This window comes from Cheilinus undulatus, linkage group 10 (assembly GCF_018320785.1).
Source record: "Cheilinus undulatus linkage group 10, ASM1832078v1, whole genome shotgun sequence".
NCBI classification, from domain to species: domain Eukaryota; kingdom Metazoa; phylum Chordata; class Actinopteri; order Labriformes; family Labridae; genus Cheilinus; species Cheilinus undulatus.
The window spans coordinates 25,438,013-25,582,191 of record NC_054874.1 but is presented as its reverse complement, the minus strand read 5'-3'; the positions used below and the strand labels follow the sequence as shown (position 1 = coordinate 25,582,191).

At 38.6% G+C, this 144,179-nt stretch overlaps 1 pseudogene; it reads right to left on the bottom strand.

Annotated features, from left to right (window-relative positions):
- Positions 1-62,886: 62,886 nt before the first annotated feature.
- On the bottom strand, positions 62,887-122,869 carry LOC121516791 (annotated as a pseudogene).
- Positions 122,870-144,179: the final 21,310 nt, after the last annotated feature.

Sequence of the window (144,179 nt, the reverse complement as noted above, 5' to 3'; positions counted from 1 at the left end):
ACTGCACAACCTTAACTCTTTATCTTGCCATTAAGAAATCAGCCTGACCATGAGACCATATACCTCACCTGCACATGTGATTTACTTTTATTCATTTTTCTTTGTTTGACTGTGCTTTTTTAAATGTGCTAAATAAATAAACAAACAAACAAATACCTGCAGTCTACTGCAACAGTTATGTAATGTGGCTCCAGTTTAGCTCAGCTGGTAGAGCAGGCACCCACAGGTCAGAGATTCAGTCCTTGCACATGTTTGGTACATGTCTTCCCCTGCTCTCTCTCTCACTATTTCCTGTCTCTCTTAAGCTCTCTTATCCAGTGAAGGCAAAATTCCACAAAAAATAATCTTGAATAACAAAATGAATTGGAGAAAGCTTTCCCAGGTGTTTATGTTCGCTGACATGTTTCTGTGCCTTTAAAAGTACCTGTTGGTAACCTTTCATGGTCTGCTCTCTCTCACTGGCTAAAGGGGGTATTTTGGCAAGAGGCAGGGTACACCATGGATGGTCGCCAGACAATCACAGGGCTGACAAATAGAGACAAACAAGCTACTACACTCAAACCACACCTAGTGACAATTTAGAGTCACAAGTTAACCTAACAAGCATGTTACTGGACTGTGGGAGGAAGCTGGTAACCTGACACGCCAGGTGGATTTGTTTCACACATCCATCTGGGAAAGCTTCAACAGGAAACATTTGAGAAAAGGCAGAGGCTTTGACCCTTTGCTAAACCCCGCCCCTAAAACAGACTCTGTCCAATCTTACATTAGCCATTGTAACTATGCACAGAGGACCGGTTGTGAATTTCAGTCTTTCCCAAAGCCAAAAAACAAGGGAAGAGTTGTCAGATATGAATAAAACTATGTGGAGGACCACATGAAAGGCAACAGCCATCTAGTCCAGCAAGCAAAAAGCTAAGGTTAAAACACACATAATAAAAGCTAACTCAACATTAGCTCAAAATCTAATCAAATATTAGGCTTCTCTGTTGTGCAAGAGAATGCGGTTCCACTATATGTTTGTCCAGGTTTGGTCATGTGTTCCTGTCTGAACCTACCCTAAATCCAAGACAGTAAACCAGAGCTGTTGTTTCCCTGATACAGCCTGTTTGTCAACAAAGATTACACATGAACAGATTGTGAAACTGACAATGAAAAGTCAACATTTTATTCATCTGGGTGTAAGTTGTTTAAACAAACATAATGTATTTTTTTTTTTTTTAAAGTAGTTTTAAACATCACTACAGACAGATTTTACATAATGTCCTCAGTCTCGCTGCCTTAATTGGCCATACTGACATGTATAAATCACAGGTAATTAAAACTCTGCTCACGCTACTCCTTCAACAAAATAAATCCTTTTCTACCCTTAGGATATTTTCAACCCCCCCCCCCCCTTTTTTTCCTTAGGAATATGAAATTATCTCCTTCAGAGCACCTTCTTACACAGAGGAAAACTCCATATTTAATATGGCTCTTGTCAGTCGCAGCAACAGTAACCAAGGAGGCATGGCTCAGTGAAGGGTAAATTGTGTCCAAAATCAGCCCTACAATCCTCTAGCACAGCTATTCTCAACATTGGGGTCCAGACCCCTTTGGGTGCTTTATCACCTTTTGACTTGTTAAAGATTGAGTCTATAATTGGTTGACAAAACTCAACATTTTAGCACATTTTCAGTCAGAAGAAGTCCTGATATTTTGATCTTTAACATTTTTTTCTAATCAATTTGATTAGCCTTATTGTAAAAAAAAATAAGATAAAAGTTAAACACAAAATAATTAATTTGCTATCAACACTTTATTTTAGAATGAAGTGAAAAATAAACACTGATTTACCTTGACTGTTTTGACAATAAATATGCACTCTGTGAAACTGACTTTTAAATGTCCAACAGTCCAGCTCTAAAATTTAAGTCTCTGTACTGAAAACTAAACCTACTGTTCTTCAGAGTTTTACAGTCAAAGATTTATTTTCAACCTCAGTCTGGTCTTTCTTATGGAAAAAAAAAAGGTACTTGACCAATAATTTTACTTAAAGTTTTAATAGACAAATTGCACAGTGCTGTACCACTGACATAATTAGTCTTATAAAGCTCTTTTAAACTGGCAGTGTGTTGATGGCTCATACACATGCTCTCTTGGTTTTGACATGGGCTGCTCCTTTAACACACTGTTATTGTACAACATGCTGCGTTTTGCATGCCACTGCTAACTCTATCTTTAAAAGTTTTTAGCACTGATAAGGTCATAAAATGTTCTTGGCCAATTTATAAAATGTACATATTTATCGCTCTTCATGTTACAGGCTATTCCATACCTTTATGGGGTGGCTTTGGAAGTTCGGCCTTTGAAAACCAACTCGTTTACTTTAAAAACTGGTCCTTAATTTGATTGAGCCACAAAAACACTGGCTTATTGAGATGACAAGAAAACGTTTTTTTTTTTTTTTTTTTTTTTTTGTCATCTGTCTACCAGCCATGCATCTTTTGTCATCACTGAGCACCTAATCATCTTCTCTCTATCCAGCCCTCGAATCTCAGAAATTTAGTTGTGTCGCCCCTCCCAGCTCTCGCCCACTCACTTGCACACCCAGCCAGCCTCTGGAGCGTCATAAAGGGATCTTTTATCCTTTGCCCAGCATTGTCCTCTGGGCAGGGAGAGATGCCACAGGTCCTGGAGGGCAAACGCCCACAGATGGTGCGTGGTGGTTGCATATCCTCGCATATTTACTTATCTGTGCCCCATTTAGCAAATGATCCATCCTATCATCATCGCTGGATATTTCTGACAGTCCTGCCCTTCTTTTCAACTTTTCCTCATCATTTTTTGAAACTTCAATCTTTCTTTTTATCAGATATTTTTATATGATACTTAATTTTTCTTTTTTATAAATAGTTTGTGTAATGTTTTAGCCCAGCCTTTTTCCACATTGGGTATGAAACACATTCAGCTTCTGGCACAGCTCTGTGGATGTGTTCTGGTTATCAGCCTGTGTTAGTGGTTAGTGACAGAGACATGGTTTATTGGCAGTGTTTTTGTTCGAGCATGTCAATGAGGCAGGTCATGATGAAAACTGGATTTGAAAACCAATAATGAAGCAAAGGTGGAAAGAATACTGCTGACCTTTGAGAGGTAATGAGTCTGGAAGAGTTTTGCAAGGTACAACACTACTTACACATAAGAAAACACTATGCCAGGGCTGCAAAGCCATAAACTTGGACCACCAATACAGCTTATAGGGAGAAGAGAGACTATGTTTCTGTAAGGTTGTTTGCTCACATAAAGTTCATTTGTTTATTTTTATTATGTTAGTATTTTGGACTGTTTCATTATTATTTTGTTAAATGACTTGTTAACAGTTATAAGAAACTGGTGCTTTTTTCATGGGGCCTCCTGAAACCCTGGGAACCTGCGTCTTGCAGGCCTGTTCAGTTATCCCTCCCTGGTGCTCACAGGAAAGGCATCAACAAAGTTAAGGACCCCTGGCTGGATCTGTCCTGCACTCTCCTCAGCTGATCCACCGCTGTTTCTCAAGCTGTGACAGCAGAAAGGGAAACAGAAAAACTGCATGAAAAGAAACTACAACCCCCTGATGAGACATGACATTGCTGTGAAACTACATTTGACAACCTCACCTCAGCGCGGTCAGCAGCTGGCAACTGAGGTAGGAAAACGCTTCAGGGGAAAATCCTCTTATCTGGACTGTGCTGAGGCTGGGAGCCAGGCAGAGGCTGGGATTTGGATCGAGACCAGCTGGAGGAGGAGCTGGACTCTCACGCGGATGATTTTGCTTAAACTCAGTAGACAAAGCAGACAGTACAGGATAGGAGAGGAGACACCCTGCGAACCCCCCGACAGCCCCGAGGATTTAAAGACAGGAGGGTGGATAGGCTCCAACTTTATGGCCTCTTCCAGCAGCTCTTGAGCTGTTGGACCTCATCCATGGCTGACACTTGATCAATGTTCCCCTGCATGGAGGGGCAGCAGTGGGAGGTGGAGGCAGTGGGAGGGCGACAGGAACGGTTGTGGCTCTGCTTATGTCTGTGGCAGTAAAAAGCAGCTATCTGACAAAAGAAAGTCAATGCTGACATTCACCAGCCTTTACATTCTTACTGTCCTAGCTGTTAACAATGTAATTTTGACTTAAAGAAGCATTAGCCCACCATGGTTCAAATCAGCTCCTAACAGCCACCACAGGAGGCAGAGGAATCGACAAGAGTCTGGCACAGATTCCACCCTTCTAACTGACACAAGAGCAAGTGTGATACATTTACAATAGAGGGCAGACAGCTGGCTATTTAAGCAAAGACTTTCAGGCAACATTATCATCGTTTATATAGTTTGATTGTTCATCTCGAAAATGATGAGACCCTTTTTTGAATGTCCATCGAGCCAACCATTTAGCTTATAATGTCATACTTAATAGCATCACATGACCATGACAGATGTCACAAAGTCGGACAGAAAAGAGAAAGAACGGAGGCAACTTGAATGGGTATATTTGAACCCAACAGTAACCTGTGTCTAAAAAGTCTGGTCACTAGTGAATCAGTATACTTTGCTACCATTACACCGCAAAGACAAAAGAACACTCCAAGTAACTCAGAGAAAAGGTTATTGAAAAGTATAAGTCAAGGAATGGATAAAAAAAAAAAAAAGGAAAAGAAAAGTCTAAAGGCACTGAACAACCCCTGGACTTCAGTTAAACCCATGATCAAGAAATGTAAAGAATATGGAATATGTGTAAATCTGCATAGATCATAGATCAGGTCTTCCTTACAAACTGAGTGACTGTTAGAAAGAGACTAGTGAGGGAGGCCACCAAGACACCTATGACTACTCTGAAGGAGTACAAGCCTCCCTCATCAGCTGAGACAGGAGAGATTTTGCATTCAACAACTTTTGCCTGGGTTCTTCACCAGTCAAATCTTTATGGGAGAGTGGCAAACAGAAAGCCACTGTTGAAGAAAACTCATATTAAATGTTAACTAGAGTTCACCAAAAGGCATGTGGAAGACTCTGTGGTCAGGTGGAAGAAAGTTATTTGGGTCTGATGAGACCAGAACAGTGCTTTTGGTGGACACCAAACACTACACATCACCACAAACACACCATCTCCACTGTGGAGCAGGGGGATGGCAGCATCATGCTGTGGGGATGATTTTCGGCAGCCGGCCCTCGAAGGCTTGTAAAGGTCGAGGGTAAAATGAATGTAGGTCAATATAGGAGGAAAATCATATTCAGTAAGCAAGAGAACTATGGTTTGGGTGAAGATTTATCTTCTAGCAAGACAATGTCCAAAAACTCACACATGGTTTAAAAACAAGGTGAATGTTCTAGAGTGGCAGAATCAAAGCCCAGACCTCAATCCAATATGGAATGACACATATATCTCTTTGTATTTGGGCCATTTTTTTTTTTATCTTAGATATTTTCCTTTTCTTAAAATCAACCTGACTTTGTTGGCAAAAAAAAAAAAAATTCCTCACTGTGAATTACATGAAACATTGTACTCTAGAGCTGCCTCACATTACAATGTTTTTGTAATTGACTGACTCTGTTGTTTTAAAGTGTTGGAATTGGTACAAAACATTCATTAGTGAACAATTTCTTAGCTCAGACATAGATCAGTAATTCTCTTGTTCTACAAAGTAGAGGTTTGGTTTCTTAATGAATTTGGTTGCTTTAAACTGGCAAAAACAAAAACACCAAGGGGTATATTTTAACCAGGCAAACTTTCACTGAAAGATTACTTTGAAGCAGTCATTGATCATATTACTGTTGGATGCATGATGCATACAAAAGCAGTTTCAAAACAAAACTTATCTATTGGTACGAGGGAGTCTGGATTTAATAAAAGCTGAATAACTCCTCATGATAGCCATCCAAAGCATGTTGCCCACTCCAGTCATGCCTATTTTGTAGTTTGTTGACTCTTTTATGCCGCCTGTTTCTCCATGGTACCTCTGCCTCTGCTTCTTTCTCCTTCTTTCCATCTTAATCATGGGGGAAGCATTCAACAGCCTTAGCCCTCTTTTTCTCTCCGTTAAGCATATCAGGCGCTTAAACCCCTGATGTTGAAAATACATTTATAGGCAACAATTATGTAAAGTAAGTTAAGCCTCAGTCAGTTGTGCTTTGCCTGTCTATCCCCTTATTTTCAGAGAATTTCCATGGAAAAATAACCCTGAAACTTGCACTTTAGACAACCTCACACACAACCATTAAAAAGATATTTACGCTGCACAAGCAGGAAAAGATGGAGGATGAGATGGCAGAGGAGATGATTTTTAGGTTTGATTGGAGTCTGATAGGGGGATTAGTGAAGTAAAAACAAACTGAAAGAAGGTGATGAAGGGAATCACTGAAAGCTCAAGAGGAAACAAACACATCGTGACCTGGACTCTTTTGTTTTCTTTTCAACTTGCCTCCATTTGGTGTTGCCTTGACCTTGGAACCCCTTTTTACTTTGACAGACAACAGAGACAGGAGGCCCTCCGAGGCGCTTATCTGCCTGAGACATGGCCAGACAAGCCGGCCGTGGCCCGTATGACAGAATTATTTCTAGGCCACATGTTTTTTTTGTCTGTCTTTAGTTTGTTGGGAGTAAGAAATCCACCCAAAATCCTTCATTTGCCATTCTGCAGCAGGCACAGAGGATAAGAGGGGAGCATGAAGGAAGAGTGCACTGGGAGAAGGGGCACATTGAAGTGTCAAAAATCCCTGTGGTTACAATTTAGACTGATAAAAAGTAGGTCTCAGTTTGCATCAGATGTGTTTTATTCAACATTTTTCTTCATCAGACAGAAAATGAAAGCATTTATAAGTGCATTGAAAGAATCAGGCATCTTCATCTTCAAATAAACTGAAATGAATGCTCTGTTATTCAGTGTTAGATTAACACTTTTAAAGAAATAGAGAAGTTATTTATATACAAAAAGAAAAAACACAACAGCAGCTGACATTTTCTCTATATATAAATTATATTTTTTTCTTTTAAAATTGTCATTTATGTGTCATCCACTTCAGAAACTTAGTCGCAACTTATTCATACTTATTTATTGGTAATAAATTGCCTGTTTTGATGTAAAATGTTTCTCATTTAATCTGAATTAGTATTTTGATATGGATAGCCCTAGATGTAAATGAAATATGGGGTAAACTAAGCCCGAAAAGTTTGATCAGTGACACTGAATAGAATAATTAACTACTGAATATTACTGACATGCGCTGTGTGCGATTGGTCAGAATGAGGGTTGTTACTGATTGAGAAATTTATGACATATATCACAGTTGTGTAAGATCGTTGTCAGATTTTGTCATTGATCAGGACTTTTTCCAGACCCAGCCTCAGCTGGACAACAAACTGGAGTGGTCAGTTAACACAGACAACCTGTAAAAGAGAAAACAGAGTACAGTCTACTTCTTGAGAAGGCTGGCACCTTTAGCTTGTACAGGAAACAATGTGGCGTGCTAAGAGAGCAGCAGAAAGAGGGACTCTGTTGTCCTTGGGTCAAAATGGCCCGCAACTGTGTTTAAGAGCAGAGAAAAATCCTCATGATTTTTTTTTTTTCAACTTGGAATTCAACAACTTTAAAGACAGGTAAAACCGAACCCTACCTCTGTGCAGACTCAGTGGTCCTGGGCACCCAGAAAAGCATGCCAGGTGCCCGTAGAAGAATACCTGACACTTGTCACTAGACCAGGTATGGAAAGGGTATTTCAGTGAGTCACTTTATTTCGATTAGCAAATAAAGGAAAAGCACTTCCAACGACAAACATGAAAGTTTCACCTTCAACACAAAGATAAAAACAATAAAGGATTAAACAGTATAGGCTGAAGCTCTAGCTTATTATGCCCACCCTTTTTACAAAATATCTTCAGCTGGGCTGCTCATGTATTACATGGTTAGTTACATTATAGGTCTTCTGAAAAAACAAGCAAACTTTCAAGCATCTTACAAAATAAATAATCAGGAGAGAGTCCCATAACAATAATTCACTCTTAATTTTTTCACAACTCTTCATTATACCTGATCTTTTAATTTTTTTAACATTTTGTTTTTAAACATTTTTTAAAATAAGGAAATTGAACTGCACATTTTTAAATCATTGTCACAGCTGTTCCACAGGTTTACCCCTCTAACAGAGACACATCTCTGCTTTATATTTGTTCTTGCCTTGGTTCTTTTGAAAACTCCTGTTCCTTTGAGTTCATATCGATTTTCTCTGACTTTAAACAGCCTCTGAACACCACAGCACACTAGGTTATTATGTACTTTGTACATTAGCTGTGTTGTTTTCAAATCAACTAATCATTAAATTTAAGAGCATTTAAATTAATAAAATAAAATAAAAAAATTGAATTTGTTTTGGTTTTATGTGTGTTATCCCTATATGTCTACACAGCAGGTCTTATATGAAAGTAACAGAGAACAGTAAAGTTCGTATAATGATTTATGATTTAGGACATCCTTTGTCTTGTAAAGTATTGTGATGTTTTTTTTACATTTTAGTTCTAATATTATTTATATGAGGCTTCCAACAAAGTTTTTGGTCAATGATCACACCCAGAAATTTGTTTTCACATACTCTTTCTAATTCAACACCACTGATCCTGATTGTAACTGGGATTTTAATTTGCCGATTGCCAAAAATTATAAACTTTGTTTTATTTAAATTCAGCCATAGCTTGTTAATGTCAAACCAATTTTCCAAACGTTTAATTCATTTTCTGCTGTAGTCAAGCAGTTCAAGATCTTTACCAGAGCAGTGTAGGGTGGTGTCATCAGCAAATAAAACCCATTTTAAAAGTTTTGAAACATAAAAACATCATCAATATGCAGTATGAATAATTTGGGGCCTAACACAGACCCTTGAGGAACCCCAAAAGTGACCTTTAATAAATTTGATTTGACATTTTTTAATGTCATCTTCCATTGTAGAACCATGTAGAAATGGTTTTCCAGGTCCAGATTACTTTCAGGGTCATACGTCTCGTGGTCTGCATAATCAAAGGTTTTAAAGTTCATATTTTCACTATATGAGCTTGATAATCGCCCACCTTGACAGTCATTTTCACTTAAATCATCCTCTTCAAAGTCTGTGAAAGGGAATAAAACATTTTCAAAGAAACTTGTCATTTGTTTAGCTTGCTGTTTTCATAGTCAATTGAAGTGCTCCCCCACAGAGTCCAAAACATTGTTCATGATGTTCAGTCTTCAAACATATATACATTCCTGTATATATTCCTGTATCTTGTTTTGTTTTCTTAGGCCACGTCCCTGTCCGGCGATTTCAGCGTTCTTTTAAGTTAGATGTTCATTTAAATACACACCAGTTCCTTTTAGTTTCTTGGCCTGTTTCAGTAGCTCAGTCTTCGACTTATGGCTCACAAACCCAACAATGACGGCAGGCTTTGCTTTACTGTCTTTTCGAGGGAGGGTGTGACAGGTTGCAATATCATGACTCTGAATACTCACTTTCTTACTCAGAAAGAATTGTATTACTTGTTGTTCCAGTGTTTGTAGCTTCTCTGCTGGAGCGTCCTCCCCAGCTTGACCTCCGCCTGCCGTAGCGCTGGTGTAGGTTTGGTGTGATGTCTCCAGTTCCTTTATGATTATATCGTCCATTCTTGTGTATCGTTCAGGGTTCTCAATTCTCTGCTCCAAGCTATCTATTTTCTTATCTTTTTCTTTTATCAGGTTCTTCAGTTGTTTTATCTCGTTCATCAGGTCATGCAGCATACCTTGTTGTTTAGCCACTTTGCTGAGTTCATCTGACATGAAGTTGAGGGATTTCCTGATCTCCTCCAACTCCTTCTTGACTCCACTATTTGCTTTCTTTGGAGGCATTTCAACATCAGTATCATTGTTTATTTCGTTGTCGGCACAAGTTAGGCGACTCTGTTGAGTTGTCTCCACATGGTTCTCATCACTCATGCTGATTTGGCTCTCCACCCATTCCATACCCGTTCTACTGAGCACATCAGCATTAGACACATGGTCTAACAGTGATGCCTAAAAACACGGGAAGAGCAGCCATCACAAAGGAGTCGACCCAACACCTCTGGTCATGAGTCTCATCCAGGCCTTGTGAGAGTAGAGTAACACTGGGAGGACCAAGGACCAAAAAATTGACATTCGTCCTGTGGTCAGATACTGTGAGCACACTGTCTTGCCCAGCGAACCAATCCATGAGTCCAAGTCTGCCTCACAGTCAGTGGATCATTGGATTATGCTTCCAGGGCAGGTGAACTGCTCATCTTTCATGTTCCCACCATCCAAACACACAGATTCAACAGCTACATCCAAGGCCTCTCCTGAATGCCTGGATCTTTGTTTTAGCCCAGGAGATGTGTATTCCCAATGTTTCAGCCTCCTCACTCAGCAAGTTAAAAGCCCCTTCAAAGACATCTGTCTCTGCAACATTGCCAATGACACTCCACAGTTTCTGGCCTTGATGCGCTCCATTATCAATTATCCAAACTCTACTGCAGGTGTAAAAAAGTGCATCTGCAAAGGCTGTGCACTAGCAAACTGCCTTACATGAACAAACTAGATGGCTGAATCATATTTGGTTCACATGTTCACAATTTTGTTTCTTGTCATTATTCACTGGAAATTTTAGTTATTGGGATACCTTTAAAACTGCTAATTTTGCACTTTTCTGCTACTCTCTTAGGCTACAGAAATGCTGTACAAATACTATTCTAAAATGACTACAGTAAACAAATACAATGAGAAAACAGTTGACAGTGTCATAAATATAAGTGGGGTCTGAATAAGTGCAGTGTTTCTGCCATGTGGAGAGGGAAAACTCAGGTATTCACATGATTTGTGATACTGAAAATTTGTTTCTTTAAGCAAAATATATATGTTGTTTAAAATTCAAATAAGCTGCTGGAGGTTTAGTGAAGGTGGGTCATTTTGACCCCTGATAACAAGTGGGGAAGAATGTGAGGACAACACATGGGTTAAGAATTCCTCTGGCTTTGAAGCTTTTACTCAAAAAAAAAAAAAAAAAAAAAAAAATAAAAAAAAAAATATAGAGAGAGGGAGAGATATAGTTATCTCTCTCTCTCTCTCTCTCTCTCTCTCTCTCTCTCTCTCTATATATATATATATAACTATCTATCTATCTATCTATCTATCTATATATATATATATATATATATATATATATATATATGTGCTATGAATTTTAGTCTATTTTTTAAAATCAGTGTTAAGAGTTTTCAGTTCAAAAATTCCACACACTGTACCTTTAAACTATACAGTGTAAAAACACAGGCCCTGGTAAGCTTCTTTTAGCCCTGTGCCATTTTATTCTCCATGATGTTTGCTTGTGATCCAAACATGTTGCTCTTTTGTTGTTTTGTAAAATAAGATAACGGCTTAAAAAAAGTGTTTAACCAATAATTCTAGGTTCTTTGCTGCGGACACAATTATCAACTAAGTTTTTAGTCCCAGTATCAACAAGCACAGTGCATGTCTTTTCTAAATTAGAATATTTAGTTCATCCTAGTGACTAACTAGTGTCCGTGCGAGTTTGATGACTGGTCTCATATTTGTGCACTTGCTTTAATCTAGACTACATATGAAATATATGCATGAGTAAAGATGTATCTAGTCACACTCCACAGAGAAGAAGCTAACCATGAATAAAGCTGCAGACGGTACCTAAAATTCCTCCACAGCCATGAGTGTCCATGCATACAAACAGAGTCCGGCAGCTGGAATAGAATCACAGGGAGAGCAAATGCATCATCAACATGACTTTGCTTTTATTGCCTCCTTGGTTTTAATTACCAGCCAAGACTCATTTGGGAGATAGAGCATCTTCCTCTGCTAAAGAACACACATTTCAAGAACACACACAAACACATAACGAGTGTGTGCATGTGTGCTCACTGGTAACGATAGTGATTTCTAGCTCAGCAGGAAATCTTTGAATGGACTTTGGTAACTGTTGGTGCATCCCAGTTTACTCACAGCAGGACACACACAGACACAGAAACACCCAAACAGTCTTAAATTGAATGCTGGAAGAGGAGCGAGGAAAGGGAAACAAGGAATCCATCGTTTAAAACGAGTAATTTGTTTTGAAGGAAAACAAAGTCGGCTGTTTTTGTCTGAGCAGTCAATGTCAATTTCATGATATGATGCACGCAAATGTTTTTCTAACATGTTCACCTTCCTCCGGCAGCTGTTGTTTTGAGAAATTGCCCACCGCACTTTGCTGTTTCAGTTCTTCAGAAGTCTTCTATTAGGCTGTCACTCATTCTGGCTTTTATTAAAAGTGCACAGATCTGAGACACTGTGTTTGCTAACAGACATGTTTCAAATGCTTTCTAAACAGCTGTTCTAATATATATATACAATTAAATAAGGACAAAATGACTACTTACAAAGGTGAATCCTCTTAAAATTCATCTGCAGCTCTTTTTGTTCCAAAAGAATCTCTTACCGCTTATTTATATTTGTCCAGCAGACACGTTATCTTTTAATCTGTCAACTCTGAGCAGCCTTTATATAAAAGCAGTTGAGTGCAAGCTAGAACCTTCTCCTCAGGTGTTAAAAAATGAAGCTAATGCAGAGCTGGAATTAACTGCAGTTCCTCAAATGTCAACTTGAAGCTGACTAGGGAGGTAAAAATTATATGTCCCTGCAGACTCTTTTTGAACAAGATGCTCTAAGGTGTGTAAGGAGTATGAACTTCTGCCCTAAGAGGCTTAGGGTTCAGGTTAAAAAATATTTATTCCTGTGTCTTTAAAGCTCTTGGTATAGTATGTAAGGCAGGAATGGCACTGGACTGAGATTTATCTTTGCATTTTTCCCTCTGGTGCTCTGAGAATCTAATGGTATTTTAATGACAGGAGTTTTAGGAGATCACTGATTAATACTCATTGTTTTATGTTAAATTATTTACTTGTAATGAGTATGCTGTTGGCTCTGTGGTTGTAGCATGGATGAAGAGCCAAAGTTAACCAGCTAACCTAACAACAAGCACCAGAGTGCCCAGAGAGAACCCTTTCATGCACAGGGAGATAAGTTTAACTCATCATACAAAGATCATGTCCAACTTGGGTCTTGGTATACCGAAGCACCAAGATTTTTCTTCACTGGAGATAAGGGACCAAGCACACACCCTGAAAAACAGCCCCATGCCATTATCCCTCCTCCACCAAACTTTACATTTGGCACAGTGCAGCCAGGCAGGCACCATTGTTCTGGCATCCACCAAACCAAGACTAACCCATCTGACTGCAAAACAGAGGAATGTGGTCACTCCACAGAACATGTTTCCACTGCTCCACAGTCCAGTGTCGGTGTGGTTTGCACCACTCCATCTAATGCTTGGCATTGGACTTGCTGATGTGAGCCTTGCATTCAGCTGCTTGGCCATGGAAACCCATTCCATGATGCTCCCACCACATATATTTTTTAAAGATATATTTTTGGGGGGCTTTTTATGCCTCTATACATGGAGAAGGACAGCAGACAGTTAGAAACAGGAATGAGAGAGTGGAGAAGAGGCATGCAGGAAAGTAGCCACAGGCTCCACTTGAACCTGGATCTCCCACATAAACAGAGCGCGCCTGAAACCATTTGGCCACCTGCAGCAGCCACACAGTTTTTGTGCTAACATTTACAGCAAGTTCAGAAGTCTTCAGCTATGGAATCAGCAGGACATTGGCAACTTTAAAGCACCATGCACCTTAGCAGTCGTAGCTGTCTTCCGCTTTGTGGCTTAGTTGCTGTTGTTCCTAAATGCTTCCACTTTCTAATAATATCCCTTACAGCTGACTGTGAATGCAGTGGGGATAGAATTAACCAAACCATCTCATTGCAACTGTGGCATCCATCATAGTTAGGGGTTGGTATTGTTTGGGCTTTTTTCTGATAGATGTGCTAAATGGATACTCTTTAAAAGGTGCCTACCTGGGCAGAAAAAAAGTCAGTAGCTGAATGAAAGCTGTCTTAGTATTGTAAATGACTGGTAATGTCAGTACCAGATTTCGATACTCATCCCTAATCCCAGTGCCATGCTTGAAGTCACTGAACTCTTCAGAATGACCCATTTAGTATCACAGATGTTTGCAAATGGAGACTGTATGGCTAGATGCTTGATTTAACCTGTTGCAACAGGTCTGATTGAAACACCTCAATTCAATAATTAACAGGTGTGGCCAAATACTTTTTTTCCATATAGTGTATAAGGGTTCACCGAGATCATGGGACTTTAATGTCATGGTTTCCAATGAGGAAAGAAAGGTAATTAATAACAGCTCTTTTCTGGCCTTGAGTTGTACGGCAGAAATGTTTCAACTCCACTTGTTCTCCTGTGTTAATTAAGGCAGTACTGTAATGGATAAACATACATTTACCACAAGAAATAATATAAGAATAAACTGTGTTTCTGCTACCCTGACCTTGAGGGTCACTGGAGAAAAACTGCTATGCAGACTCAAGGAAAGTGAAGTGGGAAGAAATTCATTGGGTAGTTTCTTATGATGAATCCTGTCTCTCACATCAATTTAAAAAATAAATATATTTTCTTTACAGCTACTGTATTCCTAAATGCTTCACCCCACCTTTTGTCCAATCATAGCTGGGAAAGGCTCCAGCTCCTGTGACCCTGAATGGGATAAGCAATGTAGATTGTGGATGGATGGATAGTAACCATTTTCTAGGAGCCAAACTTCTTTTCAGAGGAAAAATGTTAAAGATTTGTAACTTAACACATACGCAGAATTTCTAAACATTAACACCAACTAAATATTGTTAATATTGTTCATATAAAGTGTTTGTTATGATACTGGTTTCTCGCTTGCTCCTCTATTTAGGGCCAGGGAGCTGTGAATGAAAATGGCTTTATTTTTTTTATAGCCGATAATGTGAGTTTTGGTTGCAATAGTTGATTTAAAAAAATGAAATTTAAACAGATTCAGTGATGCTTTATTTTGAATTAGAACAGAGGCACAATAAAAAAGAGTTGTATGAAAAAAAAGGATAAAAAAAATCCTCTTAAGTATTCACAACAACAACCACACTCATAAAAAAAGTGATTCAAAATACTTGAGCTTATCTGTTTGTTCAGAAAGTTTTCAGCAAATTACAAATAACTTTGTTAAAAGGGAAACTTAACCAAACAGACACATCTACAGATGTGTATATTTAAAACAGAATCTGTGTCATTGTGTGGGTTTTAGCATCTCTTACAGAGCCAACATAAAAGTTTTAATGGCGTTTGCTGTGGGGGTTAAAATTTAAACTTTACTTCTCCCTGACACTTGTTCAACAACTTCCTCTCTTCTTCGCTGCTACTATTTGTGTCTCCTCCTGAAGAACTAGAGCATCACTAATTGACATGCCGTATGCATGGTCAACTCTGTGGCAGTGGTGAAACTCCGTCCTGTCATTGCATCCACCCAGGGAGGCCTCCGACCCAGCCAGCAGCCCGGCTATTACCCAGGTCAGTGATGGAGATCAAGGTCAACAGCTACCCCTCACAAAGAGAGTTTCTTATTGTGAAAGAAACAAACAGGCAGGCAAGCATGCATACACAAACAAAGACACCTGCTTACTGAACAACAGATGGTTACGACAATACATCATGAAAGACAGGGACTCATGAAAGACAGGGAGATGGGAGATAGGTAGTCTGGTTTTAATGAGGAGGGGGATTTTAATTGACTGCAGCATCAAAACTCTTGTCCCACAAACGCACTAGTCCTTTTACTCTCTCCTTTCTACTCCATTTCTATATTAAAATGGCTTTTCACCAAAACGGAGACAATGTCCTTGCTTGTCCTTGCATGTGTAAATACCTCTTTTGATCCCTGTACCAAAAGACACCCCAAAGGTTAGAGGAACTAGTTCTATCAACAATTTATGTAATGGTTTGTGTATAGATTAGTGTTCAACAGATACCGTACTGCGTACGATGTATTTACATAACAGTAAAATGACATTTTCGCTTTATTGATGAAGGAGAAAAGCTGTTAAAAATGCCCTTCCTGGTTAACGCTGCAAGCCACTTCCAAAGCTTTCTGGTATCGCTCACAGCATGAATCAGAAAGGCCACTTTTAACAGCTTTTCCCCCTTTTTATCTGACAAATTTATCTATGAAACCAGAATGATGGTTTACTGTTTAGTAAATGTACCACATGGAGTCCTCAACTCAAAACAGGGAGTGAGTCTCAAAGCTGGGTGCACTGAACTGTGGACCTGGTCTCTAATGAACTGGATATACCTAGTGGAGTGAGGGGTGAGCTTGGACTATGGCAGAGAGTAATTGTGGTCCAATTAAATAAAATGTTGTTTCTAGTTATTTCAGATGAAAATTATTGAAAATGCCATCAATTCTTTAATATGGAATAGTTACAGCGTGCTGTATTAGTATTAAAAAATATCTACATACAAGGAAACGGCCTCTGCTGAGTGTGACCTGACCGTGGAGGCCTTACACCACCACCCCTTACTCTCCCTTAGCCCCCCTTATTGATATCAATAAAGCCTCTGTCTGATGTCTGATTAAAGGCAACTCAAGAGTTGGACAAACTTCCACCTCAAGGGTCTGGGAGTTGTCCTCCACAGAGTAAAGACACACCTTTGTTTCGGTCTGGGGGCAGCCAAGCTTGTCTTGAAATTATAGTTTTGAAAACAAAAGCAAAATAATAAAAAATAATAATAATAATAAATTGATAAATAAAATTAAATTAATTAAGAAATTCTATGGCTTTCTGGGAGTGAGGTGGCAGAATTGATATGACAACCACTGCCCTGAGCGTGCTCACCAGGGGGCTGCTGCCGCATGCTTGGGGTCTATGGGCCACTGCTGGCCTCTCTCCCCTTCACCCAGGTGCATTCACCTACTCTTGGTCCATTCATGGCCCAAAAATTACATATAAAATCTTAATAAAAGAAAGAAAAACTAAACACAATTAGACACATGTGTAAGGTGATGTGTGAGTGTGCGTTTACATGTATGAGTAGATGTCAGTATGTACATGTTGAATGGTCTGGCCCCGTCCTACCTCTCTGAGCTCCTTCACCCCTACGCTCCTGCTCGGTGCCTCAGGTCAGCTGATCTGCTGCTCCTGGAGGTACCGAGGTCAAAACAGAAGCTCGGGGGGGATAGAGCTTTTTCTGTCGCTGCTCCCAAACTGTGGAACGAGCTTCCCTCCCACATTAAACAAGCCTCCTCACTGTCAATTTTTAAAATTCATCTTAAAACCCATTTTTATTCCTTGGCTTTCAACCCCACATGAGACTCTGCTCCTGTTTTAGTGTTTTATGATTTGCTTTTAGTTATTGTTTTATTGTTCTTAAATTGTTTTTTAAAAACAATGAAATGATTATTTTAGTGTTTATACCTATTCATTGTTTTAATTGTTTTATTCCTGCATTGTTTTGTCTACTTATGTACAGCGCTTTGTTTCAGCTGTGGTTGTTTTAAAGTGCTTTATAAATAAAGTTGAGTTGAGTTGAGTTGAGTTGAGTCTGTGTGTATATACGTTTTTTTATATGTGTATATAAGTACATGAATGAAAGTGTATGCATACACATTATTATGATTCAAATTATGAATATTATTTTTTTTAACCTGTTATTATTATATGTCTACTATTGTTGTTATATAATAAGTGTTACTTTTATTGCTACTAGTATTATTAATAATATTATTATTTCAAGTTCTGATACAATTGTAGATATACTTAGTTCACCACCTTCTTTTTGTTATTTTATCTCATTTTTAGGACAACTATACTCTCTTTACAGCCATCTCCTTTCCCCTTAACCTACAAGACCGGAGTAATATATAATGTATAAGCCAGGACACCCTACACCACAGATTATCCAACACCGAAACAATAATAATGTCTGGGGTTTTTTTGCTTTTTTAGTTAATACACCAATATGCAGGAACTCTTTTAACCCAAATGATATTTTTAATGCTAAAATATAATTAGAATTGTTATCCATGAATTTTCAAATTTACTGATTTACAAAAAAAACTGAAAAATACTAAAGCACATTAATATTTCTTGATTAATATGTCAAATTATAATTATTTACTTGCATTCCTGAACAGAAAAATGAGTTTTAGTGGTTGAATGTTATCCTTGATTAATTTCTGACTTCTCAGAGAAGCCCAGTGAGCCAGCTCAAATTTTGGTAAATTCAGTTTGAAATCCCTCATTCCTGTTCAAAATGGTAAAACGTGGAGAGCTGACTGAAAATGAAAGAGTCCGCATTAAAGCACTTCATGATGCTGGATGGTCTTTGAGACAAATATGACAGGTGGTCTAATAAATTTGTCAAGTACTTTGTGTAAATATATATATATATATATAAACATAAACTTGTTGAAATGTACATTTATGTGTTTTTCCCTCTTTGAAAAAGTATCCTAACACTATAAATGCATTTTTCTTTGTCCTGGGTGTCTTTCATTGGAGAAAACAGAATTTTTAAAATGAACTTTTTGATAAAGCCTTATTACTTTTACTTGAGTAGATTTATGGACTAGTACTTTAACTTGTACTTGAGTGAATTTTAACTAGAGTAACTACTTTTACTTGAATACGATAGTTGTGCACTTTTCCACATCTGGTACTGGCCTCTGTCTAGCAGATGGCTGGTGTGTGAATGACTGGCATAAAGACATGCATACTTATTGTGAGAGACCAGCAGCCTGCTGCCAACATTACACAATGCTGAAAGCGGGCATTTTGTGGAAAAGGGGTGCATGTCATTCACCCTGTTAAGAGTACTCTTAGTTCAATGGTAAGGTTATTATTTCTGGGTGGAAAAGTGACATATTGTTGCTTTAAGACACAGCAGAAAAAAACTCTTTTTGAACACAGTGAGAAAAAACATGGATGACCTCCCAAATAGAAGGGTGTTAAAATTTGACATTTAAACATGAATTTATTCCAGAAATTGAAATGACTTCTTTGTCACAAACCAGTGACATTGCACTGGAAGCAAGAATACAAACTAATGAGGCAATTTGAGATGACTTTGAATTCCTTTTTGTGAAATTGTTGTTTTCATTTTTCTTCTCCAAATGGCAGAAGTATCTGAAAAAATTATCTGTATGACATCAGTAAACTGAATCCCTTCTGGCGTGGTGGGTGGAGGTGATTCTGAGGTGCAGCCATCATTTCTCTGGCACTCAAGTTATTTCCCACTGGTGAATAAAACAAACCAGAAATTAAGTTTAGTTTGAAAGGGCAGGAGACAGTGGAATAGATAAATCAGTTACAAAAACTCATCTCTACATACTGATCAATGCTGAAGCAAGCTGTTTAACTGTTGAGCAACTCTGTCTTGTTAAGTTTAAAGGCAACAATAAGGAGACGTGTTTAATTTGACAACTTTAACTTTATTGTTCCTGGAAAAGCTTTACTTTTAAGATCATCCCCTGTGGACATAACACCAGTGCAGAGAACAGGCGCTGAGAGGAAGGAGACAGCAGTCTAACACCTTGTAGATTTTACACCATGAAATGTGGCGGGTGCTACTTTGTCCTTTCACTGCTGCCACAGCTTGGTGCACACTGCTGTCTGGTGCAGGCCGCCTTGTTACAACAGAACTCAAATGTGCACATGCAGGCACTCACGCATACATCCCCACATACACACAAGCACACTGTCTTTCTGTGTTTTCTCCTGACACACAGATGAAAACATTGCCCACACCTCACCTCAGATTTGAAAACGCAATGGCCGGAGCTTGAAATGAATCAACTCTTTACAGAGTTGAACTAACACTGGAGGATCAACACAGTCAAACAACTCCAGCCCTGAAGACCAGAGTTAGAATTACACTTTCAACTCTGAAATGTTTAACCCTGAGCTGTCCACAATCTAGTTTTTGCTGTGTGCAACAGCTGTTATGGGATGCAATGTGGAATCATTCTCACAATATGTGCTACTGAACATAGTGGGGAAAGTACAAGAGTAATGTACTCAGGTAAAAGTACAGTTACTCTGGTAAAAACCTAGGACTGAAAGTACTGATTTTAAAATGTATTCAGAAAGTACAAGAAAACTACTCAATTACAGTAATTAGAGTAAAAGTAATTAGTTACTTTCCACCCGTGGTTGGTACATCTCATTGCTGATTCAATGGCTGAGGCTAAGAGATAGAAAACGAAGGAAACAGTTGTATCTAAGAAGTGAAAAAAGACAGTGAGCAAGAGGTCTGACTACAGTGTTTATTAGATGGGCTTCAACACAAGTGAGAGCTTTGCAAAACAGTGGGCCGGTAAGTTTGTTGTTGGACAGGTGTGCAATATGCATTAAATTGCATAGCTTTATTTTTCTGAGTTAATGGAACACATTTTTAGTTTTAAGTAAACAGTATTACAAGTCATTTTAAGTATTTTTTTGTCATTGTACTCAAATTATTCAACAGTCATCTCTTAATCTGCAGTTTTCCCAGACTGCGTTTGGACTTAGACACTTTTGCACCATCAGTGAAGTTATTGCCTCGGTTAGTCCTGACTGTGACTCAACATGATAAGGATAAGTAACTAAACTCTGTGGAAGATGACTTTCCGGGTAATGTGCACCTTCCTGTCTTTTACTGTAAGACTGAAGAGTCAGAGGTTGTTTAAATAAAGATTTGTGGTAACATTGAAATCCAAAACAGCTGTTTCAGTTCTCAATTTTTGGGGTTAAAGGGATACTTCAACATTTTGGCAAATATTCGCCCATTGCCATATTTCCTATAGTCTTAGTAATAGGTCAGTTTCCTTTAGTTGTCAGTGCAAGCTGTTTCTAGATCTGGGGGGACCGTTAAACCAGCTGCACCGCGAACGCTATGTTAGCAGACAGCAAAAATTCCATCTGCTAACATAGTGTTAGTGGTGCAGCTGGTTTAGATCTAGAAACAGCTTGCACCGACAACTAAAGGAAACTGACGAATTACTAAGACTATAGGAAATATGGCAATGGGCGAATATTTGCCAAAATGTTGAAGTATCCCTTTAACAGTGTTGAATAGTTATGACACTGTGGCCAATAATCAAATCCGAAAAGCAGCATAGACTGAATGATGTTGTGGCTGATTAGGGACAGCAGGAAGGAGGGAGTTGTCATTTCATGATGTTCCAAAGGCTTTTTTTTTTAATCCACAGTAGATGCACCTCAGCTAAAACTCTGTGGTTTAGTTACGTAGAGTTTTTGGTGTCTTTCATTTGGATTGTCAGGATTTCACGTTGGAGTGAAATGAAAGGTAGAAAAATCACAAAGGCAATTTCTTTGTGTAGCCCCACTGGAATAAAAAAGGATAAACTGATGGTAAATATGACTGTAAATGTTATTGTTTTATATAAAATCCACACAATATCCCTGCGTTTACTTGTGTGGCAGCAGTGCAGGTTTTACAGCAATAACATGAAGCCATTCATCATTCCTCTGCCTAAAACTATTGACAGAAGCAAATACCTGGTAACTCTTGCATTTCATGCAAATGACACATTTAATGTGACACTTGTGGGCCTAAATTGAAAGAAAGGGTTTATATCCACCATTGTGGCCCTTGAAGTTTCAAGCCAGCTATCTCTAATGGTGCAATGTTGCAGCAGTGCTGTAGTTAAGCTTTGCTGTCCTTGCAACATTCACACTGATACCCCAGTGGAATGATATTACTTGTCCCCATCTGTCAATTCACAGTGCGTTTCAGCGTTATGGGAGAACAGCACGGCACACAGACAGTGAGTCATGCCCACTCTCAGTGCTGCACTCTGACGCTGGCCCAGCTGATCCCTCTTTTCACCTCTTTTAGGGTTGACTACATCCCCCCATTTTGCCTCTGTGATGTTCATAGTGAAGGCTAAACTTCACAGGGGAAGCTCTATGAACTCAGCTAGAGAGCCCGGGAATGAGAAAACCTGGTCTTAGCACACATTTCTAGTTACTCTGCGTCACATGCATATCTGCCTGTAAGCTTGCTATTTTTTAAACAACTGCACAGTCCATGTTGTAACCACATTTGCTCACATCCCTCCTTCCAGCCTGCATCATACTTTTTAAAATAATATTCATTAGAAAACGTAAGGTCATGATCATCTAAATTCAAGCAGTTCTTTTCCACCCAGTGCTGCTGTGTTTGTGTGAGCAGCAAAATGTCAGGCAGCACACTGTCTGAAGTCAGAATTAGCCTTTTGTATGTGATGGAGGATCCCTGACATTGCCTCTGTCCAGACTTAAGGCTGAAGGAGACAGAGCAGCTCCCTGATTGTCCTGTAGTCTAGATTCCAGCCTAAAGATGATTAAGCGTACTTCAGGCTGTCACTCTAAACATTAAAGATGATGGAAAGCCCCTCTGGATGTCACTGTACAATAAAGGTGATTGAAAGAGCTGCTCCGCCTTCTAGACTTAATGGTCTGAGAAAGCAAAATGTGTCTCTGCCGTACTGATGAGTGGATTTAAGTATTTAAGGCTCAGCTAGCTTACTCTGTTGTCTAAACATCAGGCTTTAAAAAGGCACTTTGGGCTTTGCTGAGTACTGATGAATATAGCTAGCTCTCCCCGGCAAGTAAATTAGTTTTTTCCCCCAGATCATGCCCCAGTGATCAGAGCATCATAAATGCTTGGAAACAGATTTTCTTGCCAAGCTTTTATGTCTCAAACACTTCATATTGTCTCATAACTTGGTTGTAAACGTAGATTGCTTGTCATAATAGTTTGGCAGCTTTGGTTATATCTGTGATTGGTGGTCAGGGATCTCTAAGAGGCAGAAAAGAGTCCTGGCTCTGTTGTCAGGCTGGCATTTCTCTCTGTTTTACTCTTTTTTTGTGAAAAAGTGGATTCTATCTGATCAAGCCTAATTTCAGAAGGTCACAAGCGAAAATAAGCTGTATAATGTTGAATTATCAGTATCAAGCTGCTAAAGTGGTCCACTGTGGTTCAAACTAGCAGTGGTAAAGCAGGAACAAAGATCCTGGTTGGGTATCTTAATTTCTGGCTTTAATGGCAAATGGACTTGAGCTTGCATAGGGCTTGTCAAATTGTTGGCAAAGCATATTTATACCACTAGTCATATTTCCCCATTCAAACCCATTCATGACATATTCACACATGCAGCTATATGTCCATACACATGTGCACATTCATATTCAGATGCCACAATGCAACAGTGAGAGTTATTAGAGTGTCTGGCTCAAGGTCGCTTTGACATGTGACTACATGAAAATAAGAAAACACTGTAGCCTTCAGTTATATTGTAGATGCTTCGACTAAAAATCAAATTCTATTATGTCTAACATTTTCTTTTATATTTCAATGTAATGTACATGATGATGATTATATTCTGTTGATGTGTCATGAACACAAAGTGTTCAGCCCACCTCTATGTAGAATCACAGATTCTACATAGAGGTGTAGAATCTGTTCACAGTGGTGTGCTGGCCCATTTTAATGCACAGCCTTACCAGGGCTTGAGCCCCAGAGCCCACCCAAGGGAGGGGGCACAGTAAGGTCAAAGAATTAGAAGCTTCATGCTCATTCAGTTTGACTGTGTGTAGGTGATTGTAATGGGCCCTGGGGGCGTGAAGAAAAATTAAATTACTTGAATAAACAGAAGTGATTGGTTAACAGGAAGTTGGCCTAACTATTTTGCTGCTCTTCGACTGTAAATTTTACTGTTCAATTGCAGCAGAAAATTGTGAAAAGTATGAAGAATGTGTGGGGGAATATGTGAAAGTGGAGCAAAGAAAAAAAGAAAGAAAGTGCTGAAACTAAGGGCTTTGTCATCATTAAAGCCAGAGGCCTTTAAAAGGTAAGAGTCCACTCAAGCAGTAGCCTCTGCTTTTTTATTGCTACATAATTGTTGTTACTCGGTTGTGCTGTTATCAGTTTTGTTTTGGACATTGATACATCTTTATATGGTGGCTCTCAGACTCTGACAGTTAGCCTGAAGAGGTAAAACTTTCACAGTCATCTGTGTGTGTGTGTGAAACAGGAGTAATTTGTGAGTCTCCAGTATGAACACAAACGCATTATGTGTGAGAGAGACTGATAATGGCTGTATCCAATAAAGCGTATATTTGTCTATAGGTTGAGTGATTATGATAAATAATGCCATAGTGTCTTAAAGATAGTTGTAACCAGTCATGGGTAGAATGGAGATAATTATTTTTTTATTGACATTGATACCTTATACTGTAGAGCCGAGTCCTTATCAATACCACTATCAATACTTTTCTGTTGTTTAATGGAAGTACAAAAAAGATTAGCAATTTACGACAGAAGTAGTCTAAACTAAGTAGTGCTTGAGTTGAAAAGTTATGAACTCATCTGTTATATCTATTTTATGTCTGTTTTATATGCACAACCACATTCATTGAAGTTTCTCTTAAAAAAATGATTTTTTTTTGTATATCACATTTGAATACATAATAGTACCATGTATACTATTTAATGCTACCAAAATACTAATTAAAAAATATTAAAAGGTGACAAAAGTTCAAAAGTCATGGGATGTTCACCAATAACATTCTAGGGATTCAATTGTTTTAAATTTTCAAAGCATGTCAATGAGTGCCCTATAGAGGGCTAAACTGGCATATATTACATGTACAAATGTAATAGATTTTCATACTGCACATTCAAAAAACATTCAGAGTGTCCACCAATGTCATATAGGAAAGATAACTGTACCACCTTCCCATCTTTGTATTTCAAAAACCAAAACCTGAACCTTGCAATTAAGAAAACATAAAAGAAAATAGATTTCTAAGCATAATTGCACAGGATTCAGGAGAAATTCAGGACAAACTGGCTACGCTCTAGAGCAGAAACACAGGAAGCAGCTTATTTTTTTCTTTTGAAAATGCCATATGTCAATTTCTGTTCTGTACTTTCCATAATCTGAAGTTTTATCCCATGAGATAACATACTGCTAAATTTGAAATGAGGTTACAAAATGTACTTTTATACACAGCAATGAAGGCAATGACGGATCAAATGTTTCTGTGGTATCGTGTCTATAACAGTGAAGAGGCAAAATAAATGCAAAATGATGTCGAAAATTCTTCGCTGCACAAAAGCAGATTACTCCCTGTCAGATACTAGAAGCATAAGAGATGAGGAGTGTTTCTTCCAGCACAGCATTCTAATTTTATAGTACTAATAAAAGGCTTCATCAGACCAAATCAGTGGAAATATAGTCACTCACTGAGAGAATCTATTCAACAAACGCTGCAAATTTTATGACCTACTGAGTGCTTATACCAAAAACCATGACACGACTCCAGCACTCTTATTTGACATTGACTCTGAGGCCTGTTTAAAATACGCTAAGGACAGTGGATGTCAGACCATCATTTAACCATCCATTCATACACTACACTACTTCTGATAAAGGTTAACATGTATTGTTGTCAAACATAAAAGATGCATCTAGAATGAAAGGATAAAGATAAGGAAAGCATGTGGGCATGTGTAGTGTGCTGCCACCAAAGGTTAAAAGCACAATCTAAATGGTGTCAGTGATCATCCTCTTAAGCAATGACCTGTAATAGCATCCTGACATGTAACACAAACACTGTGGACCCTCCGTTCTGCTCTCTTATACAAGCTTTCCTCTTTTAATCATGACATCTCTCCCAGGAGCCCACACTTAAATCCGCTGCTCACTTCCGACAGACACAGATGCACACACCAACAAAATCCCCCACACATACATTTAATGTTCATTTCCTCTCCCACGCAGATTTCAAAGATTTACAAAACACAGCTTTACAACAGATTATCACTTTTGCTGTTTCATACTCAACTCTCTCGCGCTGTGACAGTGACTGTAGAAGAGCAAAATGTCAAAATTTGAAAACATTTTTTAAATAAAATCAAACTGAAACTCACTTTTCTGCTTTATATTACTTTCCTTTGGAGGAGAATGAGGAGCCACAGGCACTGGCTACCAGTCCACAGCTAAAACAGGTGCACTAGTAAAGCTACCAGGACTAATCTACAGGTATATTTTCTAAACTTTTCTTCAGTTGTATTATTTTCTATTTCTCAGTTCATTTGTAGACTTCATGCCTTCAAAAAGCATCCAAAGAATAAATTAATTTCACTCTTTGTAGTACATGAGATACTTGACCAACAGAACACTTGTTTTTTTTTGTTTTTACCAGGACCATTTAGAGCAAAAGGAAAAGTTCTACAAATCATCTGTTCAGATAACTGCAATAAGAAATGAAAAGACAGTTTAAGTGGTGAAGTTGCCAAGAATACTCAGTCTGGAATATCCACAGGCAGAATATAAGGATTTAAAGTTGAGATACAACAACTGTCTTAAATGCAGCAAATCAGTTGGCAATGACTTAGCTAACATCCAGTCCACTATAACCAGCTTGTCTTCCAAACTGGATTACTTGAGAAAACAATCCAGAAGAAACAACCTGCTGAAGTTTAGCAATTAGGCCTAATCTTAGGTAAAGTGATTAACATGGTTTTAAATTAGTAAAACATCAACATATGTGATATATTTTTTCAGGCCTGAATAAATATGCAATAAAAAGGTACTCTCAGTCACATGTATAACATTTACCTGTCAGACAAAAAGCATTTCTTGTGTTTGTGTTTGTGTACTTACTACTACTCTGAGTTGCTGAGTTCAATTTCACAAGCTACACCAAGGTCTGATGACAGGCTTGGCGGTAAGGATTCAAGAAATCACTTAAATAGAACCTGTCTGGTAAAACGGAGCTCATACCTAAACCGCCAGATGGATTTTTTTCACACATCCATCTGGAAAACTATTTGTAGACAGCATTTGGAAAAGGGAAGAGCCCTCGGAGGGTGACTGGATGAACGTTCTGTCCGTTACATCTTTTCAAAACACGTGGCGTAGCCGCTACCAAGCTGCGACCCTAACAAAAGAGTAAACTCCATAGAGAACTGCATAACACAAACTTGGCGACTGTACACGTCAGTACATGACTTTTGTCATTTTTGAAAAGAAAACCACTCACTGCTGTTCTTTGTTCTTCTTTTAATGAGGAAATGTCTTCAAGTTCTGATAAAACTGGCACTTTAGCAGCATCCACGCTAATGTCTTCCACCATTATTGCACTGCCCTCTGTTGCTGCTTGCTTACATCACAACTCTGCTATGACAGAAAGTACTGCCCCTTGATGCTGATTGGTGCTGTCACTTTGTAACCGAACAGTCCCCAGTTCCCAATCCCAAACAGTTCAGACGGGAGCTTTGCAAGATGGGTTCACCAGTGAGAAACACAGAAACAGGCGTATCCATCTGCTTTACAAGGTTAACTCATACCAGGATCTGAATAAATTCAAGAACAGATGAGAAATGCATTCATTATTTCACATCTATCAGTCTGGAGAGGCTTAAAAAGCCATTTCTAAGGCTTTGGGACTCCAGCCAATCAAAGTGAGAGACTTTATCCACAACTGAGAAAACTTGGCACAGCAGTGAACGTTCCCTGGAGTGGCGGACCGACCAAAACTACTTCAAGACTTACCCAAAAGGTCACAAAAGAACCCAGAACAAGATCTAAAGGCCTGCAGGCCTCATTAGACTCATTTAGAGTCAGTGTTAATGATCAAACAATAAGGCCCTCTGAATGGCTTTAAAAAAATGAATGACTGTTTTGGAATGGCCTAGACTTAAATCTGACTGAGATGCTGTGACATGAATTCAAACAGGCAGTTCATGCTCAAAGACCTACAGAGAAGACTGGACCAAAATTCCTCCACAGCGATGTAAAATAGTCATTGACAGTTATTGCAAACACCTTTTAGCCATTGTTGCTGCCAGGGGTGGCACAACGAGTTATTAGGTTAAGGGGGCAAATACTTTTTCACATAGGGCCAGGTAGGTTTGGATGCTTTTTTCCTTTAACAAATAAAATTATCATTTAAAAAATAAAATACTAATACAAAAAGTAAAACAGTACATGGAACAAGTTTCAAGTCTTAGCACCACTACAATGCCAGACGGTACCTGTCTGTGTGTCCAGGCTGAAATGACCAACAGTGCAGGTGGAAAGTGTTAACAAAAAAGCTTCACTCAGGGAACTTGAATCTTTTTTGCTTTTCCTGTCTGATGGTTTCTCTGGTGGGGAGTGAGTGCCAGCTGAAAATACTGTGTGACACTGCTGATTGTGATTCCTTTATTCAGGCTTTAGTGTTCCTGCTGAAGAAAGTGTCACAGGATGTTGTGAGCCTGTGTTGGGGATAGAAATTTAAGTTTTACAAGTCCTGTTGAACAATATTACGCTCTGTTCTGATCTCTCTCTGAGCCAGATAACTGTTTGCGTGCTTCTGACGCTGCCAATCGAGGGCATCACCCTGTTTCTGGGAAATAGTGTGGCAGGTGGCTCCACTGCCGCCTACGGTAGTTTTCTCTGTCCAAGTGGTGAGAAAGCAACCAAACAAAAATGAGACAAGCTTCCCCCAAATTTTCACTGCTTGCGCGGTAACTCGTTGTATGAAACATGACACTCAATGAACAGTCCTGAAAAACAGTCTGAATCCGTGTTTGATGTTCCTCTTCGGTTTGACAAGAAGAAGTGAAGTTTGAGCCAAGAGCAGTTTCTCATCTAAAACTTTCTTTTTTTTTTTTTTGACCACGGGCTGCCTGCAGAGGAGGTAGAAATTATTCTCATGGTTATATTTTGCATAATGAGCCATTGGTGAGAAGATGGGTGCCTCACGGAGACGATTTCATTGGAAACCCCATTATTCAAATTGCTGTGCCTTCTAAATGATGTGTCTGTGTTGAAACTGGTTAGTGATGAATCTAGAAAATGAGGAGGTTAGAAAAACATACGATCAGATTCTGTGGCACATCATTGGTGTTGATTAAGGAGAGATGTTGCAGCGCTCATAACGACACATCACATCTCTCAGCCAAATGGAGGATTAAACCTGCTCCTTTGCCCCTGATTCCTGCTGTTAGCCAGCCTTTGAGCACCTCATCACAGACTTGGTCTGCTCTTGTTCCAGGCCAGGATTAGTGTATCGCTTCATTTTATATCAAAGCACCTGTTATCCTGCAACATACTGTTTGTGCACAGTCACAGTGCATTCTATTCTACACACACAGCTATGACTCTAATTTTACTTCCCATCTTTTCTCCAAGTTTTTTAACAGTTTCATATCGGGCACGACAGGGCATCTGGCTGCCACCCAAAATCAGGGGTCTGTGAAATTTTTCCCTCAAACAATGAAATTGTTATGCTCTAATTGCATGCAGAAAGGAAGAAACTGGGAGGACGGAGGCTTTGTCATGTCAGCTAGGGATGACGCAGGACAGCACAAGCTTCAGCTCTAATGATCTGGTATTTGGACACACTGCTTCTTTCTATTTATGATACAAAAGGTCTAAAGGGGTGAGACACTTAGAAATGTTAACAATGTGAATGGTTTCATAGACTGTAAGCTGTTAGGGAATTGCAAGAAAATCTGACTTCACTTAGTAAAATAAAAAATATTTAGTGTTAGGGACCAGTTTAAGCTTTGCTACTTCTTAGAGCATCACCTTTTCTGGGCTAAGCATACTAATACATATACATTTATAAAAAGCATCTGAGCATAAATATATCAGACAGCAGTCAGACAATACTCACAGATTTTGTAGATACATTCCTAGTGAAAGAAGTATTAAAATCAAATCTTTACCCTCTCTTCCCTGCATGGAACATTGTGTTGAAAAAGTCAGCCATGCTAATTAGGTCACCCATTAAAGAGTTATAAACAGGCCGACACAACATTATGGGTAGGCTTTAAGGAACTGGGTCCTCCCACTTCTCCCACCTAAATGATAGAGAAATAATACACTTTTATTGCTTTTACTTTTATTAATCCATATTGATTTTTGAATCCTATTTAACACTGGAAATACAGTGTTCAGATAAAGAAAATTTAAAGTTATCAGAATTATACAGGGGTCATGGCAACCCTCTGAGACTGATGTTGTCGTATCTGACAACAGGTTTTAAAAAGTGAAATAACTTTTGAACCATAAATTGTAGCCATGTTTTTCACTCTTGAAGCCCTTTGTTTTGACGTTATAATGAAGCTATTCCGTGCTCTTATGGTAGCTTTTCTTGGGTATTCAAGATTACATCCACACCAGCAACTCTGATACTAAATGACTTCTTATTCATTTCTAAATAAATCGTTTGATCATACCTTCACCTAGCTTAGCATTAACCATCTTGGGTTTCCAAAACAAATGCCAAATGGGCCGTGAAAACCAATGGCAGGTCATTCTGTTGTCACATCATGCTTTGCCAGACAACGTATATGTATACACTCAGAAACTGGAGGAGAGAGGCTGAGTAGCTCATAATGGAGAGAAAGAGAGACTCCTAAGGTGTCGCCCTCTGCAGACAATATAAACCAGTGCTAGGATTTTTTTTTTTTTTTTTGCTTACTTGTCAATATTTTGATTTTTTTTGTCACAGAATTACCTTTTGCAAGTGATGGGAGAACAGCGTTGATGCTTTTGATGTTTCACAAGAAGTTTCTCAGCTGAGCAGATGGATCCATTGGAGCTTGTTGGTGGATAAAACTCATGTCGAGGCTGGTCCAACAAAGTGCAAAAACATCTTCTCTGTCAAGAGAAGCTTTCAGTGTGGCTCTTTGCACATGTTTAATAAAGAAATGTGCCCCTGTTCTGATAAAACTTCCGCTATACTACAGCTTTGTCTGAGCTATCTGCTACCGCTAGCAATTGTGTATAATGACTTAACTTAACCTCATCTGTAACTGGTAAACTCATGCCAAAGCAGGTTAGTAGAATTGTGAAAACATTTTTCAGTCATGACAAGATTTTGACTCCAGTTGTAAAAGAAAAAAAAGTTTCTCAGCTATAGCTACATCCAGACTCCGCCTCTAGCTACTGCCTCTTTCTCCTCATGTGATGGTGACTGCTCAGGTCCCTTCTCAGATGAGGTATAATGTTTTCAGATTGGAGCTTTGCATCATCCGATGACAGACATGGAATCCAGCACGTCGATCAGCTTTGCAAGGTTAATTCTGAAGACGAGGCAAAGACTTCAATTAGACAAAATGTGGTAAGACTGAAAAGATGGAACTTAAGAGAGGACACCTCATCTTTAGGTACAATAAATATGTTTAAGACAAAAAGGATTAAAGCTGTTGTTTTTAAGAAGAAATTTCCACAGAAATTATTATTAGTTAAAGTGTTTGACACACTTCATTACAATAGCTTATCATAGAATCAGGCTAGAGGAGTTAAACAGACCTATAGACTGCTGAAGTCTTAAACATCTCAGAAAGATTACCTGCTCTGCTTTCCTGTGACTAAATGTGGTTTCATTATATTTGAATCTACCTGACTGCATGAAGACATGAGAAACCCTGAGAGCAAAGTTGCTGCAACCAAATTAACAATGATCATCAGCATGCAGGTGTTTGAATTAAAACCATAACAAAAGCACATTAGCAGTGGGCCCAGCCACAACGTGTGCATACAGACACGTGTATTCTTTCAGTGTGTTTCCATGGTTACAGAGCCACTTTCCTGTTGGTTGAATCATTATTTCTAAAGAGATGTGTCTACATACAGGAGCATTTAATTAGTTCATGTGAGGAGTTTGCCTTTTTCTCTGCCCTTTAAAATACACGTAGAAACTGGATAAATAAGGAAATGATGAAGTGCATATCAACAACCTAAAAATGGAAACTAAAAATATTGTAGGGCCCTTAATGGAGAAACTTTGTGTTTATTCATCTTTGTTACATTTTCCAGGCCAAAACATGAAGTAATGTTGGACTGTGTGACTTCTTAATGCTAAGGGAACATTGAAAATTATTTATACAGTAACAACTAGTAAAATTTTAGTTTTTAATTTTGTATATGTCAGAATAATGTCAGAAGGGTGAATGAAAATACATTCATATTTATGTCCTCATTCATTTCCCCCACCAAGAGTGGAAAGTCAGGACACATTGCTAATTGAAAAAAAGTGGCTAATTACTGCCTCCTTGCACCATTAAATCATTTAAAATGGAAATCCTTGAACTCTTATTTTCTATTCTTTATCGATTGTGAGGTTGAAAGAAGAGTTGTGTTGTTTTTCCCAGTAATTAAACAATAAATCCCAGAGTTTAATCAAACATAATCCTACTGAAAGGGAAAGCTGCAGACCAAATGATTTACTTATATACTATGCTATATACTATGTTTATTCTATTTTACCTTTTTATGACAACATTGCTCATCCGTTTTTTCTTACTATCTGTTTCTGATCTGAACAGAAAAAAATAAAACACATTTGTGTGGTGTCAATAAAAACATTCAGTCCCCTGGATAAATCAATCATGGTTAAAAAAAAAAAAAAAAAAAAAAAAAGGCCACTCTCCCATAAAGCTTTGACTCTTGAAGAACCTGGGAAACAGTTGTTGCATCTCCCCACCTTTTCTCTGAGTTGCGTGGAGTGTTCTTTTGTCTTCATGTTGTATTGGTGGCCAGGAATACTGATAAACCAGTGACTGGACTTTGCAGACACACTTGTCTTTGCAGTTGAGATACATTCACTGCCCTCAGGTGATCTCCATTTCTCTAATTGTGAGACTACTTGCAACAGTTCACTGGACCCTCTGTTGAATCAGGTCCATAAATGATTTCAAAAAGGTGATGGGCTGAACCTTCTATTAACAGCTAATTCCACTGATGTGGTGTTTTGAAACAAAGTTCCTAATCAAACTTCACAGGCAAATATGAATAAACATAATGCTGTTTTGATACACTGATGAAAGAACACTGATGTAAAATTCAGAGGAGTGATGCAGAAGTCATGTATCATATCATATCATATCATACCACAAGTACATAAATGCGTCTCATCCAAACCATTGTACAGGATTATATCAGCTCATGGCATCCATGCTCTGTTGGTGATTCCATGATTGAAGCCTTGAGGACAAGAACATGTTTGTCCACACATTGGCATTCTCTGTCTTCCATCTGTCTCATGCTACAACAAGATTAGTGGTAATAAAGTACTGATGATTTCCTGAAGTTTGCCAAAGGAGCATTCGCTGTGTCTGAAATGATGACAGGTGTTTTTCTAAAGTGGCAAATTGCTTGTTCTAGTGGGTTTAGACTGCCTAAACAGTCTGCTCATGGATAGCCATCCTTCCATTCAGAAGCTCCAGATATTAAAAAAACACAGAAGCATCCAAATCTTATGAGAAGGAAATGCTCACTTTCAAGCTTAGGGATAAATAAAGAACCAGTGAGATAAAATCCACAGTCAAATTAAATCATCCATGTGTTTTTTTCTCTCTCTTTCTTCCTCAAATGTAATATTTGTGCTATTGTTAAAGCACTGCCTAAATAAAGGAAGTTTTTAAACCTGGAAAAAGTCATTATTTCTTCTGACTTTCTGCTGAGGTCTGTGGAAAGTGAAACCCAATTATTACTTTCACCAGACAAAGGTTGACACATTCCCTCTAATGTAAAATCTGGAGAAAATAAGCTTCAACTAAATGCATAGAAATCAGAAACAAGCCAACAGCTGCATTAAGTTGAAACGGCAGTTCATGTGTCTGTGGAATTTAAATCAGTGCTTACAGTCCATGTTTTAACATTAGCTAAATAATGTTTTCCTTATGGATCCTCCTTTCTACAGCAGACACTATTTGTTGTGTTGTTAATTAGCTGCTGTGACAGAGATGATGGAAAGCTTTTAGAGACACAGCTAGTTGCTCCGATGCTCCCGAGCTCCAAGACACAATCTGTTCCCATCAACACAGAGCGACATGCTGCGATTTAACCAATTCAGTCTGTCAGATGACTGACTCTTTGTAAAAGCACAAATTATTTCTCTAAATAGGCATTCCTCTGTTCTTGTGTAGCATTACACTAGAAAAGGATCTGGCAACACAGAGTGATGAGCAACTGTATCATGGATGTGGAGTTGGAACAAGCTGAGAGTGAGTATTGATGATGTTTGGTTGTAGGGGAGCAGAGCAAACTAATTAGCCCTCTGGAGGTGTCATGGGTCTCATTCACCCAAATGTCTGTGATGGATTAATGCCCCCGCTGTCATCTAACTACCCACCTGCTGAGATGCTATGAAGACATACAACAGATTTAATTCTGTGCAATGGATAAGACAACAGTTCATATGAAAACATTACTCATATCTGCAATTAAAGTTTGTGGAGCTCTATGATGTTTATGTAAATAGGTTGGTTTGGAGAAAAAAATCATAAAATGGCACTAAAGATAGAGGTCGGGCTCTGAAAAATGACAGTTTAATAGTTCTGAGAAACTGAAAAATATGCAGTCATTTCAGAAATACCATTACTGTCCAACATGCCAGAGTCAAGCTTGGAAATGTCGATCGGCAGCCAAGGTCCAGCTTGTTTGCATTTATTTTGTCTGGGCCTTTTCATCCCTGGTGATACTCTCAGAGACTGCCAGCAGTTTTCAAGTCCTTGGGACATCTCCAGCACAACTAGGGGCTTGTGGCAATACTACCCACCTGGACAGTAACATAGGCCATTGGCTCCCAACCTGGGGTCCGGGATCCCCCAGGGAGGCACCAAAGATCTTTGAGGGGGGTGCAAGGCTTTGTCTGTTGTGAGGCTACATAAATTAGATTTGCAAGTATTGATTAAAACCATGATAAAGCAGTTATTAAGTTGTTTATACAAAGGTATTTTGATGAGAAAAGCATGCTTGGGCCTTTTTAGGGTTTAATCAGTGAAACAATTAAAATATATGTTGATTTTTGACAGTAGAATGTCATGTTTTCTTCTCTCTTGGGTCCTGGGGGTGCACTGCTTAGGTACATGTTGAGGGGGTGGCTGGGAAACACTGACCTAGGCCATGCTTACTCCCCACATCCACCCCATACTCCACCCTAAAGATGTGGTCTTTGTTATGTTTTCAATAGATTACTTTCTCATGCACATGTACATAAATATACAAGGACATCCATAGAACCACCAGGGTTGTGACAATACTCCTCGCCCGATGGTGCCCTCAGGTGGGCTTACATGCCATTACACACCTTACTTTAGCCTCAGTTTTGGGCCCAAGTATGCATAAAAAGTTCTGTACAGTACTGTGGTTCAGATTAGACTAAACAGGACTGAGATCATGCAAAGCACTCAGATAATCTCAAAAGTTAACACACTGCAAAGATTGTAAATCTCTTTACAATGTCAACAATGCTTGTTAATTTCAAAGCCTTGCACAGTTTGGAAAAAATCAGATTGAAAGGAATCTGGACTAATGATGTTTTTCCACATACATGCTGAACTTTTTTTTTTTTTTTTTTTTTTAATCTCTCTGTATATTGTTTACCTGTCTATGTTGGCCAAGAGACAAGTATGGCTAGTGGTAAAAATATTCTAGCCTTCTGTTCTAAAGACTCATGGATGGGTATCAGACGCATGAGGGCTGACATTCCAGTGTGCATTAAAACGCCAAAATGAAAATCGAATCATGACACAGCCGCCACGCACCAAGTCTGAAATGGCTCTAATGCTGACTGACTTTTTGAGGGAACCATGATTTGTTTAGAAAGACAAACAGTTTTGCATGTTGGTGGCTTACACATGCATTAGTCAAATAGTTTTGCCTCTGTTAAATACATAAAGGGTATAGAGCCTATAGGATATCCTGCAATGGGTAAGATGTGCAACAAAGCCGGTGCAGGAATATACAGGCTCTCATGATTGGAATACTGCAAGATTGCCACCTTGTGAGTGTGGCTACTTGTAGGTATTAAAGGTGCTTCAGATGACAGTATCCCAAATTTAGCTACGGCCCCAGGTGGAGCAAGTAAGAAGAAGAGGTGTCAGTTCTGCCCATCAAAGGACTGCAAGACATGTACTTTGTCAGGTAAGGTATGGGAGCATATGCCAGTATGGAACTTCACCATTTCAACCTTGGTCCTGGACTGCTTTGGCCTCCTGATGACCATCATCCAGGCCCATGCCCCATCTCTTCAGCTATCCAGCTGACCCTTGCGTGAAGCACGCAGCTGCCTCTTGACGACTGGACCCGCCCACCAGGCCTTGGGCACCCCATATCGGTGAGCTGGATCCACCCTAGAAAACTGTGCCAGTTGCCCATAGAAGCGCTACTGCACTCCTGTATCCAGCAGCTGAACACCCCCCCCCCCAGCACGTCAGCACATCTATGTTCCTCTTTCCCATGGGAGCAACTGAACCTTTTAAAGTGAAAGGGTGTAAGCTAAATCCACTTCTTCCTTCTCATCCAAGCCATATATTCAGACATGACACAAAGCAAGAGTCGGCTAAACAAAACCAACACTTTTTGGCTTTATGATTTTGTTCTCCAGGAAGAAGAGCTGGGCAGTTGGATGACCAGACCAAAGGCAGTAAAAACACTGATGGTTTTCTTAGGATGCAGGGTTAACATGCTTTGGTTTTTTGAATAATATGCACCGGCTTTTTTCCCACACTGATACTAAAAAAATCATGTTATTACCGGTGCCTTTAAACAGGGTTTTAAGATGCTGGGAGATGTGCTTGTTTTCTTCTGAGCTGCATTACAAAAGATATTTCACAACTTTATTAGTGCCCTGATGTATTTCACCAGTGGTCTTAATATTCAAAGTAATAAATTATCACTGGGTAGAATAATGGAGTGTTTTTTTTTTTCAAGTGTGCATTTTTTAAGAGGGGAGGAAGTAAAGAAAACTTGATTAAATCGCTGTAAAAAAAAGTCATGAGAATCATTAATAAAAATGTTTGAAGAAGCTAATCATTCTTTTTATGGTCCAGCTGGTTTCCTGTGACTTTAGCAGGGTTCCTTTATTCTCCTTACAATGACATTTTGATGTCTAAATCCCTTCCAGGCCCATAAATTAATAAAAAGATCTTGACATGAATGTGGCTGTCTAAAATGTCAACAAGGTCACATCTGAATCGAGGTTTAAATGCCAGAGAGTAAAACTCATCCATCAATTACATGTAGCTGTTTTCTTTTTTTAATAGAAGGACAAGGCCTCCATGGTGGCGGCGGCATCATGTAAATTATTTAGTATATTGATGAAGATTGCACAGAGTTGTACCCCTTCACTGTTTATCTGCAGCAACATGAAGCTGATGAGTTGTGACACCACAGCTTAAGTCTTCATCATTGGCTCTAATGAAGCTTTTCATTCAGCATCAGGCCCAATCAGCTTAATGCCAGCGGGTTTATTACTGAGCACATTAACCAGAACCATGGCTGGCGGGGGAAATTATTCCAGGGTTTTATGGGGAAGAAACAGGCAAAATACACAAAATTTGTAGTTACTGGCCATGGAGTTGTTCAATTGGTGTCAAAGTTGCATCCAAGTTACATCAGCCACCACCTGTTCTGTTATGTTCTTGTAAAACACATTTGTAAACAGTGAATGCTCAAGGTGGGAAGCTCAAACACTGTCATCAAAAAGATAATGGGTGACTGCTGGGCTAAAGGAGGCAAGATGATGCATATTTATCATTTTAATTCCTCTCAATAAAACCTCAGAAGACAATAGATAGAAAACAAAGCGGACTTAAGGAAAAAACATGATACATGATTCAATGGCAGTCATTAACCACTTAAAGAAAATAAGCCTTTGCTACTGTTAAAAGGTAAAACTATTATACTATATTATTAACTCTCTCTACTTTTCCTTTTCTCTTTAGGTACAAGAGGCTGTCAGAGGTGAAAAAAAAAAAAATAGGGCAAAGGGAATCTGTGCTCCATTAGCAGTTTGCTGTCTGCATGCCAAAACTCTTCAAAGAAGCTGTGGACCATAGAGAAGATAGACATTAGCCTCTAATGTGATGGGGTCAAATATGAGAATGAAAAGAGAGATGGAAGACAAAGGGCCCTATTTTGGCAACACTGGGGCACAATTTTGGGGATGTCTTTATAAATGTTTGTATTTACATAGCATTCAATCAGGGCAAAAAGCCTTGTGAAGTATGTAAAACAGTTGGAATTTACATCCGTTTATTTCAGGTGTAACATTCCCTTAAATATAACCAAACTGGGATGGCTTGTAAAAATGTTTTTCCTTTATTATGCCACTGTACAAAAAGACAGGGCACTGTAAAGCCGGGTGTACACTGTGTGAATTTCCTCTGATTCAGCCACAAATTTAGAGTTGCATGACTCACTCTGAAGTCAGGCCTACTTTTTGTCGGATTGGGCTGCGTTTGATGTGCTGTATACAGGGGGATACGATGGCTGACCGCAGCCCGACTACAACCTGACGACTCCAGACACTTCACAGTGAGAGCAGAAATGAGAGCAGAACAAACAAATTTGGGGTATTGTTTTCCGTTGTAAACTGTCAGACAACATCCTCAGTTACCATGACAACAGCTGGAATGACTTTGTAATGAACCTCACTATGATAAAGGAAATAAACGAGCGGGAAATATTTCTACCCATGGACCTGAAGCACAGAGGTGATGCTGGTTTTTTGTGTGTGAGACAGAGAGAGATAGTGGGAGAGATAGGTGGGGAGAGAGAGAATATGACTGTAGACACTTCACCCCGAGTGTGTGAGACTTTAAAAAAGGAAACTCCGCGGTTTTCTGTCACAGACCGTCCCGACTTCAGTCGCACAGTGTGAGCACTCAGGTTGTGCGCGATGGCCGTGCGCCGTAAATGATTTAGTCATACAATATGAGATGACATTCAGCCACGACTGTTGTATGATCGACTTGAAATCGCACAGTGTATACCAGGCTTAAGAAATATGCTCATGGAGGATTTAAATCATATTTCCGGATACAGACATGATTGCACAGGATCTATGTATGTTTATTATTCTTCTGTGAATAAAACATAAAATAAAGGCAGCCTTTAAACATGTCTTTGCTTATTTTCTCTGCAAGAGTCCTTGGCTATATTCTCTAACTGACTCACTAACTGTGAGACTGCCGGCACTAATTGGCTGGACCTTGGTCAGCCATTTAAAAGGTGGTGAATATTTATGCAATTACATTACATATTTTGTTTACTGGACATAATTTTGTTGAAATCCGTTTTCACTTTCACGTTAACATTTTACATTTTTCTGTCTAAAAAGCCAAAGTAGGCCAGCTGTGGCAGGCAAGCTTTGTTTTCCTGAAAGAACAGCTGTTGTGTACATCTTGGCTGATGTAGTAGCAGCTCTCTCTGAGAGCAGAGAAGAAATTTAACACTGTCTTCTATTTTTATCTTTCTGTGTCCATAAATGAAGATTAATCGTTGAGGTGGAAAATATCCAGAATCGAGTCACCTTGCCAACTGGAGTGGGAAACAACATTTTGGGTTGACATGCTAAACATATTAAGGATTTCTAGTAGAAGTAGGGAAGATTAGCCTGTTAGCAAATTTGATTTGTCCACTGCTTCTTTTCTTCATTTAAGGGTTAAAGTTGATTCGTAAGATGAATCTTGTTTTGGCATTGCTCTCCCTGAAGTTTTCTTCTCTTTCTTATGTTTTGAAATAAAGCCACAGAAGTGGCATATTTTCTGTGCCGATCTTCACTGGATCTGCTGCTCGAACTGCTGACAGTGCTGACTGCTGTCTCAGTCTACACCCACTTTCAAACACGGGCACCCAGTGGACACACTTAGTGTAGTTTGACACCATCTGCCCAGTCCAAATGATAGAAAACAAGTCGTGTGAGTTGTGCTCTCAGTGACAGCATTATTGCTTCAAATGACTTGCACGTTTCATGGGGAATGAAGAGAGTATCACAGAACACAATTTAATGTTTAGAATATGCATACATTTTTGTTTACAAGGAAACAACAGACGGAGAGATGGACAATGAAGGATTTTAGTAACATAATGCTTCATCCTACCTGCAGCTGTTAAAACTGTGACAAACTAGAGAGACAGAAGGTTATGTCAGAGATAAACAACACTTTACACCCACATCCTCGCTTAAAGGTACAGAAATGTTCACTAGGAAATGCACACCTCTACAAAACACAGAAGAGTGCATAAATGAACCCACAAACAGATAAAAGCTACAAACTCCTCCACACTAAAAGCACATTCTTTTCATTGTCACATGTTTTTCTACACTCACACACATGCAGTCTTATTACATATGCACATGCAAACAAGACTAAACACTAAAAAAGAGAAAAAAGACCAAAAAAAAAAAAAAAAAAAAGAAAAAGAAAGAAAAGAGAAAGTGTTGCCAGTGTTGCAGAACCAGGGTTACAGGACGTCCTGGACACATTTCTGTTGTGTCACATTGCAAATATGTTTCTCATCCTCATTGTTTATATTCAGGCCCAACATGTGTACAGTGTAGGTTTCCAGGTGAGCCTTATTAAAGGGAGCTACCCTGAGAAAAGTAAATTTAACTTAATTTAATCTGTGATATCAACATAAAAATCCAAGTGTCTAGCTTGACATAATAAACACACCTGATTTTGTAGTCAGTTTCTTTTGTTAAAAATACAAGACCATGTGAATTTTTTCCTCAACAAGAAAAATTTAGGTAATGTCAGCCAATCTTCCAAATTTTATCCACATAACTAAGCCTGACTTTGTTACATTTACTGATAGGCCTTTCAGACCGGCAGGGCTCCGTGCTGGTTGCGGTTCCTGAACCTAATTTTGAACCGTTCAAACTGAGAAAAAATTGGTTCTGAACCTGAAAAGTTGGTTCTCAGCTGGAGGCAAAAATAGTTGGTTATTACTTGGGAACCGTGACATCATCAGTGGGCATATCGCATTCTAGGTTGTGAAGATTAGTTGAAAAAAAAGAAGAAGTGGTCTGCTGGGGAGACAAAATGTTTGGTTTTGAGCTGAGCATTGACAGAACTCCAGATGAAGCTGGAGAGTAGTACAAGGAAGAGCAAGTTATATACCAAATGTGAGGAAGAGCTAGCGAAGGCTGGGTTCACCTGAACACCTGACCAAATAATTAACGAACTCAAGAAACTGAAGAAGGAATATATAGGACTGCAGGAAAGATTTGGGCAAAAGCGGAGCTGGACATGGTTATACATGTCCATCATGTCCTCCCTCTTTGGTTTTGATTAAACTGGTGTGAACATGGGCTGGTTTGCCAGAAAGCACCAAGGTTCTGAGACTCCAGAACGGAACCAGAACCAGAACCAGAACCATGTCTGTCTGAAAACACCTTCAGTTTCATTCTGTGTTTCAAAATTACAAAATACTATATTATCCATGAATAAATAAGATAAGATAAGATAAGATATTCCTTTATTAGTTCCCCAAGGGGAAATTCCAATTTACAGCAGCAAAAAGTAGTATACACAAAGCAGGCCATTGGTGACAGAAACACAGTAGAAATAGAGGACAAATAAAAGTAGTATTAAAAGAGCACTAATAAATACAGAAGTACAAAAATATGGAATGTAAAAAATGTCAACTTACAAAGTATAAATAGTATTTACAAACAGTTATGTACAGGTTGGATATATTACAGATTGGGTCTGGTGGAGATATTCATATTTACACCTATATACACATATATGTACACAAATATATGTATATACAAATGTGTGTACAGATTATACATTTAAGTATTACTTATTGCACTGATTATCTTGAGCAGTTTCTGTTGTGGAGTCTAACAGCTGCAGGAAGGAAAGACTTGCGTTACCTCTCCTTCACAAACTTCAGGTGTAGCATCCTGTCACTAATGGAGCTCCTTAGTGCTGTGAGTGTGTGTTGGAGAGGGTGGGAGTTGTTGTACATCATGGAGGACAGCTTGGCTGCCATCCTCCTCTCCCCCACTTCCTCCACAGGTTCCAGAGGGCATCCCAGGACAGAGCTGGCCTTCTTTATCAGTTTGTCCAGCCTCTTCCTGTCAGCCGCTGTGATGCTACTCCTCCAGCAGACCACACTGTAGAAGATGGCCAAGGCCAGAACAGAGTTATAGAAGGTCTTCAGGAGTGCACCCCGCACCCCAAAAGACCTTGGCCTCCTGAGCAGATAGAGTCTGCTCTGTCCTCTTTTATAAAGTGCAGTGGTGTTATCAGTCCAGTCTAGTTTATGGTTCAGATGAACACCCAGGTACTTATAAGATGTCACTATCTCAATGTCCCTTCCCTGGATGTTCACTGGTGATGGGGGGGAGTGGGGGTGCCGACGGAAGTCCACAACCAGCTCCTTGGTCTTTCCAGCATTAATCCGGAGGTGGTTCCACTGGCACCAGTCCACAAAGTCCTGGATGAGTCCTCTGTATGACCGGTCGTCCCCATCTGGGATGAGGCCGACGATGGCAGAGTCGTCAGAGAACTTCTGTAGGTGGCAGGTGGGTGACAGGTGGGAAAAGTCAGCAGTGTAGAGGGTGAAGAGGAACGGCGCCAGCACCGTTCCCTGGGGGGCCCCTACACTGCAGAGGACAGTCTCTGACACACAGTCCTGGGTCCTCACATACTGTGAGCGGTTGGTGAGACAGTCAACAATCCAGCGTGTGAGGTGTTGGTCCACTCCAGACAGCTCCAGCTTGTCCCTCAGGATGTCCGGCCTGATGGTGTTGAAAGCCCTGCTGAGGTCCAGGAAGAGGACCCAAACAGAGCTCCCAGGTGACTCCAGGTGAGACAGAGCTAGATAGAAGAGGAAGATGATGGCGTCATCCACTCCGATGCCAGGCTGGTAAGCAAACTGCAGCAGGTCCATGGACGGGCTCACCAGGGGGCGCAGGTGGTCAAGGACCAGCCGCTCCAGGGCCTTCATGAGGTGGGATGTTAAGGCCGCCAGCCTGTAGCAGCTAGGGTCCTTGGGATACAGGGTCTTTGGCACAGGTACCACGCAGGACGTCTTCCAGAGGCTTGGTACCCTTCCCAGTTTCAGGCTCAGGTTGAACAGATGTCCAATGATCCCACTCAGCTGGTCTGAGCAGGACCTGAGGAGCCTGGAACTGAGGCCGTCTGGTCCTGCAGCCTTGCTGGTCTTAATCCTCCTGAGCTGGTTCCTCACCTAGAGAGGTGTGAGGGACAGGTTGGAGCAGGGGGGCTGTGTGTCTTGGGGTGTAGATGGGGGTCTAGAGGGAACAGTGGGGGGTAGAGGTGGTGGTGGGCTGAATACTGTAGGGAGGAGGTGAGGGGAGGACTTGGGCAGAGTGCTGGGAGATCAGAGGAGGGGGGCTGCTGTAGGGCTGACACAGATGAGGGAGGGGCAGATATCTCCTCAAACCTACAGAAGTAGGTGTTCAGTTCATCTGCTCACTTTTGATCCCCAACTGCCAGGGAGTTTGGCTCCTGGTGGCCTGAGATGGTTTTCAGGCCTCTCCAAACTTCCCTGGTGTGGTTCTTCTGCAGCTGTTCCTCCATCTTCTTCCTGTATCTGTCCTTCCCCTCCCCAATTTTTCTCCTCAGCTCCCTCTGGACAATTTTCAGCTCCTCTTTGTTTCCTGACTTAAAGGCCCTCTTCTTCTCTTTTAAAAGAGCCTTAATGTCAGGATTAATCTTCTCTCCAATGCTGACCATGTTGTTTGGTACCCAGGTGTTTATTTGTTAGCACAACGTAACTGTTAGCGTCATTCATGATCACAATAACCTTTTTGAGTACGTCAAAGGCTTGTGAAGGATGAAGGAGCTGTTTAGGTAAGCTGGAATGAGAGAATTTAACACTGAGGTTGGACGCGGTGTGCCTCAATTTTGAAAGGTCAAGATTGCTTTTTCTGTGCAAGAAGATTGTGTAACAAGTGTAAAAATTCGTGCCAGGTAATGGGCTTCCATTATCAAGAGCACTGCTGGCACTTTTTATAGCACCATTTCAAAACTTTACCGTTGGATTTCCATTTACAGATCCTCACAATCACAGTCTGATTCAACAGGGCTGCCACGGTCGGTGCCTCAACATTTTTATCAATGAAAAAAGAAGATACACTAACTTAAACTGTGCGTATATTCACACATACTTTAACAGACACACTTTTATATTGTAGTCTAATGGTGCTACACAAAAGTAAAGGTTAACATTATTATAAGGATTTAATACTAGACATTAAATCATGTAAGGGATAAAGAACAATATTGTGCTCATAAAATAAGTCAGGATGTCACATTAACTTTTAGGGTTATTTCCAGTATACATTATTACTAACTCTGTCAAAACTCCAGCCAAGTCCCATCATTTTTATTTGCCCTTTTTCTTACCACAGTTCTCATGAAATCCTTTAATCCCACTGGGAGGAACTTTTTCACACATTAAAATGACAAATCCAGTGGATAAATCCAGGGCTGTAACAGAATCTTGATTTTATATATGAAGGAATGTTAGGTATATCAACAGACGTCACTCTACTGTGAGTTAGAATTAATGAATAGGCTTTTTTTTTAACATCTGCATTTCTTTGGTGTGTGCACAAATTAACCTCTGTCCAAAGGAAGCCCTAACAAGACTCTTGCTTGAGGCCCTCTGCATTGTTTGAAGCACTCTTCAACCCCGTGAACTCTTTAATAGACATACCCACTTACAAAATCAGAGTAAAACTACAAGTCCTTTTAACCTCTATCATATTTAATATAGTTTGGATTTCTATGAAAAAAAAAAAAAAAACACCTCGAAGTGACTGACCTAATTCAACAGTGGTCCAGCCAGTTGGAGCTAGTTGTCTCATATTTTACCTGAGTGCAGTAAATGTGTCTCCAAGCAACACAGAGAAAATGCTATCTAAAAGTATAAGTTAGGGGATGCATACAAAAAAAGTCATGGCACTGAACATCCCCTGGAGTTTAGTTAAATCCGTCATCAATAAATATAAGGATTATGGCACATGTGTAAATCTGCCTAGACCAGGTCGTCCTCACAAATTTAATGTCTGTGCAAGAAGGAGACTCGTGAGATAGGCCACCAGGACACCTATGACTATACTGAAGGAGTTACAAACTTCAGCAGCTGAGATGGGAGAGACTCTGCACACAACAACTGTTGCCCAAGTTCTTCACCAGTCAATACTTTTTGGGAGAGTGGCAAAGAGAAGGCAACTGTTTGCAAAAACCCATCACATCTTGACTAGAGTTTGCCAGAGACTTTGCAGGAGACTCCATGGTCAAGTGGAAGAAAGTTCTTTGGTCTGATGAGACCAAAAGAGTGCGTTTTGCCCTTCAGACAAGATGCTATGTTTGGAGGACATCATACACTTCATATCACGACTTGCACACAATCCTCACTAGGATTGGTGGCAGCATCATGATGTGAGGATGCTCCTTGGCAGCTAGCCCAATCCTAGAGGATTCTTTTATTCAGTCTGCAAGAGAACTATGGCTTAGGGGATTTATTTTCCAGCAAGATAATGGCCCGAAACATACAGTGAAAGCTACACAGAAATGGTTTAAAGACAACAAGGTGAGTGTTCTGGAGTGGCCGAGTCAAAGCCCAGACCTCAGTTGAATAGACTTTTTGTGGCTGGACTTGAAAAGGGCTGTTCATGCAAAATCCCTGTGCAACCTGATAGGGCATGAGCAGTTTTTGCAAAGAAGAATGGAGTAAAATTGCAGCATCCAGATGTGCAAGCCTGATTTCGGACCTGTCCACTCAGACTCAGTGCTGTGATTGCATCCAAATGTGCATCTACTAAATACTGAGTTGAAGGGGGTGAATATCTATGGAGACACTTTATTTATGTTACATATTTATATTCATTGACATTACTTTGTAGAATTTATTTTTCACTTTGACATTAAGATGGTTTTTGCATTTTATTTTTGTCTAAAAAGCTAAATGATATTGACCATGATTGATTAATAAAAATGATAAAAGGGTAAAACATCCAAGGAAGTGAATATTTTTTATTGGCACTGTATGCCCAGTAGAGGCAGGTTGTGTTTCATGTTTGAGGACTAGAACATGTCTCTTTGTTGTATGGCAGTTGGAAAATATTTGTGTTAGGGCATGTGTTAGCCTCAGAAAGAAGTTGATATTGGGTTCCAGGAGTTTTAGCCCTTTGTAGAGCTCACATATCTGTCCAGGTTGCAGAGTCTTGTTGTTGTCTTCTGGAATCACCAGATCTGCCTCATTCAAATGAATAGGAATGTGTCAGATAGAGGAAACAAAACACGCTGTCCCCCTGTCTAATCAAATAAACACTTCCACTGTGGGCTGCACAGTTTTATGCTGGATCTAAGATATGGCCCATATTATGATTAATCAGTTGAGCACATTTTCACAACAGAACTATGATACATGTTTTACCTTTTTATTGAATAAAACAGAAAAATATTGAGGACGAAAGTGTCATAGTACCAGCTAAGTTCTGTTAATTATTTAGTCCTCTGTGAAACAATGAAATGCCTTTTCTGTTCCCCACAGGACCAGAACTCCCCTTTATACTACAAGAATAGCAATAGACCAAATTGCTCTTCCTGCAATGGCAGACTTGAGACAATGATAAATAAATCAAGACTGAGATACGGTAGTCTGGACTTGGCCATACAGCCTGCTGTGGTGGCTGCTTTACAGAGCTCAAGATGCTAAATTCAACCCGACAAGAACCACATCAAACTTTTACAGCCTTGTAAGTGATCCTCTGCTGCACTGGGGAGCGGTTTTATTGGAAGGATTAAAATTGCATGGTTCATAGTGAAATATACACACACACATATAGAGAGGGCTTCTTGTTCCTGCCGTATACCAGGTGCTGTCCATCTTCCTATTCCCCATTCTTCCATCCAGTGTTTAAGTCCGTCACCTTAAGTACAGCTTTCTTGACAAGACATTCATTGTGACTGTCCAAATAATTTCTCTTGGGAGAGAGAAGCAGCACAGCCATAATTAACCAGCATTAGTTCAGTGGTGTACAGTAGAAATGTGGGGCAGCCACCATGGCAGCATCAGCAGATGTCCTGCTGGTTAATTATTCTGCCTTATTATCTTGAGAGGGACTGTAAGAAAAAAAAAAAAATGGTAAAAAGTCTGGACAGCAGGCAGGCCAGTTTAGCACTGCAAGGCAATGCTGTCGAGATGGATGCGATGTGGTTTAGATTTGTCTTGCTGAAATACGCAAGGCTGTTGCTCTTAACCCTCTAATTACTTTCTAGGACTGATAGTACCTCTTCAGATGTGTAAGCTGCTCATGGCCCTAATGCAACCCCATACCATCAGAGATGCAGGCTTTTGAACAGTGTGCCAATAACAAACAAACTGGCCATCTCCTCTTTAGTCCACAGGAAATGTTCTCCATGGTTTCCAAAAGGAATTTCAGATTTTGATTAACCTGACCACACAACACTTTTCCTTTGTGTCTCAGTTCATTTTGGTGTTCACACAACTTGCATCTGTTGATGACACAGCAACCTGTGTTGACAAATAGTGATTCTGGAACTACTGTTGAGCCTATGCACTGATTTCCAGTACAATGTAATGCTTTCTTTTAATGCAGTAGCCACTTGAGGGCCTGAAGATCACAGTTGTCCAATACTGAACTTGACTTGTTCACAGAGATTTCTCCAAATTCTCTGAATGTTTTGATGATAATATTTACTGTAGATGGTGGTATATTCAGAGTATTCACAATTTTGTGCTGAGAAACATTTTTTCTGAAATTGTTGCACAATTTTTAAACTCACTTTATAACAGATTGGTGAATATCTGCCAGTCTTCACTTCTGAGAGACTCTGCTTCTCCTTCTATACCCTGTCATGTTACTGACCCACTGCCAACTAACCTAATTAGTTGCAAAATGCTCCTCCATTTGTTTTGTTATTACTACCACCTATTTTTCCAGCCTTTTGTTTCCCTGCTTTTCTGAGATGTGTTGCTGCTATCACATTTAAAATGAGCTATTACTTTTTTCATGAAATGGTAAAATATTTCAGTTTCAATATCTGATTTGTTGTTTGTGTTCTATTGTGAATAAAATATGGATTTATGACATTCAGAAATAATTGCATTCTTTTTTGTTTACATTTTACATAGTGTCCCAACTTTTTTGGAGTTTTATTTTATTTTTTACTTTTTGCAATGAGTCTCAAAAACAGGTGTAAATACATGAGACATTTTATTTCATTTCTTAATGCATGCTGGTGGATAAATTAAATTTGTCAGTAACTCCTGAAACATATTTTGCATGACAAGATGTGCATGCTTGTATGAGCAGGAATGAGGGCATTCTGGTAGAGAGGTCAGTAAAGAGCTTCTGTTGTCATGGTCTCATTTGTATTAGCATGAAAAGCAACCACCGATTCCATGATTCAACACAAACTGGTATAAAAAACAATACAGGTCAGGCATGAAATGGTCATGAAACTATTACAGCAAGCTTTTTCTTCTGCATGCAAAGCACAAAGCACTCATGGAAAGCACATCTCCAGAGGCTTAAGGGAACCTTGGCTTGTGGCTTCCTAAAGCACAGACCTTGGTTATGAGTGTAAATTTGAAGTTTGATACTGTTTCGCTGCAGCAGATATACAATGAAACCTATTAAACCCTGCACATTTGAGAGGGATGAGTTTTTATCTTTGTAAAGATGTAAAAACTTTCAGCTTAGTTACATTTTGGCACGATTGCTGCAGTATGATAAAGTATGATCATATGAACATCAATGCTATGATTTTCTTTATATTTGGTGTTTAATCTGAAAGTAGGATCTCTCTAGATAAATATGAAACCTACTGTAAAACTCTTTGTATATGACGTGCTTCTAATACCCCCCCCCCCATTTTTTTTTTTTTTTTTTTTCGAAAATGTTGTCTGCATCATATAAACCTGTAAAACCAGTATACCAGTATAAAATGTTGAAGCATAGCCACCATGACACAGCACATGGCCTGGTGCCCCTAAACTATCACTTCTTTTATAACAAGCCATTGCTTATCAGCTCAAAACATAGAACAATGTGACACCAAGCAGAAGTTTGTTCCAAATCACATGTACTTCTGTATTAAAAAACTTAAAATGTATGTTCAAAGAGTGGTCACACTGAGAGGAATGCAAAAATGGAGTGTATTTGTGACATAGCGATATGATACCATTAGCATGCTAGCAAACATTAGCATCCTCCAACTGGCTAAGATGCGAATGGCAATGGGGGCACATTTCACTCAAGCATAAAGCATTTAAGACAGAGCAAAAGTAAGTGCAAAACGGCAGTATGCGATTTAGAACACAGGGCCACAATGTCACCTTTTAACAGCTTTTCTCCAACATTAGGTCATAATCATGCATTAAAAGAAAGCTGTGGTATACTGCTACGTAAATAAATCTTATAAAGTGCTGCTTTGATTGAAAATAATGTTCAGTTCTAGACAACTTTATCAATCAATCAGCCTTAGTTTGTATTGTGCCAATGAATAACTGAAGTTATCTCGAGACACTTTACAAAAAGGCAGGTCCAGACCATAATAATAATAATAATAATAATAATAATAATAATAATAATAATGGATAAATAAATACATATTATTATTATTATTATTATTATTTATTTTATTATTATTATTTTTATACATATAGTAGTTGGAGTCAGGTGCCACAGCAGCAGGTTGTCTCTAGCTTTTTAAGATAAGTTTGTGCCTAGCCATTAAGAGCTCTGTAAGTGAGACGATGAATTTTTAAGTATTCTAGATTTTATAGGGAGCCAATAGAGAAAAGCTAAGGCAGGTCAGTTTGAGTTTGAGGCCCCTGCTCTATACAGATCAGCAGCTAATGAATATCAGTAAAACTTCTCATTTCTATCTTGGAAAGAGAAGAGGGTTATGACAGTTCCTGGATAAATGCATGCTGAAGAGAGAGGGAGGCTAGAGCACTGTTATCAGTGTCCACTCATGCCGTGCCTCACAAGATGTCTTAAAGGCTTAGATTATAAAGTGCTTCCATATTTTATCTTCAGACCATCTGTTAGTAAAGATTCTGGGAATAAACCTAGATTTGCCTATGAATGTGCCTCTAATCTGGGGGATATTCTTTAAGATTGGATGAGGTTGCATTCCCTCCCTCCAGGCATCTCCCCCTGGTGAAACTGTGCCAATTCCAAAGTAGTGATTAAGAGGGATTCTTCTCTTAATCTCTTTTCAGGGAGGAAGATGAAAGTCTGGGGTGGAATAACCTGAAATACTCTGTACACTTTATTAAAGTGCCCATGTGGCTTTTTCTTTGTTGGAAAGTAAAATATATAATTCAGGATCTTTCTTAGAGAACATAATAATATCAAAAGCTGTGATAAATGATCTCCAGTGGCAAAACTCTTAAAACAGTCCGTCTCTTTATTGCTCAATTAATGTTACACTAAAATGAGTTTCACCGCAGAAGATAATTAAAATCCATTGTTGTAACCCTCTTGGTGTTTTTTAAACCCATGTCATATAGATACACTGTAATATCCATTTGATTTTAAGTCAAATTACTCAGCAGTACAAAAGTTCTGAAAATGTTCATGCAGACTGTTTCAGCTGGAAGTGGCTTCAGTGTGTGCAACATCAACCCTGCAGCAAAATGTGTTCATTCAAAGTATGTTTGCATCTGACAGGCTCAGATGGTTACTCCAAGTGTCTGACAACAAAGAAGGATCCCTTTAGGAAAAGGCCGAGTAGTTTAGAAAGTTTTTTTTGACTCAAGCATTTTCATCCAAAAGCAGCTGGTAGCTTGTCACATGATTCAACAGCAAAAAAAAACGCTCTAGCTGATATTTTTCTGCTTCTCTATTTGACTGACTCCCAACAATTTTACCCATATTTGTGATTTAAATTAAAAATGTACATATTGTGAACATGTCAATTGTGGATATCAGTGTTTATTATAACAATTTAGCCCATGCAAAATCAGACTCAGACTCCTAGAATGCCAACATATTCTCTCATGTCTGACTCGGTTTATAGATACCACAGGCAATAGCTCATTATAAGGTATGTTTTCAAATTCAAATAACAACAAACAAACAAAAAAAAAACACTCTTTAATTTCAAAGTGAAAACAGATTTCTAAAAGTAATTACAGTTGAATAAAAATATGTAAGGTAAAAGAGGTGACTGCATAAGTGACCCCCTGCAAGTCAGCAGCATTAAGTAGATGCACCTTTGGCTGTAATCACCGAGTCTTTGTGGGTAAGTCTCAGCCAGGCTCAACCATCTGGATACTGCAATTTCATGCCATTTCTCAAAACTGCTTAAGTTTGGTCAGGTAGGGTGCGCAGATGGTTGAGTGGTTTAAGGCGCTACCCATATACGCTGGAGGCCCAGGTTTGAATCCGGCCTGAGGCCTTTTACCGCATGTCTCTCCCCACTCTTCCCTTTTTCCAAGTCTATCCACTGTCCTTCCTCTATCAAATAAACGCATGAAAAGGCCCAAAAATAAATCTTAAAAAAAGAAAAAAAAGTTTAGTCAGGTTGCATGTGGATATGAAAAATGGCCCTTTTCAATTCCAGCTACAAATTCTCTATTGGACTGATGTTTGGGGTTTGACTTGGCCACTCCAGGACATTCACTTGGTTGTCTTTAAACCATTCCTGTGAAGTTTTTGCTCTATGTTTCAAGTCATTGTCTTGCTGGAAAATAAATCTTTGCTCAAGCTTAGTCTTCTTGCAGTCTGAATAAGACTGTCCTTCAGGGTTTTCCTATATTTTATGGCTACCTTTACAAATCTTCCAGGGCTGGCTGCTGAGAAGCATCCCCAAAGCATGATGCTGCCACAACCATGCTTCACAGGGAGGATGTTTGTGGCTAGGTGGAAGCCTCTCCACAGTAAAAAAAAAAAAAAAAAAAAAAACACATGAAAGCCCCCTGAGCTTTCTCACTGATGTTTGTTTTTTTTTTTTTTTTTTTTTTTTTTTTTTTAAATTTGCATAATAAGGAATATGGAAGACTTGACTGTACAGGAGATGGTAATCAGAAACCAATAGCCGATGTCAACGTACATGATTTATATTGTCCATGGTTGATACTTGTGATACTGTCATTGCAATTAGTCTTCCATGAATAACATCCATTAATAATGAAACACCTCCACAACCTTTAAATTACTTTGTCCTGTTTTCATCTGTGATAAGTTGGCCATATGACTGTTCTCTCACATGAAGTAATCTTGGCTGGTTATGTTTCCAGTTGACTGGGACCCTCTCTGTGGTGACTACATGATGTGTGAAAAAACCATGTGAGATGAATGTGAATGCCAGGATGCAGTGTGCATTTCAACACTTTGCTGTTCCCTTTATCGGTTCAAGCAGGGGGGAAAGGCAATCTACACGTGCACTGATACAAAGTAGCTCACATGAAGGCACATGGCCCAAACTCAGTCTCACAACAGTACACATAAAAGGATTATTTGAACGCATGGGAAGATGAATCAGATTAGAGGGGAGGCAAGCAAACAGGGAATGCCTGTTGATCCCGCCCTATCTCCATACACCACAAATACATCAACCACATGTTGCCAGATCTATAAATGAAAGGATAAATACGGCACAGTTATCCCAGGGTTTAATCATAGCTGGATTCTATCTCACTCCCAACTTGTATGCATCCAGTGGTATCAGCATAGAACCAGTACCAGCAGGAACATCTCTCTGGGTAAATCATCTATAATCAACACGATGTCTGGATGTGGTCTCTTCTGTCATGTTTTCAGGGAGTAGTCTGTCTAGGCTGACCTTCAGCTGACACTTGCTCTGTTCAGACAAGGGCAGCTGACACTCTCAGCTGGGGTTGCAGGTTCACTGCTGTTTTGACAGAAGCTAAAATCTGGCTTGCTGGAGGGGGTGACTGCTGCGGGTCAGGCCTCTGAACGCATGGTGTCTATCTCTTGAGATTGTCTTGGTGCCAAGTGAAGCAAAATAAATTAATAAAAAAGTAAAAATGTTGGCTTTATTGAGTCATTGAATAATCAAAAACATGTTTTTTACTGTTTTATTCATAAAATGTATTTTGTTTATTTTAGGAGTGTATCCAAAGGAACTCATGCAAACCATAAACAAAAGTTCTTTGTCTTTCTGTTGTTTAAACTGCAAGATTTTTATTGTACTGAATCAGTGGGACTTCCCTTCAGTTGCATTTAAAGCAGGAAAAGAGCAAAATATGAAAAAAAAAAAAAAAAAATCAAGTTGCAATGACTCAAAATGACTGTACCATAAAATCCAGAGTTTATGTTGCACCAGTAAAGAAAAAAAAAAAAAAAAAAAAGATGCAGTCTGTTTTGGGGGGTATCACAAAGTGAAGGTCTCAACTGTACCCTGTGTGACAATTTCTATAGCATTTAGCAGAGTCCACAACATGTGGTCTCTAGGCAGCTGTGCTGCTCTGCTTCCATCTGTTTTCACCAAGTGAAGTTTGCAGTCCTGTCAGCTACAAATCCAGTGTCTGAGCTCCCATCTCTCACCAGTTTTCACTGAATTACTTGGACTTTTTTTCCTTTGTCTGCATGGTGTAATGGTAGCAAGAAATAGTGATTAACCAGTGACTGGACCTTCCAAACACAGGTGTCTTTATACCACGATCACTTAAGACACATTCACTGCACTCAGGCAATCCCCCTTTCACTAAATGTGAGACTACTAGCACTATTGGCTGTACCTCTGTTTAATTACGTCATTCACTTCTGAAAGGGGTGATTATTTATGCAGTCACTCATTTTACTTTGCATATTTCTGTTTAGGTGAAATTACTTTCCAAAAATCTGTTTTCGCTTTTACATAAATGTTTTTTTTTTTTGTAATTTTAAAACAATATTTTAAAACTGTTCTAGTCATATCATTGTCAGTTTTGAACTATTAAGGCAAAGCACAGACCAATAAGGAAAGAAACAGAGATTACAGTGGACTTTGAGGATCACAAATTCACATTAAACTGACAAGAAACACTTACACATCAGCTCAGTATCCTGGCTGTAGAGCTCAGGTAATACACGTAGCTATACAGACAGTTTATGGATCACACAGTTGAAAAGAAAGTGATGCTTTTAGCTGCTATTATCCTACTCCTGCTTTTACCTCCCTATTCCTGTTGAGTTGCTATTGATATTTTCCTTGTATCACAGTTTTTTATGGCTGTATTTGCGTCTGTTCTCAGAATGTCCAACACCAAACATTTGCTATAACACAGAAAACAGCAGCCTCATAGTCAATAGAAATTCTGATGAGCTGTAGAGGTCAGTCTCTAGCTTTACATCCACAAACACTCCCTCTCTCTACCTCACTCAAGGGAGGAATTGGACTGCCTATTCCCATCTTATTTGACCTCATCACTGTAGCTATCAGCCACAAGGCAAACACAATAGACCACCATGACATTGACCATCTATTACAAGAACACTTTACTTTCCTTAGAACAGACATTTAGGTCCCTTAAGGGTTGAATGCTTTAGTTTACTGAGAGCTTTGTGCTCCATCCACACTGGACAAAATCCCCTCATGGCCAATGCAACAGACTCCAAGCTGCTGCTGTGTGCCTAGTGCAGCTGATTTCTATGTGTCTCTGTGCAAATGAATCCACCCACTGCCATCATCCTTCATCATCTCTCTTCTCCTCTTTGACATTTGAGTTTCCTGACGCATGATGAGGGGCTGGTTAACTGTACCGAGGAAGAAGCTCACCCTTTTGGCAAAGAGGAAGAGTTCAAACAAGCAATGCAGCACTTCCCCTGTCAGGTCCATTCAAGTCACTTACGAGTGTGGGGTTCTCTTATCAAATCAGCTTCATCACAATGCACTTTATAGAACAAAGAAAAGCACACCATGTATTGGAAAATTCATGATGAAATCAGTCTTGATGATGTAACTGTAGAAAGTGGTCTGATGCAGGCAAAGAAATGAAAAATCTAAAGTGACAATATTAGGTATATGGCTGTTCCATTATTTCATCTATAACCAATCCCAAAAAAGTTAGGGTGCTGTGTAAAATGCGGATAGAAACCATAATTTGAAACTCTCAAAATCCCATGTGTTTATTAGAATAAACATATCAGAAACTGTCGAAACTGAGACATTTCCACGTTTCATGAAAACTATGAACTAATTTTTCATTTTATGGCACGAACACATCTCAAAAAAGTAGGGATGATGTTTTATTTACCATTGTATAACATCCCCTCTTCTCACAACAGTCTGTAAGCATCTGAGAAATGAGGAATGTTGTCCCATTCTTGTCTGATGTAGAATTCTAGCTTGGCAACAGTCTTGGGTCTTCTTGCTTGAGTTTTCATTTTATGATGCTGCAAATGCTTTCTATGGGTGAAAGGTCAAGATCACAGGTGGGCTAGTTCAGCACCCAGATTCTTCTACTACAAAGCCATGCTGTCATGATGGTTGTGGTAAATGGTTTAGCATTGCCTTACTGAAATACGCAGGGTCTTCCCTGAAAGCGACGCTGTCTGGATGAGAGCATGTGTTTCTCTAAAATCTCTTTATACTTTCAGCATTTATAGTGCCTTTCTAGATGTGAAAACTGCCCACGCCATAGGCACTAATGCATACTAACCCAATGCTTTGAAAGATGCAGGCATTTCAAGTGTGCGCTGATAAGAAGTTGGATGGTCCTTCTCTTCTTCAGTCAGTAGGACACAGCACTTGAGGTTTCCAAAAAGAATTTCAATTTTGACCCATCTGACCACAAAAAAGTTTTCCATTTTGCCTCAGTCAATTTTAAACAAGTTCTGGCCCAGAAAAGATGGCAGCATTGCTGGATTGTGTTCACATACAGCTCCTTCTTTGCATGATGCAGCTTTAACTTGGGATTATAGATGGTATTGATTACTGGAAGAGTTCCTGAGCCCATGCAGTGATTTCCAGTATGGGATCATGACACTTTTAATGCAATGCTAGCTGAGGGCCCAAAGATCACTGGCATCTAAGCCTTCTGGGCATTCTAGCCTTTTGTTGCCTTGTCCCTACTTTTGGAGATGTGTTGCTGCCATCAAATTCAAAATGATCAAATTTTCATGAAATAGTAAAATGTCTCAGTTTTAACAGAAAGTATCACAAAAGAAGGGATCCACTCATGTTCTTCACCAATCATGATAAAGCACGTTAGCATCAAACCCAGCGATTCACAAAATGATGGCCCCTTAAATAGCTTTAGAGTGTGGGTGATAGGGACTGATCTCACTGTTAGAGGCTAGAAATTACATACTCTTAGGGAGAAAATTAAAATATACAACAGTTTCATGTTGATTAGACAAAAACATTTGTTTCAGCTTAGTTTTTTTACTCCCCAACAGCGTCTGAAGAAAAAGCTGGCATTTTTGCAAATGCAGTTGATGACCCCAATCATAGCCTGTAAAGATGAATCAGACCAGACTAGCAGCAGTCAGCAGTTTAAATTAGTTTCAACAGAGCATAAGAAATCAATGTTTGTACTTGTATGTGTTGTTAGCCAATAAACAGGTCCACTAACTTTTCCTCAAAGCACAAGAACGGTTTTATCCTTTACACTTGGACCGTGTAAATGACATGTAGAGATCTTGCCAAGGCTGTTGTAACAGTGATAACTGAGTCCAGTCTTTGTTGTTACCTCTGCTACAGCCTACCTTGTTTAGTTATGCATTGGACACATTTATAATACTGAGACCAAAGTTATGGCTTGGATCAGAAGGCAGAGCCTAGCTCTGACAGCAGCTCATGGTGCTGTTTTTGCTGTCAGTAACCATACAGCATGGCTATTCTTGAAACTAATCTACATTCATGTTTGCAGGCGCTGCTGTGATACTTTCATTTTGATGCAACAACACTTGAAGGTTTGACAGCAGAATGTCTCTCATATGTGACTTACAGAACAAAGCAGGTACATGCCTCTGGCTAAGTCTGAAAGTTCGACAACGTGATACTGCTCCTTGCATGTGCAATCCATCCGAACAGCCTCACTCCATGTCAGAAAGAACAGGAAGTGCAGTCTGACAGTTGTTGAAGATTATTAAAAGAACATGGTACATAAAAGGTTTCATATGGAACAGTCATAGGATGTTTAAAAGTCTGTAGTTTCTTCAATAATAGCTTAATGTTATCAGTGCAGCATCATGAGAGCATTTCAAGCATCTCAACATGCTTTGTAGGTCAGAGATGACGCAGGAGAAAACATCTGAAAGTAGATTATGGCCTTCTTTTTTATCTTCAGTGGAATATAGACTCACTATTTTTGAACATGTTGCAGATTAGACATCAGGATAACAATGACATCAGATCAGCCAAGGCTGTTGCTGGTGGTCATCACACATGCTCTGCATTTGCTTTTTACAACAGTGTCCTACAGACATAGAGCTCCAAGTGTATCAGTTTAATTTGTGACTGTAACTGGTGACCTACAGTGGACTGTTTATCTTTTTTATGATGCTGAGCTCATGGTGATCAGTGTTAGCAGGGACGTGCACAGACATTTTAAGGGGCAGGGGCTCAAGTGAGAAAAAGGGCACTTTTTTCATAAAAATATTCAAAGAAATTTAAATATATTAGCCCACCCCTGCCTTAACAAATCACCAATTTATTTTAATACCCTCACATTAAATTGACGAATACTCAACATATTTCTGCAAAATAAAATGATCACACAAAGACAATGTCCACTTTAGTATTCACTGGGTTTATCACAAGAGTAAGCAAGAACAAAACAATGACACCATGGTCATGTTTTCTCTGCTGCTAGTCTCTACTAAATATTTAGAATAACTGTCTGTAGCTACTAGGGAGAGGGGCATGGTGAAGGAAGAGTTTTCAAGAAAAGAAAAAAATGCACTAATAATTTGTCTATTTTTGCACAAGATAATGAATTCTTTGAATTATTTTGGTGTAGTTGAATTTAAAAGTACTTCAAAAGAAACACAATCTTCACACCAAAATGAAAAAGACTGTTCTCCACATAAATAAGCAAGCCAAACTACCCTCTAAACTGCCGTTAGACCAATGATTAGTTGCAACAATAAGGCTTAGAGTATCTGCACTCCTCTACTGCTAACTTTGTTTATTTTACTGGAGAAAACAGCAGAAGTACTGAAAATCACTGCAAAAAAAAAAAAAAAAAAAAAAAAAAAAAAAATTGACAAAATGGAAATGGCATTGTGCTGCAGACATAATCAAAATGTAAATGATTTGAGCTTCTATAGTCAAGCAACAGAATACAGAATTTCCTTATACTTATAATCCATTATTATTATAATAATGGATCTTAGTTTTTAGTGCATCTTTCACATCTGGAGGAGGTCTGTTTGTCTGGTATCAAAGTTTTAGTAGAATGAATAGTTTTTAGCTGAGGAGCCTACAGGTAAAATGATGCAGTGGCTGTTTCAGACAGAATGCTACAGGTTAAAAACATTGTGTTTTCATGTTCTGGTCAGTTTAGAGATTTTGGTTTATTTTGAATCCATGTCTTCTTTCACTCTTAAAGAAAGAAAACTTCCAAAAACACACATTCGGATGGTGTTTATTTTGACTGCCTTCTGTCTATTTGCATCTGTAGATTTTTCCCTTGAATTCCCCAATCAAGCTCCTCTACTTATTTAAACATTTCAGCCAAAATACTGTCCTTAATTAACTGGGGAAGTTGGATCTGTTTTAGTTCATTTTTTTTATCCCATTAACCTGCAGGGCCTCGACAAATATGTGCAAATTAGCGCTATTTTATTAAAATGCGCTAATTTGCATATCAATGTGATGATATTGATGACGGATTTTTAGATAGGCTACACATAACTGTATGGATACTGTGGTCTCTCCCTGTATGTACAGTACATTAGCATGTATGCCCATGAGAAAGAGCCTTAGCTAAAGCAAACTTATTACAGTGGCTCATACATGTGTGTTAGCAAGACATACGTTAACTATAGACGAGGTCTTGTCTTTTGTAAACTTGAGTCCTTGTTGTTCACTCACCGCCACACAAGAGCAGAAACAGCAGTAGGCTGTGATGGGGGGGGGGGGTACAGAGGGCATCGGAACTTGTCATCTCCTGACCTACTATTTATAGTTTTTCCACATCTATGTTTCTTTGATGGGAAAGCTGTGCGCAAACAGGGATATACAGTATAGAGAAAAAGAGAAGGATTCATTTATTAAAAAAAGAAAAAAAAAAAAACCTTTCTCTCCTGGAAGAAAAAGGGCAGGTGCTCAAGCCCCCTTTGATGTCTATGTGTGCACATGCCTGAGTGTTAGGTCTGTATAATAAAACATGAAATAGTTTTAAATATTTTTGGTTATGAACTGGTGCGGTACAATGATTGACAAGGTAGCTGTACTTCAAGTACTTGCAGTTCAATCTAACCTGACACGCCAGATGGATGTTTCACACATCCATCTGGGAAAGCTTCAATAGGAAACATTTGAAAAAGCAGAGGATTTGTAAAAAACTTGAAGTGTGATTGGATGAACGTTGTGTCAGTCACATCTCTATGGGCCAATAAGAGCAACAAAACACATGACATAATAGCTATCAAGCTGCACGTGCGCAGCTACGGGGAATAATGCGAAACATGGCGACTATAGACATGTAATTACTCGACTTTTGTCATTTTTGAAAAGAAAACAACTCACTGCTCTTCTTTGTTCCTCTTTTAACAAAGAAATGTTGTCAAGTTCTAATAAAAGTGGCACTTTAGCAGCATCCACGCTAATCTCTTCCCCCATAACTTCACCAGCTCTTGCTGCTGCTTGTTAACGTCACAACTCTGCTGCGCCTGAAAGTACTGCCCCACATCGCTGATTGGTCCTGTCACTTTCTAACTGGGCCCAAACGGTTCAGATGGGAGCTTTGCAAGATGGATTCGCCAGTGAAAAATAAGGAAACGGGCGAATCCATCTGCTTTGCAAGGATAGCTCAATCTATTGTAAAGAGAAAATTATTGATATTTGTCATGCAATTTTCATATTTAAATGATCCAGTCTTATCACTCCCCTCAACAAATATTCACTACCTTCCATCATAAAAGGGCATGATTTGTGCTTTCCATCATTTTGCCATTATTATAAAAGAGGCAGAAGTCTCAGTTATTAAAACACCTCTCTGGAGATTTTTACTTCCCTTTAATGGAGTTTGGTCATTACTGGAACTGAAGACAAAGAGTTCTGGCTTGATCCACTGGTCGTCTAAATGACGAAACCTCCAAATGGTGTCTTTTTTTTTTTTTTTTTTTTTTTTGCTTTTCCATTACAGCACATTATGTTTCATGTAACATTAGTAGGCCTGTAGTGGTTCTATTCAAGTGGAGATAAAGTGAGGAAGTCCATTAACAGTGAGGACAAAGTTAAGGAGAAAATGAATTCCTGAGTTAAAATGGGTGTATCTGTGATTCTGATTTACACTGACTCAACACCAGGGATATCAAACTTACAGAGCAAGATCATTTAAGAAACAGCTTTGATAATAATAAATCTACAAATCAAATTTTGTGCATCTTATTTAAAACTTACAGGTTTTTGGTGTTTGTCATCTTTGAGATAACTGAGTTTTTAATCTAGCAGTCAAAATGACCCCTCATGGTCTTTCTACTAGGTTTGGAATTCTGGTCTTTCTACCGTTAAAGATAAGGTAATAGGCATATCTTGGCCTACTTGATGCTGACTAGAATTTTCTCTTCTGTTCAAGGTTTACAGCATTTCCTCTGTCTTCCTTCAAGGCTCCTTCAGGAGCTGCTGAACTCCTCTTTAAGATGGCATCTCTCTTCTGTGTTCATGTGTTGTGTTAAGTTCTTTTAACTTGACAGAGCCTGCCTCGTTTGAACACACTCCACTTCAGTGAAGACACTTTGCATCTCACACTTTTTATCTCATCACAGGCTGGGTGCTGCTCATGCCTGGGACTTCTGTGAAACACACATCTTTACCTGACAGACATGACATGCTGACTCACAAGCATGTAAAGTCAGTCTGGTTATTCCTTCCCTGCCAGCATTTGATGAAAAAGTTACCAGCTGGCGACAGCATTTTTTTATTTTTATTTATTTTACTATTGTTATATTTGCTTCTAAAAGTACGTTGACAATGCATAGCTACATCAAAAGAAAGAGGAAACCTTCAGTTGTCATTCAAAAAATCTTTGTATCCCATGTTTTTCAACTCATTGCTTTCTTTTACTTTTTTTTTTTTGGTTCAGTTTTGTTTTGCAAAAAGCAACATTTCGTATCAGTCATACACATTGCAGGACATAAGTGGGATTTTTCATCCAGGAGGGAGAACTTGGTCCATCACTGTGACTTGAATTTCATCTTAAATTTCTGTTCTAATCTTGGTCCTCCGTGTCTTCCTCTCCCTCTTTCTCTTTCCCTCCACCTTTTACACACACCTTTCCTCCTTAGAAACCTGGCTTATATTGGTTTAATTTAATCAATGGCAGTGAGTGTTTTCAGCTTTGACTGGCTGTGATTACAGTTTTTCTCAGTTGCTAAAACACAATTTCCCCTTCTCTGAAAATAAATAAATAAATAAATAAAATAAAAATGGTGAGTTGCTTAAAGTCATATATTAAATTTACCTCCCTGTTGGCAAAACCTTAAACACTTTAACATAGTTAGAAACACTTAGCAGAACTAATATGGTCTTTTTTGCAAAATTCCAAACACAATCTGACTCTCAAAAACACATTTTCAATGGGATGCACCTGTAATGTGGAGGCAGAAGTTAGGCACAATTTAAGCACAGTTTTCACTGTTTAAACAGACAGTCAAATCCAAAAACACTGGGCTTTAATGACAGCTTTATCTGTCTGTCTGTCCTCTATCTATCTCTCTATCTATCTATCTATCTATCTATCTATCTATCTATCTATCTATCTATCTATCTATCTATCTATCTATCTATCTATCTATCTATCTACCTACCTATCTATCTATCTATCTATCTATCTATCTACAAGGTTTATTACAGCACAAATATAAATGATGCAGCTCAGCGTTTTTGAAGGTGATTCTAGTTTTACATTGCATTCATTATTTACAGCCTTTGTAATTTTTTTTTGCAAGACACATCTATAAACCTCGATCTTTGCCACTAATTCCATGATATCTTGTGTTTTATTGTGTAAGCTTTCTGCTATCTGTCCATCCTCACTCTCCTCTAGTTTCCACCCTACTGGTGCCATTCCTCTCATTATCTCCTCACACTCTGACCCTATAGCACTCATCTTTTATTCTCCTGCTTTCGAACAAGCATTTTCCCTCTCCTCGTACAGCCTCCCTGTCTGTTTTTTTCCTCGTGGGGTTTTCTCCTCACTCCTGCATACTTCCATGGCTTCCTTTATTCTGCCTCACTCACTGCCTGATCACACCATCTTTTTCCTCTTCCACTCTCTCATTTTTCCATCATGTTTCCATCTCTCCTACTTGTCTGAGTTGTTTTCTAGTGAAGCAAGACTCCTCTTCTCTTTATAGTTGAGGTATTTGTTACTGTGATGAACCTAAACACCCTCTTTCAATGAAATGAGTGTTGGTTTAAATTACTGCATCTGATTTTACAGCATAGATAATCTTTAGAAAAAAAAAAAAATAATAAACTTATCAGGGGTGAATACTTGCCAAACCTTTTGCTGCAGGGTCAAAATTACAGTTTTACTGACTGTGTTTTTTTTATAGTCCTTGGGTTAGGGTTAGGGGTTAGAGGTTACATGGATTCTGCCTTTCAGTGTACTCCCACTTAGTTGTATACAGAATGTATGCTTGTTCTCGTGGTGTTGCTTTAGAGCATTACAGCAAAGTGATGGATTTGCCTGGAGCTCGCATTGACTTTTTACTGCAGTACATCACACTGTCACTCTCACGCCTCAGCATGCAGCATCTATAGTCACTCACATCATGCCTTTCCAACCTGCCATACGTCGGAAATCTGTGTGTATGTGTCCCAGTGTGTGAGCTCAAGTGTGATAGAACTATTTCCAGCCTTCTGACTCCATTTGTGTGTGTGTGTGTGTGTGTGTGTGAGTATGTCATTGCCAAGGCTAGATCCAGCCCCACTTGTCAGCTGTTTAACCCTGGAGCAAACGTGGAAGTCAAAGAGAGCTCGTCAGCGTAAGACTGCTCATTCCCACCACTGACTTGTCTGTGAAGAGTTCGCAGTCACAGTCTTCTCCACGCTGCACTGCTGCAGACTGAAGCTGAAAATGTAACCCTGGGCTACTCCGGGTCCTGAAAGGGAGAAAAATAGAGAAATAGAGCAATGTTGCAGTGGATTTTAAAGTTATTAATATGGTTTCAATCGTTGCTACAGTGAAGCCATAAATGATATTGTCAGACTTAAAACCTTTCCAAAGGAGCATAAATGCATAAATCTGTTTTTTTTTTGACATCCTTTCTGATTTTTGTATTAAATAAATTCCAGAGAAGAGCTGGAGAATGATGGAAAAAAGCTCACCTACCTGAAAAATCGCAACAGCTGAACAAGCTAAGCTAAGTTCATTATACCACCCATATGTTTGTTTGTATGTTAACCCTCTCAGTCTGAAGCCACATATTAGAAAAAGTGACACAGGTCAACTGCTTAAAGGTGTTTCAACTGACTAACTTCATGTTGAAAGTACAAGCTGATTAAACAAAAAAGTAGCCAAAGGAATACTTGGCTATGAATACTTTAACTCCATACTTGATTCTAACTTTATCCTCCCTGAAGCTTTGCTGATTATGATCAATATACTTTATTTCCAACAAGTTCTTCAGAACTAATGCCCCAGGTGGTTTGTTGTTTGAGTGCTTTTATGATAAAACAGCCATATCAGGAAATGTTGTGTTTTCAACTGCTGCTTTACACAAGTCATAATGGGGGTTACAAAACTTAAAGACAAAGTTTCTGCAGGCCTACAAGCTACATGTACCAAGAACTGACAGCGTGGGTAGTCCTGTAATGGTTGTGATTGCTGTTATTTGGATGTAAATAGATACATCACATAGAGTTGATCAAAATCATAAGAGACCTGAAAAAGAGTGAGAAAGATAGACATAAATGATGAGTGATGAAGGACTAGCAATGTTACAATATCAAATGCAGTTTTTATCCAAGTCAAAACAACAAAAGCAAAGATCTAGATGAGGGGAAACAACATCAGTAAGTGCCATGAAGTGCTTCAGGCCCAATTGGACACAGGTGTTGCCATGCAGTGCTGGAGGCAATGCACATGGTGTATACAAGCATTTAGACCCTTAATATTACAAACATAAGCAACAAAACACGTCATCAACATAAGACTTCTTATCATTACCATTAACATTGTCCTCACCAGCATATATTGCACCAAATTACCAATTGCTGGGTTGTTCAGTGATAGCGGGGGATAAATCTTTTAGAAGTACAGATGGACAATGCAAGCTAATTGTAATTGGGAAACTCATTCTACTACTGGGAACAACAGAGGTGAAGAGTCTAGTTGAGGGCATAGTGTTCCCGTAAGAACTGGGTCTTTAGCATTCTCTTGGAAGTAGAAGAGACTCTGGGGATCAAATGAAGTTGGGTAATTCATTTCACCATTGTGACAGAGGAGACGAGTCTAGCTGGTGACTAAGGGCTTTGAGCTGAGGCAGCTGTGTCATCTGATGGAAAGGATAGGAAAAGTTGGGTATTATCTGCACAGCAGTGATATGCAATGCCATGGGAGTGAATGATTGCACCAAGTGAGGTGGTGTTATAGAGAAGCACTGACCTTTGTTCTGATGATAACCCCTCCACAATGCTCTAATAGATCTTCTGGTGAGGTAAGACAAGGGCCACTGAAGGGAAGACCCTGAGGTACCAAGTGCAAAGAGTGTGGAGGATTTGGTGGCTTAATGTGTCAAAGGCAGCAGACAGATCCAGCAGCAAAAGAAGTGATAACTGACCAGCTGCTCTGGCCAAACACAATGATTCTGTTATCTAACAAGGGTGGATGACCGTCACTTTTCCTTTCACCCCACACTTGGCCTTTAGCTGGCAACCTTTCCTATACATTTCTCCCTCCCACATTTCCCTCTTTCATTGCCCTCTTTCCTACTCCTGAATACCAATGCAACACATTAAACAGTCTCGAAGGGGATACAGCTAACAAGACTCAGCAGTCACTGGCTGCCTACCAATAGAGGCTTATAGCATAAGACTGGCTCGCAAGAGAAAGACAGAGATTAGAGTGGTATTCAACTTACCCTCTCTGGCCCTCTGTTCATTTAAAAGGAAGACAAGACAAAGGGGGGGAGGGTAAGAGAAAAGCAGACAGAATGAGATAGAATGAAAGGGGAATGAGAAATAAATAGATAATCAGGCAGAGAGGGCAAAGATGCAGGTTGGTGTAGATGTAGGCACTGCAGAGGTCTTGTGTTTTATTATGTGGTGCTCCAGGGCTACTTAACACCCAGGGGCGAAGCTGCATGAAAACTTTCTTCAAGGTTACATGAGTGATTTTGTGCTATGTTGTATGATAGGTGTGGTAGAGCGTTCTGTTATGGAAAAAGTCTGTTGGATCAGTGAAGCCTGAGGGCGTAGTCTTGAAAACTAATACATTTAGGATATGAAGTTAAAAATAAGTCAACTTTTCAGCACACTATTCATGTCTACTTCAGGATAAGCTAAGAGCTAAATACATGAGCTGCCTTAGCATAACATACTGTGCATACATTTATTTTAGGCCTCAATTCAAATAATACATAGATGCCATGTAGTAAACTGTGCAAACTAATCAAGTTTTAATGTCACAAAAATCCCAAGACTTACATGTATTTCATTTTGCTCCGAATGTATTCATGCTGTTTATCATACTTTTCATCAGAGCCCCATATGTGGGAAATGCTTTGTAATCTCTGCAGTGGTTGCCCTCCTAGCTATGCATCTCCTACATAGCCAGGAGGGAGCTCAGTTGTTAAGCTTACATGAGTACACCATCATGTTTCACATAGTACACTTTATTTTGTCATATTTAGTGGTGTGAATGTATCCATGAAGTAATATACCAAGTGTAGCTTTAAAGAAAGTTAGCTGAGACACAGGCATTATGAAACCACACACTCATGGCTAAAGCCTTTGTTAAAGATAATGAAAATAAAAGTCTCATTTTGGTCTAGAGCAAATATGTCTCACTGTCTGACTAAGTACTCCTGTCTCTCAATCTGGACTTCTAAACTGGTTTAAAACTGACCTTCAAGACAGGCAATTTTCTGTGTCCAATGGAGACTATGGATCAAATAATGTGGGTGCTAAGTGCGGTGTACCCCAAGGCGTTATTCTTGGAGCTGTATTATTTCATATTTATATCCTACTACTCACACAATTCAGACATATCCTCAGAGTACCTTTATCCCATTAAATCCCTCACTAGCGCCCTATTCACAAAGGACCGGTATTATCTAAGGCCCTCTGGTGATTTGTTTTAATCATGTAGGCAGTCTGTGTATTTACTCCTGTGTAAATCTACAATTTCTGTATTTCGCCATGCACATATTTCCAGGGCAAACTGTGAATCAAATTTCATCACACACATATGTCCACAGGTAATACTAATCCAATGCAAATTGACATCTCTGTAATTTAAGGTAACTCTGTCTCTTTACTGTCCATGTAAATTTCTCTGCTCTATTTTTTGATCGAAAACTAATAATAGAGGCTACGTAGGACAATGTCAACAAGGTTTTGGGATAAATCAATTTCAGATTTTGGTCACACAAAAAAAAAAAAAAAAAAAAAAATCAAAAACTAAATTAATAATTTAGCTTAATTTATTAAATTAAACTATTATCCAACCACATGGGTGAGTATGGTTGCTCTGGTTTTATGCACAGCACATCTGCTCTGCCTCCTACAGCTTCTCTTTACTTGTGCCTGATCTCATATCGATATTATTTAGATGTACATTTCAGGTATAATTCAATCTAGAATTTGAAATGTGCTGCTCAGCATTCACTGATTAGACTACAACAGCTGATCTGTGTGAGGAGGGCTGTTGTTCATACTTAATGATACAAAATTAATTTAAAGCATCTGCAGCATCAGCTTCAGAACACTGTAACCACTGTGTGGTCAAAATATTTAACATGCGACATCTTGACTTTCTCTCTCCTTCTTCTCTGGCTGATCACATGCTGACGCACAGTGTCAGATGTGATCTTGATACATAATGGGAGCGCGAGGGGAGCTTTTTCACTATTTCTTTTTAATTTGAGACAACTTCCTAAAGATTAGAAATGGGACAAAAAAAAAACAAACATGGCACAGTTAGTTATAAGATACATGAATACAATATCATACCGTTATACAATCAATATACAACATCATTTTTGTAAAAAATGAAGAAATAATTTTTTCTCATTGCTGCTGTCACTCATCATCTCCATGTTTTCCTTCAGAAATGTCAGTAAAAATTATAGAGGACAAAATGTAATACTTTCATGGACAGTGCTTAAGTGTTTAGATGAATTAAATTTTCAGATGTCAAAGAATTTTTACAGTTTAAACAAAACAGAAATAATAATTTTTGGTTCAAAAATTCTAAGACACATAATTTCTTCTTGTCTCAGCTCTGTTTAAAATTGCAGGAAAGAATTAAAAAAAAATCTTGTAATCATGGACAGCCACATTAATCAAGTCATAAAGTCACCATTTTACCATATCAGTAACATTTCAGAACTTAAAAACTTTCTGTCAGCATCCAGTGCAGAGATTAATACAGGCATTTATAATAACTACACTTCTTCAATTGTCTTTTCACTGGCATCATAAAATCATCTGTTCAGCAATTACAACTTAACACAAAACGTGTGTTTTTGGTAGATTATTTCATTGTTGTAACAATGGTTCCTCCAAATAAATCTTATACTGTTGTAGAGTATGTTCATTTTCATTTTAAATGGTGCCAATTTGTAAGGAACATGCAATTGTGAGATGAGCAGCAGAGCTGAGAATGTACATTCGCCAAATCTTCTCTATAAAAGCGAAACAGCTTATTTTGCTGGTGCCACTGATTGTGTTTTGAGTCTCTGGTACCCCCCAGGTGCTGACGATCAGGTGCCTGAATGTCATCCATAATGTTCAGCTGTTCAGTTATATTTATTGACTCCTGTCAATAAATCAATTCTCTCCCAGGGCTTGCACATTTGGACAAGGACAGTATGACCCAGTGAAGCTATAACTGTTGCTCATCTTAACTGTACATGTAAACAAACAGATTTTTTTTTTTTTTTGCTTCATGTGAAATATTAAATTTGTATTTCTCTAACTCCGAGTAAGTTTTTCTTGTTTGTCCATATCAAGTCGTCCCAGGCAGTTTCCCCCTCATGTTTGTGTTTCCCTTCTGTTACTTGTTTTCTCTCTCCCCACTGCCTCTCATCGTCAATACTGTTTGCTTGTTACCAGCCTGCTCACCTGTGTCCAGAGCTTGTCTTTTTTAAGGACTCTTCTTATTACTTTAAGTTCTTTCTACCATATCCTGCTGTCTGACATGTCTGCTGTTGGATCCAAATTAATGTTTTTTCTATTCCCTGTTTAGTTCCCCCAATCGTTTTTTCAGGCACAGAAAACTAGCCGCCATGGCAGATTCTTTCCCTTGGAACTTATTTGGGTTGATGCTGACAAGACTTGCTCACTGACAGATTCATGATACTGTGACTAATAGGACTTGCTTGAGAATCGTTAGTTCCTGTAGTTTTAGCAACTTTCTGGGGTAAGAAAACACCTTGGCCTACATCATTCTGTTTGGGCTTCTCTCTGCTGTAACAACTAAAATCAGATCACTGCACATTATCTTTGACTTAAGTGCTTCTGGTTAACAGGGCAGATTGTGATTGGACTGTCAAAAGAAATGATGTTTATTGGATTATTGGTATTTGGACATATCAGAGAGAGAGACAGGACAGAAGAATGTCTGAGTGTTGCAGATTTCACCATATTTCCTCAAATTAAAGATAATTTCTGTGTGTTGATTTCCCTGAATGTACTGCCAAGATAAATCTGAAACTAAACATTCCATTTAATTTTAAGCAGCAGTGTTTCAATATACACATATATTTTATGAATTTGAAGCCTCCTGGGTCCATTTTGCAGTAACAGTTGGCAGCATCTAATTAGTTACATTTGGATCCATCTGTAAAGAGTGAATAAACAAAATCATTGCTAGTGTTTAGCAATGTAGAGGCAGTACTGCAGGAGATGTTTCCACTAGGATTGAGACAGTGGAGCAGCAGACTGAGAGTAAAGAAGGCAGGCTCAGGACTAAAGCTTGTGTTAATGTTATGGACAGCTGGAATATGTTTAAAAGGATGATGCTACCATCAAGTTACCCTTAGGCAAGGCACTCAACTTAAAGTTAACACCATATAAATTCTCACCAGCAGGTTCAGTATAGTGGTAGAAAAACAGGTTTTTCATATTAAAAAGAAACAAGCATAAATCCATGCCAATCATAGTGGTTTTATTACAGTTACGATAGAAGTGAATGTGTGAATCTCCTCAAAAATACATACGTTTGTACTGAGAACATTTACAGTTATGGCTTTAATCATAAATTAGTGACACTAAAACATCACAACAACAAAGACTTTGTGCCAGAGCCACGGGTGTAAGTGGAACAGAAATGGAAATTACGCCCACTCACAACATTAAGAGATAAAATGAAATAAAACATAAATAGAGGAGTGGGGGAAATGTTACACAGGACTGTTTCTGAGAGCAGTGCCGGTTCCATCCTCCTGCCTGGAGGGATTTAATGCTTCACTTTTCACAGAGTACATAAGGCGTGGGGAAGAACAAGTATCTGGGTCTTTAAACTAAAAGGCTGAAGTGGAGAACAGGTACATGCAAAGTTCACGGCAGGAGCGTTCAGGTAAAAGTACACCGTTACTTTTTTCTGCCCCTGAAAGTGACGACTGATGAGATTCTTTTTTGGTTGGGGGGGGCTACTTTTAACTGAGTTGGTAGAAGTTGATTCTATTGTGCATAACTCTGTGGAGAAAGTGCCTTCTGAAAGAATTCAGACCCCTGCCCTTTTTTTTGTTCATATGTTGAGAGCAACGGGCCGAAAAGTCTTTTGGGATTTGGTGCTTTTGTCCTGGGCATAGTGACAGAGTCTCGCCAAACCAAGGGAACCTGTAAAGCTGGAAATACTTTACAAAGATAGAAATAATACCAGCAAGTTTCTCAGAACAGTTTTTTAAAAGTCTACCATCAATCTTATCTGGACTTTTCCACTCCTTCGCTCCCCTGAGGATTTAAAACAAACAGTATCTCAAAAGACATGGATGGATGAGTTTGGTGTAAGAGAACTCGACTGGCCCACACAGAGCCCTGATCTCGATACCATGGAGCACCTTTGGGATGACGCGGAACGGAGATTGTGAGCCAAACCTTCTCGTCCAACATCAGTACCTCATAAATGCTATACAGAATGAATGGACACAGATTCCCACAGAAACACTCCAAAATATTGTGGAAAGCCTTCCAAGAAGAGTGGAGGCTGTTATAACTGAAAAGGGGTCCAAAACCATATTAACGAAATGCAGTTGAACACAATGCTGTTACAGTCCCTGCTGGTGTAATGGTCAGGTGGACAAATACTTTTGTCCATATGGTGCATGTTTGTAAATGTTAACAGCTCATTAGGCAATACTTATTCAGAAAGTTTGAGTAAAATTATGCCAATTCTCAAAAGGTACTTTGTTCTGTTTAGCTACTTGGGCTTGAGCTGTTGGCTTGATTGCTGAACATCGCCCTCCCTTGATTACAGGTGGTATTACAGCGTTAGGCCAGTGTGCTTCGACTGAACATGCAGAAATACAGACAGGATGAACACAGATAATGGACAGAAGTGGAAAGACACAGTAATAAAAAAAATAGAAGCCTGCAGATTGGACTAGATTGTCCTCACAGAACATGAACAAATGTCAGTGCAGGTGGTTGCCATGGTTGCTTCTTTTTCTCCAGCCCCTACTGTATAAGACTGTGTACACATGTAATGGTGCTCAGGCACAGAACAATGTCCCTAAGCAGTCCAGTGTAGGAGAGGGGAGGGGGAGGAATCAAAACAATGGTGTCTAATATGCATATGCCCTTAGCTGGCTGCCTAGGTAACATAGGTGTATCCATATGGATATGATATTATAGAATATATTAGTTTTCATACACTATATTATACACTGCCAATTTTCATTTTGCCTGCACATAAAAAACGCAATGAAAGTGCCCTTTTTAGCAATATAAAATTCTACATTTTTACACAGAAACTCAAGTTTGGGATGCAAAATGTTTTAGTCATGCAGGATTCTAAAAACACCAAATATTTCCATTTGTTGAGTTACTCTGAGCCCAGTCCATCTGCCCACGAACAGTCTCCAGTCATTCTGTTGCATTAGGTTAACTGGCTGAAAGACAAAGCTACTAATTAAATGGTCTGATATGCCAGTCTTGCAAAAATGCCAAATAATTTATTTAAAAGGAAAAAAAAAACAAAACAAAAAAAAAAAACAAAACAAAAAAAAAAACAATGGTAATGCCACCTTTTTAAATAAGCAGTGGTACAGATGCTCTATAATCTTTCTTCTAACAAAACACTCCTCACTCTGACAGATATCTGTTGTCTTACTTGAAGATTGATGTTTATCTGACCAAAAACTGCATTACTTGTCCATCAATTCCAATGACATGAAGCTGAAATCTAAACATTAAAAACCTCTTTGTTCCTCTCACTCTTCCTCTCTCACTTTCTCTAATGGACCTGAATAAAATGTCACTTTTAAAATTCTACATCCATAAATAACTCCCTCCTTCATGCCCACACACACTGTACTTACATCCTCTTTCTCTCTCAGCATCTCTGTTCCTTTTTGTTTCTTTATGCATCCCTGTCACTTTCCCTTTGTTTCTGTTTCACTTTCTCTCCTTGTTTTTGTCTCTTTATTTCATCCCTTTCTTGTCTTATTTCTCCCTGTGTCTTTTAATTCCAGCATCCTCACCACAGTCATGTTTTCAATGTGCTCTCTACCTGTCTTTAAATAAAGAGCAATTTGGTTGTAAAAGCTTTGGGGCTCTACACAAATGTGCACACAAAACAAAACACCCACACAATAAATTGCATTTATCTACTAAAAGGCCAAACATGATCTGCATAAAAGTTAGAGCTCCGAGCACGGTGGGTTCTAACTTTACTGGCCTAGGTTCACTATTAAAGAGTAACAACAGGCAATGTGGCAAATAGTATCTAGAGGTATTTTCATCTGCCTCATGCCTTGTCATTTATGTTGGGGAATAATGCAGTTGTGAGAAGCTGGGACGCTAGTTCTAACTGCATTTCTCAAGCAGCAAGCTCCAGGGTTGACAGATAAACTACTATGGAAGTGCAAAAAAGGCAATTTCATAAAAAGGAACATTGTTATCATCAGCTTCTGTCTTTTTGGGCTGAGATTTTATGAAGGGGTGATTTTTGTAACACATCCATTCAGATTTTTTCACACAATATGTAAACTATTCAAAGGGAGGCTCTCAATCACAGCAATACCAAAAGATGAGGACCAGTGCGAAGCTCTGCCCAACTCTGCTGCTTACTTCTTGTTTTGAATTTAGGACCTATGAGGCTTTTCAGTTGAGAGAAATGAAGCTCACTGGACATTTTCTCTCTGAAATCATTAACTATACACTTTTGAGGTATGAAAATCCTGGTGGATCAGCAATTTCTCAAATACCCTGACCAGGTGTCAGGAGTGTTCTTTTGTCTTCAGTGGTAGTGGTAGCCAGGAATACTGATTTACCAGTGACTGAACCTTCCAGACACAGTTGACTTTATAATACACTGCACTCAGGTGATCCACATTTCACTAATTATGACTACTACCACCAATGGGCTGGGCCTCTGTTGTATTTGGTCAGTCAGTTTGAAAGGGGGAATTGTTAGGCTATAACTTATATAATTGTGTTCAACTGGCATTACTTTGAAAAAAAAAAAGTTTTCACTTTGACATTAAAGAAAGTTTTGTAACTTCTTGTCAAAAATTTAAAAAATGTATTGACTTTGATTAATTTATAATCAATTAAAGGGTAAAACATTCAAGGGGGTAAATACTTTTTATAGGCAAGGTGCATGCCTAAATGCATTGGTGACTGCCATGCAATTGACAGAAACCAATTACATTTGATAGCTGCATCAATGAACATTTGAGCCATATATGCCTGATACAGTGTTAATGAATTTTTTCGATTGCCTATAGAGAGTCAAAAAACAAGACTGGTAAGATACATGCATCAAGAATTTAATTCACTCTGTACAGAGGGAGCAAACCCACACAGCCACATGGCAGTTAGCAGTATGAGACTTGCCCAATGAGCAACTGGAGGACCCCCTTTTTATACCATCTAAAACATGCCTTTGAGCAGTTGACCAAACACATGAGGTTTTGATCAACTTCAAAAAACTTCCTGAACAGAAGGGTAAACCAATTGGGGTGCAATAAAACAGATGGTCACTTCCCAAAAAGTGGTCTTTATGACCTTTTACAACATATAGCTGCTCAGCTCATGACTTACTGCCCTGTTGTGATCATGATGTGATTTACAGTGGGGTTAACAGAAGGATTCGCCAGGTCATTCCTTGGTCAATAAGACAGATGCACAGCTAAACCTACAGACTAACTAAATCAGAGGTTAAAATATACAAAACATACAAAATTCCCATCACAACAGTAATAGGAGGAAAGCAGTGGATAGGAAGTATGTACCAGTCTGAACAAGATATTAGTTTCTGTCTTTGCAGGTCATCCAGAGGTGAACTTGTTGGTGTGTTTCAAATCATTGCTTTGTTGAGCGCGGTTGAGCCTGAAGTCTCCTCCAGGATTTTCTGGTAGAGAGCAGAATTCATGGTTCTATCAATTATGGCAAGAGGTCCAGGTCCTGAAGCAGCAAAGCAGCCCCAGACCATCACTCACCGCCCTGTTCAACTGTTGGTATGATGTTCTTTTACGAAATGCTGTGATAGCTTTAGAAAGCTAGGGCCAGACACTCCTAAGAAGGTTTATCACTGTTACAGGTTTTCTCTATTTGTGGATAATGGCTCTCACTGTGGTGTGCTGGAGTGCCAAAACCTTAGAAATGTTTTTTTTTTTTTTTTTTTTTTTTTTTTTACCCTTTTCAGACTGATAGATGTCAATGATTTGTTTCTCATCTGTTCATGAATTTCTTGAAATTGCATAATGTGTTGCTGTTTGAGATCTTTTGGCCTATTTCACTTTGTCAGACAGGTTTTATTGATTCAACAGGTCTGGCATCAGGTGTGGGAATGGCTAGTGAAATTTAACTCAGCTTTACAAAAAATGTATTTAACCACAGTTAATTTGTGATTTAACAAGGGGGAGATTACTTTTCACATAGGACTAGGTGTATTTGGATGTTTTTTTTTTTCTTTTCGGAATCCTTAATAAATGACATAATATTTCCAAAACTGCATTTTTTATGGACTCAGGTAATGTTTGTCTAACATTCAGATTTGTTTGAGGACCTGAAACATTTATGTGAGCCATAAGGGCAAAAAAAGAAAGAAAGAAAGAAAGAAAAAAAAAACTCAGTAAGGGGCAAATACTTTTTCACAGCATTGTAGAAATGACCTTGATATGACCTTGATATGCTGAAGTGCCTTTTAAAAAGGAGAACAACATTAAATGCTGGCATTAAAGGCTGCTGTTGATAGTAATAGGATCGATTTACAGTCAAACAATTAAGCTCAGACCATAAAACTTTTGAGCAGCACCCCAGGATACGATTGTGAGCACACGAATAAGGTTCTGTGTACATTTTTACTCATCTAAATCGAAGCATTCATACATCTATCTGACTCACAAAAGATGCAAATAACGCCCTGGATAGAATAATCGCTTGATGCAGCCCCATTGCTGAAGTTCTGAGCCTTTTTACTGCATCAGAGCACACATCTAAAAGAAACAAGACTGTTTTCAGAGATGCCACAGAAACTTTTCTTTGCTATCAAGAAAAAGCAGATGCCTTTGAAGAACATAACCATCTGCTTTTGTTTGCAGCCCGGGAATTAAAGAGAAACCTTATAAATATGGAGAAATGTGTTAAACAAATGTACTCCATGTAATGAAATATAAATGACTGCTACATTAGATTTCCCACTCTTACAATTTTAATGTGTGAATGCATTAAGTGAGGAAAAGCGCTGTTTGGAAAGCTTATTCTACCACTGCATAGTTTATGTATGGTCTTGTTCTGGCTTTTTTCACTCAAGCACTCTGGACTATTTTTGAACTAGATTCAAATGTTTGCAGAGATACTCTTCCTCTCTCTCAGAATTCCCAATGCAATTTTGTGTTTCATTTTGAATGATGTAAACTGTCACCTTTGCTTTCCACCACCTGAAAAGAAAATTAAGTTTTAAGAGCATCTCTAAATCTGTCAGAAGTTAAAATTTTAATGCACAAGTAAGTTACTGCTGCCCATTAAACATATCTTTGTTTTAAAAAACACCGGTCTAGACAATTTGGGCCAATCTTCCATCGGTTTATGTGGCTGTGTTTTATCGGTGTTGTCGCGCTACATGAGCAAAGACATTTCTGCTTCTGTCTTCTGATTTGTTTAAATTAAAGCATGTTGTGTTAAACAGGCAGTGGTGCTAACTTTCCAGTCTATGCAACTTAAGCTTTGGCGGAAAATCCAACAATGTAGGGATTAGAGCAGTGGTTCTCAAAGTGGGGGTCGGGACCCCATTGGGGGTTGCGAGACACTTAGAGGGGGTCACCGGATGCCCTAAAAAACTATGAATATTTTTTAAATTATTTTTTTCCACCCAAATTTGTTACTAGCATTTGCCACTTATCATCAATTTCTGCACAATTTGGATCCTTTTCTCCTCTTTTTTTCACCCAGTTTTGCTACTTTACACCAATGTTGCCAAATTTGAACCCATTTTCATCACTTTTTCCCACCAATTTTTCCAAATTTTAACAAATTTTTGCCACTCTAAACACATTTTTGCCCATTTTTTCCTACCATATTTTTCTGCTTTGTTTTGCCAATTCTTGAAAATTCTGGCCACTTTCCACCTATTTTTGCTTCTCTTGACCAATTATTGCGACTATTAACGCCAGTTTGTAATGCCCATTTTTGCAAGTTTAAAACACTTTTTCTCTTTTTTAAATCCCATTTCACCGAATTTTCCACACATGTTGTGCCACTTTAAACTTATTTCTGCCACTTCTAAATTTCCTTTTAATGCTACTTACCCATTGCAACCACTTTTACACTCCATTTCACCACCTATTCCACCACCTTTTTTTGACATTTTTAACCAATTTTAATTATGTTTTTTAACAAAAGGAATTTACATTGTTAAGATGGCTTTATACTACAACACAGAAAAACATTTTGTTGCTTTGATGAGAGTAGTTATTATTCAGGTTAAATGTAAAACAAGGATATCACAGCGTAACACTACAATGGACCATGATTTTGCTGACTCCATGGGCCCCAAGTTGCTTTTAACTTGTTCACTTTTTTGTTCTTGTTGTTGTTGTTGTTGTATTCATGTAGCTCTAGCAACTTTACATAATAACTAGCATTGAGTTAAACTGATTATTTAAAGTGGATTTTATCATGTATTCTTCCACTTATTTGTACTGCTATGCTTGAGTTGTGTGCCTCTCTGTCTATATTTCTACCTGGACCACTCAAAGTGATATCTTAAACCTGCAACACACTTAAAGATTTTAATAATGTTAACCATTTTATGTAAAGAGGAACCACACATGGTGACATAAAAATACAAAAAACTGGATGACTTGAATTTAAACTTTTAAACTTTCTTGTTGTAATGTGACACAACCAAAGACAAAAAAATACTAAATAAGAATAACATGACGAGATGGGACTGTATTGACACTGTAAAGTACATGTATTAAAATACATGGCTTACCACAAGATTCTGGATTTTTTTTCTTTTTTTTTTTTTTTTTTTTTTTTTATGGGAATTTGTGCCTATTCATTCTGTAGAGCACTTATGAAGCCAGGCACTAATGTTGAACGAGAAGGTCTGGCTTGCAATCTTAAGTTCCAGTTCACCCCAAAGGTGCTCAAAGTTGCTGGATGTCATGATCCTGATTTAGTTTAGTTTCTTAGGTGTTTCCTGAAGCCCATGTGTTTCTGTGTATTTCGTGCTCTATGATTTAACATGTTTCTAGTGTTGTTTAGTTAATTACCCTTTGTGTTTCATTATTTCTTCTATAGTTCTACTATGTTTTGTTTTAAGCCTTGGTCCTCCCTGTGTTTGAGTTTCCCTCCTTGTGCTGAGTTCCTTGTATTCCCTTTGTTTGTAGTTTGTTGTGTAGTTTTTATCCTCCAGTGTTAGCAGTGTTCCCTTAGTTAAGTTTCTAGTGTATTGTTTTGTTGCATTTCATTCTTTCTTGGTACTGTCTTGTGATATGTTCCATGTCTCCTGTTTTATTTTGTAGTTTTATTCCCTTGTGTGTGATTCCAGTTTTTTTCCTGCCTGAGTTTCCCTCACTAGTTTCACCTGGGTCTCATTAGTCACACCTGTCTCTCCTTGTGCAATCACTCCCTGTGTATTTAGGTTCTGTGTTTGTCCCTGTCCTTTGTCAGATCATCTTATCGCTTCCTACGAGTTTCTCCTCCTATTACTCCTAGTGCTACTCCTTGTGCGTCCCGTGTATTTTGCCTTTTGCCGGATTTTGTTTTAAATTAAGTTTTGTGGTTTTCCTTTGTGGACTCCTCAGTTGTTTTTTCACTGTATTGGACTTTAGTTTTTTGGTTAGCCTTCTTTTTTTTGTTTCAGTAAATCATTTATGAGTTATCTACACTTTGGTCCTCTTTAGAGTTTTTTGCAAAACCTGACACTGGAGGTCAGGGCTATGTGTGAGCTGGTACCATGGCTTTATACTCCTTGCTTTGTGCCCTGGGGCACAGTCATGATTGAACCTCAGCAGTAGTTGCCCACACTCTGGGATTTTACGTAGTCTCCCGCTTTGTGGCGAAGTTGCTGTTGTTCCTAAACGCTTCCACTTTCTAGTATTATCACTCATCAAACCATGTCTTTATAGTCCTTGCTTTGCACACTGGAGCACAGTCATGTTGGAACAGAAAATGGCCTTCGACTGTAACCTCAAAGTTGGAACTATGGCATTGTCCAACATATCTTAGTATGCTGAAGCATTAAGAAAAAAAGCCCCATATCATCATCTGTCCTGCACCAAACAGTTGGTAAAGTGCAGTCAGATAGGTAATGTTCTCAAGGCCTCCGCAAAACCCAGACTCGCCAATCTGACTGCCAAACAGAGAAATGCATCCCAGCAGCTACCAGGCAAATTCCTAGACTTGGTCTGATTGAGACTTTAACCGGCAACCTTGCTGACTGCTGCTACTGCTACCCCAAAGAAAGGATACATATCCTGTTCTTACTTCATTCAATGTTTACCATAAAAAGGCGTATTGCTATGTAAAGGTCCTACATTGTCTGCACTTGTCTGTTGTTGTGTATTTGTTGCTAATAAAAACTCTTGATGTGACTATTTATAACTATAATACCCTAGATGTATGGGTGTGTGCAAAAATATGAGTGCTCAGCCTGTGTGTGTGTATGAGTGTGCAGTGTGAGAAAGCCATCATCCTTCACAATACAAACCAATTTCACCCAATAAGGCAAAGGAGAGTGAGATGAAGCGTTCCATTTCAATCCCCCTTGAACACACAAACAGACTCCTTCACACTCTCTCTACCACACATACATACATTCTCTTCGTCGCACACAAGCAGTCCCGCACAAAGGCTCTTCAAGGTCAAAATGTAACGGAAAGCAATGAGCTGTTTCTCTGTGCCATCTGTCTGCCTCAGATATACATACATCGTGCTTTATGTTGCTCTCTGCGCCTCTTTCTCAGGTTCTCTTATGGTTTCAAAAGCTATCGCGTCTCAGCACTGATGCTCCAGTCGTACTATAACATGAACAGAGAACGTTTGTCTATAAATGCTTAAAGTGATGCTTAAGTATATTGTGCATATAATATCCACTGTTATTATTTAAGCATTTTTGGTCAAGAGCCACTTCTAACTAAAGCTTTTTCTACCTTAATGGTGTGTTTTATATTTGATGATATTATTCTTTTTTATTCTTTGTCTTATTCTCAATAAAACTGTTCCCTGAGATCGTCTTTCGGGTGGTAAATTCTCTCAGGTCTCCCCGTAAAACCAAGAGCCAAGCCTCCAGAGACATGCAGTATTGGAGACTAAAGAAAGAGAAAGCAAATCATTAGCCTTACAAAACTTTAACACAGCTAAGAGCAATGTATTAACATGGAAAGAAATAATGGCAGTTTGTTTTGTTCTCATCGTGTGTGGAGTGCAACCAGATGACAAACGCAAGAGTTTGAGTGAAAAAATTCATCTACCTGACCATGGAGTCTCCCACAGAACTCCAGGGGATGTTTAGTGCTTTGATTTGTTTTGTATCCATCCCCTGTATTGTACTGTTTAATTACCTTTTCTCTGAGTTGCTCAGAGTGTTCTTTTGTCTTCATGGTAAAATGGTAGCCAGGAATACTGATTAACCAGTGACGGGACCTTCCAGACACAGGTGTCTTTGTATTACAATCACCTGAGATTCATTCATTACACTCAAGTGATCAATACTTTTACTTATTGTGAGACTACTAGCACCAACTGGCTGGACCTCTATTAAATTAAGTCAGTCAGTTTAAAGGGTATATATGTATAAAATCAATTACTTTACCTTATATATTTTTTTATTTGAAAGACATTACTTTGTAGAAATCTTTTAACACTTTCAAATTAAAGAGTTTTTTTTTTTTTTTTGTCAAAAAATAATCCTGATTATACTGTTCATGATTGATTTCTAAAATCAATAAAAGTGGGTAAATATGATTTATTGTCACTGTAGGTTGCTACTTAACCTCTAGGCCATCTGTGCTCCTATATATTTTGACAAACTTTTTATTGAGCTTGATAATAATGCAGCCGTTTGGGAATATTCTTAGGGATCTGTAATAGTGCTGTGTCCTATTATATAGGACAGAGACAGGCTGGAAGATGGAGGGAGCAATAGAAGCAAGAGCAAACAGGAGGAGGTTTGTATTTATAGGTTTTCTGGAAGCGGTGTTGTCTCGGTGTGCTCCTGCCCCTGAAACGTTGCTGTAGCATGACTTAAGAAATATGGCATGTTATTTTTATATTTCTACTGCGTTGAACATCTGTTTATATGCATTTGCACATTTGCCATAAACAGTCCTCTCAAACTTTTGGCAAAAGTCAATACTATAAATGGTAAGAACAAGGAATAACCACTACTAGTTTTCAGGGCACAAAAAGTGCAAACAAAAAGTTTTCTGAACTTTTCCTTAGTGGAGTGGTAAAAGGGTCTAGACATTCTGAAAATATTCTGCCTGTCGATGCCAACCAAGACAGGAAACTCAACAAATCTTTTCCATCAGCTGAAAAGGTTCCATCTGAGCAATTCAATAGATTCTTTCAGACTTATCCATTTGCCCTGACTGTCAGCTAGATGGTTCAACATTTCCATCTGACAACTTTCTCATTGTTTCAAGCCAATCCACAGTTACTTGTACATCATGGCTATTTTTAAACTTTTTTCTCTTAACATGATGAAGAATTGGTGTCATCTGACTATTAAATCTTAAGTTATTATTTCTGCCTCTTTTGGACGTGCTGTGTCTGCATTTTTTTTATTGCATTCCTAGAGAAGATTGCAGCTTTAGAATATATGAGGACCCACCTTAGTACATGTAAACTCATTTTTTAATTCTAAATGTGGTCTGGTGTCTTTAGTCTCCCTTCGTTCTCAGGATACTCAGGAAACTGGTAGCTCTGTTAAACTATATTTTCAGTTGAAGCATTGATAAACAGATACAGTACATATATCATCATATATTTTTCTGTGTGGAGCAGAGAAAGGTGCTCACTGAAGGCTCACCCAAACATAAATCCTACAGCACTTTCTGTAAAATGTGAATTATTTGGCACTCCAATCACAAATCAGAAATGTGATCTTAGTATTAATTTTCACTCATCTTGCATGTGTTATACTGTGTGGGTAGTAAATACCCACAAACATGCTCAAAGTGTGTTCTTGTTTTTCATCAGTCTTCTTGAGTATAAAGACTGTCATTGACACACACTCAGGTACACACAAAAAAACACGTTTTTGCCACTTCTCTAAGTGCCTGCAGCCATCACACACCATCAAAGGTCAGCAGAGTGACTTGCTGAGTGGGAGACTGTGTTTGTGTTTGATTTCCTGTGTGTTTATATACTGTAGGTGTAGCTGAAAAAGGAGCGTGAAAATCTGAAATCAAGTGAGGGTACATCACTGTGTTTGCTTTGTGAGTGGCTACTTGTTTGTGCGGTATACAAATGCATTCTGGGCATTTTTGCTGTTTTAAATTGTACACCACACATCCTGTACAGGCTCTGCTGGAGGCTTCACTCGTTCGTGAGAGTGATCTAAGAGTCAACAGTAATTTAGCTCAGGTTTACACAGATGGTGTTTGTGAGGTGACATGAAGACATGAAGACTGAATCAGAAAATGTAAGACTAGACAAAGAGAAACAGAAGAGGTGACAGCAGGAGAATCTATCAGCTGAATATATTTGTGTCCTGCAGCCAAATCGATGCCTGCACAGTTGTGTGAAGGCTCAGAGGCCTAAACAGAGCTGCTGGGTTGGACTGCATACATGGATGTGGTCCATCATTTTGCTCTGGCTGCATGCTGCACATGGCTTTAGCTTTTATTTAATCTACTTACTCACTTGGTTACAAATGGTATCTTTTTTCCATAAATACACTTGGATCCCTTATTTGAATATTTAGATTGTTAATTATTAATGAATTAATATGTTAATCATCACCCCTCACATGTTTTTCATGGGTATCTATTTGAATTCTTATTCTGTTTGAAGTCATTACAATGCTTAGTGTGGAATAATAAATAACATTTGAATTCAACAGGAGTGTTCAAATATTATTATTAATATTATATATAATAAGTCCGTGGTTAGAAAGTGTGAAAACAGCCTCCACTGGTAGGCACCGGCGAACTTCAGGGGAGGCGGGGCTTGAGAAAACATAAACCAGGACAAAAAAAGATGATCTGCTTCAATAATGATGGCAATGAGGGGACAAATTGGAAAGACTTTGTAGTTACTAGAGAGGGAGTTACAATGGTCAGTATGGTCTTTCAGGGGGGACTCCCTCCCCCACACTTCAAAAATCAAAGTAATTTTGACAATAAGCAGAAGACATTTTTGCAGTCATGTAGTTTTACACAATATTAATAACTTGATATTTCAAACTGGAACCTGGTTTGATTATATCAGTGTTGACATGTATGACAAGAAGTGACACAGTTTATCAAAACACCCGAATAACTTTGGAACCATAAATCTAAGCCTCGTACTTTTCCCCTCTTGACGCTACCTGTGCCATTCCAAATATGCTATCCATGCCTTAAAATCTCTGACAGAAGCTTTTCTAGAGAGCCTGGACCTTGGGTGACTTTCAAGGTCTTTAAAGATTAAATCCACACCAGTGAATCTGACACTGAATGTCTTTTTATCCATTTTTAATCCATTATTGACCATTTATCACCTTAGAGGCTAATGCTAACTTCCATATTGTTTACCCAGAATGCTTTGTGGCCAGCTGTCAATCAATAGCAGGCTGTTCTGTTGCGGCATCATGCTTTGTCAAACTGCACAGTTCTTACTAGCCTGAAAGCCTGAATAGCCCATAATGGAGACAAATGGAGACAAATGGAGGCAAAGAGTCTGTGATGTGGCCCTCTGTGTCTCTGCAGACAGGAACTGCTTTGAGAAATGGCACATATAGAGCCAATACAAAGAAGCACAAGTACTTTTTTGTATGTCAGTATTTACAAAACTTTTCTTCACAGAATGATTATTTTTCATTTTCTGGGCCCCAACAACAAGTCTGTGCAAGTCATAGTGATTATTGTTTGCCATGTGTCACGTATAAAAACCATTAAGTTTTAATTTCTATGTATTTTTTCTTTTGTCTTTATAGTACCATAACTTTCTTTGAAATGTAAGTGAAATTAATGCAGCACACATATTCTTAAAGCCCAGATTGGTTAATGTTTTATAAGCTGTTTAAGGAAATAAGTCAAGCTGAGACAAAGTAGTTTAAAAAAATAGCTTAAAGCCTAGAGGGATCAGTTAGCTTACACCGCAGATGGATTTGTTTCACGCATCTCATCTGGAAAAACTTCAATACTAAGCGTTTGGGAAAGGACAGAGGATTTGAAAGAAACTCTGACTGTGATTGGATGAACGTTCTGTCTGTCACATCTTTACGGGCCAATCATAACAACAAAACACGGGACGTAGCCGCTATCGAGGTGCGCTTGCACAGCTATGGAGGAATAACGCGAAACATGGAGACTGTAGACATGTCAGTACACGACTTTTGTTGTTTTTGAAAAGAAAACAACTCAATGCTGTTCTTTGTTCTTCTTTTAACGCAGAAATGTCGTCAAGTTCTGATAAAACTGGCGCTCCACTCCTCCATAATTGCACCGGCCTCTTGTTGCTGCTTGTTTACATCATGACTCCGCCGTGCCTGAAAGTACTGCCCCTTGTCACTGATTTGTCCCATCACTTTCTAATCCGGCTCAAACAGTTCAGACAGAAGCTTTGCAAGATAAATTTTCCAGTGAAAAATAATGAAAAGGGGTGTATCCATCTTTTTTGCAAGGTTAGGGTTCAGTAACTTTGATATCAAAAGCAGCAGCTACTGAGAACTACCAAACAGGAAGCCGTTCAAGCTAGTGCTAAGCTACTGGGGGAAAAAAAAAAAAACACAGGGTGTGCTGGGACCAAGGACGTCATGCCCTATGTTAAAGTAGGGTGCAAGAGGGCCCTTCTCAGAAAACAGGGATGAATGATGCCATTTTATGCATTTTGCAACATTCTCAGCAGCATGAGTGATATTATTTTTTGAGAAATTTTATTTCTATGTCTCTCTATTATTTATGTTTGCACAGATATTTCAAGGATAGTTGATGTTTTCAGAAAATCTGCTCCAGACCTCCCACATAGGCACGAGTCTTCCTTGAACAGGAATTCAGCCCTGAAATCATACACAGGGTTAAAAATATTAGCCTTAATAACATGACTCCCATTTATGAACCTAATATGATTAAGTCAGTCTTATTTTTCAGAAAAAAATGAACCAATGAATATACATTATATACAGTATATATATACAGTATATACAATATATATATACAGTATATACAATATACACAAGTTTACAGTTTGGTGATCATTGTTATGTATTAATTTAGAACTAATAGCACTTTCTGTACTGATTAATTATGTAAAAGGAAGTATAACACTGTGACAGATTAATCCCAGATATATGTAATAATGTAGAAAATAAAAATCAAACATTTCTCTCTACAATAGAAAAAAAAAGCCAGCCCTGAGAGGAAATGGCTTATTCAGAGAACCAGCCCAGCGCTCTGCTTTAATGCTGCTGAACCTGTTTTGCTGTTCATCATAGCTACCAATTCAGCTTTAGGGGAAACACACACACACAAGCACACAACGACCACCCTGGCAGGGGCCGTGTCCTAACTCACACTGCTTTGTGGCCCCATAGAGAATTAATACCCTCACAATAAAAAGCTAATCATCTAATAAAACAGCAGACCAACACATGATTTATTCCTTCAATAAACTCCTCCAAACAGTGCAGTAAACAATGTAAACATAGTGTATATAAATGCCTAGCTGTGAGCTAGTTGTGCTGGTGATAGACAGTATCTGTGAGTCTGACATCATAAAGTGTTAAAATAATCAGAGGAATACAGAAAAATAAATCAAAACACACTTGCTCCTCTGAGATTGCCTTCTCTCTTTATTAATCTTATTAAAATATGTTCATATCCTCAGACAGTTACAACCCAATGATGACTTATCTTTTCAATAAGTCCAAAACGCTGCTGTTGTCGAAACATAATTAAAGCTATTAAAATGGCTCTGTTCTTTTAAGACTGATAATTGACTGATGATATCATTCTCACAACATTATAAAATGCTCAGCAGCACAATCTTTTCATACTCATCACCTCCAAATATGCCAAACCAAAGGATTCTGTGCTAGTTTACAGTCACAACGGCTGTGAAGTGATTACTTCAGAGATGATGTGTTTTAATGATCCTTGGTCTACAGAGTCCATCTTTCATCAGGATTCTGGGCTCATTTCAGTACAGCTGGACTGGGAGCAGACGAAGGCTTCAGACAAACTAAAGTGAATTCCCAAGTTGTTCTGGCAGAGCCTGTATCTGTAATGACTGTGTTGTGCTGCCAGAGCCTCCAGGAGCTCTTTGATTGATGGAAATTAAAAACACTCCCGATGACTGATCGAAAAAGATTATTTTTTTCCAGATAAAAATCTTTGACAGCCATGGGCCTAATAGTGAGGGTTAAAGTGGGACTGACTACCCAGGGTCCAATATGTGTTTCTCTCTGAGACATCAGTGCTGCAGTAAAGGTAAAACTGGCCAAGTGAATGACATCATGCTTTACTCTACCTTAACCCTTAAAGGGGACATATTTCACCCTTTAAAGACAAGTTTAGGTATATTGTTCTCAGAGGTCCCACAAACATGAAGTTTGTTGCTGAAAATACACTCTAGTATAGGATTTTTGCACGTCTAAAGACCCCTCTGATCCCTTCTCAGAATGAGCCGTTTCTGTGTCTGTGGCTTTAAATGGTAGTTAGCTGTCTGACTCCGCCCCTCTCAGGAAATGAATGTGGCACTCTTGATGTTACAATGTTACAGACACTTTTATCTAAAGCTAATGACCTGACTGGGATCCAATCATCAATCTTTCAGACAAAAGTCAGCACGGAAACCCACTGAGCTATCCAACATCTCAGCTGGCAGCTGAGGGGAGCGTGGAACTTTCTTCCAAGTGGGGAGGGCCAACCAAACCTGGGAGCGGGTGCTTACTCCCCATGTGACATCATGAAGGTAAAATCTGAAAATCTGAGAATGGCTTGGTTTAGCACACATTCTCTAAAAGGATGGCTCAGTATTTTGAAAGTGGGGTTATTTTAGGTAATTGTCAAAAGTGGACAGCATCTTTTAAAGAAAGATTGACCAGAGTGCCAGCACAGAAGCTACCCTATACACTGCTACATACGGGGTCATTTGTACAACAGTCTTTTTAAGGAAATAAAGAAAAAAAAAAGCTAAAAACAAAGAGGAAGTCTATGTACACCACACTGAGCAAGTTCTCAGCTCTTCAGTTTTCCATGAGTTAAACACTTTGTCTATGCACTACTTTGGTGCATGGGTGGTCATCTACAAGCAGATGATATGCTGAGGCACAAGGGATGCTTTCACATCCACTTTTCTTGTTCACCACAGGTTTTAGTTTGTTTATACATGCCCCCATGTGACACACAGCAAAAAAATGGTCCTTGATTCAGCTGAACTAGAGGTTTTAAATATGACCTGAGATTGCCCTTTTGCCAGAGATGAGGTGCCTGCTCCACAGTCCAGTGTCAGTGTGCTTTACACCACCTCACTTTTCTTTGGACTTGTTGACGTGAGGCTTGCATGCAGCTGCTCGGCTATAGAAACCCATTCCATGAAGCTACCACAGTCCGCACAGTTTTTGTGCTTACATTAATGCCAGTGGAAGTTGCCAACGCTTTAGCTATAGAATCAGCAGAGCATTGGCGACTTTAATGCACCATGTACCGTAGCAGTCATTGACCCTGCTCTGTGATTCTACGTAGTCTTACGCTTCGAGGCAGAGCTGCTGTTACACCTAAACACTTCCACTTTCTTCCTTTTTCTTTTCTTTATTTCAGTTCAACAACAGTAATCCTGGGGGCAATTGGTTTGGAAAAGCTTGTTTATAAAAAAAAAAAAAAAAAAAAAAAAAAAAAAATAGATTAAACAAGATAAACAATTCAACCTACCAGGATATATGTTGGGACTGTTGCAGCAGGATGCAACAAATGGGAAGTTTTCAAACAAAAAACTGACATAAAAATGCTGCTGCAGAAACAACATAATACAAGCACACAAGAAAAATGACATCTACAGTTTTAATGTGAAGGATTTGTCGTAAATACCATGTTTATCATTGATATAACTTAGCTTTAGCATATTATTTACAGTCAGTCTTGCTGTCACTCTTACATACCTGCTTCTCTGACCTTTCAAGCCTGCGTCTTTGAATCATCATGGACTTAAAACGAACAACTCGTTAGTCAAAACGCCTCTAAACAGTAATTTAGTCAGTTGTAATACGAGTCGCTGCAGCTTATATCTAAGCCAGACAGGACAGCGGAGTACACTCACTTCAGACATTAAACCTAGAGGTGAGAACACTCTTTGTCCTCATTACTGTGCTTCACATTAATCAAATGGACACAGACAGGTGACGTTTGGGTTCTTATCAAAATGTTCTTTAGTGTTGGAGTGACATAATGATGGGTGGACTCAGAATGAATTGCTTTCACTTCCACTTTCTAATAACATCACTTACAGTTGACTGTGGAATATCCAGCGGTCTCATTGCAAAGGTGGCATCCATCATAGTACAGAGCTTGAAGTCACTGAGCTCTTCAGAATGACCCATTTTGTATCACAAATGTTTGCAATTAGAATTTGACTATATTGGTTTGATTTAAACACCTGAGTTCAGTGATTATCAGGTGTGACCATGACTTTGTCCATATAGTGTATAATTGGCAAATGTTTGATCACTAGGTTAGTCTTCTTGAATGGTAATGAAATTCTGACTAATAATAAAATCTAAAAAGCAGCAAAGATTGAATGATGTTGTGGCTGGTAAGAGACAGCGGGAAGGGCAGAGCAGGTGTATGTTAACTGCCCTTTCCATGATGTTCTACAGCATTTCTGGAAATTCCAGTGCAGATGTGCCTCAACTGCAACAGATGTGTTTGGTATTCAGTTACTCTTTAGCTTCACAGCAGTTAAACTTTGACTGGTCTGCTTAGCAGCAACATTTTTCTTTGAGTAACAGACCAATGAAGCAGACACATAGGCATACCTACATTAACACTCATGTTGCTCATATACACCAAGACGTGGCTCTGCATAGATAAAACAAATATAATTTATAATCCAGGCGTAATCTGCACACATCTGGATGCAGCCTAAACATGGTCGAGTCAGAAGCTGTAAGCCTGTGACAATGAGTCCCAGATGACCAAAAGAAGTGATATTCTGACACGGAAAAACCCCCCTCTCTCTTTTCATCTGTTTGCATGTTTGACTTTCTTGATAATAGTTTGCAAAGTGATAAAATCAAGGTCCTCAAGGAACAAACATTAATGAAAACTAAACCAAAGTTTAATCTCTTTAAGAGCTTTTTTTTTTTACATTATAATGAAACTGGATTTACATCATGCACATAGTGTTTAAATGACCTCTAAAGTTTTCTTTGATATCAATGGCAGCTAACAGCAATATGTCAATAATTAATGACTGGTGGCATATCTGCCATGCCAATACAACAACGCCTCAGGTTTGTGTATATCTCACTGTAGACATGCCAAGACTCAAAGGAAGCATTAGAATCCAAAATTATGAGCATGACAGTGACGCCGATTAGGTTGTTTACTTAACTCTGAAGCTATTTAAGGGGGAAATTAACTTCATCCTGAGCTGAAACAATTCCAGTAGAGTCATCCTGCATCCCTCTGCACCTCAGACAGCAGCGTGCTGATTGGTGATGCATCATGCTCTGACAGTGCAAATAGGAACAACTCATCACCTGAAATATTAAACTGAGGAAGAATACAGAACCATCCTCAAGACATACAATACTGCAGGAACCTCTGCCATGCCTGTGGGCTTTTAAAACTAGTTAACAACCATACACAGTGACTTGTTTACAAGTTTTGGTTTGTAATACATGATGCTCAAAAATCTGAGCTTGGAAAGTCTCAGGCTTTCAATGATTGCACTCAAAACATTTTTTTTTTTTTTTTTGGTGGGGAACAAATACTTGTGAACAGATCATAAAACTGCTCTTTCATGCTTTTAGCTAGGAACTTTTCTTTTCTTTATGTGAAAGACTCATCTTCGTCACCCTCTTCTCTGATAGGAGGAGACCCGAGGAGATAGCAGGGACCTGCAGGATGTCCATACCCCCCATACACTCCACCACCATCCAAGCAATAGACCAGTTGTCCTCCACTGCTGTTTTGTGTTTCCAGCTTTAGATAAAGTTTTAGCACAGTCAGTAAATGGCCTGTCTAGTAGAAAAGGTTCTTTCCTTGCTTCAGCATAATCTTGAGAGTACTGAAGAAAGCCCACCGGTATCTGAAGAAGGACACAAAACTCTTCTCCTGCCTCAGAAGAATGATACAAGCCCTGTTCTCACCCTAAAGCTGAATCTCAACACCACAAGACTTTTAACTTGCTGGAACCGTGGAGGTGACATTAATGGACTGACCGCTGATCACTTCTGGGTCTCTAATCACACACTGTGATCACAAGTAAGAGGCTTTGATCTGATAAGAAGTAGCTGTAGAAATTGTTTAATGTTCATTGATTAAGAGCTGCATCTGATGACAAATAACACTGAAAAATGTCTACAAATGAGTTAAAACATTTTTTGTTATCTAATTCATAAAAAGATACCCCAATACATGTATTCCTGTTTTTACTGGGTATCTATCATCAGATATATACTTTGTAAACTAGCAGTCAAAAGGACTTTTCTAGTCTTTCTAGAAGGTTTTGAATTTTAGCCTCAAGGTTTCTGATGGACAGAGAGATAGCAGAAGACGACCGCTAATAAATATATAAGAAAGATATTCTGCTAATAATTATTAAGTGAATATTCTATGTTTCAAAACTGATTTGGTTGTTGTGTGTTTGACTTTTCAGGCCTAAAAAAGAAAAGAAAGAAAAAAGGACAAAATAAACAAGGTGACAGGCCTCATCTATGAAACATAGAGCTGAAAACAACAAAGCCAGAGTATTTTTTTAATTCATCTTTTTTGGATTCCCATTATATCTTGCAAAACATTCTCCCTCACTGCATCTCCACACACCCCATTATGACAGTTGTTTGTTTTCACTGACTGCCCCAACCATCCCATCAGTACAAAACTGTGACCAGTGTGATCAGAGTGACTTAAAAGTGGTACAAATTCTGACTGTTCAGACTGAGGTTGCATTGCTGAGGGATCTAGCCCAAATCTGAGTTTATATAGTTCCCTGAGACTTTTTTGTCTGAGAATGCCATAAAAGGTCAGCTTTGAATCACATGGGCCACTTTTACCTACAGTCTGAGTGTAGTTTAGGGTGTTTCAATGACACTTTTATGTTATATTGTATATTTTTAAAATATCAGATTGATGTCAGCATGAAACAAAGATGATATATCAAATAGTGGAACACAAAAACATCCCAAACCACACAGCATACACTCATGAACACACACAGCTGTTTGCTCAATGCTAGTGTGCACACACACCAGCAAACTGGTCCTCGAGGGGAAGTACGTAAGTAAATTTGCTTCATAAAACAGATGGTATAGAAGCCTGAGAGAGTTTCCCTCTCATCCTACATATCTGTCTTCCTACCAATCTCTCTCTTCTCTTTCACTCATGTACATCTTTCCTCTTTTTATCACTTTCTCTTCATTACACCATCAGTTCCCCTCATTCCCCAAACAGCAGATGATCTGACATCGTTATTGAGGAATTTTTTTTTTTCTCTTCAGAGAGAGGAGAACTAAGTGGAGCTCTGGGATTCTTGTTTTCAAAGCCATCCCCTCCACTCCTCATGGGGAGGGAGGGAAAGGAGGGAGGGATTAAAGAAGAGAGGATGTGATAGCAGGAAATGATATACAAACAAATGAGAGCAAAGCAGAGGAAGAGGAGGACAAAAAACAGACATGATGCTGATGCAGAACTGAGTGTTAGAGTGGGCCTTTGAGATATTTGTTTTCCAAAGTGTACCTGTGAGCTATACAGTAGAAAGAAATACGGACAGATAAAGGGAAAAAGAAGGGAAGAGGGAATAATGGAAGCGAAAAAATACATTCTTCAAAGACAATGTTAAATGTTTTATCCTTTATGATGTGTTTCATAATCCCTCTTAGGAATCTGCCTGACACCTGAGCCAGGATAAAAAAAAAATGTCCAAATCGCTAAAAACTTAAAGTTTCTGTTATGTGTTACAGATGATTTATTTCATTGTCAACTTTGCTCTACTAAAGTACATCTCTTGTTAAAGCATCCTTAAGGTGGGTCGCTATGTAAAATGTAAAGAGAAAACAGAATGCAATGATTTGCAAAATCTCAAAAAACAATTTTATTGTTATTCACAATAAAACATAAACAACATATCTGATGTTGAAAATGAGAAATTTTAAAATTTCATGAAGAGCATTAGCTCATATTGAATCTGACGGCATCAACACATCTATGAAAAAGGGATGAGGCAACAGCATTGGCACTGATGAAAAACAGCTTGAGGATCATTTTGCTTTCATTTTAGTTAATTTGAAACCGGTCAGTATAAAAGAAGCATTTTAGAGAGGCAAAGTTTCTAAGAAGTAAAGAGTCTAGAGTCTAGTAGAGAGTCTAAAAAAATTTGAACAATTTCAGAAAAATGTTGCAAAGACTATTGAATATCTCACCATCTACAGTACAAAATATTAAAATATTAGAAGAATCTTGAGAAATCTCTGTGCACAATGGAAAAGACTGCTGTCAATTTTAGATGCTTCTATAAATTCTTGTCTTTTAACACAGTTAAAGCTGTATAATGCAAATCAGAAGCCATATGTTAATATGATCCAGAAACACTGCCATCTTTTCTAAGCCAAAGCTCATTAAAATGCATTAAGGCTAAAGGGAAAACTGTTCTGTGGTCAGATGAATCAAAAGTTGAAATACATTTTAGAAACCATGGGCACCGTGCCTGTGGACTAAAGAAGAGAGGGACCATCCAGGTTGTCATCAGTTCAAAAGCCTGCATCTCTGATGGTATGGGGCGACAATAATGCCTGTGGCTGGTCAGCTTACACATCTGGAAAGACACTATCAATGCTGAAAAGTAACATATGCTCCCATCCTAACATATCTTTCAGGGAAGGCCTTGCATATTTTAGCAAGACAATGCTAAATAGGAGAGTCTGGGTGCTGAACTGGCCTGCCTGCAGTCCAGGCCTTTCACCAAGGCAAAACATTTGGAGCATCATGAAATGGAAAATCTAGCAAAGAACACCAAAGACTGTGAGGAGCTATAACCAGAAAAGATTGGGCCAACATTCCTCCCCCAAAGCTCGAGCAAATAATCTGCTCAACTCTCAGATGTTAACAAGCTGTTATCAAAAGAAGATGGGGTGCTACTTGATGGTAAACATGGCTCTGTCCCTTCTTTTTTGAGACGTGTTGGTGCCATGGTTAGGGCATTTTTGAGTTTTGTGTAAAATTATGTCATTTTTTCCCCAGTTTTTTGTGTTGTTCCAATGCACATGAATGAAATAAATGTGTATAACAAAAAAACATTTGTAATTGCAACAATTCTGGGAGAAATGGTGTATTTTCTGGAAAAATTCTAGGGGTGCCAATACTTTAGTCCATGGCTGTAGCTTAGGACTCAAGGGATATATAACAAGGTTATACTGTATGTTAGGAATTTTAATAGTCTCACTGTAATAAAGGAACATTCCCATCCTAACAAATGTGAGGGCACAATTCTACCTTGAAAGCATCTTCTGTTAACCCTTAAAGCTCTGGAACTTTCCTTGAAAATTAAGATATGTATTGTTTCTTGCAGTGATGCAAAATGCCCCTCTCAATCCTTTTGTTTTCTGTATGGATTAATGCAGCAGTCAGTAAATGCTTGCAACTCTGCACTGTATGCAATCTGCTCCTCTTAATCTATTTTGTGGTTGATTTCTTTCTTCAGAGCGTCACTAAACCTATTTTTTTTTTTTTGCTTACAGCCAACAGATGGAAATGACCACTTTACACAATTTGGAGTTTATAAAGTGGCTGATTTTAAATTTGTGCTTAAAAGTCAACCCAAAAATCTCTTAGAAATAATAAGGAAAAAAAATATATAAATGAAAATAGAAACCAAAAAATGAAGAATTCATGGACTGAAATAGGTGAAAATGAACCACACAGACACCCACATGCACAGGTGATATGTCACTTTTACATGCTCATGTTCTGTGAAATGAGGATTTATAACAAGGCAATATCCTCCTCTTTGCTCTGTCTTGTATTTCATTTCGCTTCACTGGGCTGGATTTATAACTCCAGTACAAACCTGTAATAAAATAAATATCACCACCCGTCTAACGAAGGAGGAGAGAGAGTTGTCGGCTGTATCTATCAACTTCAGGGAGGCTGATTTACTGCTTTAACACAGCTGTAATGCTATAAAGTCAAGTGTCTGTCTGTGGAAGGTGTCATTTTGATGGTTTAACTGATGCCATTGCAGACTCCATCCCTGGAGAGGGACACAGATAAAAACTTTCAGAACGAGCCAGAGCTTTTGAAGATGGTCTGGGACCTTTAAGGGTCCTTGAGTGTTTGGGGGGGATTTATTGGGGCCTAAAGACGTTTCTTTGTCTTTCTACCACCTCTTAATCATGTTTTTGAAGATTTTAATTTTCAAGGTCATTTTTCACTGCATAATAAATTGTTCAGGATTTTTTATAACTGACCATTTTTTCATATAATGCGGAAAACACTCTATCCTTAGTTCTCTTCAGAGGGCAAGTGTATTCAGTGTCCAGGACCATCTTTGAAAGTTATCATTCAGTTGAAAGAGTGTTTTTGAGGTTTAGTGACAGAAGCTGTTTGTGTGTGGTATTTTCTTCCTGCTTCGTTTATAGATCTGCTCTGTAAATTCATGAACAATTGGTAAAAAATAGGTAAAGGCAGGGAGGAAAAGACAGCTGCTTGCTTTCACATATTAAGTCTCCCTGCCTATTTTGAGGAATTGTAAAAAGTTTTTTGTAAGTGCAAAATCATCATTGACATTTGTCAATCGCATGGCAGCAACCAAGCATGCAAAGATGGTCAAAGGATCTGCTGCAGTGTAAACCAAGCACCAGGATGGCTTTGAATGTTCTAAAGTTGCGTGTGGTCTCCAAGCCTCCATGTTTTTACACCAAATTTTAAAGGAAAAATTACCGATTTTCAACCAGCGGTGCATCGGTAGTAGATGTATACGATATGCTCAATGATCAGTGTGTCACCACCCTTACTTTAAACAGTAAGGAGAAATCCCCTCTCATGTACTGTCCAAATCTCCGCTGGGTGGAGTAGTTTAGACATCTGTTAAACTACAACCTGTACTTCCGCATTTTCTCTGAGCTGACCTGCTGCCAACCCACAAACTGCCCACAGAGGGATGAGTCGAGGGCGGAGCTTCATCAGTACAAGCTGAGATCACCTGCTGTGACCACGAGGAAGTGAACAAAGCAGAAAGCAACGTGGATATGGATTAAAAGGAATTTAATAGTGACAGTAATGTTGAACACAGACACAGAGCTGCTGATACGTTCCCTTATAACAAGTAACAGACAACAGCATGGGAATGATGAGCGCAGGGCTTCAGCTGTAGCCTATGCCCTGCACCATCGTGGTAAAATGTACAGAATGAACTGTTAGGCTGCAGTTAATATCATCGTTTAATATCTACACAGAGACCACCAGCACAACGAAGCATCCAAACACTGCAGCAGTTTCTGTCACGTTTCATTTAGGGCTACTCAGAAGCACAATAATGCACCTCTGATAAAGCTCACATGAAATAATGACTGATAAATATTACACGGCACAGATAATGATACAACCTGTTCAGTGTCTTATGTTTATGTCAGCTTTTTTCATAGCACACATCATCTCTTTAACGCTGTTTCACCTCTCCTGTTGAAATGGACAATGAGCTAAAATCTTCTTTAGCATAAAAAATAATGTATAACCTTTTAGGATGCTATATTTGTGTCCATATGTCTTATGTATTAACCTAATTAAAAACACTGCAAGAAATGAAACGTTTTTGTTCCTGCTCCTCTTCTCTCACCCTCTGTCTCTTTAGACATCAGGATTTAGTCTAAACTTTTTTACTAATTTTAGAAATATTTTCGTTATCAGAAAAATATCTGGAAACAAAATCTACAAGTTGGCGTCACATGGCAAATGTATTTCTTGCATAAAGCATAATAACTGTAAATAATGTGTCTGATGGTAAAATCACGCTGATGTCAGCTGATGTTTTCACTGTTTAAATTTATTACTTTACATTTTAGATAAGATGTTACACTCCTGTTTGTAGTCTGGTGTTTGTAGGAGACATAAAAGAAATGATCAGAAACTACAATTACTATTTTCTCGAGCTTAATGATCTCTGTCTGCATCCACTTGAGTCTGCACTGTTCCTGACGACAGCTGATCAAGTAAATCACATCTCACCGTGGACAGGTTTAATAAGTCTACATGATAGTTTATAGTTGGTGAGGATTTTTCTACATTTGTATGTTGACCACCGATTATAGCCTATAGTTTTTAAGACGGCTCATAGTAACCGTTTGTCTTGTGTCAATAAAACTCATTACCCCCCCCACACACACACGCAAATACAAAAAAGGACTAATAAATAAAAAAATAACACACTTCTTCACAATTTTCTCTTTATTAAACTGAGGGTTTCTCTTTTTTTATGTACATCATCTGTCACTCTGCCATCTCTACATTCTCTACATAGTTCCTATAAATAAATACAAATTTTACAGCCTCACTGCAGGTAAGAAGTAGTAGCTTTGCTGCAACATATATGAGCTGTGGTTTCTATGACAGCAGTGACAGAATAAGTGCTTGTCATTTTTATCAATTTATTTTAAATAAGCTTCAGAATCATAAAACACATAATGAGACAAAATAATGAGATCAGAGGCTTGTAGCTTTTATCTATCCCAATTTAGGTCTACATTAGTCACAGGCCTCTGGTTAGAACAAACAGACTTTGTCTGGGCACCTTTTCCCTCTTTTACAGGTCAGCACATGGACACCTGTTTATGTTTACATTCAACCACCCACCTGCAGCGCCGGCCACACCTATCCAATAGGATACTGCCTGGGAGCAGCCTTGGAAAGCAATGAGCCCAGTGCATTCTGGGTGTTAGAGTATTTGAATCTTTTGGCTGAATTGACCTTTGTCATTGAATATCTCAGCATATGAAGCATCGATTTCAGAATTTTTTTCACCTTCACACTGTGTAGACATAGTAGAAATATCAAAGCTAGTATCTCTACCGGTTAATTTTTTCTTTAACCCTTTTACCCAAACAACAGCCCTGTATGGGAATCTCTTTGTAATCCCACTCCTGCTGGGTTTCTGACCATTACTGCCCGCTCCTGCAGAACTAGCCACCAACTCCTCCTCGTATCCCGAATGGATTCTGACATTCCATATTAAATATTCCCACTAACAGACAGTGTGTTTGATTAAAGGAATGGCAGTATTACTGTGTTCACTTAAGCACCACCGTGGCATAGCTTTTTTTCCTGAATGAAGGAAAATTCAAAGAAAACAACCACAACACTCATCCTTGTCATGTGTAAAGGTGCCACAAAGGGATAAAAAGCACAGCTGAGAGCCTTAGGATGATCCTGGTTATAAAATAGAAATAGCAGTGTCAAAGTGAAATTTACCAACCTGATTTACACATAATTTATTATCATTAATGTTCAAGTCATACAGAGCTGAAATTGATTCCTGATCCCGTTGTCGCAGCTACAGAGGAATAAACTCCATATAGAACTGCATAACGCAAACCATGGCGGCTGTAGACATGTCAGTACGTGACTTAACACTGTTCTTTGTTCTTCTTTCAAGTCCTGATAAAACTGGTGCTTTGGTAGCATCCACGCTAACGTCATAACGCCACCGGCCTCTTGTTGCTGCTTGCTTACGTCACGACTCCGCCGCGCCCAAAAGCGCTGCCCCTTCTTCGCTGATTGGTCCTGTCACTTTCTAACCAAGTCCAAACAATTCATAAGGGAGCTTTACAAGATGAAACAAGGAAACGGGCATATCCATCTGCTTTGCAAGGTTAGTGATCAGATGCACAGAGGTGTAAATTACAGTCAGAGGGACTCACAGTGCATGTCCTACTGTGTACAGAAAAAAAGTCCAAGACTGACTGAAATGTCTCCAATAATTACTTCTGTCTGTCAGGGTCACAATATTCAAATACAAGGTTCATTTCTGAACTTTTTTTTTTTTTTTTTTGCTGTATGTGCTGCAAGCCCTTTCCTGCTGCATCTATTGGATACAGACGAATTAAACTGCATAAATGTTTCAGGTTGCCTCACCAAAGCTCCCTGACAGTCTGTCAAGATAACTTTTTGTCATCTGTTTTTGATAAAACTCTCCCTTGTGCTCCATCTTCCTTTTCCTGTTATTTTTCACCTCGCCTCTCAGCTACGGTGGCCATATGTCCGGAATTCCAATACCTTGTCCGGCGTCTGGCACAGCCTCAAGCCGGACGCTTATTTGTCCTCCTTTTGGAGTCGCACCTGAACGTAAGGCAGCATATTGTCCATTGCTCTCTTTCTCTGCACATCAGTCCAGTGTTTGTATGTTGAATATGATCCTGGTAATGTATATACAACGTTGAACAAACATAAACTTTACCTGGCCATCACACTTTGCAGATCGGTACCATCCTGATCAATAAAGTGTGCACAGTGTCCACTCTCTCTCTCTCTCTCTTTCTTTCTTATTCTGTAACCTCTTTTGTCAAACATCAACTTCTATCATTATTTTGTTTGTGAATTTATGATAAAACTATGTAAAGTTCCCGCACTGCTTCTTATCAGGATTTAATTGATGTTGTCAAACTTCCTTGTGCAGATCAGCTGTTTTAAAAACCAGATCGCAGGTGAAAATAAATAAAGACAACGTTTATTTTATGGTGATTTAACAAAAGATGATTACACTAAAGCAAACATAGAGAGGAAGAGAAAGAAGCAATGTCCTCCTTTTTGGTGCTGTGGAAATGGCCACCCTACTCTCAGTCCTGACCTTGCTGGACTTTTTGCCTTTATGCATGCACCTTTTGGATGTTTAACCATACTGTTTACCTCTGTTCCAAAGCTAGATAACTTTTGCCTCTCTTACTTTAGACCTAGTCCATATGTGGTGTTTTATTTTCTTTTTTAAACTATGGTTGTTCTGCTCTGTTTTCAAAAATAATCCCATCCAAACACTTAATTTTCACAAATGTTCTTCTGCATATAGAGCAGGTTTGCACATAATTTCATCCTAACACTGGTGGTCTCAGAGGCTGGCATCTAAGAGCATCAGTCTGCAGCCAGATTGTTTTGTCGATATTTGCAGCCAGGCTTGTGTCTTTGTAGTGTTGTATGAAGCTGCAGTGCCCTCTGTGCCATCTGTGGTCCATTCAGGCACTTTGTAAACAACTGTTCTTTAAAGTGATTTATAAATAAAGTTATTATTTTAGTTATTAGCCCTGTTCTTTAACATACTGTAGTTTGAGAGTAACTGTAAACCAACAGTAAACCAGACAAACATTGTAACAGCCTTTTAGACACATATTACACATGACCAGACCTTGGAATTGACTGCACAAGGACTTTCCCTTGTCTTTGTGAGTCGCACATAAGTTACAGTACATAATGAAAGCTGTGAGCTGTTCCTTACACAAGTAGTCAGCTGCACAACACATAAACAACAACAGCACATAGCTTCACATAAGCACCGTTAACTCCCAGTTAGCACATTAACAGCTACCACAACTTAGCAGCTGGCAACAGCTGAATTCAATCCTGTACTGGAAACACTAACGAATCATCCAAACAAATAACTTACCAGGGCTCTGGTAACAAGACACCACCTGAAAACTTTTCATTTCAAATTTCAATTGGATCTTACTGTCAGTTGTCCCATATTAGTCCTCATAAACTAATGATCTCGACTGTAACCACCATTAAAACATAAAACCTGACCATCTGACCTGCATTGTTCTTTGGGGGCAGTAAACTCCCCCTAGAGGTAGGCTTTGTTTGACATCATCCACATTGAACTCATGAATATTCACATGCCTAAATTAGCCATGTGCTTGCTTCCTAAGTAGATAAACAACCCCCGAACATACACATCTGTTTCTGGCTCTCTCTACTGTCCTATCTCTCCAATGAAGGCAAAAAACCTGAACATAAGTTTAAAAAAGGGGTTTCCGTGCCATTTGCATGTGTACAAAAGATCAAAATGTTCACAAAAGTACCCACCGACATGTAATCAAGGCTGGACCCTATCCAAGCCATAAATGCGTTTTCTGGGTATATTCGGGGACCATCACCTGTCTCTCCATAGTTGTGTTACTTTAGTTCAATAACAAGTTTAAATGTTTCATAAGCTGACTTTATCACAGCTTAGAAAGAACATTTATCCAGCAGTCCTGGTTTTTTTATATCTGCATTTGCCTCACAAAAGAAGTACTGTTGAAAGCATTTTTCGAATGTAGAGAGTGTCTCCTCTTGACTTCAATAACCTGGCATAAATAATGCAGCATTTTTACCTCTTTCACAAGTGGCCCTTGTGTTTTAACCAGAAAACATGTTCAAAACTGTCACCAACACAGGGGACATCACAGGACAGTCAGTCTTTCTGGGACAGTGAGGAGAGAAATAGTTTATTCTCAGATAGGCACCAGTGTGTCTGACGATGTTGTCATTGACGACGTGATTGGAACTCGAATCATCCAGCTTTGACACACTGACAAGGCCACCCACTGTCTGAATTGGTGTTGTGAGGCTTGTGCAGACAATACCAATCTGAGAGGATTTTAGATGAATTAATGTCAAAAATCTCAAGGACCAGCTGCCAACATTAGCCAAACAAGCAATATCATTGCTTTCTTCTCTTCCCTAGTTTTTTGTACCTACTGTGATAGTGTCTCTCTCTATGTAACAGTGCCGTCAATTATTTTAATTATGTGTATTCAAAACTTTTGGCAGCTTGCAGTAGTGTGATACCAAGTATGTTGTGCAGAAACAAGTGAACATTTGTCATAGCGGCTCTCTTGAATCAGTATAAAGAGGATAATTGCCTTTGCATTAAGTTAGGAATACTCTTAAAAACATTGTTTTACTTATAAAAAGATGCCAAGAATTGAGCTTTTAAGGTAAAATAGACTTCAAGCTCTGCTTCACACAAACTTTGCTTTACAGCTTGCAGTTTAAGGTTTCATTGGTGTATAGCAGTTTTAAAGCAGCTTGATGGAAGGATAAAAGATGTACATGAGCACCACAGTTCAACATTCTAATAAATGTGGTAGGAGGAAAACTCCTGAGGCTATGTCAAACCCAGAAGGTTAGTTGTTTATAGCCACACACTTCAGAAACAGAGAGCAAACATTCACATTTATTTTCGTCTCTATCCCTTCCTTTAAGGCACTGCCTCAATACAAGGACCACCACTGCTCCTCTCCCTTCCCATACAGATGAAGTCTGTTAGAGAGATAACACCTTTGCAGATCATTGGCAGAGCCTTACTAATCATTCCTGTATTAGACCCCAGAGGAGGAGGAGAGTATACTTAACAAATCTCCATATGCCCTCTGCTGCACTGGCACCTACTCATATCCTGTCAGAGTAAGTATATGACACCTGACTCATTAAAATGCAGAACAAGCCATCTCGTTCCTCTCTGCTACCTTCAACCCATCTCCCACTCCCCCCTTTACACTCCACTTCCATCATTTATTTAACCCCTGTCCATCCATGTAGTTATCTCTTGCACTTGCTACTCTTCTGTCTATCTCTCCTTTACTCCCCCATCCGTTCATTCTTACCCATCGGGGCATCATTTATCTCTATTTGGGGGTAACAAAAAGTTCACCCCCACCTCTACCTGCTGATCATCCATCTCTCTTCACTATTTGCATTTCCTCACTCTCTCAGCCCTGTCACCTTCCTTTCATCATTCATACGACTTCCCATGTTCTCATCTCTGTCTGGCTCTCCTACGGTCTCTAAGCCCTTAAGAACCTTACCAAACCCTAAGTCATTTAAGGACAAGCACACCACCTGAATACATTAATTTTACTTTCTATTATATGGAGCAGACACCTTAGAAAGCAGTCGTAAAAACAACAAAAAATTGTCCACATACTTCCTGTCACATGGCAATGGCGAAAAGGTCACTTTCATGTAATAATGAGGAGTTGTGTGGTTGAAAATCAGACCTATATATCAACTTACACATAAACGTCTCTAGAATAACCTAAACAACATCAGTATCCTTCCAAATGTGCAGTTTTTTTTTTCAATATTAATTACAAAGCCAATAAAACAATATCAACACACTAAAAGTTGAAAATTAAACAACTGTAACATGTGCTTTTCTCTGTATTTTCCTCTTCCCACTCTCATAATTTTCACAGCTTTCAATAGAGGAACGATCATCCTGTTAACATTTTAAATCTGAGCTGATAGAAGGCCTATATCAAACAACCCCAGAGCCAAGGGGTTTATACTGTTGTTGACTAAAAAACCAAAACAACTTTAAGGGAACATTGTTGGGTCAAAACAGATCACCGTAAATGTACTGCACAGGATTTTAAAAAATCATTTTAAACAATTCATTTTTCTTTGAATTTCTTTTTTGTTCTTTTCCTGAAAAAAAAAAAAAAAATAAAAAAAATAAATAGTCTCAGGGCCAACTTTTTTGTGTGAAAAAGTGATAATTTCCTCACATTTGCTGTTCTAAAGGGGTTTCCTAATGAGCACAGCTGTTAAAAAACAAACTCTGAGGAACATGTTAGTTTTTGTACTCTAAGGAACATTTACTGTTACAACAGTAGATATGAGGCATGTTCACAGCAGCAACAATAATTGCCTCTCATTCTAATATGAATTTCTGCACAAGAGAGCACAAAATGAAGGAAATTTCTGCAGAGCATGTTCGTAAGGGGCTTGGTGTGATCATTTGCATAAAAACACTAACAATAACCAGGGCATAAATGGGTTAAGAGCCCTAAAAAACAAAAAAAGACACAATCTAGACTTCCACAAAAGCAAAATCCTGTATTATCTTACTGGATCATACTGTTGTGATCGGCATCTAAGAGTCTAGTATTAGGCCAAGCAGATGTCAGTGTCTGAGAGGTTCAACTTATATCAGTTACAGTTCTGCCATCTTTACACCTTGAGATACTTGTACTGATACCTCAGTGGTGTGATGTTACATGCCCCTGCCTGTCAGTTCACATTGCATTTCAGCATTGCAGGACAGTGAGAGATCATGGCACAGCAGGAACTCTACACACAGGCAGACATGCTCAGACAGCAGTGCGCTCCACTGCTGGCTCCACGGATCCAATTTTCACCTCAATAATGCCTCTGTTACTAACTCCAAAAATGGCAGAGAGGGGGGCATCACCTTGTCCCCCACGTATGCCTCTGTGACTTTCAAAGTGAAGGCCAAACATCACAGGAGTGTAAATAAAACAACTTTAAATGGCACTGTGAGCTATCCCAGTTTAATATGAGCTGAAGCTTCCAACCTTTAAGATGTCCTAATTGTTATGAATAACCTCCTACATCCCAGCATCCACGTGAGGACATTACATTCTGGGTTCCCTGCACCATTGCTTTTAATTCTGCAGAAATTAGACCTGTTATCCTCCTTCATGGGAACTCTGTCTGCCATCCTGTGATCATAAAAGCAGATTACAATTATCAGTGTCCATTTAAGATGGCTGCTATTTGAACCAAAATGCTCTCCAGCCACTCCCAACACAAAACTGGTCAAGGTGCAAAAACTCTTCAAATTGTATGATGCGTGTTTAGTTATGCCTGCTAGTGTTTGTGGTTTGATATGGCATGCAGATGTGACAAGTTTTATTAACAGTGACAAACTTCAAAAGCAGCACTCGTGTGAGGACATTGGGACTTTTTACTGGTGTACAAATAAAGAAATATAGCTTGGCAAGGTTTAGAAAAAGAACCAACAGTTTACAAGTAAAAATGAGTGTAACTGCATGTAGTACAAATTAGTCTACAAGATTTTTTGCTGTCTTGGTTACATTTACCAGGCATATTTCTCTACCAAGAGAAGCAAGGAAAAGGATATAGGAGAATTGTCCATTTTGTATTACACATATACATATAATAAAATACACCCACTGTCTTCAAATGAGGGCATAATTGTTTAAGTACTTGTTGAAGTACAATGTTTAGTTATTTTACCCATCATCAAGGCCTGCCAAGTGGGGATAGGGGAGAGTTTTCTGGGGCCCAGACATATGGGGGGCCAATGGAGGTTAAGAACAAGGAAAGAGGCAGATGTCAAATTATCAGGAGTGTTGGACAGGACCGTTTTTTTTTTGTTTGTTTGTTTGTTTGTTTTTTGTTTTGTTTTCACCTATAAGGTGGGCTTCTCCTATAGTAAGTAAAAGCATTTTATCAGTAGCTGCACTTTGAAATCCTATCTATTTTACATGAAGCCACATTGCAGAGATACCCATGTTAGTGCAAATATGGAGTCAGTAAGTGGATATCTCTAAAACTTGAGGGTACAGGTGTGTGTATAAGTGTTCATTAACAACTTATGTTTTATGTGCATGTTATTGCCATCTCACATGAACCGTATGCTGCTGGCAAATAGAAGCATGTTTTGCATTCTAATTTTGGGTGAGGAATACATTGGTGCTTATTTATATACAACAGCAACACTTTTTTGAAGCAAACATTATTGGCAGATGAATTATACATATGTTTTTCTCTTTAGTAAATATTGCATAATGCTGCAGTGTCCACATTTGTTTAACCCTGTCCTTGAAAACACATGTTTATTGAACAGGATCATTTACAGTCAAAGCCAGTTAAACATCCGAAAATGCCGTAGGCTAAACGCACCTACGGTATGTTTGTAGAAATATCTATGTGCAATGGAAGGGACACCTCTGTGAGTGTGGGTGTGTGACAGAGCAAGAGAGAGTAAGAGAGAGAGTGGTACCTGACATGTCTGTTGGCAGTGAGCATCCAGGCAGGATATTGGATATGATGATGGTATATTGGTTCCTAATCCTTGGGGGAATTTAATGCATCTGGTGGTGAGTTCACATCCCTCCTGTTCACAAAAAAAACTGTCATCTGAACTGGTTGCAATATGAAATGAAACTTACAGGGGAAATACTGCAATGCAAAGGAAAGTAATGCAAGAGTCAGACGCAAAAGAGGAAAAAAATGCTTACTAAACACTAAAATATCAAATTCATCATAGTTATTTTGTTTAATGGGGTGTAAAGCCTTAAAAAAGGACTGCAATGACAAATGTACCTTATAGAGAATGTTATTCACTGATAATTGAATAGTGGAGCGTGGCTGTCTTGCTAATGTAGGGCACCTTCAGCAGTGTAGTCATGCATTATTTTTTTTTTACATACAATTGTCCCAGAAAAACTTTACAGTTCACAACCTGTATCTTGATTTTCAGTAAGTTTATTGGGAAAATACAAATGTGTCCAAATAAGAGATTATTTGGTTTTGTTGTCACTTTTTGATTACATCAATATCCCTTTGCTACTCCCACAAACTATACAAACTATGGACCGATCCCTAAGCCCCGCCCTTCAACCCCATAAGCTGATCACGTCTTGTAGCTTCACTATGCATTCACCTTCTATTTCCACATACTACTGCTGTGCAGTGAACTGCTGGTAAAGTAAATTGTTTCCTTTCTAGCCAATCAGAGCAGTTCTACTGGTTCTACTGGTCCTGATAATAAACCATCAATATAGTAACATAATATCTCATCCAGCAGCACAAGCAAAAAGATCATTGGGAGATCAGTAGGTCACAGTGCTACAACGATGCCAATGACAAGGATAAATTAAGTGAAAATAAATCTGTATTTTGGTTTTGTTTTATGACAGGTCATTGTGTTATAAACCCCCAGGTCAAATGTCAGTCAAATAAAACATTTCTAGGTTTATAAAATTAAGCTTCCAAATAATGAAAAATAAGGCAGTAAAATGCTGCTCTAGGATAGTATGGGCATGTCTGCTAAATGAGCTGAAGCCATGCCCACTCAGGAGAAATACAATCCTCTCAAATTAAAAAAAGGCCACATTCTGAATGGGAAAAGCTCTCATTCCATTAGCCTGTCCCTTGACCTTATGTTGACCTTATGATAAGAACACAGCTGCGTGGCTCAAATCTTTGAAATGATGCTTTAAAGGATCCATAGACCACTGTGGATGATGGATTTAGCATATTCACCTCACAATAAAGAAAAAAAACAACAATTAACTTAATGTTTACTTTCAATAAAGGCAGTGACATCAGCTAACAACAGACAGCACTAAGATTAACTGCTCTGTGATTTTATATCTAGTATTAGAGAGGCAGGGTCATTTCCCACATATATGCCCCACTCAACTTAAACCCAGCCAGGACAGAGCTGAAAGCTCCCCTAATGGTCTAAATCCAAAATCAGTCAAATGTCGATCTCAGTGTTTTCACATGTTTACAACAACCAATATATCTAGCGTGTTAAGACACACTTTGGATTTCACTTTACAGAGTCTTTATCTTCCAAGTTAACCTTGCAAAGCAGATGGATACACCCATTTCCTTGTTTCTCACTGGCAAATCCATCTTGCAAAGCTAGACCGTTTGGGCCTGGTTAGAAAGTGACAGGACCAATCAGCAACGCGGGGCAGTACTTTTGGGCATGGCGCAGTTGTGAAGGAAGCAAGCAGTGACAAGAGGCCGTCCAGCAGTGAGTTGTTTTCTTTTCCAAAACAACAAAAGTCGCGTACTGACATGTCTACAGTCGCCATGGTTTGCATTATGCAGTTCTATGTGGAGTTTATTCCTCGGTAGCTGCGCACCTCGATAGCAGCGTCACGTGTTTTGTTGCTCTAATTGGCCAGTAAAGATGTGACAGACAGAACATTCATCCAATCACCCTCCGAGTTTTTGTTCAAAGGCTCTGCCCTTTCCAAAATGCTGTATATGGAAGGTTTTCCAGATGGATCTGTGAAACAAATCCATCTGGTATGTCAGGTTACTTCTGAGTTGGACAACTACCGACTTTGACATGTGCACACAGTGCAGGTCAAAACATTAGTTTTCTGCATCTGTTTAAATTGCTTTAGAGTGACATTTCCCCAAAGTCTTCTTTAGTTTGTAATGCTGGTCTGGCTTAAGCTGTTGGCTACACTGCTCAACACTACTGCAACCTTTGGCCTGTATCCATTAGCCTGCTACAAATATACATATAATGTAGACAAAATCAACACAGAGTATGGGCAAAAGGTTGATTTCTTATCTATATGCATAACAGACATTGAACATAAATGATCTTTCAGTCTCTCCAGTGCTCTGCTATAGTTTAACTTGCATAGCTTTGCTTCAGCCTCCAAAGTTTATTTAGCTACACAACTGTCAGGATCCTGTGGTTTTTACATTCTCATTTTTAATGCCTTACATCTTTGGCCTGTATCCAGATTTTTTGTATTCAAAGGCTTGGGAGAAAAACAGTTAGAAACTCAACAGCATCAGGCATTAATCAGTATGTTTTTAAGGCTTTATTAGCAATCTTACCATTAGAATAAAATTATGATTTTATACAATTTCCTGTTTCACTGTTTTCCTTCCTAAGCTCATGATTTTAAATTAACTATATGAAAAAGATCACTATGCTTTCAGATAGGAAAATGATTGCACTTTTGTTGAAGGGAAAAAAAGTATTTATTTGTCTCTCAAAACGAATCATTCTGTGATCAAAGGCAGTTTCACATTTCTTTTATTTTCCACGCAAGTCCTTTTTATAGCATAACCCATCAACTGTTACTGAGTACATGTGCTGTAAGTCTTAAGAAAAAGACAAATTTGACAACCACCGTGCTGATCGATTCATTTAGAGGCAAAACGCTGATGAAATTTGCTATTCCTCTTTCTGTTGTATTTGAAGATAAGACATTAAAAACTGTGAATCATAAATTGCTCAGTCTACATCAAAGCTGTTTTAAGTCTAATGGATGCCTGGTCCTCATTGTAAATGCCGTCTTTTGAAATGATTTTACTCTAAAGTGTTTGTCATGGAAAATCACCATAATAAGAGAGATGATGCACCCTTTGCTTTGATTGATTGTCACATTAAACATATGAGTCCGTTAGATAGAGGACAACAAGTTGAGTCCAGATGAATAAAAAGTGACAGATTGTCAGTTTTAATCTGGAGGTTTTCAGTAGCCCTCATAACACACACACATATATAAATATTATTTTTTAGACATATTGCCCACTTCTTCTTTATATTTTGGTTGATTGTCACTTCTTTTGATAAGGGACTACTTAATTTTTCAGTTTATGTCAAACTGATTGACAGCGCTTTTCTTTAAAGCCCTGCCAATGTATGACAGTTAAAACACTTGCATTTAGGACCTGTTAAGATGTGTCCTGGCCACTTTAAGAGAGTCCCATCAGTATTTTTGACACATGAGATCCAATTCAGTAATGCTCCATGTTTCTCTTTGTCAGCTCTGTTTTTGGCAATGCTAGCAGGACAGCTTGACTGGGAAGAGAGATAAAGGAATACTTTTATATTTGCACAGCCTTTTTCAACTTGTGTTCCTGAAAATCATACATGAACTGACATGAACTGATCATACATAACTGATACGCTTCAACATTTAAAAGGGGGCCAAATGGGGGTCAGTGTTCCTTGTCTCCAGAGCTTAGGGTGATCATCCCAGCGCCCTTAAGCTACATGGCATGCTAACACCTACAAACGAAAGATCCAAGAGGGGGTAATACTCCTGACACTGCTCTAGACACCAGGAGCAACCATGTGAGTTGTGGAGGGGCAGCTGGGGGTATACCTGGGAAGATGGAGCATGGGCCTGGCGCAGGTCTAGAAGATGGCCAATCAGGAGGCCAGAGCAGTACAAGACCAAAGCTGATGATGTGCTGTTCCGGCATTATGCCCCCACACCTGGCCTGACCTAACCTGACCTATCTCAGTGGTGTTTTGATGCTGGGTTTCATACATCCAAGGCCAGGCATTTCAGTAAAAAAAAGCATCATCAGGAATTATACTAACCCATTTGGGCCCATTTCTTTTGCACAAAAACATGTCAATGGGGCCCCTTGAGAATATTTTCTGCAGTCATTATCCCCACTGTGTTCTCTCATGTCTAGAAAATCTAGAAAATGACCATTTCTTATCATAGGTTTTCACTGCTCTGCCCTTGATAACATGGATCAGGAATTTAATGATGTCAATAGACAAGAAGTACATGGAGATTTTTTTATTTTTTTCCCGGGACTGTTTCCCTACTTACATGTCATTGATAGCAAAAACATGCATATCATTTAAAAATGTATCTATAGAAGGGAAATGACAATCAAGAACCTCAGCAACAATTGTTGCCGGTGGGCTTAAATGGGCTTAAAGTGTGTATCATTCAAACACCTAAAACTGGAGCAACACCCGAGAGCTGGTTCAGGCAGACTACTCACAGCTGATATGCATCACTACCAGTCACCAGAAAAAAAAAAAAAAAAAAAAAAAAAAGCCCAATTTTGCATTTGTATTTCAGCTGCAGAATTCCCAGTCTCCCCCTTTGCTCTGCCATTGCCATCTCTATAATAAAAAAAAAAAAAAAAAAAAAAAGAAAGAAAAATGAGGGGACTGATGAGTTCAGAGCCTGACACAATATAGTAAGAATTAACACTATGTCAAACTTTCATGTAATTTATCATGTCTGAAAAGGCTGCCCTCCTCTCCTTACAATTGGTTTAATCCAAAAAGGACACCAAGGAGTGAGTTGCTGAAGCTGTAAGTATTAAAGACGTCACTTCCAGGCACCGAGAGAGTCGGTAGCCAATTGCAGCAGCTCTGACCTCTTTTCTATCTTTTTTTGCTTTTTGCTATCTTTTGGAATTATTCTATTTAGTTGTATTGTTCAATTCTATTGTATTTTTACCACCTGTTGTGTTGCTGCAATGCCAGAATTTCCCCTCTGGAGATCAATAAAGTCATCTTACCTTAACAGGAATGATTACAAGCTGATCACCAGCTAAAGATGTTAGTCTCCCTTCATTTAGATGGATTGACGAGTGGGCTAAGTTTAGTTCATTTTTCATCAGGTTCAAAACTGATAAGGAGAGCTTGGAGCTGCATGAGTTCAGTGAGGGGTGGAAAATGTACTACTCCTTTACAAGAAGTAATAAATTAACTTCTAAGTGATATTCCATGACTGGAGTTCTCTTGAGGAATTCTCTTTTCTTTGATTTGTAGCAACAATCAAATAAGCAAGTTTTGCAAAACATGGGATTAATAATTTACGTTGGAGTAATAGCAGTACAACAATCAAGTGTCACAAGTTAAAGTTGTTACCAGATTAAGTCCTGCGTTCATAACTTCATGTTTTGGAAGTTTCACTGTATTAGTTGCATGAATGTCCCTCCACAGAATAATATACATCACTTTATCATAACTAAAAAAAATGAAAACAGATCTGCATATGATGTATTTGAGCACAATGACAAAAAGTGGCATAAGATGGTCTAATAATTCCTTAAATAAATCATTTTTGTCTCAAAATTGTCTGCACTGCAGGTGGTCTTTGAGAAATCTAACAGTCATGTGATCAAAACAACCAGGCCTAGTGTGAAAGTACCCTGAGGCCATAGTTGTTTCTTGTGTTAAAAGTGGACATTTTGGTCCATGAATGGCTTATTAGGGAAGTGCTCATGAATGATCCTGGAGGGTCATTTTATCCATATTCTGTAGGTGCCACCTTTCGCTGTGTCTCCTGAGAAGTGTTCACCTTACTAACCTGATACCTCATTTATGAAATTACAAAATCACACTCCTAAAACGTTTCAGACATAAGAAACAAGAAAATGTTTGACAAAAACTTGAACATACAGTATATATACAGTATAATAAAACACTGTTTAGCATCACCTTAATAAACTGAATTTATTTTGTAATTAAATGTAAATGACTGCACTACTTGATCCACCCATTTAATTACCATAATTACCCACAGATGCTAAATGAAACACCCTTTATAAATGTTATTGCATTAATCAATGTAAATATGCTTGTTTATATGGGTGTATGGAAATGTGCCTCCCCTAACGCATCACTGAGCTCCACTGCTTCAAACTCTCTTACAGCAATTGCTTAACCTTTCAAATCTGTAGCAAGCTTAGAAAAACAGCTATTTAACCCAAAACACGCCATGGCTAAAACCGTTTGGTTTGTGCATAAGTGTGGTTAGATACTCTCCAAGGATATACACTCAAAAATAATACTGCTAACCTTCACAAAGGCGCTGTGCATCAACCAGTGTAATGAAGAGGGTTCACACCAACACTGATTTGTGCTTTTTTTAAACCTCACTGTATTGTATTTGGTTCTCTTTTTTTTTCCTCTAGTTTTAGCATTCAGTTTGTTCAAAGTAACAAAACATTCCTTTAACATACACCACAGAATACCTTTTGTTGAAATGTAACATTAATGCTCTACCCTTTCCCATAGGGAATAAACAAGCAATATTATCAAAGTAAATTTACAATCTTCCAGGTACCTTGATGCAGATGTTGAGCTATGAGATGAATGAAGATGAAGACCAGGCCAGCAGAATGGCTGGGACTCCAACCTCAACTGTTCTGAATATTTTCTCACCAAGAAAAAACAGCCTGCACGAGTCGTGCAGAAAGTCACTTAAATCATCCATTTTTAGCAATAAATCCCTCTTTTTGCAAAGTTACCAATCTTATTGAATAAACAAATTTAAGTTCAATTAACCAGTACAATTATAAACTTGTTTTAACATGTATGTTTTTAACAGTTGAGCTCATTTTTAACACATTAACAACCCTTTTTTGTCATGTTAAATATCATTTGACATCATGAATTATTGCTAGCTGGCTTAGTTAGCTTCCATTGCATTTGCACACTGGTTATTTACTCTCCTTTCTAAATTCAATCTTAGTTTTAGCTCTTCCAGACTGGTTTGGGGAAACATATTCAAGCTAAAATCACCATAAAGCTAGCAAATTATCAAGGTTAACATGCAGTTTTGCTATTTTAGCTCACTCACCGGGAAAATCAGTATGCACAACAACAAAAAACTCCTCTATGAGGCGTTGCTTTTCAGTCCTTTTATCGTCTTTCTTAATCCACAGGGCTGCCTAAGGTTACTTCTGACTGAAATAAATGGTTTATCACTTTTTTAGAATCTAAACATCCCTCTAAAGTAGTCGTTTTTGTCAAAGAATCCAGCACGTGCACGCGTTGCTCTGTCATCAAGCTCATAATGCAAAGTAAAAGCTGCACTCATCCTCTTTACTTACGCCAGCAGGGGGTGCTGTGCTCAACTACATAAACATAAGTATTTATTCTGACAAAGAAAACGGCCTTTTATGACTTTAAGTCCTTTAAAAACTGTTTTTTATCTTAAAAAATGTATAGACCATGACTTTCAATGTCTTCTTACTTTTATTAATTGTTTTTTCATCTTTTTATGAATTTTAAGACTTTTTAATGCCTTTTATCTATATCAAAGGAAAATTACATTCAACAGATTTTTAAGGTCTGCCCTGAAGACCTGGGCTACCCATAACATTGAGAACACTAAAATATACACTTGAAAACTTGCACACTACATATAAAAGCAGAACTTAATTAATTTTAAAATCTTCAGAAATACAGACAGGATCACACATGATCTATGTTGGATAATATTCTGTGAGCTCAACATCAAATAGAGCCAGGGTGTAAGCATTTCTGTTCTAATTTTCTCTGTTGAAATCCTTACCTGTATCCTGCAATATGTGTAATGGATACTGGATGGTTAGTATTAACGTCTGTGGGATACATGTCGATTACACTCACATCACAGTAAAAGTAATACATAAGATTAAGTGTAAGCAAACTTTGTTGCATGAGAGCATGAAGGTGCGTGTTTGTTTCCGGTTGTATTTGACAGGAAGAAAAGTGGGCTACTGAGAACAGGGGAGAAGCTTGAAAACAAAAAACAAAGAGGGAAAAAGCTTTTCCTCTCTCAGCTCTTGGCCCCATTATAAAATCTATTTGACATTACGGCAAGTGTATTAATATATCACTGCCAAAACGACTGAAAACCTCATACCTCCATTATGATTTTTTTTTTTTCTTTTTAATAAATCAGTGATATTGGTCACCCTTTTTCAACGTTTTTAAATTCTGTCTACGTAGGACCTTGCAGTGTTAAATTATTGTTATTTTTTTTTAATCCCCTGAAAACTGGAGATTTTGGATATGGGAGCATTTAGTCTCTCAGTTTCAGGAGCACACTGCATCACAGACTTTAGGATTTGGGTGATCTAAGGGTTTTTTCACACCTCTAGCAAACATATTGCTAATAATACCACAAATCCAAACAATCCAAATGAACCGGACAATGTTAACTTATTACATCAATTACAACCAGCTGCACTAGCTAAAAATGACACCATTTGTTCAACCATCATTCACCTGTATTTTATTTTTATTTATTTATTTATGTATTTATTTATTTATTTTTTTAGCCCTGTGGATTAAGAAAACTGGCCCTTTTGCAGTCAACCCATTGCTGTAGAGATAACTGTCATTGAACTGCTTTGATACTGAAGGAAATGGTGCTTTTCAACCTCTAATTAAGTGTGGCTGAAAATAATTTTAGGATGTATTAGAGATCATATCTCTGCAGATTCAAACCAAACTAAAACTGAAAATATGTGGAATCTGTTTTGAGGGCCAAACTTCCTGGTATACTATACTGACATGCACTTTTCTTCATACCTAACCCAGTATCACTGCCTCATCGGTCTTTAATGTTTTTTTTTTGTTTGTTTGTTTGTTTGTTTGTTTGTTTTTTGTTTGTTTGTTAAAAACACTCCACATGGTGCAGGACTGGAGCAGAAAGGGAACATAAAATGTGGGACTTAAACCAATGCGTCATCTGTCAGTATAAGAGGCCTAATGATATATGCATAGGTGAGTAAGCTGTTAATCCATGCTAGTCACTGCCAGCCACTCCATTTTATTTTGTGCTCACACAGCCGCATAGAGAGGCTAAATTGACTGAAGGATCAAACAGCAGCATCTTTAAGATGTCATATAAATAAACCCATGCATGTAAAACACAGAAGCACTCACTGTCTAATGCTGCAACCACTTACTTGTAAACACTCGTAAACAATCACTGGGAAAGACTCCAGACTGAGTTAAAACATGCTAGAAGAAGTGTTTATTAGTGATCCTTAATGGAACTGTATGGGTGTGAAACCACCTATGGAGTATATATTCAACTGTTTAATGCTGATAAATTGATCATAGCATCAGCAAGTGCACTAAGTGTTTCTATATGGTTGTTGTTTACACATATCACTGGCTTTAGTTCATGAGAAGAAAACGTTCATTACATCAGACAGGGACATGCATGTTGCATGCCTCTAATTGTGCAGCAAATAATGTGTTAGTTTGTCAAAGTAACCTTGGAAAGAATCTGAGGTTACAGAAGGATCTTTTTAACCTGATATTTTTTTTTCTGGGGGTTACTTTTGCCATTGTATTGTGACAAAAACCAAAGAGGTCCCAGGAAGGAACCCTGAGAGACACCACAAGACACATATTGTTCAGTATAGAAAATATGAAGAGATCTAAGTTAAGGTAAAAGTGGACAAAGCCTAATCTAAGGTGTTCTGGCAGGGAATTCCAAAGCTAAAGCTCAAACAGAAAAGGCCTGATCACATTTTTAACAAAGCACAACTCAAGAAGGATGAAGGAGTGTTGCCAGAGGATCGCAAACTGCAATCAGGTGCTTACTCCGTTTCTTTATTGAACAAGGAGGTGGGTGTGGAGGTGGGACAGCTCCACACACACACACCCCCCTGACACTGACTTAGGACATTCTTATGTATTTAGGCACAATTTGCATTCAGACTGTTGTTGGATAGTTGGACTTTTTAACATTTTTATGATGTTTTTAATGACATGCTCTTATTTTAAGTGTGATGTGATTGTCCTGTGTTGATGGATGAGCTGGTGATGCAAGTCAAATTTCTGAGCAATCGGACAATGAAGTATTGTGTCATCTTCTTATCTTATACAAAGTTAAAAGCTTTGGACTATGGTTACTCACAATAAAATCTGAAATTAATTCTCAAAGTAACAAGTAAATAGTGTAGGCCAGCAGGAAAGGCTGTAATGTGTGTGTTTTTCATCTATCTTAATATTTAGTCTTTGTTTGAAATTGAAAGAAACAATATTTCATCTGTGAAACAGTATGGCATTTGTGCGCAGGTGCTGCCTAATAAAGCAGAATCAAACCCCCTACAGCGGCTTTGACAAACATTCTCAAACCAACATGAACTCAAACACCCTGACAGCGCGGTGCACTGCCATGTGATGTTACTCCTCACATGGTCTCACTCGCTCATATTCCCTCATTCCCTCCTGTCAGTGTGTGTGTGGGTGTCGCTCTCTCACTCTATGATCTTTGTAGCATGTTTATTGATGCCGCCGACCCCGGCTTGGCAGGCAGGGATCACATAACACATGTGACATGTAAACACCCTTGACAGACACACACTCCTCCACTGGCAGTGTTGTAACTAGAGCTCAGTCACCTTTGCTTCAGAGGAGGATTTATACAAAGGCATTGTGTGCTGTAAAATTATACTGTTGTCACACTTGAATGGGTACAATGACAGTTTGGGAAATTGGCTTGGATCTAATTTTTGACTGCTGTAGCACAGAGCTTATTCAAGTTATTAACCTGCTCTAAACTTGCATCACAAAAAAGAGTTTTGACTGATGTGGATTTTATATAGAACCGTACAAACATATTTGTGTTCAAAATACAATTTTCAGCCTTCTAGACAGCCTTTTTAGACTAGAGGTAGTCACTACAAAGCAAACATGTGCTGATCACGTGCTAGAGCACCCAATGGCAGAGCTGAGATGCAAATTATCGTGGCGGATGCTTGCATCAATGCTCAGAGGAAGGTGACATTTGATCACATTCACTGCACAGATTCCTTGAATACTTGCACTCTATGGTGTGTCGGATGAGTGTCTAATGATGCATACTGAATGACGTTATAATGGGATGCAGTGATGCCTTTGTATGTTCTCCTAAAAGAAACAGTTCAACCAGAGACAGATCAGAAGTGATACGATAACGTGACAGTGGATTCCTGTTTGATTATGTTTTTTCTATCTGCCTTTCAAAAATAAATATTGAGTCCAAATATGGCGCTTATGTCAACCAAATTAGCTGTGATTATATATAATGAAAAAAAAAATCTTGATTTCTATTGTTTTTCCAGAGCATTTTATCTCATGTCCATTTTAATAATACATTTGTCCCCTATGGGGATTTTCTCTTGCTACTCCACTTCCTCTCCCTGTACATGAGAGATAGATTCATATATTTGTGCCATTTCTCAAAGCCAAGGAAGGATCCTGGAATAGCAGTTTTTGAAGGATCCTCACTGACATTGGAGGACTGTTCCAGTGTCAAGGATCCTCCAAATTTGTCAAAGGACTGACTCCTTTGAACAGAGAGTTGTCTAAGATGCATATAATATGTATACTCTAGAGCACTCATTCCCAAAGTCTGAGTCAGGAGCCACAGTTTGGTTGTGGGAGATTTTTTTTGGGTCAGCCAATGAGTTTTTCAAATTCTTTTCTATAGTATTTAACCCTCAGACACCCTAAAAATGCTACACATAGCCTCTTCATGTCCAAAAATGGACACCATGCATAAACAATTAGAAAAATATCACACATAAATATTTTTTCTCACTTTTTTTCCCCAAAAAATTTAGACTTGATGAGAGTTATCACATTTTGATGATTTTTTCAGAAATGTAACCATTAAAAGCCAATTGAAAGCATACAATATCCTTATCTTTAATGTAAAAAGATGCTGAAAGTTAAATATTTTTCATACACTACATGCAGGGCCTTTGATAAACCTACTGATTTGATATTTAAAGGGTCATTTTTCTCACGTATTTTGTTTTCTCAGAAGCTCTCAGAGTTGTCATTTGTCTTGTCTTCAGATTCAGAGATAATTTTGGCTGCTATTTTTAATTCTAGTTTTAGTTTTAGTCTTTAAATGAAATGCATTTTAGTTTTAGTTTTAGAGTTTAGTCCATAACAAGTCCTCACATGTTAGCCTGAACTTTTAGTCCAAGCATTTATTTTCTTGCCTAAATCTGGTACCAAGTCATGGTAGTATGTTTTAAGCACTCTGCCAAACCTGTGGTTCCTGCTCTCTACAGCTGAGAGGCAGAGGAGCTACAGCTGCATTGCTTTCTGACAGATTTAACAACAGAGAAGAAATATCACAGATTTTTAATGTACATTAAAAAATGTACATAAATGTACATGCACACTGATGAGTTTGAACATATGTATGTCTTCATTTGAAATGCTAGAGGTCAACTGAATGATTCAGCCTCATTTTCTACTTAATGACTCATGCACATATGTCAACATTCAACCTGACATTGTGGTGAAAACCATTAAATGGAGACAATTTAGATGAAGGCGTGGCTGTTTAAAAATGCATCACAATTAAAAATGTAATACACTAATGAGCAGAGATGACAGATGACCTTGTACAAAGTTACAAAAGTGTGTCAGTAATAAGAAAGTTAAATGATAATCTTCCCAGAGTCTACAAGCACAAAGTTTATCTTCAAAGTAATTCATTCACTGTTGTAAAACTAATACATATTTTAAAAAGTCATACAGAGGTGGACTTGGTGGTGTGTGTAACCTACAGTAAGTGTACTTGAGCTTGGGGTCACAAACTAATGGTCAGACATTCTCCCTCCCTGGTAGAGGGCAGAATTCATGGTCCCATAAATTATGGCAAGTGGTCCTGGTTGTGAAGCAGCAAAGCAGCCATCACACTACCACCACCATGTTTGACTGCTGGTATGATTTTCTCTAATTAAATGCTGGGTTAGTTTTACACCAGATGTAACGGGACACACATCTTTTAAAAGGGTAACTTTTGTCTCGCCAGTCCACAGAATGTTTTCCCAAAAGTCTTGGGGCTCACCAAGATGTTCTTTTTTTGACAAATGTGAGATGAGCCTTTGTGTTCTTTTTGGTCAGCAGTGGTTTTGGCCTTGGAACTCATCCATGGCTGCCATTTTTGCCCAGTCTCTTTCTCATTGTTGAATCATGAACTCTGACCTTAACTGAGTCAAATGAAGCCTGCAAGTCTTTAGATGTTGTTTTGGGTTCTTTTCTGACCTCCTAGATGAGTCATCGATGCCTTCTTGGAATAACTTTGGTTGGTTGGCCACTCCAAGGAAGGTTCATCACTGTTCCAAGTTTTCTTCATTTGTGCATAATGGCTCTCACCATGGTTCTCTGCAGTCCCAAAGCCTTAGAAGGGACTTTTTAACCCTTTCCAAACCAATATATGTTAATGAATTTGTCTCTTGTCTGTTCTTGAATGTCTTTAGATCGCAGCATGATGTATTTTTAAATCTCACCTCAAACCTCACCTGTTCAAACAAGCATACTCACCCTGACTGACACTATGCAGATTCCCCCTCTTTTTAACTGTTACTTGTTTTTAACTTGTTTTTTCACTCTTTGTTTTTATCTATTTTGTACGGTGTCCTTGGGTGTTTTGAAAGGCGTCTATAAATAAAATGTATTATTATCATTATTATTATTATTATTATTATTGTTGCTTTATGAGAACTTTTAGCCTACTTCCCTTTCTAAGACTGGCTCTATTTAAGTTATTTCTTAGTTCAACAAGTCTGGCAGTAATCAGGCCTGGGTGTTCCCTTTAGGTAGGATGATTTCCTGACATGTTTGAAGTTTGGTTGCAATACATGACGTTCTCCCACTGTGAGAGCTGAGCCAAGTTTTGATTAGCCAACTTCATGGTCTTGTTTCCAAACTCTGACTGTGACAATGGCAGACAACAACTGAAAACACCAACGTAGGAAACAGTCCTGTTTGATATGTCTACTCCTAACACAAAAGATATGAACAGGTGAAACACTTGCAGGAAGTGTTGGTGGTCCTTCAGCTGACAGAGAGAATGTTTTTATTATTATAATTATTATTATTATTATTATAATACTTGATTATTTGATTGTGTTTGTTGCTTAGGATGAGTATGTGTGTGGAGAGAGGTTGACGTTGTTTGTATTTTAGCCGTGCATGATATAACTGGAACACACATAGATCTGACTTAACTTCCATTTGTGGGTGACTGATAGTGAAATTTAATGATTTTGGGTGTTTTATTTTTTTTATTTTTATTTTTTATTTTTTGTTATTCTGGGGGGGTTATTGTAGGAACCTTTTTTTTTTTTTCCAGAAATGACTCTTGTATCACTAATCTATTCCACAAGTATTGTACTTTTCTCCACATTCATCACAGCTGACATCATTACTTTACTGTTAAATTAAAAAGAAAAATGTAAGACACAGATACTGAGTACATTCTATGTGTCACTTTATGTTAGGCACCTGGGGTCTCATTTATAAAACAACCCCTAGAATCTGCTAAGGCTCAAGATGTATGTGTGACAAAACCTCGAAAATGTTGTTTTTTATTGATTACATGCTTTGTGTGGGAAGTGGAGTACACCAGCTTCAGTCCCCATTTTATTTGTACTAAGCATTTATAAATGAGATTTTCCAGTCTCTTCCCAATTACAACCTTCATTCACCTGCTGCTCTCTGCAGAGATCTGCAAGAATGTGATACGGCTATCCTTTATACTCCACGGGTGTCTCTCTGACTAACTGTTGCTGTATGATGGCAATAGTTCATCGTTTAAATGTGGATAAATGTTGCAAAATGAGGAGCACAGTGGTCTTCCACTGTCGAATCCATATCCGATCTGTCTTTGCACTACTCCTACAGGTCATGTGCTGCATCTAGCCTCCATGTCTGCTGATTTTTTAAGGATGTGTACAGCTGACATAGTGGAGCAGGGATTGAATGGCAGCCATCAAGATATGTAACAAACTTCAACCATATTCTCTCTACAGACATTACAGCTTCCACTCATGGATTTGACGTTTTATGAACTATATTTCAATCTCTTCTACACCAACAATTAAGACTGTTTTCAAAGGAAAACCTTTCCAAAAAGCTGATCAACCTCTCATTACACCTTAAATATTAACTGAAAGTTGTTGCAACATTTGTCAAAGCCTGTAGGCCTATACACATACAATCTTTTGTCATTTCCTGTTTCTTTAATATAAGCATTAGAGGACAAATAAAACACACACACACACACACACACACATCCACCAGCACTACCTCTCATATGGTTCTCCTTCTCTCCTTTTCTCTTTGTCATGCACACACACACAGACTAATCAGTAATCCCCTCCTCTCCCAGTGCGGTCACTCTGCGTCCCGCTGTCTATCTCCTGGACACAGAGATTACAGCAGCTCCAATTGTCCTCTCTGCTTAATGTCCTTGCACCCGGCTACTTACTGGTTGTACCTTGAATGAACCTGTTATAGACAAAATGAGATGAGCTGTAGAGAGATTTCAGCAGCCACGACTCCATAATCATACACGCTGTGCTGGTACTCTTATTGAAAGGTAAGCTCATGAGGCGTAAATATAAACTTTGAAAAAAAAATAGTTAATTGGAACCACTTGGTTTATAAAAGGATGAATACAAGCAGAGAATAAAAATTAGTGAATCAATTACCTTCAAGAGCAAGGAATTTGTGTTTTCTTCCTGCACTCATTATGCACTTATGAAACTAATTATCCTTTAAAAGTTCTCAGTCAGTTTCTACAGCTCTAAAGTACCTCTTTCCACCTCTGAGGTTACAGAGGGGCTTTTATAAGACTTGGACACTACAGTTTTTAACACCCTCTACATCAGCATTTGCTGTGGTGTCGTTAAACATTACTAGTTAAACTTGCCTGCCTCCATTCAGCAAGGCATACAGTTCCTATAAAAGGTACCTCCCTTAAATGCTTTACCTTTTTATTGATCTTATAAATCATTAATGGTCAATGTAATTTGGCTTTCTTGACAATAGGAAAACCTTACAAAAATGTTTTAATGTCAAAGTAAAAGCTGATTTCTACAAAGTAATGTCGATTAAATAAAATGTGTTATGTAAAAAAATGTGATTGTATAAATATTCACCCCCTTCAAGTCAGTGTTTATTAGATGCACCTCTGCTGGCAATTGCAGCACAGAGTCTTTGTGGATAGGTCTCAATCATGTATGCACATCTGGACACCACAGTTTCACTTTATTTTCCCTTGCAAACTGCTGAAGCTCTGTCAGGTTGTACAGGGACTGGCCATGAACAGCCCTTTTCAGGACCAGCTACAAATTCTCTATTTAATTGACTTCTGGGTGTTGCCTCTGCCACTTCAGACCATTCACCTTGTTGTCTTTAAACTAGGGTTATCAAAATTAACGCATTAATGTGGATTAATCCATTATCATGATAATCTGATTAAAAATTGTAATGCAATTAACCCATCTAGAGCGCAGAATAACTCAAAATTAAAACATCTCTGGCAATGTATTTCGAGTTGGTCCAAGTAGGGTTTCCGTTGAGCATGCTGCCGCACATGCGCAAATGAGCCATTGATCAGGTCGTGATCAACCAACTCGATATGGAAGGCGCTAAACAGCACGTTGACCCTCTCGATGGGAAATTTGAGTACAAAAAAAAAAAAAAAAACAAGACGGAACAGTCGACTGATATTAAGTATTATGCACATTCTGCAGGAAGGAGTTTTCTTTTCACCAAAGCACTTCCAGCTTAAAATACCACATTAACGCGAAGCATACGTTTGTCAGGGATTCTGCTAGCACTTTGGCTAACGTGTCGCCAAGCTTGCGAAATGAAATGGGATTAATATAGATTAAAAATGAATATTATTTAATCATGATTAATTGAAATTAATCCACAGCAACCCTGTGATTAATCTGATTAAAAATTTTAATCATTTGACAGCACTACTTTAAACCATTTCTGTCTAGCTTTGCTGTATGGTTCAGGTCATTTTCTTGCTGGAAAATAAATCATCCCCCAAGCCGTAGTTCTTTAACATTAGGACCACCAACAGTCTATCCGTCTGTGAGACATTCATGTAGGCTTTCACTAGTGTTGCCCAGAAGCACACTATTACACATTTCTTTCGATGCTGTTACTTTAAGTTATGATGATTAAAGAAAATATCAGTGAAAACTGGACAAGATTAAAACATTATTAACATCTTGTGTGAAATTAACTTAAAATGCTTGTTGTTGGATGTTTTTTATTGTATTTTTACTGCTGCACCAGGTCTCCTGTTGAAATGGGCAATTTGTTGAAATACACTAAATGGCAAAACCATCTGCAACTGTTTTTCCACTGTATTGATGCAATATAATGTAACAGAAGAAGAGATACAAGAAAGTGATGGGAAGATAAACAAATGTTTCATTTGTGCAGGTTCTGCATTTTCATTCACTCGCTCCCTTTCTCCCTCTTTTGCTCTCTCATTCTCTCTCTCTCTGTGTTTCAGTCTCTCTTTTACTCTCTGTCTGTTTCCTACTCTCTCTCTCTTTCTCTTTCTCACACACACAGCACTGCACGTATCACATTAACTCACACTCACGTAAATAAATAAACAGAACAAGGTTGCTAGAACTGGCAAAACATGAAACATTCAAAAACAAAATAGTGCAAAAATATGTAGAACTGCAACAATGAAAATAACACGAAAAAATGATCAAATCGTTTCTTAAACAATCAGAAAATAGAACAAACAAATGGAAAGGGATCAGGATCAGCACCGCGGAGAGCGCCGACGACTACAGCGCACACTTTGGGCAAAAGCTCTCAACCCTCACAGCACATCTCCCACACACAGGTCGGTGGCAACCCCTGCAGGTGACGGGGGTCTTATTTATTTATTTATTTATTTTTTGCACTGGCTGTTTATTTGGCACTGCCTCCTGTTTACTGGTGCCTGTGGCTGCTGCCAGTTGCAAAATGAAGGCTCCCCTGGGGATTGTTTGGTCGGTGCGGGATTTAAAGAGGATGTGTGCGTTTATTGCAGCCATGTCCAGCAGGTTGTAAAAAACAGCAACAGGTCATCTTCTTGATGCACCTTTAACTGTGTAGAGGCGAGCCATCTGGTCCAGGACGTCAATTCCCACCTATGACAACAGGCATTAGCAGGCAATGTGTGTGTTAGAAATAATAATAATAAGACAAATAGTAATAATATAAATAGTCTAAGCTACTGCAACACCTTTCCTTGCTAAGTACCCTCCAAAGTAACAGCATCAGAAAAAACAAACAAACAAAAAAAAAAAACCTATGATCAAGCTGCATGGCAGCATTAAAAAATCAAATAAAAATAAAATAAAAAAAAATCTTGAACCACAGTAAACAAGAAATCACCTTAGTGCTGTAGAGAAATGTATCAATTATTATCTCTAAAATATAAACATAATACATTTTTAGTAAATCTCCAGCATACCTTGGTGAAGTTGTAAAAGCTGACAGTCTCTGGGTTTCTCTTCCTGTCACCCCCAATGGTGACAGACAGGTGCATGGTGCTGAGGAGGGCCACGTTCTTCCTGAGCTTGCCCTGGTACACCGTGAGGGTGGCACGGTTGTGTTTCAGCACCTTTGTAGAAAACAGCTCCTCTCGCTGCTGCTGCACCGCAGGTGGAAGCTCACGCCTGCTCCTGCTGCACGTTCCAACCAGGCTGCTGTGTTTTTGTTGGAGGTTTCTTGCCAAATTGAGTGATGTGAAGAAATTATCTGTGGTGACACTTCTGCCCTTTCCCACATAGGGCTCCAGCAGCCTCAGCACCACACTCTCTCCCAGGCATTGATGTGCTGGCCATGCTTCATCTTTCCCCAGATAAGGAAACCCATTCAAAAGATAATTGGGTGTCCACATCAAACAGAATTTGATGCCGAATTTGTTGGGTTGTAAATTTATTTGTTTATTTATTTATCAGGAAGAATGACGTAATCGGATGGAACATTATATCGAAGCCAAAACAACCAAACAAACAAAAAAACACAAAGCGGCGAAAAAAATCACTTCCGCGAAATGTATCATTACGTCTCATTCCACAGCCGCCTGTGTGACGGCAGCAGCGGTTGGAGGAATGAATGCTCAGAAATCATTAGTGCTTTATTAGACAACCTTATAAGCTTCAGAAAACATACAGAACATATATTCAGGAAAACTCATGGCAGGACAAGCTTGAAATTTTAATTTTAACAAATTTATTGGCATCCAAAAATCCCAAACCGTCCATCAGACTGCAGTGGCAGTTCTAGTGCCAGCAGACTGAATAAGATTGCACTCCAAGATTTTTTCTGTATTTTGTTGCATTCATTTTACCCTCTACCTTTACAAGCCTTTTTTGGGCTGACTGCTGAGAAGCATCCCTACAGCATAATGCTGCCAACACCGTACTTAAGGGGATGGTGTGTTTGTGGTGATGTATAATGTTTGGCGTCCTCAAAACAAAGTGTATTGTCTGATGGCCAAAAAACACCATTTTTGTCTCATCAGACCAGAGAACCTTTTTTCCCACTTGACCGTGGAGTCTCCAACATACCTTCTAGCAAGTTCTAGTCAAGATTTATTGTACATTTTCTTCAACAGTAGCTTTCTCTTTACCACTCTCCCATAAATATTGACTGTTATCCTGCAGAGTCATTGTATGCACAGTCTCTCTCATCTCAGCTGCAGAGGCTTGTAATTTCTTCAGGTTCAGGTTACTTTATTTGTACCTGTAGGTAGATTTCTTTTGCAGTCAGTAAGATTACAGCATCCATTATTTTCAGAGAAGTTATAGTTGTCTTGGTGGCCTCTCTCACTAGTCTCATTCCTGCGCTGTCATTCAGTTTTTGAGGACGGCCTGATCTAGGCAGATTTACATGTGCCATATTCCTTCCATTCTCTATTGAAGGAACCTCGGGGGATGTTCAGTACCTTAGGACTTTTTTTTATTTTATTCATCCCCTGATTTATACTTTTCAATAACATTTTCTCTGAGTTGCTTGGTGTTCTTCAGTTTTCATGGTGTAATAGTTGCCAGGAATACTGACTAACCAGTGGCTGGACTTCCAGATAAGGTGACTTTTTACCACAGTCGCTTGAGACACATTTACCTCAATGACTAGACCTGGAGAAATATAGCTCTCCCTTCATATTCACGATACACATTGTACAAAGCTACTCTTCAAACTAACAAGCAAGCCATATGGCAAAGATAGTCACAATAGAAGACTTTATATTTCTTTTATTTTCTATCATTATGTTGAATAGTTCCACATGGGTTTCACTGTTCTTTATGTTGAGGAATGTTATAGCCTTGAGATGTCACAGTAGCGAGTACTGAAACATATTCTTAAACAGTAACCTTCATATGAACTCTTATCATCACAATGAAACTGTTAAACTTTCCTTATAACACAGGCAGTAGAGCTGATGAATGATTCTAAGTGGGTTAAGTTTTTTTATAATGAGATCTGAGCAAAGGGAATGCATACCGTAAATGGTTGGCTTTGTATTCACCATGCAAAAGATGCTTTTGAGTTTTAAAACAACTTTTGCTCCTGTCAGGGGAGCAGAAATGGCTTATAGGAAAAGTGTCAGATTTAACCCACAAAAATGCAAGGGGACAGTACACATCCTTGCCCAGCAAGCCACTTGGGTGTCTCTACATAATACGATTTGACTGCTGAAATCCATATGAAGGGGAAGAATATAAAGAGGGTGAATGGGGGATTGTGGCTGGCAGTTTTTATGCGAGGAGAATGGATAATCTATAGGCTCAGATTTACATTCATCTCCTCTTCTGTAGAGCTGACTTGGCACAGAAAACACAAGACTTATGAAGACAACAGCCATGCAGCTTTCCATCAAGCTGTACAGAGATGAATGGCTGAGTACGTATGCATGCATGTGAGTGTGTTTGTAGAAGAAAAATATTTAACGATGAAGACATCAATCATGATTTGGTGCATCAACATCCCTGCAGATTAAACAGTAGCAGTGGATTATGCTGTGTGTATGAGGCTTATGGCCTACTGTACATTAATGTGAAGAAACACTAAACTTTATGATAAAATATTTAACACTGGAGCATTCATACATTGAATATGAATGCCATCAAGTTGGTAAATGCAGGAAGGGCTGAACTTTGCATACAGTGATGACAGTGCTCACAGTACATGCTTACTTAGCTCCAAACCGAGAAAGCTTATTCAACTCTAAAGATTAAGGCAACAATTTGCATCTTAATCCTCCATAACATGTAGTTAAAAGCATTGAAGCGCTTGAACAGTGAGTGGTCAGGGGTCTTCAAATGCAACAAAAGTGCTTACATGGCTTTTGCGCATATTAATTGCTCTTTGCCAGAGTCCTGAAAGTTTGATAAGAGGACTTAGCACGTTGGAAAAATTCTTGGTTTTCTCAGCCACCCAAGCAGAGCAGGATCCTATTATTACTGTCCATGCAATACCAGATGAAAACAAGATCAAAAGCATCAAAAGACAGCTTAAGCTCACTTGCCGTAAACTTTAAGGGAATGAGTTTCCAGCTGACAACACATGTCTGCAGAAAATATAACCCAGAAAGCTTTTGTCATGAAATTTAAATGGTTGTGCTAATAGTTATGCAGTAGTTTCAGAGAGGAATGGGTCTGCATTTTGCAAGAACCAAAGCAGGGTAGTATCAATGCAACGATAGAGAAATGAAACCTCTAGGGATGTACAGCAGAGGAGCACATACATTAATCACTGAGATATAAAATATGCATAATTTCAACAGACAGGCAAACATAAGCATGTCATGGGACTATACATATTTATATGTGGATTAATGACCTGAGGCTGTGGACATGGTCAGATGATGACTAAAAAAAGGCACTTTCTCTACAAGACATTTTGTGATAACTGATAGCTCGACAAACTTACAGTCAGATAATGTGATGAATAATAATCATTTATTTAATGAGTAAATCTGGAAACTATTTTATGATGCGCCAAGCTGATGATTGCTGGCTCAGCTAACCTGTCTGCCCAGAAGCAGATAGAAGAGAAGGCAGGGTTGTTTAAATATTCTCCCTATCACTTCACCTTCACTAAAGGCTCAAGTCAGGATACAAACATGCTGTAAGTGAGCTTATGATGATTTAATCTAATCTCCTGCTGCAGTTCGGTCATCTTCCCTGTCCAACTATTGAAGTGAAGTTTGATTCTACAGACTTTTATGAAAAAGGCCTCTCTGTTAAAAAATAGTAACCCAGTGTTGAAATCCATGCTGAAACCAGCAGGATCAAAACTAGTTAACTATGAGGAGGTGGATTTGTGTTACATTGTGATATGTTAAGGTCTGGTCAGAAAATGATTATCTGGCAAAAGTACATTCAACATTGTCATGATCTTTTGTGTTCAAATGCAACTTCAGTGACAGAAAATTCAGGTTCATAATTAACATCCACATAATGCATGGACAAATCAAAGTGTTTAAAGTGACAGTACAGTGCGAAAGGGAGTGATAGAATGTGCTCCCTGTGTGACGGTATGTCCGTACATATTTGAACCAAGGGAGAAACTTCATGGTTTACCCCCATTTTGAGGCTGCCAACCTAGTTTTTCTACAGACATGAGAAGATAAACAATAATATAACACAGTTATACTTTAATATTGATATACTTTGTTACAAGAAAGGAAAGAATTATTCTATCAGCAGGTTTCAGAAATGAAGACAAGTTTTACTCACTGCAATACCGTTGATCAGAAGGTTGAGTGACCTAATCAGACGTCCCATTATAGGAGACCTCATGCGGACTTGCTCTGCATTAACTGTTGTCTATCAGATGACAGAGAAATGTAAATTCATGCCTGGAGATTATACATTCTCCTCAGGGGGAAATGCAAACTGTCACACCACTTTTTCATTTCAGCCTGATTGTAAACTCAAATCTATTATCCGTTAGGAGCCAAGGATAGGAAGGGGAGGGGGGCACTCCAGACGACAAGGCACACATTTTCCTTTCAATCTCCTGTCTCCAACATGAACATTCCTGTCACTCATTTCCATCATAATCCACTGGCTTCTGTGTTTTCTGTCAAAAGCGTGACAGATGTTACACACAGCAGAGGAATAAGAAACTCATTCGGTTTGTTTATTTTGTCGCTCATGCCTCTTCCTGAGCCACACATGTCCCAGAAGACTTAATCACAACTCAAGTAGTTTTACCTTGAAGATTTGACAAATCTGAGGGCATCAGATTTTAGACCTGCGCTGGGAGCCAGAATTAGCTTCTCAACCAGGTTTTTGTACTTGTAAAACATAAGCCCAAAATTACCACTGCTTCCAGTATTGAAACTTTGACACCATTGACCGTGTTGGCATTTCATACTAGCGCTCAGTTATAAAAAGACAAAAAAAGGCTGGCAATTTTGCCTGATAAATTTAACTTTGTGCTAAAGTTATTAACGGAAAGCACAGTAATAGCTGAAGCTGTTGTTGGATGTGTGATGATAGAGTCTTTTTTGGTACCTTTTCCCAAATTTAGCCACAAAATGATGTGAAGATGACTTAGAGAGAATATCTCTCTAACATGCCATCACTGGCAAGTATTGACCATATGACATATGTCATCAAATAAATATGAAACATCATCATTGTCTTACATTTCTGTTGTAACTAAACACCGTCAGAATAATGCAGCTTCTATGTTAAACTCACTTTTAAGTTGGTCTACACTGCATGCGTAAAGAAGGCTCTGTTTCTCAAGCACACAGCCTGCCTCATTCTTCTCTTCCTGAACCATCTGTTAGAGATGCCAGAGCTTGTAATTGTTTTCTCTTTGTCCTTCTTGCTGGCGTACCTGTAACGTCTTCACATTTTAGCCTCCTGTGTTCAGATTTTTTACTCCCTCTACACTGCAGCCGGTCCTAAACCCCTAAAATCATCTCAGTCATTCTACTGGCTTCTGTGGACATCCTCCAAAATCATCCCCATGGTAAAAATGACTCAGTTTCAACAGCTGATACTTGTTTATAAGACAAGTTGCTTATTCTTCGTTTTGGTTCACTAAATTAACTTAAGCCCTTCCCATAATTCTGATGTCATTCTTAGGCAGCTTCTTAATGACTCCCTTTACAATTTTACAGTAACTTTTGTTGATGATTTCTGAATATTTTACATTCCTTCATAATTCCCAGTAATCTTTATGTAATTTCTACATATCAGCCCACTAAATAAAAGCGAGTCAAAATATTTTGAATCCAATGCTTTTGTCCTAACTTCCAACCTAGAAAGGTCAGAATCAGAATTGAAATGCTCACTTTCAAGCTCTTACTATGATATAGATGATCACAAATTTTCAGAAGTGAATGTTTCCAAGGCTGATCTTTGTGTTCTCTGTTTCCTAAAGTATAAGAAATTTGCTAATTATAACCTCATTTCCAACAGGTACGTTGTAATTTAAGGTTTCAGAGGACCATATTTAATAAATTATCAAGCTTAATGTTAGAAAAGAATGACAAAATATCCTGATTCATATAGACATTCACATAGAATAACTAACCTTGCAGTAACATATACATAATTTACCATCACCGCCCCTTAATGGCACTATACTATTTTTAAACATTTTAACAATAAGCATATCTACAATTTAGTGTGCTTTATACACAACACACAACAACTACAATAGCAATATATCAGCTTATTAGATAAACTACATCATATATATGTCATCAGGGACGAAATACTAATGCTAACACTTTTAACAGATATAAATGCCATTTTCCATTGCATTTGTTAGCCTAACGACTAGCAAACTTTGTTTGTCCAAGGTAGCTCACCACACGGTTAGGGCTCAACATCTAACTCCATAAGGATCTCCTGTTTATACTTACACAGGGCTAGGATACTTTAAAAAAGACATTGGAGTTACTTTTACTTACATTTAAAAGCTACAGAAAGTTTTATAATCCAGGCTAATGGCAAGCTAACACCATGGCTGATGTCTCTCTCTGTCTAAAGCCAGTCCTGTTTCATTTCCTGTTGAGGTGTACTTCCTTATGACTTCATAAAGAAAAACAGCATCCACACTGGTGTTAGCTTGCCTTAATGATAAAAGTTGAGATGCAAGCAAAAGTAACCCCATAGTAAAGTTAAAAATACTTTTATTTATATGCACATTATAACAGGTTATAAGCATGTTTATAAGTCATTATAGACACTGTCCCTATAGTCATGAGTGCTAAAAATTATTGCTCTTCAGCATCATAGGTGCAATATAACACAAGTATATTTAAAATATGTGAGAGTGCATTACAGAGGTAAGAGCCATGGAAAGGATTACCAATCATGTCACTTCCTCTGTAGAAAGGGTTGATTAATTTAAAACAATTCTGTTACTGCCTGTAGTGTCTGTAGTTAATTGTCCTTTTAATGCACCTGGACACAAGGCCAGTTTTTTTTTTTTTTTTCTTTTTTTTAATTACATAAAAAAAAAATACTTGGGAATTACAGAGGAAGTCCTCATTTTAATTTAGTTTGCTGGAATTTATCTAAAAAAATGAGTGTGAATTATAAAGGAATACATTCAGAAAGGACTTCAAAATTATCTCAGCATTTTAATGGGAGGCATTTAGAAACTGCCCATGGCAGAGGGACTCACTTTAATTTAGTGGGCTTATATACAAAAATGACCTAGTAATTATGTGGGAATTAAGGAGGTTTTAAGAAACTATGAATGAAGGCATACAGAAAATAAACATTTTCAGAGTATTCATTTTAATTTGATGTGCCAAAAAACAAGAAATTATCAAGAAACTTCTATATGGAAAAGTGTCAACTTATTTCTAAGAAATGACTTTGTAAAATACACCCTATTTACATAGAAATAAAACATTATTATTATTATTATTATTATTATTATTATTATGTAAATACTTCTTTAATATCATCATATTTCAGAGTTGTTGCATAGTAAAATTCCCACTTATAACTAGGTTATTGCCACTGTATTCTTGAAAAATTACATTTTATCATTTTGGCTGTACTTCTATTTAATGTTTCTGTGAGGATTTTTATTTTTATTTTTCAAGTTCTTATAAAACTGTGGCTACAGCTTTAAATAATAGTCTCCTAATTGTCACCATTGTTTACTGACTTGCAGTCACTTCAACTAAACCACACCCATAGCTACTGCTTTTTTCTCTTCCAATGATGTTATTGGTCTGGTAATTCTCGAACTTCATCCCGAGAACAAGTCTCTTAGATTGAAGCTTTGCAAGATGGATCCATCTGATGACAGACATGGGATCTGGCCAGTCCATCTGATATGCAAGGTTAACATCCTTTAGGGTTCTGGTCTACTCTGTACTGTGTCATCCTCTTAAGCAGTGTCTTTGATGACTAACAGCCAGGTGAAGGGACATTCCTCAATTTCTGCAAGTTTCTGTATCATCTACAATCTTAACTGAATAAATGTAATTCACAGACCCCCACACCATGTGTGCAAGCAATCTGTCTAAAGTTTGGGTTAGCTCTATTTGAAGGTGCGCGCTCTATAGCCAGACTGTAGCTACTGCCTTGTTCTCCTCAATTAATGCTGATTGTTCCATTAATTCTGAGACCAGGCACAGATTTGTTAAAACTTTAGCTTTGCAAGAGGGATCCATCTGAGGACAAACATGGGATTGGGTCAGTCCATCAACTTTGCAAGATTAATCATGATGAGTAGGCTGGCTGACAGGTAAACTAATACTAAACAAAAACACTGGCATATATGTATATATATATATATATATATATATATATATATTTTTTTTTTTTTTACAAAACAAAACAAACAAAAAAAAAAAACAGTCAGAAGATAATTAATCTGTGAAACAAAAAAAATCTTGAGCTGTAAAAAATCTTTAAGCCATTTGAAATAGGAATCAATTCATAATTGACTATTTTATGCTGGAAGGTCCACGTTTCATTGTTTTTCATTAAAATTGTAAAAGTAATAAATTAAACTGAACATTAATATCTTTGGGTCTAAAACTTTAAATCTTTCAAAGTTTTCACTAGTTTGCTTGAAGGTATAGATTAATAATGAATTGTTTGAATAAAATTTAGGAACCAAGAAGGTGGAGGCAGGAGAACGCTTCAGGATCATTGACTAAACAAAAAAAAAAAAAAAAAAAAAAAAAAAACCTCAAGCTACATTAGGAGAATTAAATTCTTAGAGTTGTTGGCTTTTCTGGGAGGGCTGTTGGTATTTAAACTCTGATCAAAGTTGGATTCATGCAAATGTGACTTATGTAAAAAAATACAATGCTTGTATAATGTGTGGTATTTAGAGGCAACTTCATGTCTTTTGTTTTCTCTTTTACATATAATGTTCTTCTGAGCCTCAAGAGGTTGCTGCTAAATTCAAACATGCTTGGAAAGGTTAGAAAATGTTAGAAAAGGTAAGAGGTCAAGCCAGTAGTATTTTTAATGATATCTCTGGCCTTATTGTAGTTATTCTAATGTAGGGTAATATGTTCCACAGCTGCACTACAAAGAGGTAAGCCTATCAAAGAAAAGCTGGCAATGAGAAAAGTGGAAAGGTTGTGTTATACTTTTTATCGATTTTATGAATCAGTCATGGTCAATAAAAGATGGCTTTTTGACAAAATAAATGACAATAAAACCTCTTTAATGTCAAAGTGAAAACAGATTTCTACAAAGTAATGTCATTCTTTTATGAATATTCACCCCCTTTAAAGTGATTGAACTAAATCGGCAGCAGTCCAGCCAATTGGTGTCAGTAGTCTCAGAATTTGTAAAATGGGGATCACATGAGTGCAGTGAATGTGTCTCAGGGTACTGTAGTATAAAGACACCTGTGTCTGGAAAGTCCAGTTACTGGTTAATCAGTCTTCCTGGCTACCATTACACCATAAAGACACCAGAACACTCCAACCAACTCAGAGAAAATGTTAATGAAAAGTATAGGTCAGAGGATGGACAAAAAATAAAAAATAAAATAAAATCTAAGTCACGGTTCAGTTTTCTCCATCATTAGTAAATGGAAAGAAAAAGGTGAATGTGAAAATCTACCTGGATCAGGTGGTCCTCAAAAACTGAATGACCATGCAAGTTGGAGACTTGGAAGAGAGGCCACAAAGACACCTATGACTAATCTGAAGGAATTATGAGATGGGAGAGACTGCATACAACAGCTGTTGCCAAGGTTCTTCACCAGTCAAATCTGTATGGGAGATTGACAAAGAGAAAGCCAGTGATGAAGAAACCTCATATATCATCTCAACTTAAGTTCACCAAAAGGCACTTGGGGGACCCCGTGATCAAATGTAGGGGAGTGCTTCTGGTGTGACCAAAATGATGCTTTTTGTGCCATCAGAGAAGATGTTATGTCTGGCGGACACCAAACACTACACATCACCACAAAAACACCATTCTCACTGTGACACACATGGTGGCAGCATCAAGCTTTGGGGATGCTTCTCAGCAGCTGAACCTGGAAGGCATGTAAATGTAAAGATTCACAAAGAATCAGTGCTGTGATTGAAGGCATAGGTGCATCAACTAAATACTGACGTGAAGGGGATGTATATTTATGCATTCACTTATTTTACATTACTTATTTTCATTCGATTGACAATACTTTACAGATATATATTTTTACTTTGACATTGAAGACCGTATTTATTAGTGTGTATATATATATATATATATATATATATAAGAGTTTCTATATATTGGTGTATTAGCCATTGCAGAAACATAAAAAATGATTTTGGTAATTACCAATGCTGTTAATTTAGGGCAGCTGTGGCATAAACCTTACTTTGGGTGGTGGTCTAATAAATATGTTAAGCACTATCCATGCTGCATGTGTTTTGTGTGTTCAGCAGCACAATAAAATTAGATAATTTCTAAATTTATAGAAAGTGATTGGTCTATTTAAGAAGTTAAACTGAATTCCACAGTGAAATTATCAACATGCCAGCCTACATGTGCACGTTGTTCTAAAAGGAAATGAGAGCTAACACTCTGATGGGTTTGACTCATTACACCCAGATACACCAATGTGTAATCAAGCATCCTATTTTACCCCATTTGTGCCCTGGGCCTTGCCTGGCACCCAGGTGTGCACTGTGTACATAGCAAACTGTAGGGGAACAAACCCCAAAACACTTTGCATAACACATTCTAGACAACGTGCTTTCCACTGTCAAAAAAGGCACAGAAGCATGATGATGGGTACAACTTGTTCCCTCACTGTGCTGACATCTGAGGTAATAACAGTGACACAGCAGGGATGAGACAGGGTACTCTCAATGTTGGAGATGGTGTATGTGTGTGCTTGTATATATGTGTGTAACTGTGAAGCTTCCCCTGTGTTTTTATGATGTGCCTCCAATGTTACACAATAAGCATGGGAATTGAGTTTAAAGAGGAACTAAACTCTCAGAACACTTCTTATTTTCAGATAAAAACTTACACTATATTGCCAAAAGTATTCACTCACCTGTCCAAATCATTGAAATCAGGTGTTCCAATCACTTCCATGGCCACAGGTGTATAAAATCAAGCACCTAGGCATGCAGACTGTTTCTACAAACATTTGTGAAAGAATGGGTCGCTCTCAGGAGCTCAGTGTATTCCAGCGTGGTGCTGTGATAGGATATCACCTGTGCAACAAGTCCAGTCATGAAATTTCCTCTCTCCTAAATATTCCACAGTCAACTGTCAGTGGTATTATAACAAAGTGGAAACGATTGGGAACGACAGCAACTCAGCCACAAAGTGGTAGGCCACGTAAAATGGCAGAGCGGGGTCAGAGGATGCTGAGGCACATGGTGCGCAGGGGTCGCCAACTTTCTGCAGAATCAATCAGACCTCCAATCTTCACGTGGCCTTCAGATTAGCTCAAGAGCAGTGCCTAAAGTTTCATGGAATGGGTTTTCATGGCCGAGCAGCTGCATCCAAGCCATACATCACCAAGTGTGTTGCAATGTGTCGGATGCAGTGGTGTAAAGCCCGCCACAATTCTGTTTGTGGTTTTCATGGACAGGATTTTGAGGTGCAGTCAGGGGGATTAGGGTGTCCAGTTTGGACAGAATTCCATCTCTGCTTTTTGCAGATGATGTGGTTCTGCTGGCTTATTCTGCCAGGGGCCGCCAACAGGCATTGGGGAAGTTTGTTTCAGCACCTCCAAGTCTGATGCCATGGTTCCTGTCAGAAAATGGTGGATTGCTCCCTCTGGGGAAGGGAGTGAGTCCTTGACTTAAGTGAAGGAGTTCAAGGGTCTTATTCACAACTGAGGGTAGAGTGGACAGGGAGTTAGACAGACTGATTAAAGCAGCATCAGCAATTTAATGGAAGATCTTTGTTCCAACTCTCACCTATGGTCGTGAGCTCTGGGTAATGACAGAAAAATAATAATAATAACAATCTTCACTTTATTTTATTTTATTTTATTTATTTTTTTCTTTGGTTTATAATTTTATCTTTGTGCAGCACTTTGCTTATATTATTATTATTATTATTATTATTATTATTATTATTATTATTATCTCCCTCCCTCCTAGGCCTTTAGAAGGGATACTTTGTCAAATCAGGTACTTCAAGTGGCATGTTACTTTACAGGTACTAAGCACACAGTGCTTTTTAATATTTTTTTTTCCTCTTGTTTTTTGTGTTTATCATCACGCCTTTCATCAATCTTTCGAATTAAGGGTACGTTAAAAATGAAGACATATAAATGACAGTTGTATTTTTGCATAATAAGAAAATAGAGGCAAATAGCCAGCCTGTAGCTGTGTATTTCAGTGGTTTTGTGTCAGCCCTGCCCTCTCCTTCCACTGTGCGTGTGTTTGTGTGATTGTGTGTAACAGTGCATGATCCATGTTAGCTGTCTTCCCCGACTATAAAGGGGCCAAGCTGGGAACCTGCTGGCAGCCCAACGTTTGACAGAAAACAATGCATATTCATCTCTCTCCCTCTTTCTGTCTCTCTCTCTCTCTCTCACACACACACACACACACAGACCAATTGGCTCCCTGCAGTTCAGCTGCCACCGAGCCTTATGGGCGATTAGTCAAGGCCACAGGCTTCACCTTTTAAAAGTATTCTTCTTCTTTGTCCTCCTTTCAAAGTTTTCTTCTTTATGTATATCTCTGTTTGATCTCTCACTACACATTTTTCCCCTCATGTGATTAACTCTGTTTTCTTTTGTAACCGTCATCATCGATGATTTCCTCCTTTGGACATAATTCCCCCAGTCATCATGTTATAACTACCTCAGTGTCTAAAATTAGAAATGATTGCTCTGTGTTTTCTCTCTGCTTTGGTTTTCATCCTCCTGTCTGCATCCTATCGTTGCCCAACAGCATACCATCCTGTTTTTTGTTGTTTCTATGATGAATTCAGCTAGAATGAGATTAGTTTCCAGGACAATCATAAAGTAATCACCAAAAGCCCTCTGTAACACCTTTTCTTTGACTTGTGTTGGACATTGTGCTGAAACTGTTTCGGTGCAGACTTAGAGAGTAATGCAAAATCCGATTTTGTATTTCCAAACATGCTTCAGTAATGATTAGTTTAGCTCCTCTCTCTAAATCTCATTTGGACTCGTGTCTAAACAAAGCGCTCCTTCTGTCACCCTGTTCTCTGCTTCCCATTTCCACCATCAAATCTTTACCTCCCTTTGCATCATTCACTGGAACATTAAATTTATTTGACAACTTCTTCATATTGCAGAACTATGAAGTTAATACTTCCAGGGGCTGTGAGAATAAGCAGGCTTCCTTCCAATCGTTTTTATGCAAATGACAATGTATCACATCTCCATAAAGTTTCCCAAGCACTGCGAGAAAACTTTTAGTGCTTGCTTGAGGTTCAAACAAAGTTGCTGCTAGAGAAGGTTTTTCTTTTTTCTTTTTTTTTTTTTTTTTGCTTCAGAGACACATTTGACAAGATCAGCAAGACAAATGATTCATTTTCAATGCACCTGACCTGGAGAGGGGGTTTGAACACACTGAATTATATCTATAAGTCATCTGTCTGGCTCCCATGTGTTTCAGCAGTGTCTGAACCTGTAAGCCAATCATGACAGGATAATATTAACAGATTTTCCTGTTATAGCAACATGGATAGAGCTTCTATTGCTTTGGCCACTGTGGCTGTTTATGCAGAATTATTTTTGCCCTGCCTCTGTTTCCCTTGCACCTACTGGACTCAAACCCATGCTAATTACACTGCAGCTAACAGCCCTTTCTCCAGATATATCATCCTTCTTTGATATCTTAATTTTCTCAGATCTTTTATAGTTATTCTGTGTTTTATTTATATTTAAACCTTTGAGGTTCCAGAGTTTCTGATCTTGATTTCCCAGCAGGATTTATTATAGTCTAATCGTCACCTCTGCTTATATCACAGCTGGCTTTGTGTTTGTTCTTCTTATGAACTCTGGTGGAGGTTTGAGTGACAGCTGCAGATGACAGAAGTCGAACTGTTTTCTATCACTTTTCTCGACTGCTGTGGTGTGTAAAATGTCACACAGTGCACCAACAAAGAGTTTCCACTTTGGACAGTCACTGAACCCTATTAAAACTTGTTTTCTGCAGGCTGTCGCAAGTGATCCAATTCCATCCAGTTAAAATGGTTAAAAATAACAGATAATATAAACTTCAGCAGCTGTATTTCATGACATTTGTAGCCAGAGACTTGCTCCTTTCAGAAGTGTTTAACCTTTGCTATTTAGCTTACAATTGGACACATGTGCAGTGAATAACAGGGTGAAAGCTCTCTCAAGGGGACAGTTGTGATATTGTAGGTAATTGTTGTTAAGTTGTTCTATAGTCATTGAAATACCTCATAGCAATACCTAGAACAATATAAAATGTATGTATGGTATGTACAGGGCTTAACAAATTTATTAGACCACCTGTCATATTTGTCTCAAAGACCATCCAACATCATGAAATGCTTTAATGCAGACTCTTTCATTTTCAGTCAGCTCTCCACGTTTTACCATTTTGAACAGGAATGAGGAATTTCAAACTGAATTTACCCAAATTTGAGCCGGCTCACTGGGCTTCTCTGAGAAGTCAGAAATAAATCAAGCATAACATTCAACCACTAAAACTCATTTTTCTGTTCAGGAATGCAAGTAAATAACTATAATTTGACATATTAATCAAGAAATATTAATGTGCTTTACTATTTTTTCTTTTTTTTGTATGTATGGATAACAATAATAATTATATTTTAGCATTAAACATATCATTTGGGTTAAAGAGCTTCTACATATTGGTGTATTAACCATTGCAGAAACATAAAAAATGATTTTGGTAATTACCAATGCTGTTAATTTAGTGCAGCTGTGGCATAAACCTTACTTTGGTTAGGGTTAGGGTGGTCTAATAAATTTGTTAAGCACTGTATATTGTTCCACTTAGTTTTTTTATAGAAATCTGCGACAGTTGGTACAGTCACTTGTGTATCAAAGATGAGGCATGGGGGGGGTGCAACACAGAAATGGAAAGCCTAAGATCTGTTGATTTGAAATAATACAACTATTGAGTAACATACTACATTTATACTTCATGAAGTATGCTGTGATGTCTCAAAGTTCAACATGTTTTGCTTTGCACCAACAGGCTTTTTTGAAATTGACACAGAGAAGTTGAGGAGAGGGATGAGAACCAGGCAGGTCTCGTAGCTCTGCTGGTCTTGCTAATGGATCTAACTTTTCTTCTTTATGGGTTTCGTTGTGCCTACCTCTTCCTCTTCTTAGTTGATTAATTTGCAAACAGTTAAGAGCATTACTGCCTCCTACACTGGTGTGTAAATACTGTGTGGTTGCCGTTTTTCTCCATTCAGACGTATTCGTTGGAGAGGGGCCCCTCTCACAAACTGTTCATGTGAGACTCTGTCTTGGTGAGAATGGAAATTCATGCTAAAATTTTGAAAATAAAATCAGATTAAACTTCCATTCAGGGTTAGGTTAAGGTAATTTTTGGATGGCAAAAAAAAACAAACAAACAAAGTTTAAAACCGGACATACAAAACCTGATTACAAAACCTTCAATAACGCTGAGTTAACAGTGTGCACACAGAAAACCATTCTCCTCCATGAAAACACTCTAAGGCAGCAAACATAGTTTATGTAGCTCCATCAGCTGCATCAGCGATATATAGATAATATATAGATATATAGATAAGCTACGTAGCTACCAAGCCACATAGCTCATGTAGCAAAACCTAAGCTCAAAAAGCAGCTACATAAGCTATGTTAACTACCTTATCGTCATAGCTACATGTTCTACATATCAACACAATCTGCATAGCTATGATAGCTTTAGCTATGCTTGCTAAAGCTCATGCTGCTAAAGCCAACTATCCTAAATTGGCTTATGTAGTAATTTTAATCACATAGCTAATGTAGCTGTGAGCTTCAAGCTAAAGCTAACACACATAAAGTGAGCCATCATTTGTGTAACTACTTCTAAAACAGGTTGATACATAGTTTGATCCTGGATTAGACCTCTGACTTATTTCTCTTTTTTTTTTAATGAAATGTTGCTTATTCTGTTATGCTTGCACTGTGGTTATTTTATGAATGTAACTGCCAGGCGGTGTTGTGAAGTGGAAATAGGCTGTACCAGCAAATTACGGCACTTCTGCTTTGGCAGAGATGGCATCTCAGATGAACTTCATGACAACAGAGACATTTCTGAGGCCAACACCTCTACTTAGAACTGTTTTGGATTAAGATAAATTTTTTGGTTTTGTGTAAAATCGAATGAAAAAAAAATGTCAATGTTTAAAAACATCTGTTAGAAAATTGAATTATTTCATTCATATTACCCCAAAAAAAAAAAAAAAAAAGCATTTGTTGTAGGGTTTTCAAATTCAGGGAATATGAAGCATTTGGAGATAATCTAGCAAAAGTCAATAAAAATAAATTTGGCCACTTTTCAAGACAGAACTGGCCTTGCTCTTCACAGTGCTACCTATCAGCTTGAATATCTATGCACCACGTAAAATTGCAATTGTCACAGAATATCAGAGATCTAAAAGCTGAATTTTAAGGTTAAAAGCATGATTTATGAGGACGGATTTCAACTTTACACCACTGACATAAAAATTCAAAACCTTATGAGATGCTTAACACAATGGTACACTTGGAAATAATGTATCAAAAAGTTTAATAACTCAATACAATCACCTGGATCCAGCACTGTTAGTTTGGTAGCTTTCACAGGTGTTTATTGTTTTACGACACTGGCTCACACACCAGCCTTAAGCCAAAAAGAAGCCAGTTAGCCCAGGTCTGTACCATTAGATACAGTGGCTGAGGCTAAGAAGTGCAAGAGGATTGTGATGGATGAAGCTAAGAGATACAAGGAGAGTGACCAAGCAAGAAGCTGTGCTACACTAAATATGTGACAAGCTTTTACACATTGATGAGAACTTTGTGAAGCAGTAGGCTCCAAGTCTGGTTCTTAGTTGTCTTTGTTGCTGTTGGCCAGGTGAGTAATGTACATTTATTCCAGATGCAACCAAAATGCAAACAATAGACACTAGCGAAGTCTGATACAGGCAGTACCTCTTTGGTTGACACCGTTCCTTGACTTCTCATGTCTATGCCGGCTTTGGCAAAGGTGTTGTGAGAGGTGCCTTATACAAGAATGTACCTGGATAGACAACTGGTGGGTTCCATAGAAACATCTCCCCCTGTGTTGATGTGTAAATTTTTTGTTGAAATAAATGAAGAGATGTTTTGACATACATTTTTTTCAAAGTCTTAAATGAGTAGAAAGACTAATGGGGTGCAATTCTAATAATTTTACAGGGCTGGCTTGTGCTGATGTGGTGAGGTCTAAAGTGATATATCTCCAGTGAATCCAGAATTCAGAGAGACACCCATTATGGCCACTGGTGTCCTGTTACTCCAACCAAGGGTTAAATCCTCACAACAATCTGTATCTGTTTCTCCACTTCACATAAGAAAAATATATAACTTGGAGCAAATTGGCCCCAGTATCCTGTCTGGCCTTCATTGTCCTTTCTCTCAGCTTTTTTGTTCAGGTCATTCGTTTTTATCATCCTTTTCTTTTACTGTCCTTTATTTTATTTCCCTCGCTGTCACCTCTCCCCTGTTCTCTTTCAGCATGTCCAACCTCCTCTTTCTGTTTCAGTCCCATCCGCTCCTCTCTTTTGGCCTGATACCAGACTTGTATTTTGGTTTTGTTTCTTACTCAGCGTCAAGTTCAGCTTTTGTTTAGGCAGGGCTTCATAGTTATTTAGTGTCTTTTGGGCTGTAAAGTTAAGCCTCTCTCTCTGCTCTTTCTCCATGTCTGTATGTATATGTTCTCCTCTCCTCTTTAACCTTGTTCCACTCCGTCTTTTCCTCTCAAACTCATCCTGACACATCACACTAAAGCTTTATTTCTGCAGCAGTTTTGACATTAAGTGGTCTGGAAGTTTTCAAAGCCTCCAGCAGCTCTACTTCTACTTCCTGCACATTTTATTCCAAAATGACATTGGTTGAACTGTTGGGAATGCATGTCGCTCCCTTGAAACACTTCTTGTGTTTGTACTTTTATAAGAGTTTCCAAAGAATGCTGTAAAAGCAACTCAAGGACACCTTCACATTGTGATCTGATGGTTGTCTTTATGTAAGAGGAAGACTTGATGGAAGGCTTATGGAAATGTTTGAAGGTCACATGAGATGGACTATGATTTTTAGCATTGTCTTTATTTGCTCTTTATCTGAGCTACAACTGTCCTCAACTATATGATGACTGCATGTTTTTTGCTTTAATACTCAAAACTGCTAATAAATTTTAAGTATTCAATGTATACAACCAAAAATAAGTAAGAGTTGCTTATTCTAATTTCCTTCTGTTCTAGTTTCGTTCATGTTCCACAATCCTTCCTTGAACATGGAGGTTTTGCAATTGCAGGTCTTCCTCTGAGATTCTTTGAGCTTCAAATCCTCACTGTGCTTTGTATATTCTTGCAATCATGACATCGTCTTTGTCTGCATGAATTTATGGCTCTACTAGTGCTATCAATCACATGCCAGTCCACTGTATAAGGTCTTAACCTTGCAAACCTATCATACCTGTCATCAGGCATGTCTGTCTTGCAAAAGCCCCAATCTGAAACATTTTGCCCAGTCTGAGAACAGATAGATTGATCAGAGTCATTTGAGAAGAGTGAGGCAGTAGCGATAGTCAGGGTTCAGTTATACTACAAGCTGGTGAACAATAGCCAGCGATTACCTCGGATGTAGTCAAATAGACAGTTTTCATCACTCTGGACCATGACTAATGAAAGAATAGTGAAGAACTACAACAAAAGCTTTTCTAGAAAGACATGATGTTTCTTTCATCTTCAACTGACTTGCTCGGGCAAGAGTTTGATTCATCAGCTAGCTCCTCAGATGTTTAACTCTGACAGCAGTTGCCTGTTGAGCTCACATTACGTAGTTTACTCCCTGGAGCTCATATATTTTATAATTCTGATTGTGATGGAGCAAACATTTGATCTCCGTCTGAGATTTTTTATTCTGAGGTCTTGCCCTTTCCAAATGTAGACTGTGAGCAATTGTCCAAATAGATGTGAAACACTTCCTATGCCATGTATATGTCAAAGGTTTCAGATTAAAGTCGTCTGACCTCCTTACAGAATCCTGAACAATCCAGAATTTTGTTTTTTCAGTTTTCACTTCACTCACCCCTTCCTCAGTATCATCTCCAGGCCCTGAGAAAAGCTTCAAAGTGTTCCATGAACATTACAATCTTGACTGTATTGTTTAAATATACCATGGGAATCTTTTCTTAATCACGCTCCCGCTGGATTTCTTACCACTAATGCCCCATCCAGCTTGAGCCACACCCTCCAACACCAACAACAGGTGTGTCCAATCCTGCCAGCATCCTGCATGGATTCTGTCAATCCATGTTAAGTACACAGAATGAGAGACAGTAGGTTAAATTAAAGGAATGGTGATATTAATGTCTTCACTTAAGAACCAGCTTGACAAAGCTTCCTCCCTGAATGAAGAAGAAACAAACCGCAACACTCACATCTGCATCATGTGTAAAGGTGCCACACATCAATAAAGGAGCAGCAGGATCCACAGACTGATCTTACTCTTGGTTATGGCTCAGAAATGTCAAAGTAATACTTATCAACCTTATTTACATATAATTCATCTTTAAGTCATACAGAAGTGGAATTGTCTCCTGATCTCTGGAAAGTTTGTGCATTATAAAAACCACAGCATGAGCACTTCCATCAGCTCTCACAGACAGTAGGTTGATCTTTCCTCTATTAATGCTGTGTTGTTACCATCTTGCATGGAAAGAGGTGTTTTCCCAAATAACTGCATAATGGCTCAGCGTCTCTGCGCTCAGGTGCTCAACAAAGCCTTTTTTTTTTTTTTGGCTCTGTCACTTATTCTTATGAAAAAGAAAATGAAATAAAATCACTGACTGCCATTGCTGTGTTTTTGTTGCATAAGAACATTGTAAATCCTCTTTTCCATATCATCTGTGTTTAGTCCCATCATGGTAAACACTTCCCTTTCCCTCACTTTCCCTTACAAAAACTGATGTTCCAATATTTTGTCAGCCCGATCCGCTCACAGCAATGTCAAATACGCCCACTCCCGCAAGATTTACATGTGGTGCTGAATGTCTCGCACCCAATGCAGCCCCCCAGCATGGACTGTACTGAACAAAGCCTGAGGGACATTAGACATTTGGTTACCAAAGGAGCTGTTGAGGCCAATCTGTAGTGGCCACCATACTGTCTTAGGTTAACTTTTGGTCAAAACATACAGTGCATGACCACAAAGACATAAACTACTTCAGCTGAAAATAACAGGCTGTAAACATGTTTACTTCACACTACATTCAACATGGGTAAGAAGAATCAAGGGGGAAAGGAGTTCATTTTCTTGCACACTTGCACACAGACTAGTTCCTGTTTGCAAACATTAGAGTCACCCCCTGGTGATTATTAAAATGTTTTTGAGTACACTGGTGATGAAACTGAGAGGCTGCATCCACTGTATATATACATAGCCTTTAGTGAAGAGTCGTGCATGGTTTAAGAGTGAAAGAGAAGCTCAAGCACACCCAGGAGACTATAAGAGAGCTGATAAATAGAAAAAAGCAGACTGAACTGGACAGCTTTATGGACTTCTGAGGTTGAACGCCTAAATGGACCGTAGTGATCTTCATTCTGCCAGCCGACTTCTTTAGCAACCCTTCTGTTGCCAAATCACTGACTCATGTTCTTCTTGGACCCAGGGCCAACTATAGCTACAGCCCACTACATAGTTCACCATAGAAATTGCATTCAAAACTCTGCTGCTCACTTACCAAACTTAATTCCAGTCATAATCAAGTTTTACAACACTGATTTGTTTGGATTGTTCTTTTGTCTTCATGGTCAAATAGGAGCCTGGCGTACTGATTAATCATGACTGCTTCATTATGGCTGACACCCTAATTATTATTAGTATTATTTTTACTATTGTGCTCATTCAATGATCCATTTGACTGGCTTTCTGCTAAGTTGAACTTCATACATACACCAGAAAAATGTAAAAGTTTTGTCCATTTACAACTGTTGTTGTAATCCATGACTATTTCATGAGCCAAAATGAGGTCAGGTTTTATACAGGGGGTAGTTTGAGGAGCGTAACAGCACAGGAGGAGTCAAGCAGTCTATTGATCTATCTATCAATTTATCTGATGGTCTAACCCCCCTCATTCATTCTCTCTCTTCAGCCATCCGTCTTATTTTAATTAATGAATAAGGCAGTCAGTTCAGAGCTGTCAGAGTGTGTGTTTGCTCTCATCAAGTTTCCTCTCCTCTGCTCTGGTTTCCCCGCCGGCCTTACAGTAGGGACAACCAGCCCCATCAATATTTAAAACGCATTCTAATTAAGCTCCGGCTGCACCCTTGGCGCTCGAGACGAGCAGAGGGGTGAAATTAAAGGCGCCCCTCACCCTCCGCTGTCTCCGCCACGTCCCCGCTGACTTTTCATCAACCTGGAAACTGCAACAACAACAAATTGCTGCTCACTCGCCACGTCTGCTGCAGGGGGTGTGTGAATACTGCAGTGAAACATGCTTTATCTAATGGAGGGTTAAATATTTATGCCCTCCTTGATCCTGTTGTACAATGTGG